Source organism: Elephas maximus, chromosome X (genome assembly GCF_024166365.1).
Source record: "Elephas maximus indicus isolate mEleMax1 chromosome X, mEleMax1 primary haplotype, whole genome shotgun sequence".
Classification (NCBI taxonomy): Eukaryota; Metazoa; Chordata; class Mammalia; order Proboscidea; family Elephantidae; genus Elephas; species Elephas maximus.
Window position 1 is genome coordinate 55,128,663 of NC_064846.1, and position 144,179 is coordinate 55,272,841.

General features: G+C 41.8%; 1 protein-coding gene across 1 annotated transcript; it reads left to right on the forward strand.

Moving 5' to 3' along the window:
• Positions 1–28,674: 28,674 nt before the first annotated feature.
• LOC126068702 (nuclear RNA export factor 1-like) lies at positions 28,675–113,804 on the forward strand. The gene is given in 17 exon segments (XM_049871442.1): positions 28,675–28,713; positions 28,831–28,930; positions 29,039–29,127; positions 29,240–29,347; positions 29,506–29,615; positions 31,380–31,416; positions 31,766–31,834; positions 31,921–31,976; positions 32,115–32,222; positions 32,311–32,369; positions 32,475–32,590; positions 32,687–32,729; positions 33,319–33,391; positions 33,948–34,033; positions 34,036–34,129; positions 47,423–47,437; positions 113,729–113,804. Coding segments are annotated over 16 exon segments (1,167 nt in total). The 5' UTR covers positions 28,675–28,713; positions 28,831–28,902.
• Positions 113,805–144,179: the final 30,375 nt, after the last annotated feature.

A 144,179-nucleotide genomic window follows, 5' to 3' on the forward strand; every position in this document is an offset into this window, starting at 1 on the left:
ATTGGCTAATTTCACTCAGCATAATACCTTCCAGAATCCTCCATGTTATGAAATGTTTCACAGATTCATTGTTGCTCTTAATCGTTGCATAGTATTCCGTCCTGTGAATATATGATTATTTATCCAATCATCCTTTGATGGGCACCTTGGTTGCTTCCATTGTTTTGCTATTGTAAACCATGCTGCAAGGAACACAGGTGTGCATATATCTGTTCACGTGAAGGCTCTTATTTCTTTAGGGTGTATTCCTAAGAGTGGAATTGCTGGGTCATATGATAGTTCTATTTCTAGCTTTTAAAAAAAATTTTTTTTTTAATCAAGTGCCAAATTGATTCCCAACGTGGCTGTACCATTTGACATCCCCACCAGCAGTGTATAAGTGTTCCAGTCCCTCCACAACCTCTCCAACATTTACTATTTTGTGTTTTCTGGATTAAGGCCAGCCTTGTTGGGGTGAGATGAATCTCATTGTAGTTTTGATTTGCATTTCTCTAATGGCTAATGATCGTGAGCATTTGCTCATGTATCTGTTAGCTATCTGAATGTCTTCTTTGGTAAAGTGTCTGTTTATGTCCTTCACCCATTTTTTAATTGGGTTATTTGTCTTTTTGTAGTTGAGTTTTTGCAGTATCATTCAGATTTTAGAGATCACACGCTGATCAGAATTGTCATAGCTAAAAACTTTTTCCCAATCTGTAGGCAATCTTTTTAGTCTTTTGGTGAAGTCTTTGGATGAACATAGGTGTTCGACTTTTAGGAGCTCCCGGTTATCTAATTTCTCTTCTGGTGTTTGTGCATTGTTACTAATGTTTTATATACTGTTTATGCCATGTATTAGGGCTCCTAGCATTGTCTGTATTATTCTTCCATGATCTTTATCATTTTAGATTTTATATTTAGGTCTTTGATCCATTTCGAGTTGGTTTTTGTGCATGGTGTGAGGTACGGGTCTTGTTTCATTTTTTTTGGAGATGGATATCCAGTTATGCCAGCACCATTTGTTAAAAAGACTGTCTTTTCCCCCATTTAACTGTTCTGGGGCCTTTGTCAAATATCAGCTGCTCATATATGGATGGATTTATGTCTGGATTCTCAATTCTGTTCCATAGGTCTATGTATCTGTTGTTGTACCAGTACCAGGCTGTTTTGACTACTGTGCTGGTATAATAGGTTGTAAATCAGGTAGTGTGAGGCCTCCCGCTTTGTTTTTCTTTTTTCAATAAGGCTTTACTTATACAGGGCCTCTTTCCCTTCCATATGAAGTTGGTGATTTGTTTCTCCGTCTCATTAAAGAATGTCATTGGAATTTAGATTGAAATTGCATTGTATCTATAGATCGCTTTGAGTACAATAGACATTTTTATAGTGTTGAGTCTTTCTATCCACAACCAAGGTATGTTTTTCCACTTTTGTAGGTCTGTTTTGATTTCTTGCAGTAGTGTCTTGTAGTTTTCTTTGTATAGGTCTTTTACATCTCTGGTAAGATTTATTCCTAAGTATTTTATCTTCTTGGAGGCTACTGTAAATGGTATCGATTTGGTGATTTCCTCTTTGATGTTCTTTTTGTTGGTGTAGAGGAATCCAACTGATTTTTGTATGTTTATCATGTATCCTGATACTCTGCTGAACTCTTCTATTAGTTTCAGTAGTTTTCTTGAGGATTCCTTAGGGTTTTCTGTGTATAAGATCATGTCATCTGCAAATGGAGATACTTTTACTTCTTCCTTGCCAATCTGGATGCCCTTTATTTCATTATCTAGCCTAATTGCTCTGGCTAGGACCTCCAGCACAATGTTGAATAAGAGTGGTGATAAAGGGCATCCTTGTCTGGTTCCCTTTCTCAGGGGCATGCTTTAAGTCTCTCTCCATTTCAGATGATGTTGGCTATTGGCTTTGTATAAATGCCCGTTATAATGTTTAAGAATTTTCCTTTTATTCCTATTTTGCTGAGAGTTTTTATCATGAATGGGTGTTGGACTTTGTCAAATGCTTTTTCTGAATCAATTGATAAGATCGTGTGGCTTTCGTCTTTTATTTATGTGATGCATTACGTTGGTTGTTTTTCTAATGTTGAACCCTCCTTGCATACCTGGTATGAATCCCAGTTGGTCCCAGTGAATTATTTTTTTGATATGTTGTTGAATTCTTTTGGCTAGAATTTTGTTGAGGATTTTTGCATCTAAGTTCATGAGGGATATTGGTCTGTAATTTTTTTTTTTTTTGTCATGTCTTTACCTGGTTTTGGTATCAGGGTTATGCTGGCTTCACAGAATGAGTTTGGGAGTATTCCTCCTTTTCTATGCTCTGAAATACCTTTTGTAGTAGTGGTGTTAACTCTTCTCTGAAAGTTTGGTAGAATTCTCCAGTGAAGCCGTCAGGGCCAGGGCTCTTCTGTGCTGGGAGTTTTTAAATTACTTTTTCAATGTCTTCTTTTGTTACGGGTTTATTTAGTTGTTCTGTCTCTGTTTGTGTTAGTTAAGTAGGTAATGTGTTTCTAGAGATTTGTCCATTCCCTCAAAAACCCGAAACCCACAGCTGTCGAGTCAATTCCGACTCATAACATAACATTCCCTCAAGGTTTTCAAATTTGTTAGAGTACAATTTTTCATAGAATTCTGTTGATTCTTTTAATTTCGGTTGAGTCTGTTGTGATATCGCCCATCTCATCTCTTATTCAGGTTATTTACTTTGTCTCCTGTTTTTCTTTTGTCAGTCTGGCCAATGGTTTACTGATTTTAGTAATCTTTTCAAAGAACCAGCTTTTGGTCTTACTAACTCTTTCAATTGTTTTTCTGTTCTCTACGTCATTTAGTTCTGCTCTAATTTTTATTATTTGCTTTCTTCTGGTGCCTGAGGGTTTCTTTCATTGCTCTCTTTCTATTTGTTCAAGCTGCAGTGATATTTCTTGGATTTTGGCCTTTTTTCTTTTTGTATGTGTGCACTGATTGATATAAATTGGCCTCTGAGCACTGCTTTCACTGTGTCCCAAAGGTTCTGATAGGAAGTGTTTTCATTCTCATTGGGTTCTATGAATTTCTTTATTCCATCCTTAATTTCCTCTATAATCCAATTGTTTTTGAGCAAAGTGTTGTTTAGTTTCCATGTGTTTGATTTCTTTTCCCCAATTTTTCTGTTATTGACCTGTAGTTTTATGGCTTTATGGTCAGAGAAGAAGCTTTGTATTATTTCAATGTTTTGGATTCTGTTAAGGCTTGCTTTAGGATGTAATACGTGGTCTATTCTAGAGAATGTTCCATGTGCGTTGGAAAAGAAAGTATACTTGGCTGCTGTTAGGTGGAGTGTTCTGTATATGTCTATAAGGTCAAGTTGGTTGTGGCATTTAGCTCTTCTGTGTCTTTACTGAGCTTCTTTTTGGATGTTCTGTCCTTCACTGAAAGTTGTGTGTTGAAGTCTCCTACTATTGTTGTGGAGCTGTCTCTCTCGCTTTTCAATGCTGTTAGAGTTTGTTTTATGTATCTCGAAGCCCTGTTGTTGGGTGCATAAATATTTTACATAGTAATATCCTCCTGGTATATTGTGCCTTTAATCATTATGTAGTGTCCTTCCTTACTTTTTGTGGTAGATTTAAGTTTGAAGTCTGTTTTGTCAGAAATTAGTATAGTCACTCCTACTCTTTTTGATTGTTGTTTGCTTGATATATTTTTTTCCATCCTTTGAGTTTTAGTTTGTTTGAATCTTTAAGTCTAAGATGTGTCTCTTGTAGGCAGCATATAGTTGGATCATGAGTTTTTTTTTTTTAAATCCATTCTGCCACTCTCTGTCTCTTTACTGGTGCATTTAGTCCATTTACACTCAGCATGATTATAGATAGGTATAAGTTTAATGCTGTCATTTTGATGTCCTTTTCTGTGTGTTATTGACAGGTTTCATTTTTCCACTTATTTTTTGTGCTGAGTAGTTTTTCTTTTTAAATTGTGTGTTCCTCCTCCTCGTTGTTGTTGATTTTGTTTTTCCTGAGTCTTTATGCTTCTCTTGTATTTTATTTTGATTTGTAGGATTATTAGCCTCCTTTGTGGTTACCTTAATGTTTCCCACATTTTTCTAAGTTTAAATCTAACTCGTATCTCCCTATATTGCCTTGATTTCCTCTCCTTATGGAAGATTTATGACTACTTTATTTAAAAAATAGTCCCTCTTTATTATTCAATATTGTCATCTTTTATACAATGACATCGCTGATTCCCTGTTTTGAGTGTTTTTTATCTTGATTTATTTTTGTGACTTCCCTATCTGGGTTGATATCTGGTTGCTCCATCCTGTGTTCTAGTATTGGGTTGATATCTGAAATTACTGATTTTCTAACCAGAGAATTCTCTTTGGTATTTTTTGTAGATTTGGTTTGGTTTTGCAAATTCCCTAAGCTTCTGTTTATCCGGAAATGTCCTAATTTTGCCTTCGTATTTGAGAGACAATTTTGCTGGATATGTGATTCTTGGCTGGCAATTTTTCTGCTCCTTGCCTGCATGGTTTCTGCAGAGTAGTCTGAGTTTATTCTTATGGATTCTCCTTTGTAGGTGACTTTTTGCTTATCCCTGGCTGCTCTTAAAATTCTCTTTGTCTTTGGTTTTGGGATGTTTTATTATGTCTTGGTGACTTTCTTTTGGGATCTACCTTGTATGGGGTTCGATGAGTATCTTGGATAGATACCTTTCATCTTTTGTGGTGTCAGGGAAGTTTTCAGCCAACAAATCTTCAACAATTGTCTCTGTATTTTCTGTAGGTTTCTGTATCACTTGTAGGTTATTCTTCTTGAGAGAGTCCCACATGATTCTTACGGTTTCTTCATTTTTTAAAATTCTTTCATCTGAATTTTCTTCAAATATATTGTTGCAGGTGTTTTGTCTTCGAATCGCTAATTCTGACTTCCATCTCCTCAATTCTGTGCTGTTGACTTTCTACTGAGTTGTCTAATTATGAAATTTTATTGTTAATCTTCTGAATTTCCGATTGCTGTCTCTCTATGGATTCTTGAGGCCTATTAAATTTTTCATTATGTTCTTGATTAATCTTAATTTCCTCCACTGCATTATCTGTGTGCTCCTTGGCTTGTTCTGTGTTTTGCCTGATCTCCTTCCTGACGTCTGGAAGAGTTCTGTGTATTAATCTTTTCTATTCTACACCTGGTATTTCCAGGAAGACATCTTCATCCAGAAAATTCCTTGATACTTTGTTTTGGGAGTTTTTTGAAGCAATCGTGGTCTGCTTCTTTGTGTGATTTGATATCGACTGTTGTCTCCGAGCCATCTATAAGTTCTCGTATTAATTTGTGTTTGCTTACTATGTCCTGGCTTCTTACTTTGTTTGGTTTTGATATACCCAAATAGGCTACTAGAGTGAGCTAACTTGATTATTGGAGCCTTTAAAGCACGAATGTCCTGTTAGCAGATGGCTAGAGCTGTTACCAGGTATATGAGCCTAGGAGTCCATTCATTATTCTTGAATAGATTCAGCTCACATGTCCTGGTAGTCATTCACCTAGTGTGTGGTGCAGGCTCTCACCTACGATTTTAGAGGATCAGTGGTTATTGGTGTATGCATAGGTTTCTGGCAGTAGCAGGGGGTCACACTCTGAGGAAGGCAGGGGTCTGACAACCTTCCCCAGATATTTGTGAGGAGGGCACATAGCTGTTCTTTAGAATGGTCTGGTGGGTGGGCTCAGCACCCATACCATAGGCATCCAATGCTTTTAACTGTAAGGACTGGTAGGCACCACTTATCCTCGGACCTCTGTCACTGGTGGCTAGGTGGCATGGGTGGAGCCGGTAGGTGAGAGTCCTGTTTAATAGGCAGAGTGGTATCAAACGTCAAAGATATGCCTCTCCACAGCACAGCTGAAACAGTCACAATCAGACCTCAAACAGATTCGCCCTTGCAATATAACAGCTATATCCTATCTGCTGTAATGGGGCCACCTGGATCTATGCAGGGGTGAAAGACAAAGTCTGTGGACCACTTGTGCCTTGACTGGAGCTGCTTCTTCTCTGAATTTCCAGGTTAGGGGAGTAAGCAGAGTATTTTGTCTCTGTTTAGTTCCCTCTGTTAGTTCCTTCTCCAAGGGTAGGAGAATGGCTCAGGGAGTGTTGCAGGACCTATCTCAGGCCCAGGGAAATCAACTGTTAATGAACCCGGCTGGGGCAGGGGAAAGAGGGATCAGATAGATAGGTGAGAGTTCTTTCAAAAGGAGGAGCTATTAGATCCACACGGTAAATTAGACAGAATCACTTATCTTGTGCTGAGAGTGCTGTTTTATCTCAGGTTCCGGAGGCATGTGTAGATTTTGTGCACTCTTCATCACCTGCTGTGGTTGCACCAGGGTTGTGGGGCTGCCACACCTTGCTTGCCTTCTTTCACTGAAACATCCATGTCCTACATGCGACCTCCAACCCTGCTACAGTCACAATAGGGGGTCAGGGGTGCAACACTTTGCTTGCCTTCTTTCCCTGAAGCAGCCACATCCCTGAACACCACTGCCAGACCTGCTGCAGGGGAAAAGGGGCTGAGACGCCGCTGCTGACTCAGCAACTCCTCTCTGCTTCTGCACAGTCTCTCCCTCCCCGTCACTCAGTCCAGTTTCTTAACGTTGCCTTTGATCCTCAGGGTTCCTAGCTTGTCATATATATAATTGATTCACTTGTTTTTTCAGTCTTTGTTGTAAGAGGGGCCACCAGAAGCGTGTGACTACACCATCATCTTGGCCTTGCCCCAGTCTTCTATGGAATCTTTGATTAAAATATTCAGTAATTGTAGCTGGGCACCATCAGTTCTTCTGGTCTCATGGCAAAGGAGGCAGTAGTTCTTGAAGGTATTAGCCACAACCTCCATATTCTCCTATTCCTGACACTTGATCTTCCTGTGCTGCTCCAGGCAAAATAGACACTAACTGTTGTGCCTTGGATGGCCACTTGCAAGCTTTTAAGACCACAAGCATTACGCAACAAACTAGGAGGAAGAACAGAAGCCCCAAAGATGTTATTAGGCCAATTATTTGGGATGCCCCCTGAAACAATGACCCTAAACCTCCAAAGTAAGAAACCAAATTCCATGATATTTTTGGTTGTACATAAGCAGCCTTGGCAGCTACTTTTTTTTTTGGTTGTCTAACCCACAGATTGATAAAGTTCAACATGCACAGCAGTACTCCATCATTAAATAGAAGTGGTATATACGAGATCAGGCCTGAGCAGGGCCTGAAGGCACAGGTAAGTTGCAGTAGGAAGGGGCTAAAATGCCTGTGATCTCCACTCCTGTCGCATTACCTGACTTCTCCCAGTCTGCATCTATGGCTTCATGGGGAGATCCTTATAATCACTTGCCTGAGGAAGAGAAAACTCGTGCCTTCTTTATAGATGTTTCTGCATGATACGTAGGCACTACTCAAAAGTGGACAGCAGCAGCACTACATTCCCTTTCTGGGACCTCCCTAAAATTACAGTGGTGAAGGGAAATCCTCCCAATGGGTAGAACTTTGAGCAGTGCACCTGGTTGCTCACTTTGCTTGGAAGGAGAAATGGCCAGATGTGTAACCGTATGGTGATTCATGGCCTGTGGGCAATGTTTGGCTGGATGGTCAGGGACTTGGAAGGAACATGGTCGGAAAATTGGAGACAAGGATTTATGGGGAAGAGATATATGGATAGACTTTTCTGAATGGGTCAGAGAAGGGAAGATGTTTGTGTCTCATGTGAATGTTCACTAAAAGGTGACCTCAGCAGAGGAGGATTTTAACAATCAAGTGGGTAAGATGACACATTCTTCGGAAACCAGTTATCACCTTTCCCCAACCACTCCTGTCATTGCCAAGTGGGCTCTTGAACAAAGTGGCTGTGGTGGCAGGGATGGAGGTTATGCACGGGCTCAGCAACATGGCCTTCCACTCACCAACGCCTATTTGGCTGCAGCCACTGCTGTGTGGACAATCTGCCAGTAACAGAGACCAACATTGAGTCCTCGATATGGTACCATTCCTCAAAGTGATCAGCCAGCAACCTGGTGGCAGGTTGATTACATTGGACCACTTCCATCATGGAAAGGCAGTGTTTTGTTTGTACTGGAGTAGACACTTACTCTGGATATGGATTTGCCTTCCCTGCACACAATGCTCCTGCCAAAACTACCATCCATGGACTTATAGAATGTCTTATTTACCATCATGGTATCCCACACAGCATTGCCTCAGATCAAGGGACACACTTCACAGTAAAGGAAGCATGGCAATGGGCCCATGCGCATGTATGTCACTGGTCTTACCGTGTTCCCCATTATCCTGAAGCAGCTGGCTCGATAGAACCATGGAATGGTCTTCTGAAGACACAAGTATGGTGCCAGCTAGGTGGCAATACTTCGCAGGGTTGGGACAATGTTCTCCAGGAGGCTGTATATGCTGTAAACCAGCATCGAATATATGGTGCTTTCTCCCGTAGCCAGGATTCATGGGTCCAGGAATCATGGGGTGGAAATGGGAGTGGCATCACTCCCTATTACCCCTAGTGACCCACTCGCAAAATTTTCCATTCCTGTCTACGTGATATTTCCATCACCATTAATCTCCCCTTTCCTCCTCCCTCGCACCTCTGGTAACCACTAATGAGCTTTTTTCTCTAAATGTTTGCTTTTTCTTGTCTTTTTATATAAGTGAGGTCATACAATATTATCCTTTTGTGATTGACTTATTTCACTTATTTCACATAATGCCTTCCAGCTCCATGAATATCGTAGCAAGTATCAAGACTTCATTTCTCTTACTCCCCATGCCCTTTTGCAGTCAACCTCTCCTCCTCACCCCAGCCTTGACAACCACCTATTGGTTTTCTGGTCCACAAAGTTTTATTGTTTTAGGTTTTTATTTTGTATTTTCATTTTTACTTAATTCTATGTACTCATGTGGAACCTGTTCATAGACCAAGAGATGGTTGTTCGAACAGAACAAGGGGATACTGGGTGGTTTAAAATTAGGAAAGATGTGTATCAGGTTTGTTTCCTTTCACCATGCTTATTCAGTCTGTATGCTGAGCAAATAATCTGAGAAGCTGGACTATATGAAGAAGAATGCAGCATCACGATTGGAGGGAAGACTCATTAAGAACCTGTGATATGCAGCTGACACAACCTTGTTTGCTGAAAGTGAAGAGGACTTGAAACACTTACTCTTGAAGATCAAAGACTACAGCCTTCAGCACGAATTACACCTCAACATGAAGAAAACCAAAATCCTCACTACTGGATCAATAGGCAACATCATGATAAACAGATAAAAAATTGAAGTTGTCAAGGATTTCATTTTACTTGGATCCACAATCAATGCCCATAGAAGCAGAAGTCAAGAAATCAATGATGCCTTGCATTGAACAAATCTGCTGCAAAAGACCTCTTTAAAGTGTTAAACAAAGATGTCGCCTTGAGATCTAAGGTGCTCCTAACCCCAGCATGGTATTCTCAATTGCCTCATATGCATGTGAAAGCTGGGGAATGAATAAGGAAGACCGAAGAAGAATTGATGCCTTTGAATTATGGTGTTCGCGAAGAATAAAATCGGCTGTGCAACCCTACCCTTAATCAATGCGATCTTTCAATTACCGTCAACTAAAACTCAGTTAATTCATTTTTTTAAAATATTTAATTTTATTTCGGTGAAAATATACAGAGCAAAACCTGCTTCCATTCCACAGTTTCTGGGCATAATGAGCAGTGATTTTTGTTGCATTCTTCACATTGTGTCAACATTCTCATTATTTCTGTTCTAGTTGTTTCTCTTCCATTTACTTAAACTCCATACCTTCCCCAGCCTTCTCATCTATGCTTTAAAATAGCTGTTGACCCTTTGGTTGTATAGAGATTATTATTTCTTTTTGAATGTGTATACTCAAGGGTGGCAATCTTCACTATTTGGGCTAAACTGTTATTTATTTTAAAGGTAACTTCAGGGATGAGTTTCAATTTAAGGCTTAAAGAGCAACTCAGGGCCAGCCTCAATAGGTCCAGTGATTCTGGATTCTTTAAGAATTTGAAGTTCTGTTCCACATTTCTTCCCTTTTTATCTGGGTTCATCTATTGTGTCCTGATCGGAATGTTCAGTAGTGATAGCTGGAGAACATCTATTTCTTCTGGTCTCAAGGTGGAGGAGGCAGTAGTTCATGGAAACCGTTGGTTCCGTATTCCGTCCAGTTCCTCTTTGATTCTGAGGTTTCTTTTGTTCCAGATGAATAAAGACCAATAGCTGTATCTTTAAACCATATCACTTGAACATTGTGAGAAGGAAAGTTATGTACCTTTTATCCTTAAAAATGAATCAACTGAAATGAATAGGTGAATATACAGAAACTAATACTCATTAGTGGCTGCTGCTCATAAGCCTTTAAGACACTGCTCACCATACTGGGAGGTAGAACCTAAACTCTAAGAAATATGTTATGCTAATTGACTGAATTGTCCCACGAGACTATGGCCCTAAACACCCAATCCAATAGAAATAATCCCATGAGGTGATTGATTATGTCTAATTAATAGCAGTATCTGTAGTTCCCCCCCTCTTTGGTTCTTGTTACTGTTGCAAAACCATACACACCCTAGAATTTGCCCATTCATCCCTTTTCCCTATGTGTAGCTTATTGACATCAATAACACTAGTCATGTTTGACTATAAACAAAAGTGACTACTACCTAGGGAGTACTTCTCCCTATCCTCCCCCTGCCCCATGCCCCTTGTAACCACTAATGAATATTAGTTTCTGTATATTTACCTATTCATCCCAGTTAATTCATTTTTAATGATAAATGGTACATAACTTTCCTTCTCTGTTAAAGACAATTTTCATGTGACCTGATTTAAAACTGTACAAATGAAGACAGAGTTCTGCAAACTTATCACAGTAAATTGAATCTAGTCTTTCAAAAGCTTTGAAGTGTCAGAAAAGGAACTCAAAAATTCAGCTGTGTTTGTCAGTGGGCTGTGGGATTGCTGGTTATTTGTATTTTCCTCTGAATCCTTGAATGTATTTTCCACATGGTCTAAACTGAGTGCAGATCCCTCTTATGGTTGGAAACAAAGCCACTAAAGTTATACCCAATAATCAAGACAAGGCCTGGTGAAGCAGTGAGAAGAGTAAGGGCTTTGGGGTCAGAAAGAGTGGGTTCCATTCTGGGCCCTGCCAATGATGTGAGGCAGGCTAGGACACTTAAGCTCCCGGAGCTCCTGGCTCCCCATCCAGGGAAGGAGGAGAGGCATCTTTCCCTCATAGGGTCCTTGTGGGTTTTGATGGGATCACAAAGGCAGGTTCTTTGGTCTCAACCATGCCTGGGAACTGAGGCTCCGTTTCTTTATCTGTAAAGAGAGAATCACGAAGTTGCAGCTTAGCCAAAAGCATAAGGTGTCATTATGTAGATTAAGAGATAAGTCAGTGTCTTATTAGATATGTACTCAATGAGACTATAAAGAATGATGATATCTAACCAGAGGTTAATGAGGTTTTCTTGCTTCTTTATTTTTTCCCGTTTCCCAAATTCTTTTAAATATTTAGCAAAGATAATACTTAAGAGCATTGCATAAAGAAAATGGTTTAAACTTTTCAAACCTGCAGTTCTACCTCTAGAAAGTTCATGTAGACTTTGCCATTCAAAATCATGTCTGCTAAAAAGAAGACACTATCCTGTCCACACTCTCATGGGATCCTTTAGAGGAGGAAACATTAATTCACAATCCTCTTCATTTTCAACAGCTTCTCTGAAGTGCACACCCCAGTTATTCCCTGTGGAACAATTCTGGGGTCCCACTGCTGACCTGTGCAGGGGCCTGGACAACCCCCTCAAAAATGCCGTCAAATAAAAAACAAATCCAGACTTTGATAGGGAGATGTTTTATTCAGAAAGAACTATTGCAATAAGGAGAATGCTCAGAATCCTGCAAGTGTCTCAAGGGTTAGATAAAAAGGGTTTTTATTTTATAGAGAGGAGAGTTAGCAAGGCTAAAAAAAACCAAGTGTGGGGAAGTGGGATGAAAGGGTGACATGACTGGATAGTAAATCAGAGAACTTTTTACTCTGAGGCACCTATTGTCAGGACGGGCTGTTAAGGTGGATTTGTACGCTGGTCCGGGCTGAGCGTGGACCATAGTTCAGGGGGCTAGGGGAAGAAGAGAAGGTTATGCAATGTTTGGCTAACAGGCATTTGTTCCAATTGATCAGTGGGGACAAGCCAGTTCAGCTAGTCATTTTTGAGGTAAGGAATGTGAATTTGGAGGGTTTGTATCCACCTTGTCGTAGGTAAATAAGGGGCCATCTATGAGTTTTACCTAAGTCATATAGGGAAGGGTGGTGGCAAAGGTCAGTTGTTTTAGAGTCAGGCATTGTGGTCAGCAGATTCCTAGGAGAAGCTTATACGGGGGTTATATTCCACTTTTTTAGTATCTGCTCAGGCTTGGGGACAAGCAGATTTCAGGGGTCTGTAGGTAAGTGTCTTAGTTATGTAGTGCTGCTGTGACAGAAATACCACAAGTGGATGGCTTTACCAAAGAAAAATTTATTTTTTCACAGTTTAGGAGGCTAGAAGTCTGAATTCAGGATGCTGGCTCTGGGGCGAGGTTTTTTTCTCTGTCAGCTCTGGGCGAAGGTCCTCGTCTCTTCAGCTTCTGTGTCCTGGTTCCTTGGAGAGCTCCGTGTGACTTGGCATCTCTTTTGCTTCATCTTTGCTGCTCTTGCTTGCATTTTCAATCTCTTTTATATATTAAAAGAGATTCACTCAACAAGAGACAGAAAGGGCCACATAAATCAGAGACTACATCAGCCTGAGACTGAAGAACTAGATGGTGCCTGGCTACAACCGATGACCACCCTGACAGGGATCAAAACAGAGAATCCCTGATGGAGGAGGAGAACAGTGGGATGCAGACCTCAAATTTAACTAAAAAACCAGACTTAATGGTCTGAATGAGACTAGAAAGATCTCAGAGGTCATGGTCCCCAGACCTTCTGTTAGCCCAAGACTGGAACCATTCCCAAAGCCAACTCTTCAGACAGGAATTGGACTGGACTATGGGATAGAAAATGACCATGGTGAAGAGTGAGCTTCTTGGATCTAGTAGACACATGAGACCGAGTGGGCAGCTCCTGTCTGGAGGGGAGATGAGAGGGCGGAGGGGGACAGAAGCTGGCTGAATGGACACGGGGAATACACGGTGGAGAGAAGGAGTGTGCTGTCTCATTAAGGGGAGAGTAACTAGGAGTACATATCAAGGCGTATATAAATTTTTGTATGAGAGACTGACTTGGTTTGTAAACTTTCACTTAAAGCACAATAAAAATAAAAAAAATAAGAATTATATTGTGAAGCCACTGCAGTAAAAAAAAAGAAAAAAAAGATTGACTCAACATACAGCCTACACTGATCCTGTCTCATTAACATGAAAAAGACAACCCATTCCCAAATGGGATTATACATATTCACAGGCACAGAGGTTAGGATTTACAACAGATATTTTGAGGGGTCACAATTCAATCCATAACATCCCACCCTTTAGCCCCACCTCAAATTCATGTCCTTGCCTTATGCAAAACACATTAACTCCCATCACTTCATCCTGAAAGTCTTAAATCAGCTCCAAGTACAAATTCCATCCTGGGGCAAAATCCCTCTTCAACTATGAGCCCGTGAAACCTAGACTACACGTTATCTGCTTTCAAAGTACAATAGTGGAACAGGCACAAGGTAGACATTTCCATTACAAATGGGAGAAATTGGAGGGAAAGAAGGGATAGCAGGCACCAAGCAAGTCCGAAGCCCAGTAGAAAAAATTACATTAGCTCTCAAGTCTTGAAAATAATCCTCTGGTCTCTGAGACCATCTGGGCATTGGCCCTGCCCTCCAGACCCTTGCTGTTAGCCACTACCTCTGGATTTTGGATGGAGGCCACTTAGCCTTGGGTTTCATCTCTACCTTCCAGGCTCTCTGGGATGGCAACTCTGCTCCCTCGGCTCTAGGCAGCCCCGCCTACTCAACTTTGGGCAGCAGCTTCATCCCCCTGGTACACCTTAATGGCAGCCCCACACTGTAGAACAAATTTGGCAAAGATCCGACTCTTTGAAATCTAGGAAGCTGTGGCCCCACCCTTTGAGATCCAGGAGACAATGGCCCCACCCTTTAAAACTGATAAGGCCCTGCTTCCCTTGCTCCTTCCAACAGTTCTGCTGATCTCCTAGCTGCTCCAGTTATAGTCTGTTTCTTTTCTTGTAGGACAACAGATGTAGCTCCTTTGGCCTGTTTCCTGCTTGTAGAAGTCCAAAAGGCAAACAGTGTTCTTTTCTTTTGTTCTTTCTCTGTCCCCTTCAGTCTAAGCTGATGGGTTTTCTACTGTGGTCGTTGGTTAGATGCGTCAGTCACAGGCTTAATATCTTTAACAAAAGATGATGTAGCCAAGTCCTTGGCGAAGATTCTAGGGCACATGTCCTTAGTCTGTACAACAGAATTTTCCAAATCTTTAAGCTCTGCTTTCATTTTGCACAGTTCATTTTCAAGTCCATCTCTTTCCTCTCACATTTTTCTATGAGTGGCAAGGAAAAACCATGTGGCCCTTTCAAGATCTTGCTTAGAAATCTCATCAGCCAGATATCCAAGTTCTACCTTCCAGTAAACATTTGAACATAATTCACATGAGGTCTTTACCACTGCATAAAAAGCATTGCCCTTCCTCCTTTGTCCAATCATGTGTTCATCATTTTATTTTAAAGCCTCACCAAAAGCAGATTTAACATCCACATTTCTAGTAACATTCTGTTGCTGGCTTCATATGTATTCTCTAAGATGATAGAGACTTTCTCTATAGCTCTCCTCACTTCTTTCTGAGCCTTCGCCAGAATTGCCTTTGACGTTAATAATTCTACCAACAGTCTCTTGAGGGAAATCTAGGCTTTTACTATTAGGCACCTTTAAAACTCTTCCAGCCTTTAGTAACTACCCAATTTCGAAAAGCACCTCCACATTTTAAGTATCTATTAGGGCAGCACCCCACTCTTCTGGTACCAAATTAGCCTGGATTCTCTAGAGAAGCAAAATTAGTGAAGTGTATATACTTCGTCTCACATACTTTGGTCATGTTATCAGGAGAGACCAGTCCCTGGAGAAGGGCATCATGCTTGGTAGAGTAGATGGTCAGTGAAAAAGAGGAACGCCCTCAACGAGGTGAATTGACCCAGTGGCTCAAGCATAACAATGATTGTGAGGATGGCGCAGGACCAAGCAGTGTTTCATTCTGTTGAATATAGGGTTGCTATGATTTGGAACTGAATGGACATATAAGAATGGGAGTTCCAGAACACTTAATTGTGCTCATGAGGAACCTATCCATAGATCAAGAGGCAGTTGTATGGACAGAACAAGGGGATACTGAGTGGTTTAAAGTCAGGAAAGGGTGCGTCAGGGTTGTATCCTCTCACCATACCTATTCAATCTGTATGCTGAGCAAATAATACGAGAAGCTGGACTATATGAAGAGGAATACAGCTTCGGGATTGGAGGAAGACTCATTAACAACCTGCATTATGCAGATGACACAGCCTTGCTTCCTGACAGTGAAGAGGACTTGAAGCCCTTACTGATGAAGATCAAAGACCACAGCCTTCAGTATGGATTACACCACAACATAAGGAAAATAAAAGTCCTCACAAGTGGATCAACAAGCCACATCATAATAAACAGAAAAGATCTAAGTTGTCAAGGATTTCATTTTACTTGGATCCACAATCAACACCCATGGAAGCAGCAGTCAAGAAATCAAAAGACAAATTGCATTGGGAAAATCAGCTGCAAAGGGCCCATTTAAAGAGTTAAAAAGCAAAGATATCACCTTGGAAAGTAAGGTGTGCCTGACCCAAGCCATGGTATTTTCAATCACATCATATGCATGTGAAAGCTGGACAATGAATCAGGGAGACCGAAGAAGAATTGACACCTTTTAATTGTGGTGTTGGAGAAGAATATTGAATATACCATGGACTGCCAAAAGAACGAACAAATCTGTCTTGGAAGAAGTACAACAAGAATGCTCCATAGAAGCAAGGATGGCGAGACTGTGTCTTACATACTTTGGACAGGTTGTCAGTAGGGATCAGTCCCTGGAGAAGGGCATCACGCTTGGTAAAGTACAGGATCAGTGGAAAAGGGGAAGACCCTCAACGAGATGGATTGACACAGCAGCTGCAGCAATGGGCTCAAGCATAACAACAATTGTAAGGATGGCGCAAGACCAGGCAGCATTTCGTTCTGTTGTATATAAGGTCGCTATGGCTTGGAACCGACTCAACGGCACCTTACAACAACAACACAGATATATACATACACACACATATGTATGTATATATATCCTCTATGTGTCTGTCATTTTGCCATACTGTGAGGGCTTGTGTGTTGCTGTGATACTGGAAGCTATGCCACTGGCATTCAAATACCAGCAGGGTCACTCACAGTAAAGAGGTTTCAGCTGAGCTTCCAGACTAAGACAGACTAGGAAGAAGTACCTGGAGGTCTACCTCTGAAAAAAGTTAACCAGTGAAAACCTTATGAACAGCAGGGGAATATTGTCTGATATAGTGCCAGAAGATGAGCCCCTCAGGTTGGAAGGCACTCAAAATATGACTGGGGAAGAGCTGCCTCCTCAAAATAGGGTTGACCTTAATGATGTGGATAGAGTCAAGCTTTTGAGACTTTCATTTGGTGAGGTAGCACAACTCAAAATGAGAAGAAACAGTTGCAAACATCCATTAATAATCAGAACATGGAATGTAGGAAGTATGAATCTAGGAAAATTGGAAATTGTCAAAAATGAAATGGAATGCATAAACATCCTAGGCACTAGTGAGCTGAAATGGACTGATGTTGACAATTTTGAATCAGACAATCATATGGTCTACTATGCTGGGAATGACAAATTGAAGAGGAATGCCGCTGCATTCATCATGAAAAAGAACATTTCAAGATCTATCCTGAAGTACAACGCTATCAGCTATGGAATAATATCCACACACCTATGAGGAAGACCAGTTAATATGACTATTTTCAAGTTAAGGCACCAACCACTAAGGTCAAAGATGAAGAAACTGAAGATTTTTACCAACTTCTGCAGTATGAAATTGATCAAACATGCAATCAGCATACATTGATAATTACTGCTGATTGGAATGCAAAAGTTGGAAACAAAGAAAAGGCTCAGTAGTTGGAAAATATGGCCTTGGTGATAGAATTGATGCTGGACATCGTATGATAGAATTTTGCAAGACCAAGGACTTCTTCATTGCAAATATCTTATATCAACAACATAAACGGCAACTATACACATGGACCTCACCAGATAGAATACACAGGAATCAAATGGACTGCATCTGTGGAAAGAGATGATGGAAAAGCTCAATATCATTAGTCAAAACATGCCAGGGGCTGACTGCAGAACAGACCATCAATCACTCATACGCAAGTTGAAGTTGAAGTTGAAGCTGAAGCTGAAGAAAATTAAAGCAAGTCCATGAGAGCCAAAGTAAGACCCTGAGTATATCCCACCTGAATTTAGAGGCCATCTCAGGAATAGATTTGATGAGTTGAACACTAATGACTGAAGACCAGAGAGTTGTGGAATGACATCGAGGATATCATCCATGAAGAAAGCAAGAGGTCATTAAAAAGACAGGAAAGAAAGAAAAGACCAAAATGGATGTCAGAAGAGACTCTGAAACTTGCTCTTGAAAGTGGAATATCTAAAGTGAAAGGAAGAAATGATGACGTAAAAGACCTGAATGGAAGATTTCAAAGGGCGGCTCGAGAGGACAAAGTAAAGTATTATAATGGCATGTGCAAAGACCTGGTGTTAGAAAACCAAAAGGAAAGCACAAGCTCGGCATTTTTCAAGCTGAAAGAACTGAAGAAAAAATTCCATCCTCAAGTTGCGCTATTGAAGTATTCTGTGAGGAAAATATTGAATGACACGGGAAACATCAAAAGAAGATGGAAGGGTTACACAGAGTCACTGTACCAAAAAGAATTGGTCAACGTTCAATCATTTCAGGAAGTAGCATATTACCAAGAACCGATGGTACTGAAGGAAGAAGTCCAAGCTGCACTGAAGTTGTTGGCAAAAAGCAAGGCTCCAGGAATTGACAGAATACCAACTGAGATGTTTCAACAAATGGACGCAGCACTGGAAGCGCTCACTCATCTATGTCAAGAAATTTGGAAGACAGCTACCTGGTGAACCGACTGGAAGAGATCCATATTTATGCCTATTCCAAAGAAAGGTGATCCAACTGAATGCAGAAATTATGGAAAAATATCATTAATATCACACACAAGTAAAATTTTGCTGAAGATTATTCAAAAGCTACTGCAGCAGTATATCAACATGAAACTGCCAGAAATTCAGGCCAGATTCAGAAGAGGATGTGGAACCAGGGATATCATTGCTGATGTCAGATGGATCCTGGCTGAAAGCAGAGAATACCAGAAGGATGTTTACCTGTGTTTTATTGACTATGCAAAGGCATTTGAATGTGAGGATCGTAATAAATTATTGATAACATTGTGAAGAATGGGAATTCCAGAACACTTAATTGTGCTCATGAGGAACCTGTACATAGATCAAGAGGAAGTCGTTCAAACAGAACAAGGGGATACTGTGTGGTTTAAAGCCAGGAAAGGTGTGCGTCAGGGTAGTATCCTTTTACCATACCTATTCAATCTGTATGCTGAGCAAATAATCCGAGTAGCTGGACTATATGAAGAAGAATGGGGCATCAGGATTGGAGGAAGACTCATTAACAACCTTCATTATGCAGATGATACAACCTTGCTTTCTGAAAGTGAAGAGGACTTGAAGCACTTACTGATGAACAGGAAAGACTATACACTTCAGTATGGATTATACCTAAGCATAAAGAAAAAAAAAATCCTCACGACTGTACCAATAAGCAACATCATGATAAATGGAGAAAAGATTGAAGTTGTCAAGAATTTCATTTTACTTGGATCCATAATCAACACGCATGGACGCAGCAGTCAAGAAATCAAAAGATGCATTGCATTGAACAAATCTGCTGCAAAAGACCTCTTTAAAGTGTTAAAAAGCAAAAATGTCACTTGAAGGACTTAGGTGTGCCTGACCCAAACTATGTTTTTTTTTAATTGCCTCAATATGCACGGGAAAGCTGGACAATGAATAAGGAAGACCAACGAAGAATTGGTGCCTTCAAATTATGGTGTTGAAAAAGAATATTGAATATACCATCAATTGCCAAAAGAACAAACAAATCTGTCTCGGAAGAAGTACAGTCAGGATGCTCCTTAGAAGTGAGGGTGGTGAGACTTCATCTCACATACTTTGGACATGTTATCAGGCAGGACCAGTCCCTGGAGAAGGGCAACATGCTTGACAAAGTAGAAGGTCAGTGAAAAAGAGGAAGACCCTCAACGAGATGGATTGACACGGTGACTGTAACAATGGGCTGAAGCATAACAATGATCATGAGGATGGCACAGGACTGGGAAGTGTTTTGTTCTGTTGTCCACAGGCTTGCTATGAGTCAGAACAATCTTGACCTCACCTAACAACAAGAACTATACGTACATACATACATAATATATACATAAAGAGAGAGAGAGAGACAGGTTTATCTCATGAAAATGACTCATGTGGTTGTAGAGGCTGAAAAATCCAAAGTCTGTGGGTCAGGCAACATGATGGAGGCTTCTCCGGACTTACGAGTTTGCAGGGGCTGACAAACCAAGATCAGCAGGTCAGTTGGTAGGCTGCTGGCTCGTGGGCTGCAGAGGCTGACAAATCCCAAGTTTTGCAGGCAATATGGCATGCTGCTGGCTCTAGTCCCAAGAACCAGAGGTCAGATGATGACGAGCTGGATGCAGAATCCAGAGTGAGCAAGAGCCAGTGAGCTCTTCTCAAACGTCCATATATATTGGATGGAGGCCACATCCCCAAGGAAGCTCCCCTTACAACTGATTGGATGATTACATCAGATCACAACATCGAGGTGATTACATTATACCACAAAATGGAGGATAACCACATCATTATATAATTGCCAAATTACATCATTATATAACTGTCAAACTACATCATTACATAACTGCCAAATCACTGGGAATCATGACCTAGGCAAGTTGATACATAACCTTCACCATCACAGAAGGAGAGAAGCCAGACTAAAATTCGGCAAGGCAAAACAGAGGGTAGGACAATTGTGAACACTTGGTCAGCAGAAGATGTGAATCCTGGAGCAAATCTCCAGACAATATTACTGTTACTGTGATTTACATCTGTGAAACCATACAGAAGAAGAAAACACAAAGTACAAAGATTTGATCATGATTTTATTTACATGCTCTTTCACCATATGCAACACAAAGTAACTTTTAACAGGCTTTTTTTTTTTCATTTTTCCAAATAATATTTTTAATTTGAGAAAATTCAGAGATTAGAAGTCAGTGTCATCTGGTGACTGGATCCAGAAAGGTTGCTTGGACATCATTTAACAGGAAGCCTGATTACGAGGGAGGGAGGGGCCTCACCAGAGAGAACCTTTTGGAAGTTTATGTGGCACACGAAACATTAATGGGTGACTCAGACTGAGCCCACAGTCATTAAATCACTGACAGGAAGTTGCCTTCAGCCGTCTCCCCCACAATAAAAACAAAGCTCTGTGTGTGTGTGTGTGTGTGTGAGAGAGAGAGAGAGAGAGAGAGATAATGTGGAATACACGTACATATACAGTTAAGACTCACAGATACATATTATTTTTGTGATGAAATTTCTAATGAAATTGTTATAAAATGTTATCAGAATTATTTCTGCTGATTTCAAAATTAATATATGTATTCCAAAAATAAATGCAATGCACAAATGAATATTTATTGCAGAAAATTTTCCTTCTGTATTTCTTTAATCCTGTTACACAGCAAGATGTCTATTTTTGGTAATTTGCTTTATATTCTCCAGATATATTTCTGTGTGTATAGTTCTATATAGATAGCTTCACATGAACATATATATTTCTTCACAACTTGTACACACACACATTCAATTTGTTTTTCCATTTGGATATTTCATTGCTTTTTGTACATTAATCTTTTTGTTTGACTGTAATACATAGTTCTCTGAATTATTTCAGTGTAGACTTTGAACAACACTCTTTTAGGTAATGAGATTTGCTTATATAACAAGAATTTGCCTAAACACTATGTTCCAAATATTTTTTCCAATTCTTCACATTTTGTCATATGTGATTTTTTGTTTGTGATAGACAAGGTCTTTTATGACTTCCCTTTGATTTTTCTAATTAAATTTGTAACATAGTTAAATGCTTTTTCCAGGACCACACATCTAGCTTAAATCCCCCCCCCACCCATGCCTATGCCATGCCCCCAGGACACTCAAACACCCAGCCCTCTTGGTGGTGAAGATGATGGTGGAGATGAAATCTCTCCCCTTAGGCCTAGAGGGCTGGTGCTCTGTCAGAGTCCTCTCAGGGCTCCTGCTCACATCAGCTACTGTGCAAAACCAGTCCAGGGAGGCTGAGATCACCCACCTCTGTTGCCAAGTGTGTGGTGGACAGTAAGTACCACTCTACACACCAACCGTATCCTGTGGAAATATCAGCTTCCCTTCCCTGGTCCTTTCAGACCTCAGACGCTCCACGCAGCCCTTTCTCATCCCCTTTCACTTGGGGCTAGGTCAGTGGGTACCGGCCCCTTCTCTTTCTCATCGCCCTTCACCCAGAACTAGGTCAGCAGGTACCGGCTGCCTCTTTGTTTCTTAGGTCCAATAATCCATTGGAATGACCCACAAACTCCAGGGAAAAGGCTATCTTTAATCTAGCAGGAAGAAAGATACAAACACAGAGGGCAAGGTCTGAGAGGGGTCTCAACTCAGAGCTTCCAGGTCCCCAGGGAATATGCTTACTTTCCTGAGAGCAGATGTTCAGCCACCACCCATGAAGTTCCACTGAGCCTCTGTCTTCCAAGGCCTTCATTGGTCTCACCACGTGGCCATGATAATTACATCATGCCTCCTGAGGTTTAGTCAGCGTTGGGCCTGCAGGTGGTCGGTCCCTCTTGGTGTGTCAGCCCCCATTCATTGGCCTCAGGTGGGGTCTGGTTCTTAGGACTAGGACCAAAGGCCAAATTGTGTACTGCAAGAGTGTTCCATACCTCACACATGGATATGTCTGGGAGGTGGTTTGTGGGGCCCAGACAGAAGCACAGGAAAAGTGGACAACATGGAGGGAAGGTAATTAACATGACAGAATTACTGTAAGTCAGAAGTAATTAGATTAATTTAAATGATAACTCCTTTAAGCCAAACAAGTATCCAGTTATTCTCTCTATTATTCATAAATGTAGAATTTGGTCTAATGCTTTTTCCATTGTGTCCTGAAGCCTTCAAGGCTTTGAATGCTGGAATCCCCAGTGGCATGGTGTTTGATGAAACCCTGCTTATTACTCAGTTTTGTTCTGTGTGAGTTGCATTATTTTAAAATAAAAAAAAAATTAATGAAAATTTAAAGAACTGTAGTGTCAATGGATTTTTTAAAAAAATTTAAAATGGAAAGAGCTGGGAGTAAATATTTGCAAACTATTATTTTTTTTATTATGTAAAGGAATTTTAAAATTTGAGGGACCTGAGAAAAATCTGAAACGGCTGGCTTGAAGTTTTAGTACGGCTCCTCCGTGGCTAGTTCTGTTTCTACCCTAGCAACAGCCATTTTCTGTGCACACATAATCATGAAACTAAGAAATATCAGGCAATGATGGTGGAACTACCCTGTAACTCCACCCACCATTACATACCCCTATGATTACCACACTGTGACAAACCTAAGAAAAACATGTATATTTTGTAAGCCGATCACCTTTGAGCTTCTGCTATAGCATGTCCTGCCTCATGAGTTCCTGCCAAGGGAAGTCCCACCTTAAAATAATCTACTACCAATTGAGTCCAATTGGGTAATATCTTTCAATGATCTAAGCCTGTAATTACTAATCAAGTGATGTCTTTCAATGATCTAAGTTTGTAAATATCAATCAAGTACTGTACTTCATGTCCTTTGTTTCCCCCTTATAAAACATCTCGCCTAGTCACCATATTGGACTGCTGGATTCTACCTCATGGAGTTCAGTCTATCTCCAGCTCCAGCTATCTCTTTACTTTCAATAAATCTATCACTTTTATATTAATCAGAGTAAGGATAATTACCCTATGACACTAGTACAGACTTTGTTGTAATATGCATGATCATTAAGGACTTTTGTTAATCAGCAGAGGAGAGAAGGGAAAGTATCTCAAAAAATAATCCACTTAAAAAGCAAAATGCTTCTCCAATAAACCTCTGAAGAGATGTCAAACCACATTAGCTGAAGAAATGAAAATCAGAGATGTCATAGTAAGTCGAAAAAAGAACAGTTTGCAGGAAAGTATTTATATGATTACAAATTTTAAAAGAATGTGCACACCTATTGAACACAAATATTTTAAGGTAGGTAAACACATTACAAAGGGGCCTTGGTGGTGCAGTGGTTAAAGCACTCAGCTGCCAACCAAAGGTTGGTGGTTCGAATCCACCAGGTGCTCTAATGGAGAAAGATGTGGCAGTCTGCTTCCGTAAAGGTTTACAGCCTTGGAAACCCCAGGAGGCAGTTCTACTCTGTCCTACAGGGTCGCGATGAGTCAGAATTGTCTCTGGCAATGAGTTTGGTTTGTTTTTTAAACACATTACCTAAGAGAAACATATCTGAAAAGTGTACAGTTGATATCTGTGGGTCACGGTGAGAGGATCTTACAGATGGTAGACGCAGAATTTTTCAGCAAGTAGACCTTTTATTGTTTAATATTTTGTAACTAGGCAAATTTGTTGAAACACTTGAAAATATCTAATAAAAATTGATAAAAAGACTCAATTGTGTGTATTGTTTTGGAAAAATGTTCACACTGTATTTTTTTTTTTAAATACAACTTCTGACTTGAGAGTTTTTCTGTGTATGTGCGTATGTTTCTGTCTTGTACTTCCCTCAGCCTAAAGTTTACACACTCTCATATGCAGATTTTCTCCTCACTCAGGGGCTGGACTTCCTTTCTCAGGGACTGGATTTCCTCTCTTGGGGTCTAGAGATTCCTTCCACGGAGTGAAAATTTCCAGAAAGTTTCGGCTGATGCGAGGCTCCCAACCACTGCTTCCCCCTCAAAAAGCCTCATGGTTTGATTTTCAGAGCTACACTTCTGGCTCGGACCACCAGGGGGAATCTACCTGCATTGAGTACTTTTTTTTTTTTTTTTTTTAAAGAAAATGGCATTCTTCCCCCAATCCCCCGCCACCCCGGAAATCTAGTTCCAGGGACCTAACAACGTCTGTTATTTCCTTTATAGATTCCAGTCCTGCTTTTTCGTATGTTCTCTCTGGGATGGCTGCAGTTATTTCCTGCTGTTTTCAGGTCTTTCTGTTACTTTACCCTAACGTCAAAAGAACTATATATAGTGCGGCAGGACTTTTATTAAAGCTGTGCAGGAGGTCGTCACCCCCCTTCCATGGAGCTCAGTTCCACTCTGTTTTCCCATGTAGCATCTGAGCGACTGCAAACAAGCTCCTGCACTTCTCTAACCCTCAGCAACCTCAGAGTGCTGGTGATTCTGCATTCATGCCCCCCTCGTGAGGAATACGTGAACAAAATAGATGTAATGTAGCAAGTACAGAGCTTGGCATGCAGCAGGCCCTCAGAGCTCCTTGGGTTTGCAGAATGAAGGAACACGGTGTAATAACGCCAACAGACACAGATCTTGGTGCACAGTCTACCCTCAGTTCCCTGAATTTGTAGCTACAAGAGCTGGGTCTCAGGCCTCCGGACACTAGTTAACCACCTCATCTGGAAGTAGGAGGGTAGCTCGGTATGGAATGGCTCTCTGGGTGTGAGGCTGGTAGCAAACTCAGGGGGCAGTAAGAACAGGAAGTTAAGTCTCCTCTGGCCCACGGGGCTCTCCTCTCTATGCCCTTGGGGAAGAGATTTCCTGTGAGGACTCCATCTTGGTCGTGTGGCCGGAACTGGGTGGTTTGGGGAGTGCTCTCGCCTTCCTCAACAGCCATCCTGGATCTGCCCCACACCCCAGGCTCCAGACCTGACAGATTCTCCTCAGGAAATTCCTGTGAGGACAGTAGTGACAGGATACTGGTTGTAGACCACACCATGGGTGAGTGGGTCAGCACAGGAGGCTGGAGGGGTTCTGGGCCCCTCCCCCACCACACTCGATAACAGCAGACCCCTTTAGATGGGGGGTGGTGAGGGCCCAGGTAACTTTTCCACTCTTTTGAGGATGAGGGTTGAGTGGGTCCTGAGACCCCTGTCACGGTTCTACATGGAAAACCTCTCTTCTTGTGGTTTGGTCCTGGTCGAGGTGAAAAGTTCTTCCTGGGTGAGGTGAAATGTTCTTCCTGGTTGAGGGGAAAGGTCTGAGTCAAGTGGTTCAGAGTTTGGGGAGTTGGAAGTGTGTGCCTGGGGTGGGGGTGTTGAAAATTAACATTCTTGGGATTCATACTAGAGGTGGTGTAACCAAATGAGGGTTCTTGGCCTGTCCTCTTAGCTGATTGAAATAAGACAGATGCCACACCACCAGTGGCAAGGGAAAAAGAAAATGGAAATTTGTTGTTTGCACAAACAAGGAGTAACGTGGGGCCTAGAAACCCAAAGACCACGAGCTGCCCACCCCAGGGGAGCTTGGAGTTTTTATGCCCTCCAGTCCCCAGGGGACAGGGATTGGCACCCAAAATCCGACACCCCCCGATCCCTCCCATGTCCATATTTGGAGATCCAGGTGCTGTGTCATGTTGTAAAGGAAGGAACCTTTGGCTTTACAGATGGGCTTGGGGGCAGCTGTGTGCCTGAGAACATCTTCCTCTCAGACAATGTTCAAGTCTGGGGTCAAGTAAGGGCCACGGCTCTTCAGGTCCTGCACATACGCCAAGATCCTGGTTTGCAGACATGGGGGATTCCGGTGGCAAATTCAAACCGAGGTTAGGGCTGAGGCAGGGTCAGGCCAAGCTGCAGTTAGAAACTGCTGGTTGCAGGGCTGCGACGGAGGGGGGAAACTGCTGCGGAGCCTGTGAAGCCTAGGCAGTAGGTTCAGTGGGGGGAGGGCTGGGAACTCACCCTTATCCTTGAATCCTTGAATCCTTGAATCCTTACACCAACCATTCAAGATAGATTGCATCACTCCCATAGAAGTTTCTAGAAGCTTGTTTTATGGCCCAGCATATGATCTATTCCGGAAAGTTCACGTGTGGTTGTTAGGTGCAGTGTTCTATGTCGGGAAGTAAATTTTGTTTCTCACGTTTTTTGAAATCTTCTCCTTCTAACTAAAATTGACTTTACCTGTATTATCCGTCACTCAGTTAAAATGTCCCACTGCCACTGTAGACATGCCCATTTTTCCATGTACTTCCATCAGTTTTTGCTGTGTACATTTTGGCTTCTATGTTAAGTGGTGCACACAGACTTAGAGTAGTTTTATTATTATTTCCTTGTGTAACTGAACTTCTTATCACTATGAAATCTCCCTCTTTAGTAATGTTTTTGCCCTAAAATATACTTTTTGTCTTATTAATGTGGTTATACCAACTTAATGTCTTTTATTAGTTTTGAAATTTTTTCAGACATGATCTCTTCAAATACCACTTCCATACTACTCTGGCTCTTTCTTTCCAGACTCCAATTAAGCACGTGTTAGATTTGTTCACTATATCCCCCCACACCCCGCCTCCTTTGATACTCTCCATCATTTTGTCTCTCCAGGCTTCATTTTGGATATTTTCTTTAGACCTAGCTTTCATTTCTCGAAGTCAAAGTGGAGAATTTGCCTCTGACCCTTGAACTATAACAACAAATATTCAGGGTAGATTTTATTATTCCCCTAGAGCAGAAGAGGGAGGTAAGGGTTAGAGATGTTAAGCAACTTGTCTTGGGTCACTCAGACTGAAAGCAGCAGAGCATGGACTAACATCGCAGAACGGACCCCCTGCCCAAGACCTTCCGCTGTGCTAGCTCTCTCCTGGGCTGTGAATGACCCCGACCTCTCATATCCCAGGAAGAGGAGCCACAGTGAAGTCTTTCAAGCTCTGTAGTACTCTACTGTATTTCTTTCTACACTATAAAAGTCAGTGAAATTACTTCACTAGCCATAGTGTTTTCACAGGACTTTTTCTGGCATTTGGACCACTGATATTTTGTTCTCCATTTCAGGGGATAGTCACCAAGTTAATTCTTTTCAAAGAAGAGGAAGACACTGGGGTATTTCACAAAGAAGATATGATAGTTGGTCTGAACAAGTCAGCCCTGGCATTCATCCGTCATCACGCCAGGAGCAAGGTGGAGGTGCAGCAATGAGTGATGCCCACGTGAGCCCTGGAGTAAGATAGTAAGTGACCACTCAGCATGGTGGCATGTACCAGCCAGTGGAATCCGCAACCCTGTATGTAACTCTGTGAGTCCTTCTCCAACCTGGTGGAGTGGGCAATGCTAGGACCAGGTTAATGGTTGAGCAAACATTATTACAGCCTTGACATCAGTAGGGCGAGGTGTTAGAAGCCTTTCCTGGCATTCCTGGACGCCTTCTTTCTCTTCACATCCCCACAGCACCCCCTACACCATTCCAACCTACTGTCAGAGAGGGAGTTGTCACAGAGGAGGCCAAACCCATGGGGACATGGAGAGAGAGAGAAAACCTCCACAGGAAGGAATGCAGGGGAACAGGCAGGATGGAACCTCCAGGAGCTGGTTCAAGGTCACAGTGAGTGTCCTGGCAAAATGCACATAATGTTCAGGAGACACAGGTTGGGTGGAGCTGTGCTGATCTCCTGGAGACACTAGGTACTTTGCTGGGGCACAGAGAGTTGGTAACTTTTCCTTTTTCTTACTAGGTGTTAACATCCTGGATTGGTCTAAAGGTAGGATGGGAGAAGTAATAAAAAGGGAAGAGGCTGAAGACAGGGAGAATGGGAAGTTTGTCTAAAGGCAAAGGTGGAAACTGCTCACAAAGAGAGAGAGAAACTCCCCACAGCATGGCTCAGTTTCAGACCTACTCAAACTTAGGTCTCAAAGGAACATATGGTTGGGACTCTTTAAGCTTTATTTCCATCACATCAGTCTCCTCTTCCAACCTTTCTTTTGACCCCAGTTTCCCTCTGGTGTGAAATATGATGAGAAGTGCCTGCAAAATTTGATCAAGAGCCTATGCAGCATCCCCTTCAATCTGATCCAGGTAAGAGGGCAGGGAGGCAGCCGAGTGGGCACAGGGCAGGTGGAGGGGCCAGGCTGAGCAGGAAGTCTGGCCTCATGTTGTATTTCTCTTGCCCCTCCCTCTCTCTAAAGTCTCAGTGTCAGAAAATGCATACCAAGGTCTTTGTCAAGAGTGCCAGCATTGCCTTCGAGTTGAAGAAAGTCAACAGCATGATTTGCAATGAAGATAACGGAAGGGTGTGTGTCAGGGCATGGCCAGGGCTAGCTAGGGCCAGGAGGGCAGGCTAGGGGATGGGTCTTCTTGATTTTGGGTTTCAGAGTTCCTGGAACTTACCCAAACGCACTTCTCTGCAGATGTCTCTCTTTGTCAGCCCCTCTACCCTACCCTACTCTGAGCAGAAGGGGCTAAAGTCAGGAAAAGTGAAACTCATAAAGGTAATGCAGACTGAAGATATGTGTGCACACACCCAGACCCACCGCTTCTTCCCTCATCATTTTCCCCCTCCACCACCTCGGCATCAAAGTCACTGACCCACGTCTCTGTCTGTGCAGGTGACCAAGATCAAAGGATATGAAGTCCCCCAGCAAGCTCTTGACCACCAGAGACTCCACTCAGATCCACATATGAGTGACAGCAGTAATTCTAGGGCAGGTGCAGGCAGAGGGAGGGTAGAGGGCAACTGAGGGAGGTATTGGTGCTGGGGCTGCTCCAGCCAGGCCCCTCTCATCCTTCTGATTCCCTCCTCCTGGCTTCCTGAAGACGTGATGACCCATGATATTGAAATGGGGCCAAATCTTAGGAACTGCATGGCTGAATCCCTGCAGATCCATGAAGAGAATGCGCCCAAGGTGAGGCCTTAGACCCAGTGCTGAGAGGGAACATGGGACAGATGGGGTGGAGGGCATATGTGTCCCAGATGTCACCTCTTAGACCTTCAGTCCAGCTCTTCTCTCATCACAGCTTTTGTCCTTCAACTCGAGCAACAACACATCCTACAAGCTGGTTGGCCTGCCCAACACCATGCAGAAGGCCCCCAACCTCAAGAGCCTGAACCTCTCCAAAAATGAGGTGAGAAGCGATAGCCAGAGCAGTGTTTAAAGGGAAGGTGGCAGGGCTCATTAGGGTGAGGACAAGAGTTAGGCAAGGCCATGTGTGGGAGAGGGTGGATCTGGGGTGCAGGGCCCTCTGGATCTCTCCCTATTCCTGTTCCCTTGTCATAATTACAGGTTAAGTCTGAAGGGGAGTTGGACAAGGTGGAAGCGCTGGAGCCAGAAGAGATGTGTGCAGACAGAAACCCTCTGTGCACCACCTTCCCAGATAAGTCCACCAACATAAGGTCAGTTGTGCCCTCTGTTGCCCCCTGGCAGCCTGAGCTGCCCCTGACAGTGCCCATCTGCAAGAGGCTGCAGCCCCGGACCTCTGGGAGGACCACGTGCCCTGTCCTGTCCTCTCTCTGTCTCTCACCTGTGCTTAGAGCTGTACCTGCCTTCCTCTGGCCTGCCCACTGCTCCCCTGGGCTGGTGCCTGTTTCCTGCCTCTCTGCACCCAGCCTTCTCTGGCATGGCCTCTCCTGAATGTGCTCTAGGAAGCAGAGCTTCCCCTTACTCCCCAGGACTAGGAGTGTGGAGACTGTGCCTTGCTCGTCCACTGGGGCTGCCTGGAGCCAGATCCTGGTGCCCTGGACGGTGAAGGCTCCTCCTGACCAGGGCCTCCTGCTGAGACAGGCCTTCCTGCCTCTGAGCTGAGATGGGGCTTCTCTTCCCATTCAGTGATAGGCCCTGTCTCCCTTGCTTCAAAAGGGTCCCCCGACCTGCCCCAGGCCAACATTGGTGCTTTCTTGCCCCATGCTGAGGGCTGAGGCCCAGGGGCAGCTTTATCATGACCTTTGTTCCTCTGGCCCAGTGAGGGAACTGGGCCTTCCTGGGGGAGAAGGCTGGGTTCCCTGAGTCAAGGGTCAGAAGCAGGTCACCTCCAGTGAGCAAAGGGCATCCCGAGGCAGGTGCCAAGTGTGGAAGGCAGAGGGCAAAGGCGGGTGAGGAGACCGGGACAGTCCTATCATGGGCACTGCCCCCTCCCTCCACCATGTCACGGCACCTGGCCTGGTCCTTCAGAGGAACACTGGGTAGACCAAGGTGGCCTGATTTCTCAGGCAAGGGACCAACTAAGACAGGCATAGCTGTACAGGGGCTATCAGGGGAGAAGGTGACACTTGAAAGAGGGGCCACAGACCCTGAACCCCATGCTGTGCCTTTACCTGAACCTTTCCTCCTGGGGAAGGTCTCCTGCCCCATTGGCTACTCTGTTTCCCATGCCCAGGTCAGATAGCATCACAGAGGTGACAAAGGCCATTGGGCCCTAGCCCAACGAGTACCTGTTTTCCATTTCTTCCTTGTCCCCAGTGCCAGCCAGGGAGAGATGAAGGACAGGGCGGCAGCAGGGGAGCCATTTCCCCCTTCCTTCCCCATTTCTCCCTAACTCCTCCACCCACAGTAAACTTCTCCCCCTTTTGCCTTTCCTTGGCTTTCTCTTTCTCTTTAATCTCCATTCTCTTATGTCTCCCCTCCCTACCTGCACTCCCTTTCTGTCCTTACCCCCTCCCTGTCTCTTGAGCCTGCCTCACCCATCGCCCTCCCCGGTGTCCGGGGCCATCCCTGGGGATGTCCTGGTGTTGTCCAGGGCCAGGCCTGGCAGAGCACTGGACACCTGGTGAGGGAGCAGAGCCTTGGGCCCCACCCCATTCCCCCCTCCTCCCTCCAGAGCCTTCCCTGGGGACTTGGAGGGAGGTAAGTGAGGCAGGGAGGGGAAGGCATCCCTGGAGCCTGGGCTCCACATGCTGCTTCTGTGTCATTGGAGGAAAGGGTCAGGGCCCTCCTGTGGGCGCTTCCCAGGAGGAAGGTGGGAGGAGAGGAGTATGGAGAGAGTGCCCACTAGCTCTCACTGGTCGAGTCCACAGGGGAGGTCCCCAGGGTCCAGGAGGGGTGGTGGCACGGGAATATAGGTGGGACACATGTGGGTGTATTCCTGAGTAGGCTTGCTTGCCTCCATGAGGTGGGCCGGCTGTGTCGTTACATGCTTTTCTGTGTTGTCTTATATTTGACAGCTCCATCCTGGAATTGTTCCCCAAGTTATTACACCTGGTAAGTGTCTTCCTTTATCCTTGACTCCTCTAGCTGGTACAGACAACACTCACAACCTGCCATGAGTTCCTTAGATCTTGACCTGGTTAGATTTTTGGATCTGACCCCTAATCCTCATGTGGGACTGACCCATGAGGGAACCTGATAAAGTCTATGGATCTTCTCTGTTGTTCTCCACAGGCTTCTGGGAGCCCCTGGTTAAGACATCACAGTAGTCTTGCCCATGGAACATCCAAGGCCCTTTCACCCTGACCTCTGACCCTTACCCTCTGCTGGGCCCATCCTTTTCCTTGACCATTCAGTGCCACCTCCCTTGTCTGCACTGCTGACTTCCTCTTCCCTCCCCCAGGACAACCACGAGGTACCCCTACCCATTGTCTTTGGCATTGAAGCATCCAAGAAGTTACCAGTCTGCAGGGTGAGGAGGTGGGATCAAGCAGGGTGGGGGGTGGGTGGGTGAGGAGAGGATAACATCCATGGTCCTTAGAACCATTTTGATTCCAGGGAAGCATCTTCGGATCTGAGACCCTGAAGAATCTAATCTTACGATTCCTGCAGCAGTAAGTACCTCTGGGACCCCAAGGCAGGGAGGGATGGGATGGGCTGGGTCGCCCAGGCACAGGCCTGCTCATGGGGGGCTTTCAAGTCCATTTAGGGGTGCAGAACACAGACAGCCTGTCCCCTTTGCTTCCCCACAGGTATTACTGGGTCTATGACTATGGGGACAGGCTGGGTCTCCTGGATGCTTACCATGACGAGGCCTGCTTCTCGCTGACCCTTCCCTTCAACCCTGAGGACCTGATTCCGTGAGTATGGCAGTGTCAGCCCTGGGCCCTATGACTCCCCAGTAGACACTGGCCAGTCTTCCACCTCTTCTTCCTCTTTTTCTCCTAGAAGCTGCTTGGACAAATACTCTAAGGGGAGCAGGAATATAAAGAAGCTCAAGGACCCCGGTAAGTGTGTAAGGGGGAAAAAGGGGGGACAGGAGGTATGAAGGGTTCAGTTGTAGGGCCAGGTGAGTGAGGCAACCCCTGACCTTCTCTTTCCTCCCCCGACAGTCCTGCGGGTTCAGTTGCTGAAACACACAAAACATGACATTGTTGACTCCCTCAGTGTATTGCCCAGAACCGAGCATGACATCAGCTCCTTGGTGGTGGACATGTGTGTCCAGACGGTGAGCACCTGCTTCCTCCCTGATGCTGGCCCAGAGGGCAGAGGTGTGTAGGAGGTTAGGGGGACCCTGGGGGCCTGAGCTGTTTTACTCTTTCAGGAAAAGATGCTCTGCTTTTCTGTCAGCGGTGCCTTCAAGGAGGGTGAGTGTCTGTAGAGTCCCTTCCCATGTCCATTAGTGCTCCCTCCCCTGACAGGCTCCCTCTCAGAACTCTCCAGGCTTCCCTGATCTCTTCACTTCCTATTCCCTCTGAGTTCCCCAGCTCCCACCCTGCCTCCTACCCACCTGGTCTGACCTACCCCCATACCTGTCTGCCCCAGCACGGCCCAGGGGTTAGGGACACAGGCTGTAGAGTTTCATGGCTCTCATCCCAGTCCCTCACTCTGACACCTTGGGATACTTGCTTACCTCTCAGTCTCCTCGTTTGTAAAATGGGGGGTAGTAATACCCATCTCTTGGGGTGCTGTGAAAAACAGGTCACATGAACTTGTGAAGAGTGTGTCACAGGGCCTGACACAGAGTAGGGCCCTTTCGCTGGGAGGTGATTGTTGCTGTGGTTGCCCTCCCCATTGCCGACACCCCCTCCTGACTCCCAGTGGGCACTTGTCCCTGTCTGGCCCCCTTCAGGGTGCCACAGGAGTATCAGGTAAGACTATGATTGGGGAAAGCTGCTGGTGAGTGTGTAAAGCACGGGCATCTCTGAGGGGAATTGTTGTTTATTGTCCTTGAAGTGGAAGGAATGTGTCAGGCTCATGTTCGTGCCTTCACCCGGATCTTCATTGCTACTCCTTCCAGCAACTTCAGGTAAGTGCTGTGTTGTAGGTACCATGTGGGAACACCCATCCGAGCCTGGGGCCAGTGGTGTAGGAAGGTGATGGTGCATTCCTCAGGGTTTCCTCAATACTGCAGAATACCAAAAGGTAGATCCCAGGAGCAGTCTAGCCCAGTGGTTAATAGTGTAGGTTTTGATGTTGGAATAGAGGGTTGGTTCTCACCCTGACCCCAGCATTCACCAGCTGTGTGACCTTGGTCAAGTTACATGACCTCTCTGTGACTCAGTGCCCTCCTCTAAATATGGGGATTAGAGTATCCACCTTCTTGGGCAGTTGTCAAGGGTAAAGGTAAAAGCGGGTGTGCAACTCTCCCTGGGTTGGGAGTAAACCTATGAATCTAGTGCAGCTGGGAGTTAGTTCTCCAAAGGCAGGTTCTGTGGGAGGGGAAAGGGTACCAGTCAAGGAATGTAGGAGGCAGGCGGAAGAGGGGATGGAAGGAAAGTAGTTGCTGAGTGGGAGCAGGATCCTTGTTGGGGATATGGGATTGTCTGTCTGTCCAGCTGTCTGAGGGCCCATTCTTCCTCCAGCCTATGCATCGTGAATGACCAACTGTGTGTGAGGGACAGCAGCCCCATAGAGACCCAGGGTGCCTTCTTCACCCCAGTGCCCACACCTCCTCCAGCTCTCTACCCACCCTCTCCCAGCAGCAGCAGGAAATGGTGGCAGCGTTCACTGCCCAGTCTGGGATGAACCTTGAGTGGGCTCAGAAGTGAGTTCTGGGAGCGGGTGGGGATGGGATGAGCTGGGAGGAGCTGGGGAGTGAATCATGGGAACTTGCAGGTGATATGTCTTGTTTATTTCACTCATTGTCACACAGAACATCTTTTCTTCTCAGTACATATTGCACCACCTAGTTGTTTTAAACAGGTGCACAGTACTTTCTGAATTCCATGGATCGCTATTTCCAGAAAATTACATTGCTTGTTTGTGCCCATATTGATATACTGTATACAGGATGTGCATTAAAATTACTGCTTATAAAAGTCCATCACCATGTCAGGTAAAAACGTCTGGAGATGACTCACTTGTGAGAGGCAAGTATTTTCTTCTTTCCGTCAGGGTCCCCCTCCCTCGTGTGTAAGATGCCCTCGGGGTGGGGGAGGTGGACAATCATTTATAAAAGGCAGGCTCTTCAGGGTCAGTTCTGGAAGGGGTCCACTGTGGACCCTCCCCTGAGGCCCAGAAACAATGGGGAAGGAGGGCTCCGGTGGAGGGGCAACCCTGGTGCCCACGGATGGGGAGGGAGCTGGTAAATCGCAGGCCTTCAGGCCTGTACTCCCTGGGCAGCCCCCAGCCTGCTCCTGTCTGCAGCTGAGAGCCAGCAATGCTCTTGGTTAGAACCATCCTGGGGTCCTGAAGGGCCCAGCACAGGGCAGGCACCCAGAGAGGGCCCAGTAGTTCTCTGCCCACTTCACCCCTATTCTCTCTCTTTACCCCCTGCATCCCCCACTCTCACCTGGGGCTCCCTCCTAATTCAGGGCTCTGGTGGGACTGACAGTCAACAGGGGTCATCATCCTGTCTTCCCTGTATAGGTGGCTTGATGGCACCCAACAATAACAACAACTTTGCCCCATACACAAAGTGTATCAGATCTAAATGTAAAATATATAAAACTCTTTGTCTTAGTTATCTAGCGCTGCTGTAACAGAAATACCACAAGTGGATGGCTTTAACAAAGAGGAGTTTATTCTCTCGCAGTCTAGGAGGCTAGAAGTCCAGATTCAGGTTGTCAGCTCCAGGGCAGTCTTTCTTTCTCTATCGGCTCTGGGGGAAGGCCCTTGAGGCCCTTGTCATCAGTCTTCCTCTGGACTAGGAGCTTCTCAGGGCAGGAACCTCAGGTCGAAAGGACGCGCTGTGCCCCCAGCAGTGCTTTCTGGGTGGTATGAGGTCCTCCTGTCTCTCCGTTTTCTTCTCTCTTTTATATCTCAAAAGAGTTTGACATAAGACACAACCTAATCTTATAGATTGAGTTCTGCGTCATTAACCTAACTGCCACTAACCCCCCCCCATAACATCGTAGAGGTGGGATTTACAATGCACAGGAAAATCACATCAGAGAACAAAATGGTGGACAATCTCACAATACTGGGAATCGTGGCCTAGCCAAGTTGACACACATTTTTGGGGGACACAATTCAATCCATGACAATCTTATAAGAAGACATAGGAGTAAATCTTTTGACCTTGGGTTAAGCAATGATTTCTTAGATATGCCACCAAAAGCACAAGCAATAAAAGAAACGAAAAATTGAACTGAACTGCATAACATTACACAAAATACACACATGCACGTCCCTCAAACATCTACCTGCTCCAGCAGTTCATGGCATGTGTTATGAGCCACAGCGATCTGTATCTCATATTAGAACTTTCTGTCTGATTCAGGTAACCTTTTCATTATCTTGTAGTAATTCACAAGCAGCAACCCTTCCAATGACCACTTCTACAGGCAAACATCAGGTCTTTGTCAAGTAAAATACCATATTAATCTATATTTATGTATTTCTTAATCATTTAAGAAGTCTAAAACAGTGCTACCATTTTATTAGATTCCTATCTTATATTTAATGTGTCACGGACAAAGTTTTTGAGTGTTGAGTCCCTAACCTCAGTTTCCTCACAAAGCCTGTGAGTTTTTTTCTAACTTTTTATTTTGAAATAATAAATTTTATTTTGAAATAATAATAATTATTGTTATTTTTGGTGAAAATATACAATGCAGAAAATAGCTACACCATTTCAACCATTTCTACATGTACAGTTCAGTGACACTGATAACATTCTTCAAGCTGTGCAACCATCCTTGCTGTCCTTTTCCAAATTATTCCACACTGTTAACATAAACTCACTGCCCCATAACCTTCTCATCTAACCTTTCGAGTTGCTGTTTCTACATAAAGAACTCTTTAAAAGAGCACAATGCTCAAGGCAGACATACTTTACTAATTAAGCTAGACTACGGTTTGGTTCAAAGAAGACTTCAGGGGATAGTTTTTATTGATCTACAAAAAAAAAAGATGCAAAAAACATACACGGAGGTCCCTTGACCTACCTTTTCCCAGTGATAACATATCTTGTGTTACTATAGCACAATACTGTAACTAGGAAACTGACACTGATTGAATCCATAGAGCTAACTGATATTTCATCAGTTTTACATGCACTTGTGTTAGAGTGTCTGTGTGTACTTATATTAATTCTATGCATTTTTTATCAGATGTTTAGATTCATGTAACCATCACCATAAAGAAGATTCAAAACTGTTCCATCACCACAAAGTTCTCTTCTGCTACTCCTTACACCCACACTCATCTTCTCCCTGCCCTCCATCCCTAATCCCTTAAAGCATTAAACTGTTATCCATGCATATTTTTGTCAATTTGAGAATGTTATATAAATTGAACCATGCAGTATGTAACCTTTTGGAATGGACTTGATTCACCCAGCATAATTTCTCTGTAATCCATCCAAATTGTTGTATGTCCACTCCTTTTTATTGCTGAGTAGTATTCCATGGTATGGATACAGTTTATTTAACCATTCACTCATGGAAAGACATCTGGGCTGTTCTCACTTTTTGACTATCATTAATAAAGCTGTTATGAACATTCATGTACAGGTTTTTGTGTGAACAAAAGTTTCAATTTTTCTGAGTAAATTACCCAAGAATGCAATTGTTGGGTCATATGGTTATTGCATGTTTACTTTTGAAAGAAACTGCCAAATTATTTTACAGAGTGGCTGTGCCATTTTACATTCCCACTAGCAATGTATGAGTGACCCAATTTCTCCATAGCCTGTCTGCACTTGGTGTTATCCTAATGTATTTTAGCCATTCTGATGGGTGTGTATGATATCTGATCATGTTTTTAATTTGCATTTTTATGATGACTGACACATGGGGTTGCCAGGTTTCAGAATTGACTTGATGGAAACTTTTTTTTTTTTAAGGGTCACCATGAATTGGACTTGACTCAAAAGCAATGGGTTTTTTGTTTGTTTTATTTGCCATCTGTCTGTCCTCATTAGTGAAATGTTCATGTCTTTTGCTGATTTTCTAATTGGGTTTAGAGGTCAGAGAGTAGCTCTGGAGAGCTGCCTTTGTTCATCTTACCCAGCATGATGAGAAAATGTGAGGCCCTTTGGGACTTATTTTTCTTGGCAGAGAGGGAAGTACGGCTGAGAATACATAAGGTTCTTTGAATTAGAATTGAGCTTCTCTTTGAAACAGGATTAAGAGGTAGGGGATCCCTGGGTTCATCTTTGGAGCCCTGGCTGCAACAAGGGAAAAAGGGAGATAACGGGGTGAGGGGAGGGATGACTTCTAAGTGATGGTAGATTCAACACCTTCAGTCTTCTCCTAGACCTGTAGTTGTCAACTCTGGCTATCCACCAGAATCCCCTTCAATGCCCAGATTGAACCCCAGACCAACTGAATCAATATGTAGGGACGTAGTCCAGGCATCAGTATTTTTAAGGTTCCTCACTTGATTCTAATTGAGCTGTCAAAACTGAGAACATTTACCTCATGGTCTGAACTATTACACGTGGACAATTTAGCTCCCTTTCAGCTGCCTTCTTAGAACTACCACACAACACTTCTGCATTCATCTCATTGGGCAGAGGTTCATCATGTGGCCACATCTAACTGCAAGGAAGGCTGGAAATGTAATATTTTACCAGACACATTACTGCCCCCAAATAAATTTGGGATTGTTTTACTAAAGGGGGGTGGAGTTGATACATAATATCTGCCACACTTTTACAACCAAGGCAGTTAGACGCACTCCCTCAATTATCTGGTGCTTTCTTCCCAATTATCCAAGCACAGTTTTCATGGACTCAAATAAAACTGCTGCTCTAGAGACACTTTAGCTTGCTCTCCCATTCTCCCAAATCCCATCTCCCAGACTGGATCATTGCAACTTAGCACACACATCTTCAATGCATGCCATTATTTCATCTATTGAACAAATATTTATTTGTTGAATTTATTGAACAAATATTTATTGTTACCAACAATAAGCCAGACACTGTGATAGGCACTGGGGATAAAGCAGAGAACCTGACACAGTCTTGGTTTTCATGGAACTTACATTCTAGAGGGGATGCTACACTCAAGAATTGAATCCTATGAAGACAATAAAATGGGAAAATATGATAGTAAATGACTAGGATGAGGAGGTCAGGGAAAGCTTCTCTAAGGATTTGACTTTGATCTGATACTCAAATAACAAAAAGGACTCAACCTTCTTGGGAAGATGTAAGACCTGTGCACTGTATGCAAAAGGAACAGCGAAGACAATGGTCCTGAGATATGAACAAGTGTGGTATGTTTAAGGAACAGCTTGGATGTCAATGTGCATTAGGAAGTCAGTGGTAGAAAATGAGGTCAGAGTGGTAGGAGGGGCCAGACCACAGAAGGCCTTGTAGGCCATAGTAAGGACTATGAGGTTTATTCTTACTATGATAGGAGTCATTGGGGGAGATTTAAGAAAGAAAGAAAGGGACATTATAATCTACTTTGCTAAAAGCTTACTGTGAATGCTTTTTTGGAGAACAGACTGAAAGACAGCAATAATAGGAGCAGGGAGATGAGTTAAGAGACTACTGCAGTCATGCAGGTGAGAGGTTACAGTGGCATGGACCAGGGTCTTAGCAGTGGAAGTGGTGAGAAGGGGTTACAAAGGGGGTGCAACCTGGACTTGCTGATGGAGTGATGTACATAGTGAGGGATAGAGAGATTAATTGTGTCTCTTAAAACCTCAGTCTGAGCAACTGTGTTGTAAGGCTGTTATCTGAGATAGGAAAATGGGTGGAGGGATAGATTTGGTGTGAGGCCAGGAAATCGGGAGTTCTGTTTTCATTATGTTGATTGTGGAGCCTATAAAAAGAAACTCAAATAGGGCCATGTGTTGGGATATATAAGCTTGAAACTTCTGAGGAAGCTCTTGGCTATAGAAAAATAACAGTACAGCTTAACAGAATAATTCAATCAGCAAATACATGTTGATTCCACATATGAGCAGGCCATACCTCTAGATGACAAAGGATAAGAAGATTGAAAATCAATTTTATTGAAATATAAATTGTGTCCACTACAATACACCTATTTTAGGTATACAATTCGATGAGTTTGGACAAATGCAGTCACCCATATAGCCACCACAATCAAGATATAGAACATTAATATGGAGGCTTTTAAGATCCCTATTACTTTCCTCCAGAAGCTGATCATTTTCAGAGCTAAGGACATGCATACATATTAAACAGAGAAGGATGCAAGGCAATAAAGGATAAGTTTCAATGATTTGCACATTTCATGAGGACGGGATTTTTTTTTATTGTTATGGACTGAATTGTGCCCCCCAAAATAATATGTTGTAAATCCTAACCCCTTGAGTATATCCCACTTGAATTTAGAGACCATCTCAAGGATAGATTTGATGCATTGAACAATAACTAAAGACCAGATGAGTTGTGGGATGACATCAAGGACATGATACATGAAGAAAGAAAAAAGTCTTTCAAAAGACAGAAAAGGAATTAAAAAAAGACTGAAGTGGATGTCAGAAGCAACTCTGAAACTTGTTCTTGAACGTAGAGTAGCTAAAGCAAAAGGAAGAAATGATGAAGTAAAAGAGCTGAACAGAAGGATTGCTCAAGAAGACAAAGTAAAGTATTATAATGACGTGTGCAAGACGTGGAGTTAGAAAACCAAAAGGGAAGAATACGCTTGTATTTCTAAAGGTGAAAGAACTGAAGAGAAAATTCAAGCCTGGAGGTACAATATTGAAGAATTCTATGGGCAAAATACTGAGCAACACAAGAAGCATAAAAAGATGAAGGGAATACACAGAGTCACTGTACCAAAAAGAATTGGTTGATGTTTCAACCATTTCAGGAGGTAGCATATGATCAAGACCCGATGATTTGAAAGAAGTTCAAGCTGCACTGAAGGCATTGGCGAAAAACAAGGCCCCAGGAATTAACGGAATACCAACTGGGATGTTTTAACAAACAAATGCAATGCTGGAAGTGCTCACTTGTGTATGCCAAGAAATTTGGAAGACAGCTGCCTGGCCAACTAACTGGAAGAGATCCATATTTATGCCCATTCCAAAGAAAGGTGTGGAAATTGTCAAACAATATCATTAATATCACATACAAGTAAAATTTTGCTGAAGATCATTCAAACATGGTTGCAGCAGTACATCGACAGGGAACTGCCAGAAATTCAAGCTGGATTCAGAAGAGGACATGGAATGACAGTTATCATTTCTGATGTCAGATGGATCTTGGCTGAAAGCAGAAAATACCAGAAAGATGTTTACCTGTGTTTTATTGACTCTGCAAAGGCATTTGACTGTGAGGATCATAACAAATTATGGATAACATTGTGAAGAATGGGAATTCTAGAACATTTAATTGTGCTCATGCAGAACCTGTACATAGACCAAGAGGCAGTCGTTCAATTAGAGCAAGGAGATTCTGCGTGGTTTAAGGTCAGGAAAGGTGTGCGTGAGGGTTGTATCCTTTCATCATATTTATTCAATCTGTATGCTGAGCAAACAATCTTAGAAGCTAGACTATATGAAGAAGAACGGGGCACCAGGATTGGAGGAAGACTCATTAACAACCTGCATTATGCAGATGACACAACTTTGCTTGCTGAAAGTGAGGAGGGCTTGAAGCCCTTATTGATGAAGATCAAAGACCACAGCCTTCAGTATGGATTACACCTCAACATAAAAAAAAAAAAAACTGGACCAACAAGCAACATCATGAAAGATGGAGAAAATATATTGAAGTTGTCAAGGATTTCATTTTACTTGCATCTACAATCAATGCCCGTGAAAGGAGTCAAGAAATCAAACAACGTATTGCATTGGGCAGATCTGCTGCAAAAGATCTCTTTAAAGTGTTAAAAAGCAAGGATTTCACCTTGAGGATTAAGGCGCGCCTGACCCAAACCATGGTATTTTCAATCACCTCATATGCACGTAAAAGCTGGACCATGAATAAGGAAGACCAAAGAAGAATTGATGTGTTTGAATTATGGTGTTGGTGAAGAATATGGACTGCCAGAAGAATGAACAAATCTGTCTTGGCAGAAGTACAGCCAGAACATTCCTTAGAAGCGAGAATGGAGGGACCAGTCCCTGGAGAAGGACATGTTGCTTGGTAAAGTAGAGGGTCAGCAAAAAAGAGGAAGACCGTCAATGAGATGGACTGACACAGTGGCTACAACAATGGGCTCAAACATAGCAAAGATTTTTAAGATGGCTCATGACTAGACATTGTTTCCGTCTGTTACGGGAACTGACTCAATGGCACCTAACAACAATGCCTGTGGTTATGATCCCACTTGGGAATGGGTTTATTATGTTTATGAGGAAGTGTTAGTGTAGGGTGTATATTGAATCAGTCTCTTTTGAGATATAAAAGAGCAGATTAAGTCAACCAGTGATCAAGCAGAGGTGGGGGAAGATAGATGTCATGCCACATGAAGATCGTCAAGTAGCCAAGGAATAGAAGCTGAAAAGAGACAAGGACCTTTCCCCAGAGTCAACAGTTAGAGAAAGACTTCCCCTATTGCCAGCACCCCGAATTCAGATTTCTAGCCTTCTAAACTGTGAGAAAATTAATTTATGTTTGTTATAGTCATCCACTTGTGGTATTTCTGTTATAGCAGCACTAATTAACCAAGACAATATCTATACGCACATATGCATGCATACATACATATGTAACTACACATATATTTTTTGGTTGTTGCTATTGCTGCAAAATTATATATGTCATAATATTGAACAAATATGTCCTTTTTGGGGGGTACTTCTTAGTGACATCATTTACCTTGGTCAAGCTGTATACACTTCACCCACATTCGGTGCTACCCTTCCCATCGTCAAAAATAAGAACTGTCTACTATCTAGACAGTGATTCCTTCTCCCCCCTTCTTCTCTATCCCTGGAACCACCGATGAACATTGGTTTCTGTGTGTATACCTATTCTTCTCTTTTTATAAAAGTGAGATCATATAATCCTTTTGTGATTGACTTATTTCACTCAGCATAATGTCCTCCAGATTCATCTATGTTATAAGGTGTTTTGAGAACTCATCATTATTCTTTATGGCTGTGTAGTGTTCTATTGTGCGTATGTACTACATTTTGTTCTATCTGTTCATCCCTTGGTGGACACTTAGGTTGTTTCCGTGTTTTGGCAATTGTGAATAGTGCTGCAATGAACATAGATGTGCATATGTCTGTTCGTGTCTCTTCTATTAGCTCTTTAGGGTATATACTTAGGAATGGCATTGCTGGATCATAAGGTAGATCTATTTCTTTTTTTCTGAGGGAACACTGTACTGTTCTTTATAATGGTTGCACCACTTTCCAATCCTAACAACAGTAGATAAGGTTCCAATCTCCCCACATGCCCGCCAGCATTCATTGTTTCCTGTGTTTTTTGTATTGTTTTTATCAGTGTTATTTTAGCAGTTTATCTCGTTATAGTTGTGATTTGCATCTTTTTTTTTTTTTCTGGGAATGGCTAATGATTGTGAACATTTTATCACGTGTTTGTTGGCTGCTTGAATGTCCTCTTTGGTGAAGTATCTGTTCATATCCTTTGCCCATTTTTTAGCTGGGTTGTTTGTCTTTTTGTTGTTGAGTTGTTGACATTTTCTACGTATTTTAGAAATTAGATCCTTATCAGATATGTCCTTCTTGAAGATTTTTTCCCAGTCTGTAGGTTGCCTTTTACTCTTTTGATAAAGTCTTTTGATAAGCCTAAGTGTTTAATTTTTGTGAGGTTCCTGTCATCTAATTTGTCTTCTACTGTTCATGCATTTATAGTTGTGTTTGATAATCTAGTTTTTAAAACAATTAGGTCTCATAGTTTTGTCCTTATGTTTTCTTCTAAGAACTTTATAGTTTTAGGTTTAACATTTAGGTCTTTGATCTATTTTGAGTTAGTTTTTGTTTATGGTGTGAGTTATAGGTCCTGTTTCATTTTCTGCAAGTGGATATGCAATTTTTGGTATACCATTTGTTAAAGAGGCTGTTTATTTTCCATTCAGTGGACTTTGGCCCCTTGTCAAAAACCAGTTGTTCATAGATGGGTGGCTTTATTTCTGGGTTCTCAATTCTATCTCACTGGTCCATGTGTCTATCATTGAACCAGTTTCAAGCCGTTTTAATTATTGTAGCTGTATAATATGTTTGCAAACCCTGGTGGCATGGTGGTTAAGTGCTACAGCTGCTAACCAAAGGGTTGGCAGTTTGAATCCACCAGACGCTCCTTGGAAACTCTATGGGGCATTTCTACTCTCTCTTATACGGTTCCTATGAGTCAGAATCGACTCCATGGCACTGGGTTTGGGTTTTCTTTTGGTTTTTATAGTATGTTTTGAGATCAGGGAGTGTGAGACGTCCTGCTTTCTTCCTCAATATTTCTTTAGCTATTTGGGGCCTCTTTTCTTACCATATAAAGTTGGTTATTAGTTTTTCCATTAGTAAAGAGTGTTGTTGGCATTTGGATCAGGATTGCATTGTATCACGTGTTCATTTTTAAGCAAAACAGATATTCCCAGCGCATAATCGATGAAAACAAATGAACAAACCTGTTTTCATGGTATTAACAAATGTCTGCAGATAAGCAGGAACCATCACGGAATATGAACAAATAAAATGTCTGAACTTTTAGAGAGGACATTTAGCTATTAAGTTAGTGCTTTTCCATGGTTTACAAATAAAAATTACAAATGTAAGAAGTAGCAGAATTTGCTTCTGTTACCTGCAACCCAAATGCATTAAATTCAATTCTCAAAGCTTTTTGTCCACTTAGAGTTATATTGAATATTTGAAATACAATTCTTATAAGGGCACGTGAGTCAGACCACTCTAAGACCAGGCAGACCGTCTTAGAGTTTCCTAATCCAGACTAATATCTACCTCTAAGAATAAACTGACACAATTGAAATGCTGTTCCCACATAACTTTATCCATTGGTTCAGAGGAAAATGTAATCAGAAGTAAGTTGGCACAGAACTGAAGTTATATAATGTGATTATCTTCAAATAGCCTTTAATGACCTACCGGCAGGAGGAGTATAAGCCCTTTTCTGATAAAAAAAAAAAATGATAACACTAACTATGGCAAATGAAAGTTCATTATATCATATAAAACATTTTCTAATGTGTCATTAAATGTTACTTCAAGTTTGCTTTTCATTTGTTTAAATATTCTAGAAGTACATATTTATTATATTCTCAAAAAGGCTGTGTGACATAGTGGTGATGTGGCTTGTAAAACTTTTGACCCCAAGAGGGCCAAACTCAAAGGTCTATGAGGACCAGGTGGGTCATGTAAATAAGGGAAGCATTTGTATATAAAAATCATAGGAAGAGCCTGCACTTCCACAAGTCAATGCACTCCCTCCCAGTTTTCTTGAAATGACCAGCACTCTCAGTCTTTTTCTCCCTCACTTTTGATGGATTAAGTGGATGCCAGAAATATTTCATTTTTCTCTTTACTGTGAGAAAAACAATAGCAGTAATAGTAAACTAGAAACTGACATTCCGTGTCAATGTGGGAAGACCTAAAATGGGGAGTGTTAGGAACTATGGTGAATTGGATGAGGAAACTGCCATTCAGCTCCAGCCAGTTGTTTCCCTGAGGAAATGCAGGAAGGGAGGTCAAGTGTGGCCAAACCTCCTTATTTTTTTCAAGAAAAGCCAGGGAACTGTATTTAGAAATGAAATCTTCCCATTTTTAGATGTTGACAACTATTTGAAATATTTCAAATTCTGTGGATCAAGTTGTGTTCCCCAAGTCATCAATTTTTTACCCTCTGTTGTAAACTAATACTGACTGGAGGAATATAAGACATCTAAAACCAGGTATACTAAAATCAAATGCTTAAAGACAGACATGACTAATATTTCACAATTATCTTTATAAACAAAAGACTAATTAGAGAATCAGAAGTAGAAAAGAAAGAGAATGAAATTAAGAGCAGAAACACAAAGAAGCCGACATTACATACTTTGTCCAGCAGTAGAAGAGTTTTCTTGTTGCTTGGGTTATTATGGACATTAATGAAAATATTTACTAAAAGTTAGAATTATCAAGGAAGAATATAATGGGAAAATGAGAAAAATGGGGACACTATGGTAGATCCCCAAGAGACTTCCTAAAATTGGAATGGCTCTTGTTTTTGGCCTGCCATAAGTAGTGCTAATATCACTTTCTCGTGTTGTACAGGAATATTCAGCTTATAGTCTATTGTTTGATGACCACAGTCCCTTTTGTCAAAGAGTAATCATCTGCATTTCATAGATCAGGGAATCAGGGACACAAAACATTGCAGAGAGAGGGCTACCCGATGCCATCCAGTCAATTCTGACTCATAGTGACCCTCCAGGACAGAGTAGAACTGCCCCATAGGGTTTCCAAAGAGCAGCTGGTGGATTCGAACTGCCAGCCTTTTGGTTAGCAGCCAAGCTCTTAACCACTGTGCTACCAGAGCTCCAGAGAGAGGGGTAGGAATAAGTAATCTTTTATTTATGCAAATCTCAGTTGCAAGTTCACATAGTGAAGGTGGAAATGTCAACTGGGTGTCTAGAATACAGAAAGGCAGCACCAGTGATAGTCTTTGCTGAGCCTTGAATACTATTTTACAAATCCTATTAATGTGAAAGACTCAGGACACCTTTTACCCCCATTTATAAAGTTTTACCTGCTAGTACGTGGACATTGTTTATTTACAGAGAGAGGAAACTGTTTACCATTTGCCTCTGAAAAAAATGCACCAATGCAAAAATCTCATTGTCAAAACTAGTCAGAAAGCCTACAGAGAACCTAATTTCCTACTGAATGTTTTTTTTTTCTGGAAATTAAACATCTTTATTTTAAAATCAACAACACAAGACTGACAGTATATTTGCTTGTGGGCAATGTAAATTCAGACCATATAAATGGAAAACATAATTAGTTTGCCCCTTGACTACTAGCGGAAAGGTTGGCAGTTCAAACCCACCCAAAGGTGCCTAGGAAGACAGGCCTGGCGATCTCCTTCCAAGAGGTCACTGCCCTGAAAACCCTATGGAGCAGTTCTACCCTGCATACTAGGCAAATCGACTCAATGGCAAACAACAATATTACTATTCAAAAGATGGTTGACCAAAAACAAACAAAAACCCGCTGCCAGTAAGAATACTGTCTATTAAACTCTCACAATAAATATGGCTGAATACAATGCAGTCCTGGTTCTCCCATTGAGACAATCCATTTCCAGACACTAGGAAAAAATGATTTGGCAGAAGGCATGAGTATGGGGAGGGCGTTAGTTTAAAGTGCACGGGTGAATGTCTATATGGAAGGGCAGTTGGCTTTCTACTCGAAAAGATGAATTTAAACATGAAGAATTAAACTGAAAATTCAGATTGGATTACCTTCTGGCACAGCAATGCCCAAATTTGCTCACCACATACTCAGATGTGCAGAAATAGGAATGGCCTTTATCTCTGTTTGGCTGGTCTGGTGGTTCTCCTTGGCACCATCTGCACCTGGCTTTGTCTAGTCTAGCACTCCTTGTCTGCCCACTTGATTATGCTCGCAGTCTCTCAGTTTGCCTTGCCCTCCACCCATGAGACTTTGGGTACATGAGTAGTTGTGGGTTGGGGTGGGGGAGGCAAGGGGCATTAATGGTATACTTGACCCCGTGACACTAGTTTGTTCCTTGCACTGGTGACTGCTGAGGTGTGACAGACCTTGGGTGAGACCAATTGGCTCTGTCCCCAGCCCTTTCAGCACAGTGTCTTCATAGGCAGTAAATGGTATCTTTATTATCATACATACATATATATATAACCTTTTCTCATAGGCTCATATAAATGTAAAATAATAATAAAGAAGAAAATAGATTTTTGCTAAAGAGCAAAAATCCCACCTGACAGGATTTTTAAGGAGATTATCTGATCAACTATGGAAGATGCCTGGCACAAGAGTAGGCCTTGAAAAAATATTAGAAATGTTAATCTGGGAGTCTTCTCTTCCATAAATGAGGGGATTTTGATGTGAAATAAAATGCATAACTGTAATAAGGAGCATTTGAAAATACACACCCAAGATATGAAATGTACACACATTCACGTACTTTATGAACTTTAGTACTATTTTTTGTTGTAGCATAGGTTTTCTGATGGAGTTGGGAAGAGGGAAAGATACCTGTAGCATTTCTTTTTATTATTTAATGAGTTATTCTAATTCTTTACTCTTCAGTTTAACATCAGAGGAACACACACACTCAACCCACTCATGTAGAAAGAACTACGGCTGCTAAAGCTCAGCAGTTCAAATCCACCAGGTGCTCCTTGGAAACGCTGTGGGCCAGTTCTGCTCTGTCCTATAGGATCACTATGAGTTGGAATCAACTCAACAGCAATGGGTTTGGTTTGGTTTATTACTTACCTGCAGGAGCCCTGGTGGCACAGTGGTTAAGCACTGGCTGCTAACTGAAAGGTCGGCAGTTTGCACCCATCAACCGCTCTGGGGGAGAAAGACGTGGCGGTCTGCTTCCATAAAGATTTACAGCCTTGGAACCCTGTGGGGTAGCTCTACTCTCTCCTATAGGGTCGCTCTGAGTAGGAATCGACTCAGCGGCAACTGGTCTGTTTTGGTTGTGTGATCTACCTTGAATGTTTATTATCAGGATTAGAGGAGATGCAATATAAGCTTTACAAGCTTTGGTAAACAAGAATTTCCTTTCCCCAAGTCACCTTCCCGGTGTCTGAAACCTGTGCTTTTGCCTGAATTACTCACCACTTCAGGAAATGCCCATACATGTGGCCCCCAACCTTTGCCTCCGTGCTCATGGAATGGAATTTCCTCTCCATCATCATCGTCATCACTAAGAGGAGTTGTCTGGTGTGTACTCATATGGGCACAGCACAGCCCAGGCACAGTTCAGGAACAATAGCAGAAAAGTTTATAATGGTTACTTCTTAATCCCTGGAAGATCTCCTCTACAAAGGAAGCTGCTGGGTATACCATGGGGAGGTCCAGAGACTGAATCTCACTCTTGCCACTTATTTGGAAACATGGCTTATACTTGGTGAGTCTGGGGATGCTCTTTAGTTAGATGGGAATAATGAGGGTTTCTCCACAGAGTTATTTTGAGGAAATGAGAAATCTTGTGCCAATGGTAACTGGCCCATTGGGTTTCAACCTGCCTTCTCTCACATACAGCAAAATGGCGTAACTCTCAGAGAGAGTAGTTGGGAACCCAAGGGTATGGAGGGAAATGTACACACACTTTCTAGATGTATGAGGCATGGTGACTGTCCAGTGTCGTAGGATGAGTTATCTGCAGGGTTTGGAGACAGAACAGAAAATTCTCACACTATTTCTTTTTATCCCACATACTTTCCTATCCTTGGTTATTTTGCCTTTTAGGTTCTAAGAGAACCAAGATTGTAAGATGTAAGAAAGGCAGTTTCCCTTTGAGTCCTGGAATGAAGAGACAGTACAGGAGAATCAATTCTAATAACGGATCTGCTGGACAGAAGGCTGCAGTCAGGGGACCTGAGTCCCAGTAGCAGACCCATTACTTCCCCAGAAATGGAAGTACCCATTTTTGTGGTTGTATATGAAAGTACAGGAAAAAACAATATAAAGAAATATAACCAAAATGTTAACCGTGTTTACCATCGGGGTGGGGAATGGTGGTTAATGATATTTTCTTCTCTGTGTTTGATAGTATATTCCACATAGTCCAAAATCAGTGTGGATTACTTTTATTATAAAAGATAGAGCCCAGACAATGTGTTTTGTTTTTAACTGATAAAGAGCACCAGATTGGGAGATGTAGTACAAATAACAAATGCTTTCAATGCTGACCTGGGGTGGATTAGGCAACAGCTCCCTGAGCCTGAGGCTCCCCATTTTGGGAGCCAAGCACTTGATCCCTTTCCCCCAGGGCTCCCGCGGGTGGGAGGTTTGATGAAATCATCAATATCCACGTGGGTGGGGGGTGGTGTCTGAAGTATTCTATTAACTGGTGCCTTTACACTTTCAGCGGAGCGACACGGTCGTATCTACTGCTTAAGTCCGTGGTTCCACTACACACTGATTCTTTTTGCCTTGACCCCAGGCTACATACCTTCACCAGCCATCTCAGCAGAGTGTGATATGCTAGGTACTCTGTAAATAGTATTTTTTTTTTAATGATCTACAGTTTTTACTGCCTGGTCATGTAGATCAATGTTCTCAAAATGTGGTCCCCAGACCAGCAGCATCCTCTGTGAACTTTTTAGAAATTGAATTCTTGGCCCACACCACAGACCTACAAAACCAGAAATTCTGGTGATGGAGCCCAGCACGATTCTCATGCGAGGTAAAGCTTGAGAACCATACTGTAGAAAACCCAAATATAATATAGTAAGTGAGAAATGTTTATTGATAAGAAATTAATCATTGTTTTACATACCGTTTCACAACCTTTTTACCATATGAATATTTTTTCATTGGAGAATAAAATTCAAATTGGAGGGCACTGCCATCTGGTGGCCACATCAAGAATTGCAGTTTGGCATCACTTGGTAGCAAGAAGCGTAGGAAGGAAAGAGGGAGGGAAAAAGGGAGGACTTCCCTTTTTTTCCCCCCCATAGGGTCGCTATAGAGTCGCTATGAGTCGGAATCAACTCGATGGCACTGGGTTTAGTTTGGTTTTGGGTTTCGCTGTTGAAGGAGCCCAGAGGCACAGTAGTTAAGAGCTACAGCTGCTAAGCAAAAGGTCAGCAGTTTGAATCCACCAGCTGTTCCTTGGAAACCCTATGGGGAAGTTCTCCCTCGCTATGATTTGGACACTTGACGGCAATGGGGTTTTTTTTTGTTGTTGTTGTTCCCCTGTGAAATCTTACCAGAAGGAAATTTCTGAAAGCTTCTATGGCAAAGGAAGCATTAAGCGGTGATGCAGACAGAGTCCATAGACATTTACTGACATGACAGGAAGTTTCCTTTGGCCCCGCTCTCAAATTAAACAAAATTGAGTGTAGGTGTGTATGTGGTTGGGCGAGGCGGTTGGAGGACAAGGGCTTACACTGAATGATACATTATGCTTACACACAAATGAATTTCATAGTCGCTCCAAAAACTCTGTGTAACCTCCTTTTTATTTTACAATATGTTTAACATCTTTTAATGCCCAGAAATATATTTTTAGCATTCATTTTGTAAATCAAAACACAGCTAGCCTTATCCAGTGCTGTCATAATTTTAATCTTCGTCATTTTGCTGATTAAAAATCAGTGTACGTGATCCCCAAGCCCCTGAAAACAGTGGAGAAATATACATTTACAGGAGGAATTATCTTGTATCTCCCCTTTTACCATGTCTGCTGCAAGATAACCACTCAGTAGATTTGGGAATATTCTCCTGATACGTTTGTGTGAGCTTGTTTATATTTAAAAATAGGATATATGTATGTTCTTATGACAATACGCATTCTTCAAAAGTAAGATCACGTTATACATTATGTTCTGTTTCTTGTTTGTATACATATACATCTCAGTACAAAATTGCGTTCCCTTTTATTTCCCTTATGTTATGTGGTTGAGCGATTTCCCATTGGTTTGATTGCCATTCATTTTTCTTTGAAATAACTGTTAGTACACATACACATGGCTTCTATAGCTAGTCAGATGTCCTGTATGTCAAGCATATTGATTATGCCTGTAAATTACGTTGCGAATGTGTTGTGCCCGGTATAGAATCCTCCTTCCGGAGTCCTAATATGAACAACCACTTCATGGATGATCCCCTAGGAGGGTGGGGTCTGGGCTCCGTCCTGCGCTTTTCACCGCTGAGCTGTGAGCGGTCCCCTTTGCCTTCAGGGCAGTGACATATACAGGGCTCACTGCTTACTTTTGAGATTCAGGCCATCGCCCTGGGAGTGTTACATCTGTGCGCATTGTGACCTTTTTGCTCTGACCTTAGGCAATTTTGTCCACCATCTCTTTCAGCACAGGGTTGTAGCCATTTAAATATAGCAGCTTCATAATATGAATTACATATTTTAAAATAAGAAGGAAAAAGGTCATTTCAGGGTAGAAGTAGTCATCTTTTTATTAAGCAGAATGTTCTGTAACCAGTCTTTGAAAATAAGGTTTTGGGGGTTTTATTAATTTTGGCAAATTAGTGTCTGAGGATGTTAGCCTTCCTGCCTAGACTCCACCCCAATCAGGAAATACTCATTATTCATCATCTGATGCATATTCTGTTATTTTTCTCGGTATATAACTTAATGAAATGCACAAATATTTATCCAAATGGAAAAACATGTTCTTGTGCATAATTATCACCCTCTATATACGGGTTTTTTTATATACTTTTTTTTATATATACAGTTTTTTATATACGGTGTTGATATTGACTTGCTTCGCTTAATTATGACACCCGATTTTGCATTGAATCAGTTACATGGTGGAGCGTGCTTTCAAATGTTTCGTCGGGTATTTAAATGGTTTTTAATGTACATTCTCTCTTATAATATTTGGCCTATAGTTCTGTTAAGAGATCTTTTTACGTCAAGGATATAAACTCCATGTTTGCAACACAGGTTGCAAATATTTTCTTCCAACGTTTTATATACTTTGTACCATTAAATTTTGCTATACAGGTGTGGTACTTTTAAAAAATATATATGCACTTTCAGATATAAAAAGTAGGAGAGCTCATTGCCAAGGAGAAACGCTAAATACTACACTTGGGTTCACTAACAGTCTGCCCACATGACGGCAGGAAAATATTGGCACCCCGTGTCATTTCAGGTTTTGGAGTTCCTGATCATTCATTTACAAGGTTCTTTTTCTGGCGAAAGTGATTTAACTTCTCCTAACTCCTGTGCCCTGATCTGAATAATGATAAAAGCAAACATGAACTTGACAAGTGGTAAGGATTAAATTAGGGAAAGTATAAAGTACCTGTTGATGAAAGTAACTCTGTAAACATCAATGCCCTTTTCTCAGGGCACCTTCCAGAGAGAGCAACAACCCTGCTTCCTCATGAGCCTTGGTCACCACCTCAGGGATCCATTCAATTATACGGTTCCTGTACTGTGGCCTCTTGGCACACAATCTCATCATTATGATCAATATCATCTTGAGTGAGTATGCATGTGGACATGATTCTAGGAGAGTTTACAACAATCAGTTAAGCTCTGAAAGCCCACCATCTAAAATGAAGGCTGATGGGTAGATAGTGCAGAGGGGAAGAGAAAGAACCCCATCCCTGCCCCTTACTTGGTGTGTAACCCTGGGAGAGTATCACGCTCTGTGGGCCTATCCTTGGTCATTTGGAAAATGGGAATAATGGTGCCTTTCTCACAGAGCCATGGTGGGAGGAAAACGAGAAAACCTATAGAAACGTCTGCTCCATTGCAGGACTTGAACAAACACTAATCTTGCCTGGTCTGCCTCCTTCCTCCGATAAAAGAGATGAATTTGAAGTAATCCAAAGAGCATGTCTGTCATAGACAGCATCTGGAAATGTAGCGGAGCAAGAAAAATGTACAGACGTTTGCCTAACGTATGAGCTTTGGTGCTATTTCTGTGTTGTGGGATGAATTAAGTGAGGAATGTTGAGACAGGGAAGAAAATAATTTCCTTTTATTCCAGGTGCTTTCCTGTCCCTTTATTTTATCTTCTAGTCTGGTACTGGAGGAGCAGTTTCTAACAGAGCCTCGGAAAAAGAGAGATTAATTACAGGGCAACAAAGCAATATAAAGGGTCTGCTGCAGAGAAGACTGGATTCAGGAGACCTGTGCCCATGCCAAATCACAAGACCTTGGGCGAGTCTCTTCTGCTGTGCTGATCTCAGCCCTAACACAGAAGAACACTCAATATAGAAATAGTGGTTAAGGTCGTGGGCTTTGGGGTCAGAAGGACCAGAATTTGACCTTGGGTACCTTTGGTTGCAGGATCTGTGATCTTTTGCAAGCAATGTACTTTCTCTGAGTCTCGCCTTTCTCCTTGTGTTGAATGGGAATTGAGGTGGTGCCTGCCGTTTAGAGGTTGTAGTGAAGATTAAAGGAAATAATACATTGAAAGCACTCAGTGCTGAGTACATATTTGCACCATTCATTGTATTTATCATTACTTCTCCCAGCCATCCAAAAGGGGAGTCATGCAGGTGGGGTTTGTGTTGCCAGGTAATGTCATTGTTCTGTAGCGTTGCAGCTTCATCCCTGTTGGAGGCAGACTGGTTAACATACAGCTTAAAGGAAGACTGCAGAAAGCTCGTTAGCAGGCCCAGATATATAGCAGCATTTCATACCCAAAGGTCTGATATTTTCAATCAATGGATTCAGATACATTGTTGAAGAAAGGGAACAGATACAGGTGTAAAGGGCTGAATAACAACTGAAGTTAGATACTTTCCCCATACCTCATGCCAACTGATTTAATATTAGGTAAAAATCAGCAAGATGATAAGAACATAAAAACGGCATATGTAACAGTTCTAGGAAATATCCATGTAATACATATACAAAGTATTTGCACATATACAAGAAAAGAAAAAATAAGGGAATACAACACACTAATATGTTAAGTTTTTTTTTTTTCCAGGGATGGTGGGATTTCTGGTTATTCTTATTTTCGTCTCTGTGATTAACTATTTTAATCACTTGGCAAAATGAGTATGTATTCCATTTGTGATTTAAAAAACTCAGCCCCTAAAAGCATTATTTGTTGCTTATCAAACATCAAATATACAGAATGTCGTTGTTGTTCTTTTTTTTTTTTTTTAATTGTGATTTAAGTGAAAGTTTACAATTCAGGTTAGTTTCTCATACAAAAACTTATACACACATTATTATGTGACCCTCGCTGCTCTCCCTATAATGTGACAGCACACCCCTCCTCTCCACCCTGTATTTCCCATGTCCATTCAACCAGCTCCTGTCCCCCTCTGCCTTCTCATCTCGCCTCCAGACAGGAGCTGCCCACATAGTCTCATGTGTCTCCCTGAGCCAAGAATCTCACTCCTCACCAGCACCGTTTTCTGTCTTATGTTGTTGTTGTTTTGTGCCATCGAGTCGGTTCTGACTCATAGCGACCCTGTGCACAACAGAACGAAACACTGCCCGGTCCTGCGCCATCCTAGGATCGTTATCATGCTTGAGCTCATTGTTGCAGCCACTGTGTCAATCCACCTCGTTGAGGGTCTTCCTCTTTTCCGCTGACCCTGTACTCCGCTAAGCATGATGTCCCTCTCCAGGGACTGATCCCTCCTGATAACATGTCCAAAGTATGTAAGACGCGGTCTCGCCATCCTTGCTTCTAAGGAGCATTCTGGTTGTACTTCTTCTAACACAGATTTGTTTGTTCTTTTGGCAGGCCATGGTATACTCAATATACTTCGCCAACACCACAATTCAAAGGCATCAGTTCTTCTTTGGCCTTCTTTATTCATTGTCCAGCTTTCACATGCATATGATGCCATTGAAAATACCATGGCTTGGGTCAGGCGCACCTTAGACTTCAAGGTGACATCTTTGCTCTTCAACACTTTAAAGAGGTCCTTTGCAGCAGATTTGCCCAATGCAATGCGTCTTTTGATTTCTTGACCGCTGCTTCCATGGGTGTTGATTGTGGATCAAAGTAAAATGAAATCCTTCAAAACTTCAATCTTTTCTCCCTTTATCATGATGTTGCTCATTGGTCCAGTTGTGAGGATTTTTTGTTTTCTTTATGTATTTTTTATGATCCACACAGTCAAATGCCTGTCTTATAGTCCAAATTCACTCCCTGTTTGAAGAGTTGGCTTTGGGAATGGTTCCAGTCTTGGGCTAACAGAAGGTCTGGGGACCATGACCACCGGGGTCCTTCTAGTCTTAGTCAGACCATTAAGCCTGGTCTTTTTACAAGAATTTGACGTCTGCATCCCACTGCTCTCCTGCTCCCTTAGGGATTCTGTGTTGTGTTCCCTGTCAGGGTGGTCGTGGGTGGTAGCCAACCTCCATCTAGTTCTTCTGGTCTCAGGTTGATTGAGTCTTTCGTTTATGTGGCCCTTTCTGTCTCCTGGGCTCATATTTTCCTTAAGTCTTTGGTGTTCTTCATTCTCCTTTACTCCAGGTGGGTTGGGACAAATTGATGCGTCTTAGATGGCTGCTTGCTAGCTTTTAAGACCCCAGATGCCGCTCACCAAAGTAGGGTGCAGAACATTTTCTTAATAAACTTTGTCATGCCAATTGACGTAGATGTCTCCTGAAATCATGGTCCCCAGACCCGCCCCCCCCTTCCCGCTACTCCGTCCCTCGAAGGGTTTGGTTGTATTCAGGAAACTTCTTAGCTTTTGGTTTAGTCCAGTTGTGCTGACTTCCCCTGTATTGTGTGTTGTCCTTCCTTTCACCTAAAATAATTCTTGTCTTACTATCTAGTGAATACCCCTCTGCCTCCTTCCTCACCCTCGTAACTATCAAAGAATCTTTTCTTCTGTGTTTAAACCTTTTCTTGAGTTCTTATAATAGTGGTTTCATGCGATATTTCTCCTTTTGCGACTAATTTCACTCAGCATAATGCCTTCCAGATTCATCCATGTTGTGAGATGTTCTGTGGATTCATCGTTGCTCTTTATTATTCCATAGTATTCCATTGTGTGAGTATACCATAATTTGTTTATCCATTCATCCGTTGATGGGCACCTAGGTTGTTTCCATCTTTTTGTTATTGTGAACAGTGCTGCAGTGAACATGGTTGTGGATATATCTATTTGTGTGAGGGCTCTTATTTCTCTAGAATATATTCCAAGGAGTGGGATTGTTGAATCGTATGGTAGTTCTATTTCTAGCTTTTTAAGAAAGTGCCAAATTGATTTCCAAAGTGGCTGTACCATTTTACATTCCCACCAGCAGTGTATAAGTGTTCCAGTCTCTGAACAACCTCTCCAACATTTATTATTTTGTGTTTTTTGGATTAATGCCAGTCTTGTTGGGGTGAGATGGTATCTCATTGTAGTTTTGATTTGTATTTCTCTAATGGCTAAAGACCGTGAGCATTTCCTCATGTATCTGTTAGCTGCCTGAATGTCTTTTTTGGTGAAGTGTCTGTTCATATCCTTTGCCCATTTTTTAATTGGCTTATTTGTCTTCTTGTTGTTGAGTTTTTGCAGTACCACATAGATTTTGGAGATCAGACACTGATCGAATTTGTAAAAGCCAATTTTTTTTTCTCAGTCTGTAGGTTGTCTTTTTAGTCTTTTGGTGAAGTCTTTGGATGAGCCTAAGTGTTTGATTTTTAGGAAGTCCCAGTTATCTAGTTTCTCTTCTGTTGTTTGTGCATTGTTAGTAATGTTTTGTATTTTGTTTATGCCATGTATTAGGGCTCCTAGCATTGTGCCTATTTTTTCTTCCATGATCTTTATCAGTTTAGATTTTATATTTAGGTCTTTGACCCATTTTGAGTTCATTTTTGTGCATGGTGTGAGGTATGGGTCTTGTTTCATTTTTTTGCAGATGGATATCCAGTTATGCCAGCACCATTTGTTAAAGAGACTGTCTTTTCCCCAGTTCATGGACTCTGGGTCTTTATCAAATATCAGCTGCTCACAAGTGGATAATTTTACGTCTGGATTCTCAATTCTGTTCCATTGGTCGATTGTTGTTTTTAGCTGCCATTGAGTTGGCCTCCTGACTCATGGTGACCCCGTGCACAACAGAAAGAAACGCTGCATCTTCCCCATGATAGGTTGTGAATCAAACAATTGTGATCCATAGGGTTTGCACTGACTGATTTTCAGAAGTAGATCTCTAGGCCTTTCCTCCCAGTCTGACTTCATCTGAAAGCTCTGCTGAAACTTATTCAGCATCATAACAGCACACAAACTTCCACTGGCAGATGGGTCTAGCTGTGCATGAGGTGCACTGGCTGTGAACTGAATCTGGATCTCCCACGTGGAAGGACAGAATTCTACTACTGGATCACCATGCCTCTCCATGTGCTTAAAACTTCTGAAATTTCTGCCGGCAATGTTTTGTGGTTTTCAGCATTCAGGTCTTCCACCCCTGGTTAAATTTATTCCTAGATTTTTTTTCCTTTTAGATGCTGCTGTGAATAAAATTGTTTTCTTAATTTCTTTTTCAGATTACTCATTACTGACATATAGAAACATGACTAATTTTTAGGTGTTAGCAACTTTGCTGAATTCAGTTATTAGCTCTAGTATCTTTCTTGTGGATTCTTTGAGGTCTTCTATATCTAGGAGCATGCCATCTACAAAAAGAGGGTTTTACTTCTTCCTTCCTGATTTGGATATCTTTTATTTATTTCTTTTTCTTGCTTAATTGCTCTGGCTAGGACTTCCAGTACAATATTTAATAGCAGTGGTGAGGGTGGGCATCTTTGTCTTGTTCCTGATCTTAAGGGGAAAGCTCTTCATCTTTGATGATGTTAGCTGTGGGTTTTTGATAAGTATCCTTTAACAGATTGAGAAATTGCCCTTCTATTCCTTGCTTGAGTGTTTTTATCATGAAAGGGTGTTGAATTTTGTCAAATGCCTTTTCTGTGTTGCTTGAGATGATCATATGGCTCTTTTTCTTAGTGCTAGTAATCAGTTGATTTTCTAATGTTGAACCATTCCTGCATTCCTTGAATAAATCCTACTTGATTATGGTCTATAATCCTTTTAATACGGAGACGTGGTGGCGCAATGGTTAAGTGATCGGCTGTTAACAAAAAGGTCTGCAGATCGAACCCACCAGTGGCTTCATGGGAGAAAAGACCAGAAAATATGCTCTTGGAAAAATTACAGCCCAGGAAACCCTGTGGAGTAGTTCTACTGTCATATAGGGTTGCTATGAGTTGGAGTCAACTCCAAGGCACACAGCAACAAAATATAAATTCTTTTAATATGCTTTGGATTCATTTTGCTAGTATTTTTGAGGGGTTTTGCATCTATATTCATAAGAGATATTGGCCTGTGGTGCCCTGGTGGCACAGTGGTTAAGAGCTACAGCTGCTGATCAAAAAGTCGGCAGTTTGAATCCACCAGCTGCTCCTTGGAGACCCTGTGGGGCAGTTCTACTCTGTCCTATAGGGCTGCTATAAGTCAGAATCGACTTGATGGCAACTTTTTTTTTGATTATTGGTATGTAGTTTTCCTTTCTTGTGTTGTGTTTGTCTGCCTTTGGTATCAGGGTAATGCTAGTTTCATAGACTGAGTAAAGAAGTTTTCCTTCTCTTTTGTGTGTGTGTGTGTGTGTGTGTGTTTTGCAAAGTTTAAGGAGGATTGAAGTCACTTCTACATATATTTGGTAAAATCTCCCAGTGATTCCATTTGTCCACGGCTTTTCTTTGTTGAGAGGTTTTCGGTTATGGATTCGATCTTTTCTCTTGTTATGGGTCTGTTGAGGTGTCCTATTTCTTCGTGAGCCAATGTAGGAAGTATATGTGTTTTTAGGAATTTGCCCATTTCATTTAGGTTATTTAATTGTTCGTGTACAATTGTTCATAGTATTCTCTTTTTGTTTCTGTGGGGTTGGTTGTAATGTCCCCACTTTCATTTCTGATTTCAGATATTTGCATCTTCTGTCTCTTTTTCTTTGTCAGGTTAGCTAGACGTTTGTCAATTTATTGATCTTTTTTTAAAAAAAACAACTTCTGGTTTCATCGATTTTCTCTATTTCTATTCTCTGTATCATTTATCTCTGCTCTGATCATTGTAATTTCCTTCCTTCTCGTAGCTTTGGGTTTGGTTTGTTCATCTTTTCCTAGTTACTGCTCTTTTTCTACATGTAATGTTAGGTTGTTGATTCGAGATCTTCCTATTAAATGTAGGCATTTATTGCTATAAATTTCCCTCTGATTGCTGCCTTCCCTGCATCCCATAAGTTTATTACATTGTACTTTCATTTTTATTTGACTTTAGAGTATTTTGTGATTTCTTCTTTAACCCGTTGGTTGTTTAATGTATATTCCTTAATTTGCACATATTTTAAAATTTTCCAGTTTTTCTTCTCTTACTAATTTCATTCCATTGTGGTCAGAGAAGATGATTTGTATGATTTCAATCTTTTAAAATTTATTGAGATTTGCTTTGTAATCAACATCCTGGAGAATGATCATGAGCATTGGAGAATATATATTGTGCTGTAGTTGGATGGAGTGTTCCATATATGCGTGCTAGGTATAGTTGGCTTATAGCATTTTTTAAATCCTCTATTTTTTTACTGATCTTCTTTCTAGATGTTTTATCCGTTATTGAAAGTGGTGTATTGAAATATCCAACTACTATTATAAAAAAAAAAAAAAAAAAAAAACTATTATAAAACTATTCAATTCTGCCAGTGTTTGCTTTATATATTTTGATGCATATATATATCTCTGGAAACCCCAGTGGCATAGATGGGGCAGTTCTACTCTGTCCTATAGGGTCACTATGAAACGGAATTGACTCGATGGCACTTGGTTTTTTTTGGGTATATATATCCAATTACATTTTTTGATGAATTAATCTTTGTATCATTATATAATGTTCTCCTTTGTCTCTTATAACAGATTTTGACTAAAAGTCTGTTTTGTCTGATATTAAAATCACCACCACAGCTCAGTTTTGGTTATTATTTGCGTGGAATTTTTTGCATCCTTTTGCTTTCAATTTATTTGTGTCTTTGTGCTAAGATATGTCTCTTTTAGAGAGTATACAGTTGGATTCTTTTTTTAAAATTCTTTCTGCCAATCTCTGTCTTTTGATGGGAGCATTTAATCCATTCACATTCACAGTAATTATTGATAAGAAAGGACTTACTTATCCTATTTTGGTTTTTTTGTGTGTGTGTCTTATACCTTCTTTAAGGAGCCCTGGTGGCACAGTGTTTAAAGTGCTCAGCTGCTAACTGAAAACTTGGCGGTTTGAACCCCCGGCCACTCCACGGGAGAAAGATGTGGCAGTCTGCTTCTGTACAGATTTACAGCCTTGGAGACCCTATGGGGCAGTTCTGCCCTGTCCTGTAGGGTCGCTAGAAGTTGGAATCAGCTCAGGAGCAATGCGTTTACTTTTGGTTTTCTACCTTCTTTGTCCATCATTTCCTCTAACACTTCCAACTTTTATGTTTTAACTTTTTGTAGTGAACCATTCTCATTCCCTTCCTTCCTTTTCCATGTATTTTAAAAATATTTTCTTTTTGGTTACCATGAGGATTATATTTAACATCTTACATTTATAACAATCTTGTTTAAATTGATACCAATTTAACTTCAGTAACATACAAAAATCCTTTTCCTAAGCCGTTCCTCACCTTCCATTTATATTGTTCTTATCACCCTTTGCATCTTTATACATCATGTGTCCTGTAATATACATTTATATTATATTTTATGATTTTGTCATTATGAAGCATGAAGGATGTAACAACGGAAATTACTAACTAAAAATACCTTAAAACTTGCGTTTATACTTATCCTTTAATGGAGTCTTTGTTTTGTTTTGTTTTGTATGCATGGCTTCAAGTTACTCCGAGTGTCTTTTCTTTCCTGTGAAGAACTCCCTTTAGCATTTCTTGTAGGGAAGATCTAGTGGTAACAAAGTCTCTCCGCTTTTATTTATTCTGGCCTCTAAAGTTTAAGAGGACAACACATCAATTAATTTTATTGAGAATATTTTGTATCTGCTTTCAGTATTCTCTCTTTATCTTTAGTTTTTCAGAGGGGAGCATTATATGGCCTTATAGTATAATGTTCTGTGAAGACAGTTTTATAACGATTGGGTGCTGGTTCAAGAACTAACATACAGATTAATGGAACAGAATACAAAGCTTAGAAGCAGAACCAGGAATGTAGAAAAAAGTAAAATCTATTTCACTGTACTTTTCCATATCTTTTTAAATGAGACTAGATTAATTTTTGCATTTAAGTTGAAGTAAATCACCCCCACGTATCTGTCTGTTTGTTGTACTGTGGGGGCTTGCGTGTTGCTGTGATGCTGGAAGCAACGCCACTGGTATTCAGATACCAGCAGTGTCACCAATGGAGGACAGGTTTCAGCTGAGCTTCCAGAATAAGACAGACTAGGAAGAAGGACCCGACAGTCTACTTTTGAAAAGAGTTAGCCAGTGAAAACCTTATGAATAGCAGTGGAACATTGTCTGATATACTGCCGGAAGACGAGCCCCACAGGTTGGAAGGCGCTCAAAAGACGACTGGGGAAGAGCTACCTACTCAGAGTAGAGTCGACCTTAACGACATGGATGGAGTAAAGCTTTCGGGACCTTCATTTGCTGATGTGGCATGACTCAAAATGAGACGAAACAGCTGCAAACATCCATTAATAATTGTAACCTGGAATGTACAACGTAGGAATCTAGGAAAATTGGAAATCGTCAAAAATGAATGGAGCACATAAACATTGATATCCAAGGTGAGCTGAAATGGACTGGTATTGGCCATTTTGAATCGGACAATCATATAGTCTACTCTGCCGGGAATGACGACTTGAAGAGGAATGGTGTTTCATTATTTGTCAAAAAGAACATTTCAAGATCTATCCTGAACTACAATGCTGTCAGTGATAGGGTAATATCCATACGCCTACAAGGAAGACCAGTTAATATGACTATTATTCACATTTACTCACCAACCACTAAGGCCAAAGATGAAGAAATTGAAGATTTTTATTAGCTTCTGCAGTCTGAAATTGAACGAACATGCGATCAGGATGCATTGATAATTACTGGTGATTGGAATGCAAAAGTTGGAAATGAAGAAGGATTGATAGTTGGAAAATATGGCCTTGGTGATAGAAACAATGTCGGAAATCAAATGATAGAATTTTGCAAGACGAACGACTTCTTCATTGCAAATACCTTTTTCACCAACAGAAATGGCAACTATACACATGGACCTTGCCAGATGGAATACACAGGAATCAAATCGACTAAACCTGTGGAAAGAGATGATGGAAAAGCTCAATATCATAGTCAGAACGAGGCCCGGGGCCAACTGTGGAACAGACCATCAATTGCTCATATTCAAGTTCAAGTTGAAACTGAAGAAAATTAGAACAAGTCCACAAGAGCCAAAATATGACCTTGAGTATATCCCACCTGAATTTAGAGGCCATCTGAAGAACAGATTTGATGCATTGAATCCTAGTGACTGAAGACCAGACAAGTTGTGGAATGACATCAAGGACATCATCCATGAAGAAAGCAAGAGGTCATTGAAAAGGCAGGAAAGAAAGAAAAGACCAAGATGGATGTCAGAGGAGACTCTGAAACTTGATCTTGAACTTTGGACGGCTAAAGCAAAAGGAAGAAATGAATAAGTAAAAGAATTAAACAGAAGATTTCAAAGGGCAGCTCTAGAAGACAAAATAAAGTATTATAATGACATGTGCAAAGAGCTGGAGATAGAAAACCAAAAGAGAAGAACGTGCTCGGCATTTCTCAAACTGAAAGAACTGAAGAAAATAGTCAAGCCTCGAGTTGCAATAGTGAAGGATTCTATGGGGAAAATATTAAACAACACAAAAAGCATCAAAAGAAGATGGAAGGAATACACAGAGTCATTATACCAAAAAGAATTAGTCAATGTTCAACCATTTCAAGAGGTAGCATATGATCAGGAACTGATGGTACTGAAGGAAGAAGGCCAAGTTGCACTGGAGGCATTGGTGAAGAACAAGGCTCCAGGAATTGATGGAATATCAATTGAGATGTTTCAACAAATGGATGCAGTGCTGGAAGTGCTCACTCATCTATGCCAAGAAATTTGGAAGACAGCTACTTGGCCAACCGATGGGAAGAGATCCATATTTATGCTTATTCCCAAGAAAGGTGATCCAACCGAATGTGGAAATTATAGAACAATATCATTAATATCACACACAAGCAAAATTTTGCTGAAGACCATTCAAAAGTGGCTGCAGCAGTGTATCAACATGGAACTGCTAGAAATTCAGGCTGGATTCAGAAGAGTACATGGAACCGGGATATTGTTGCTGATGTCAGATGGATCCTGGCTGAAAGCAGAGAATACCAGAAGGATGCTTACTTGTGCTTTATTGACTATGCAAAGACATTCGACTGTGTGGATCATAACAAATTATGGATAACATTTCGAAGAATGGGAATTCCAGAACACTTAATTGTGCTCATGAGGAACCTATACATAGATCAAGAGGCAGTTGTTCGGACAGACCAAGGGGATACTGAATGGTTTAAAGTTAGGAAAGGTGTGCATCAGGATTGTATCTTCTCACCATACTTATTCAGTCTGTATGAGAAGCAAATGATCTGAGAAGCTGGACTATATGAAGAAGAACAGGGAATCGGGATTGGAGGAAGACGCATTAACGACCAGCATTATGCAGATGACACAACCTTGCTTTCTGACAGTGAAGAGGACTTGAAGCATTTACTGCTGAAGATCGAAGACCACAGCCTTCAGTATGGATTACACCTCAACATAAAGAAAACAAAAATCCTCACAACTGGACCAATAAACCACATCATTATAAACAGAGAAAAGATTGAAGTTGTCAAGGATTTCATTTTACTTGGATCCACAATCAACACCCATGGAAGCAGCAGTCAAGAAATCAAAAGACACATTGCATTGGGCAAATCTGCTGCCAAAGACCTCTTTAAAGTGTTGAAGAGCAAAGACGTCACCTTGAAGACTAAGGTACACCTGACCCAAGCCATGGTATTTTCAATCGCATCATATGCATGTGAAAGCTGGACAATGAATAAGGAAAACCAAAGAAGAATTGATGCCTTTGAATTGTGGTGATGGTGAAGAATATTGAATAGAGCATAGACTGCCAGAAGAATGAACAAATCTGTCTCGGAAGAAGTACAACCAGATTGCTCCATATAAGCAAGGATGGTGAGACTGCGTCTTACATACTTTGGACATGTTAGGAGGGACCAGTCCCTGGAGAAGGACATCATGCTTGGTAAAGTACAGGATCAGTGTAAAGAGGAAGACCCTCAAGGAGATGGATTGACACACAGTGGCTGCAACAATGGACTCAAATACAACAACAATCGTAAGGATTGTGCAGGACCAGGCAGTGTTTTGTTCTGTGGTACTATGAGTTTAGCTATGAGTCGAAACTCAGTGGCACCTAACAACAACGATGAATCATCCATGAAGAAAAAAGTAAATTGTACAGGTCAATAATCACAAAGGGAACACATCTGATGAACACTCTCCTGGTCAAGAAAGAGAATACTGTTAGCAGCCCAGAAGCAACCCTCATGTCTCCTGTTTATCTCTACCCATTGGCCAGCTTTCCTGTTCTCTCCTGCCTTCTAGTCCTTTCCCCAAGGCTGGTGTGCCCCTTCAGTCTCAGTCTCATTTTGTTTCATGGGCCTGTCTAATAATTGGCTGAAGGGTGAACCTTAGGAGTGACTTCATTACTGAGCTAAAAGAGCGTCCAGGGGCCATACTCTAGGGGTTTCGCCAGTGTCTGTCAAATCAGCAAGTCTGGTCTTTTTTGTGTGTGTATGAGTTTGAATTTTATTCTACATTTTTCTCCAGCTCTGTCTGGGACCCTCTATTGTGATCCCTGTCAGAGCAGTCAGTGGTGGTAGCCAGACATCATCTAGTTGCTCTGGTATGTAAATGGAATCGTATAGCATATTCACTGATCTGGCCATTCTCTGGAAACCCTGGTGGCGTAGTGGTTAAGCACTACGGCTGCTAACCAAAGGGTCGGCAGTTTGAATCTGCTAGGGGCTCCTTAGAAACTCTATGGGGCAGTTGTACTCTGTCCTATGTGGTCGCTATGAGTCAGAATCGACTCGAAGGCAATGGGTTTTGTTTTTGGTTTTTGTGGCCATTCTCTTGGGTCTGGTTTAATTCACTCAATCTTATATTAGCAAGATCCATTCACATTGCTGTGTGTTGTTTCTGTCGTAGGTGCCAACGATTTGGCTCTGACTCAAAGCAACCGTATAGGACAGAGTAGAACTGCTCCACAGGATTTCCAAGGAGTGGCTGGTGGATTTGTTGTTCACTCAGTTTCATTGTCATAAAGTGATTTCATTGTACAAGTATCAATACTCATTTATCTCTTTCAATGTAGAGGAGCATTTGGGTTGTTTCCAGTCTTGGGCAATTTACATGTCTCTTAGTGCATATGGGCATGCGTTTCTGGTGGAAATTTGTAGGAGCAAAATGACCAGGTCACAGAGTACGTGCATGCTCAGCTTTAGTTGATTGTGCCACAGAGTTTCCGAAAGTTAGACCAGTTGTTGTCATAATATACATCTTCACCAGCAGTGAGGTGAGCTGATTACTGCTATACCAAACAGCAGGTGATAATCTTGCAAAAGATGCCAGACACAAAAGAAAATAAACTGCATGCTTCCATTCATATAAAATTCAAAACCCAGCAAAACTAATATATCTGCTACCGTATATTAGTTTTTTTATAATAAAAAGCATGCAGTTATATTAGTTTTTTTATATTATAAAAAAAACTAATATACGGTAGCAGAAATCAGGATAGCAGTTACTTTGGGAGAACGCAGTGGACGTATTGACTGGATGGGCTACAGGAGAGACTCTTGGAATTGCTGGTAATGTTCTCTCTCTCCGTCTGGATTGTGGCAGCACAGGTGTGCACACTTCGGATTAATTTAAGAAACACTAATGATTTGCACATAATTTCTGCATGTGTTTATGTGCGTGTGATATTGCAACAATGAAGTATACAGTGAAACCCGTGATAGCAGGAACTCAATGGACTGCCTTGTTTTTCCGTGTCTCGAAAGTTTTCCACTTTTGACAAGGTACAGCCTTACCACTTTTTCTGTCACACTCTATTAGTGGAAAATACTCGAGTTTTCCTTCTCTAACAGGTTTCTGCCTTACACGGGTTCTGGCTTTCGCAGGTTTTACAGTATATATTTTCATAAGTCAGAACTACAGGGAGAAATAGAAAAACCTGTCATCCTAGTTGGATATAGAAACAACTCTCACAGTATCAGAACAGTCAGGCAAAAAAATTCAGCAAGGATACAGGTAGTTTAAACAAAATGACTAACAGACTTGACCAGATGGATATATAAAGACGGATGTATAAAGAGCTCTGCACCCAACAAAGACAGAATTCACATTTGTTCAATGGCATGTGGAACCCTGAACGAACCTTACCATGTGCGGGACCATAAAGCAAGTCTCCACACATCTGAGAAGACTGAAATCATACTGAATATAATTCCTGACCACAGTGGAAGAAAACAAACAAACATAATTAGGAAAATCACCATGTGCCTGGAAATTAAGAAGTTAAAAATTGTGAGCCAATTGATAAAGAATTGTTTTTATAATAGGACCCTCCCCACCCCCCACCCCCAAAAAACACCGGTCTTAAAATCTGCCAATTATTCAGTGTGTATCCCAAGGCAAGATACTAAAGCTCTGACTTTCAGTTTCTCCCTTTGGAAAAACAAGGAGGGAAATCCCTCCGTCACAGGGTCGCTGTGGTGATTTGAGGAAATTATCCTTGGTGGCGCAAATGGTTAAGCACTAGAGTCCTAACTGAAAGGTTGGCAGTTCAGACCCACCCAGAGGCACCTTGGAAGTAAGGAGGGACCATCTGCTTCCTAAAGGTCAGAACCTTGAAAACCCTGTGGAGCACTTCTGTTGGAATCAGACTCGACAGCAACTAAAACAACAACCACAACATAAAAGAATTTGTTTTGGTTTGTTCTCAGGCAGACCTCGAATCTAATCCTACTTCTCTCACTTAATAGCTGTGGAATTTACTGAAAACTTCCTTACCCCCCTGAGATTCAGATTCCTGATCTGTACAATGGAGATAATATTGACCTTGTATGTTTGTGTAGTTCTCAAAAAAAAAAAAAAGATAATGCCTATAGTTAAAAATTGTCTCACATGTATTCTAGAAAGGATAACTCTTTTGTGTTTGTTTGACATCTTGCAAGGGGAGTTGACTAAAGGTAATATCTAGTATTCTATTCATATGTTTGTCTATTTTTCTAATTAAAAAAAGACTGTGTTATTTTGAAAACATTTGTAAAATTTTATACCATAAATCAAAATTTTAAAATTTTGAGAACCCTTGTCTCAGTCATTCCTCCCTGAGAATTTATCTTATAACAAGGCAGGTTTTGGAATTTTCTATTAAAAACAATGCTACAGTTAACGGCATTTTACATATACTTTCCAAAGGCTCAATTGCTGTGAGTGGAAATTAATGGCTAAAGGGTATGACCATTGTATATTTTCATAGCGGGAGCCCTCGTGGAGCAGTGGTTAAGTGTTCAGCTTCTAACCAAAAGACTGGAAGGTCTAATCCAACAGCTGCTCCGCGGAAACCGTATGAGGCAGTTCTTCTCTGTCCTATAGGGTCGCTATGAGTCGGAATCAACTCGACGGCACTGGGTCTGAGTCTGGTCACTTTATATTTATCTCCATGAATCCTAACAGCTCTCATGTTACCCATTATTAGAACTTTTATTCGGATGAGGGTACTGACTTTAGGGGAGTGTAAAAACTGGTGGTGTGGGGGCGTAAGGCCTCCTCCTCTAATTTCACAAGCAAAAGGAGGGAGAACCCTTATCAGCATCAACAGCCCAAAGCGGATTCCTGTGAGGTGGAGGTCACACATACCTCCAACATTTTTACCAGTTCTGACACCAGCTGTCCTTCCCACAGCACTCTATTCTCTTCTGGGTTTGATAATTCATTGCAATGGCCACACAGATCTCACAGACCATAGTCACAGTTATAGGGTTTTCTTAGGAAAATAACAGAATCAAGGTCAGGAGCAACTCTGGATACAGTTCTTTGATCAGGACAACATATTCTCAGCAGTGTCAGAAGGCAGGACTCTCTCTGGCCCTCGGCCTCTTGGCCCCTCTGCCCCTTGGACTGGCCTCTGCCCTGCTTGAGCAAGTAGTTCCGTGGGTCAGCCAACCCCACCACGGCTTCTGCTGCCAGTCTCCTGGTTCCTGCCATCTCGAGCAGCTCTCAGTGTTGCTACTACTGCACCACTCTCTCTTGCTGTCTTCCGTGTTACAACTCTCTCTCTCTCTCTCTATCTCCTGGGTCTAGGAGGTTCTCAGCACAGGGATCTCAGATCCAAAGGGTGTGCTTTGGTCCCATCTGTTCTTCTTGGTAGTAGTGAGGCCTTCACCCCGAATCTACTTCTGGTATGGCTCATTTTAAGCCTCGTGGGATGGCAAAACTGACCATTCTCCTCATTAGGGTTCCATACGCCTTATTTGCACCATCCCATCCCCCCATGTGTGCCATGTACCTTATTTGCATTATTGGCGAGCTGTCCAATCCCTTTGGTGGGCCACAAATACCTTATTTGCATAGTCCCACCCAATCATTTTTGGCAGTTACAAGACCATGGGGAGGAAGGCCATATAAAAGCAAACCATCTCACCACAGAGATGGATCCCAGCCACGGCACTGGATAACTAACATACATGGTTTGTGAAGCATACTCATCAACAAAGAGATTGGCAAGTAATTTCAATGGAGAATTCACATACAAATATATGTGAACAACAAATATGTTAAAATATGCCAAAACCACAAGAACTAATAAGAGGCAAATATAAATCCTGAAAAGTAATATTAAGTGGAAAAGACAACTCACAAAAAGAATATGAGTAATATGCTTCCCATTTAGGTGTTGCTGTGTAGGTGTGTATGTTTGTGTCTACCTCAGTGACAGGAACAATCCAGAGAATATGTGCCTTTCTATGGACAAGAGACCTGTTTGGGTCAAGGGGGTGTGGGTTGGGCTAGTGAGAGATGCAGCATAACATCAATTTTTAAATACCCTTTTCTATATTTGAAATCTTATATTCAGAAAAAAATTATTTTAATAAAAATTTGAAAACACTTGTGAACAGAATGACAAACGTAATGTAAATATAGGTTCACTATAGGGTCCCTGGAAACCCTGGCGGCATAGTGGTTAAATGCTATGGCTGCTAGCAAAAAGGTTGGCAGTTTGAAGCCAGCAGGCACTCCTTGGAAAATCTATGGGGCAGTTCTACCCTTTCCTGTAGGGTCGCTATGAGTCGGAATCGACTCGATGGCAATGGGTTTGATTTTTTTTTTTTGGGCAGGGTCCCTATGAGTGGGAATTGACTCGATGGCAACGTGTTTGTTTCTTTTGGTTTTGTACTCTTCAAATGTTGTATAGAAACCACTCAATAATGTGAAAAATAAGAGTCAGCTTTCACTGATGGATTACTAGATTCTGTTGTCAGTTCTTGATGTATATCATATAATGTAATTCTCCTAACTCTGTTTAGAAGGAGTCCTGAAGGCGCAGTGGTTTCAACAGTTAAAGGGTGTGGCTGCGAACCGACAGGTGGGCAAGTGCTCCGAGATAAGGATCTACAGCCTTGGAAACCCTACGGGGCAGTTCTACTCTGTCCTCTAAAGTCTCTACGAGTCCAATCGGCTCAACGGCAGAGGGTTTTTTTTTTTTTTTAATCTTGTTTTACAGAGAAAGCGGAGACCTGAATAAGTAATTGACCCAGTAGATACGAGTCGGAATGGACTTCAGGGCAACGGGTTTTTTTGGTATACTGAGTTTTGGAGCCCTCGTGGCACAGTGATTAAGAGCTAGGGTGAGCTATGGCTGCTAACCAAAAGCTCGGCAGTTCAAATCCACCAGCTTCTGTTTTGAAACGGAATGGAGCAGTTCTACTCTGTCCTATAGAAACGCTATGGGTCGGAATCGACTGGATGGCAATGGGGTTTCAAGTTTCATATTGAGTCTTATGGGAAAATGAAGTAGTTAAAAGTAGTTGCTCTGACCGTGTGTGTGTGTGTGTGTGTGTGTCTGTGTCTGTGTCTGTGTCTGTGTCTGTGTTTCTAAGTCTCTCCTGGCTCTCTCACCCCAAATACACACAGGCGGAGCTTTACATTCTGCTCAGACAGTTCACTTCCAATCTCAGGTTTGAATATCCCAGAAAAGGATGGACACAAAGGGATTGGTACCAGTAGTTGAAAAATTCCAGAAAACTCTGGCTGATACTATTAAGCCAAGATCTTCACCTCCATTTGTCTGTCCCCTTTTCTTGAGCCGCCTGATCTGACTCTCGGGGCTGCAATCCTGGATCTGGCCACCAGGTGGCACTCATTTCCCTTTGTCTTTGTTCAAAGAAAAGAGCATTTTGCGCAGTGAAACATACGTCATGAAACGGCTTGTTGACTGTGATACCAATTCTGTTTGAAAAATTTATATGTATACTAAAGCAGTTCAACTCATTGTTGACCTTAAATCTCCATGTCATTTATTGATTTATCTATTCCCTCATCAATGTCGGCTAACACGTCCACATTGTAGAGAGGACCCCTCCAAGAGAGCAGGGGTTCACCCTCCATTACCCTACCCCTCCGAAGGCTTCCCAGACACTCTCCCACTCCCTCTCACCCCCTTTCCAGGCCACTCTGGATACAGCTGCCCAGACCACGCTGCGGCATCCCCATCCTCTCAGTCACCTCTTGTCGACCCAGCTCTGCGCTGGGCAGCCCTGTGGCGCACGAAGGCGCGCTACAGCTACCTGGTGTTTCAGCCTCTGGGTGGTCAGAGCATGTGTTTGTATAGTCTTATTTTATGCCTGTACCTTTGTCAGATAGAACCAGCATCATTCTGTACATAGGTTCATAATTTATCTTTTAAGAGAGGGCATTGCGGTTTTTGCTCCTTTTATGAACCCCTCTGTAGAGAAGTTTGACAATGGCGGTATTTTGGCGCCACTTCGTGACAGAAGACTGAACTGCAGCGTATACTTGTCAGGAAGTTGGGAGGGAGGGGCTGTGTTCCAAACCCACTAGAGAGAGCTTTCTGGAAGGGTGGATGGCAAAGGAGGTATACCCAGGGTTCAGGAAAACTGATGGCCTTCAGACAGACAGTACTTTCTCTTTTTATGCTGAAGGGAAAGCTCTATGTGAGTGGAAGAAAAAGATCGTTTTTATTTTCCTGCTTTGAAAATAAAAATAGCTAGATACCTACATATGCAAAAATGAATTTATCACCTTTGTAATTTGCTTTTGCGTTTGCTGTCTTTGTATGTAAATACATTTCTATGGTAAAATTTTAATTTACAACAAAATTTCAGGCTTTTTTTTTTTTTAATACCTACCTTGTGTTACACTGTACAGGTGTCCCAAAATTTGTTTCATCAGTACTCTCGTGATGAAAATTCCCTTTCTTTACCATTTTTTCTATTGCAAACAATAGTAAGCTTAACGCTTTTGTTCGTATATTCTCAAATGTGTTTGTAAGCATTTCTTTGTAAGTTCCTGAAAGTGTTCTCTCCAAACCATGGAGTCTATAAAATTTTATCTCAGTACACTACATTCCAAATGCTATAACTAATTCCCATTCCTCACGACGCCATATGAAAGTGCCTTTTCCCCACTCACGGGAAAGAATGTGAAGTGTTGCTAATCTGACAGGGAACAAATCGTCTCTCATCATCGTTTTCATGACAACGTGCCTTTAATGCCTGACCGTAATGCCATCCTATGGATGTGGCCTCATCAATTTTTGAATTCCATGCTGTTTGGGATTTGCAGTGTTTCAGATACTCCCTGTTGTACGCAGTGTGTGGATGGCATCCTTTCCGTCTCTGTAGACTGCTAAGGGGTGCAGTTCTGGGCGTGATTCAAGGTCTGGGACTCTCCTGATTCCCCATCTCAGTGCGTGTGTTGAACAAGGTGAAGACAGTTGGGAGTTAGATGACCCGTCATGACGTTCAGGTCATGCTATCGACCCTCCTAAGGGAGGAAAAACGTCACTGAGGCCCACAGCTCAACTTCCCTTGTCTGGGTCTGAGATGTGCTGAAGTGGCTGCAAATGTCCATATTCCCCCATGTATTTTCTCTGTTATAATCATACCCAGCCACAGTTCCTGATTATTCGGATATTCTTTAAAAGGTATGTATTTATGATTTGTCACTATCCCATTTTGAATAAAAAACTAGAACATTAAAAAGAAGATGATATTCACCAGGGCGTAACATTTTTCCTTCTGAACTATGTATAATAGATCTGAACTATAGATAGATCACGTTTATTCAAATTTATGGCTGTAAGCCACTGAACATGATTGCATTTTTAACTTATGAAATATATGAAGCTGATTATATTCTTACATTGATTTTCCTGGAAAATAGGTTCAGACAAATTTGTTTTATGTGTATACGGAATGTCATTTTTATCCTCCTTAGCACCCTAACTGCTTATCGGGATATCAGTGTATCTTCCATACATGCTGTCTTGTTATGGATTATAAGTACAAATCATTTACCCGTTGAGATCGAGTCAATTCCGACTGATAGCGACCCTATAGGATGAATAGAACTGCCCCACAGGGTTTTCAAGGAGCGGTTGGTGGATTCAAACTGCTGACCTTTTGGTTAGCAGCCAAGATCTTAACTGCTGCACCACCAGGGCTCCAGAGATAATTTACGTGTTTTTTTAAACTGCCCTACAGCCATACAAGGTGAAGTCCCTTTCCTGATCACCATTCCCCCACGCCCCTCCCCAAAGGTCACCACTCTTGGCCTTTGTGGTCAGCATACGTACATCTTTCCATGTATACACAAATAAATATTCGTACTTGCATTGTATATAGGCACATTCATATAGCAGTTTACTCATTTGTTTTTCAGCACCTTATTCAAATCACAGAATAACAGTCCTTATATTTTTCCCTTGACAAGATGTACACTGTTTAAATTATTTTGATTAAGGTACAAAGTACAGGGTTGTTGGAAAAGAGGAAGACCCTCAACGAGATGGGTTGACCCAGTGACTGCAACATTGGACTCAAGCATAACAACGATTTTAAGGATGGCGCAGAACCAGGAATGTTTGTGAGACAGGGACAGAAGGCTGGAGAGCCTCAAGGCTAGAATAACAGGCTCGTTGATCTGAGACTCTAACCCGTGGGGGCTGGTATAAGACAACCCACACATGCAGCCCGTAATGCACAAAGTCTTACATATCTCTCTCCCAAGTTGTTTTTCAGGACCCCACTATGGGGGTGGCGTCCTGCATAACTCTCTCAAGTGGTTTTTCAGGAATCCCACTATGGGGGTGGCATCCTGCATATCTCTCTTGTTAAGTTGTTTTTCAGGACCCCACCATAGGGGGTGGTGTGACAAGATAACCCACATCATGGACTCTGATGCATGATGTTCCACATGTCTTCCCTACAAGCTGTTTTCCAAAGATGAAAAGAATCAGCCCATCCCCGGGGCATGCGCAGTGAGAATGGGTGCAACATTACAGTCTTCTCAAGAGGCCCCTGAGACTGTGCAGTGGTGACGTGACATTGTTCAAAGTGACTCCACCTTGGATTCCAGATGTGCACACATCTAATTTCTTAACCCCTCTATTTCTCAGAAGCCCCACATTTTCCCCTAGAAAGCAATGAATAAAACGTGAGATCCTTCCCGCCTAAAACCTCTTATAAACTCCAAGAAAACCTCCATTCAGGGAAAGACAGGAGGCTAGCTTAGGCAGAAGCCGCTCGCCGTCCCTCTCTCACGAGCTCTTTTTTTCTCTGTCACTGATAAACCTTTGTTTGTGTGGAACTTCTGAGCCTCTCCTGGTCATTCTTCGTCAGTAGAAGACAAGAACCTAACCAGGACTTGGTCCCGAGCTGGGAAGCCTTGTCCGATAACATTTGGTTCTGTGGTACATAGGGTCTCCATGAGTCGGAACGGACTGGACTGGACGGCAAGTAACAACAAGGTATAATTTAGATAACATTAAAATTGCTGCTTTTAGCTATTAAGAAAACATTCTGCATTCCACTTTGAAGAGTGGCGTCTGGGGTCTTAAACCCTAGCAAGCAGCCATCTAAGATGCATCAATTGGTCTCAACCCACCTGGATCAAAGGACAATGAAAAACACCAAGGACACAAGGTGATTATGAGCCCAAGAGACAGAAAGGGCCACATGAACCAGCGACTACATTATCCTGAGACCAGAAGAACTAGACGGTGCCTGGCTACAACCGATGACCTCCCTGACAGGGAACACAACAGAGAACCCCTGAGGGAGCAGGAGAGCAGTGCATTGCAGACCCCAAATTCTCATAAGACCAGACTTAATGGTCTGACTGAGACTAGAGGGACCCCGGTGGTCATGGCCCCCAGACCTTCTGTTGGCCCAGGACAGGAACCATTCCTGAAGCCAACTCTTCAGACAGGGATTGGACTGGACAATGGGTTGGAGAGGGATGCTGGTGAGGAGTGAGCTTCTTGGATCAGGCGGACACTTGAGACTATGTTGACATCTCCTGCCTGGAGGGGAGATGAGAGGGTGGAGGGGGTTAGAAGCTGGAGAAATGGACAGGAAATGAGAGAGTGGAGGGAGAGTGTGGGCAGTCTCATTAGGGGGAGAGTAATTGGGAGTATGTAGCAAGGTATATATAAGTTTTTGTGTCAGAGACTGACGTGATTTGTAAACTTTCACTTAAAGCACAATAAAAATTATTTTAAAAATTGCTGCTTTTAGCTTACAATTCAGGAGTACCGACAAATGCATACAATGGTGCAACTGCTACCACCACCATCAAGATATTCCAAGGTGTTGCATCACACCAGGACATTCCCGTGCCCCCACTTTTTTAATTTTGTTGTTGAGAACATACACAGCAAAAAATGTATAGCAATTCATCAGTTTCTACACATACCATCAGTTTCTACACATACCATTTAGTGACATTTATTACATTCTTTGAGTTGTGCAAACATTCTCTTTCTCTTTTTCTGAGTTGTTCCTCCCCTGCTGACGTATATCCACTACCCCCTCACGTTCCTTTCTAATCTTTCAAGTTGTTGTTGGCACTTTGATCCCACATAGATAGCTCTTAAAAGAGCATAATGCTCGTGGCAGACAATTTTTTTTAAGCTTAACTGTTGTTTGATTTTAAGAAGACTTCAGGGGATATTTTTGGTTTAAGGTTTAAAGATTATATCAGGGTGTCATGGGTTGAATTATATCCCCCAGAAATGTGTGTATCGGTTTGGCTGGGCCATGAGTCCCAGTATCGTGTAATTTTCAAATGTGTTGTAAGTCCTGCCTCTATGGGTTTATGGTGTTAATGAGGGAGGATGGGCAGCAGCTGTGTTAGTGAGGCAAGACTCAGTCTACAAGATTGAATTGTGTCTTGAGGCAATCTCTTGAGATATAAAAGAGAGAAACAAGCAAAGGGGACCTCATACCACCAAGAAAGAAGCACCAGGAGCAGAGCGTGTCCTTTAGACTGGGGTTCCTGCACAGAGAATCTCCTAGTCCAGGAGAAGATGAGAAAGACTTTCCTCCACAGCCAACAGAGAGAGAAAGCCGTTGCCTGGAACTGACACCCTGAATTTGGAATTTAGCCTCCTTTACTGTGAGAAAATAAACTTCTATTTGTTAAAGCTGTCTACTTGTGGTATTTCTGTTACAGCAGTATTAGATAACTGAGACACAGGGCAATATCTTCAGGGGTTCATCTAACCTTCATGTCTCCAGGAAGTCTGGAGTCCATAAGAATTTGAAAGTATGTTCCGCATTTCCCCCCTTTTGATCAGGTTTCTTCTATGGAATTTTTTAAAATTTTTATTTATTGTGCTTTAGGTGAAAGTTTACAAATCAAGTCAATCTCTCATACAAAAAGCCATACGTACCCCACCGTGCACTCGCAGCTGCTGTCCCCTTAATGAGACAGTGCATTCCTCCTCTCCACCCTGTATTCCCTGTGTCCATTCAACCAGCTCCTGCTGCCTCTTCCTTCTCATCTTGCCACCAGACAGAAGTCGCCCACGTAGTCTTATGTGTCTACTTGAGCTACGAATTTCACTCCTCACCTGCATCATTGTCCCTGCCTGTAGAGTTGGTTGTGGGAATGGTTCCAATCTTGGGCTAACAAAGGGTCTGGGGACCATGACTGTCAGGGTCCCTCTGGTTTCAGTCAGACCAGTAAGCCTGGTCTTTTTACAAGAGTTTAAGATCTGCATCCCACTGTTCTCTTGCTCCATCAGGGATTCTCTGTTGTGTTCCCAGTCAGGGCAGTGATCGGTGGTAGCCGGGCACCATCTAGTTCTTCCTGTCTCAGGCTAATGGAGTCTCTTGTTTATGTGGCCCTTTCAGTCTCTTGGGCTCATATTTACCTTGTGTCTTTGGTGTTCTTCATTCTCCCTTGCTCCAGGTGGGTTGAGACCAATTGATGCATCTTAGATGGCCGCTTGCTAGCTTCTCACCAAAGTGGAATGCAGAATGTTTTCTTAATACATTTTTGTTATGCCAATTGACCTAGATGTCCCCTGAAACCATGGAACACAGAGCCCTGTCCCTGCTACTCTGGCCTTCAAAGCTTTTGGTTGTATTCAGGAAACTTTTTTGCTTTTGGTTTAGTCCAGTTGTACTGACTATCCCTGTGTTATATGTTGCCTTTCCCTTCACCTAAAAAAAAATTTTGTTTACTATCTAGCTAGTGAATATCCCTCCCCACCCTCAGAACCATCAAAGAATATTTTCTTCTCTATTTAAACTTCATCGAAAGTCCTTATACTAGTGGTCTCATACAATATTTGTCCTTTTGCAATTGACTAATTTCACTCAGCATAATGCCTTCCAGATTCCTCCATGTTATGAAATGTTTCACAGATTCATTGTTGCTCTTAATCGTTGCATAGTATTCCGTCCTGTGAATATATGATTATTTATCCAATCATCCTTTAATTGGCACTTTGGTTGCTTCCATTGTTTTGCTATTGTAAACCATGCTGCAATGAACACAGGTGTGCATATATCTGTTCACGTGAAGGCTCTTATTTCTTTAGGGTGTATTCCAAGGAGTGGAATTGCTGGGTCATATGATAGTTCTATTTCTAGCTTTTTAAGGAAGTGCCAAATTGATTCCCAAAGTGGCTGTACCATTTTACATTCCCACCAGCAGTGTATAAGTGTCCCAGTCTTTCCACGACCTCTCCAACATTTATTACTTTGTGTTTTTTGGATTAATGCCAGCCTTGTTGGGGTGAGATGAATCTCATTGTAGTTTTGATTTGCATTTCTCTAATGGCTAACGATCGTGAGCATTTGCTCATGTATCTGTTAGCTACCTGAATGTCTTCTTTGGTAAAGTGTCTGTTTATGTCCTTCACCCATTTTTTAATTGGGTTATTTGTCTTTTCGTAATCGAGTTTTTGCAGTATCATTTAGATTTTAGAGATCAGGCGCTGGTCAGAAATGTCATAGCTAAAACCTTTTTCCCAATCTGTAGGCAATCTTTTTAGTCTTTTGGTGAAGTCTTTGAATGAACATAGGTGTTCGACTTTTAGGAGCTCCCAGTTATCTAATTTCTCTTCTGGTGTTTGTGCATTGTTACTAATGTTTTATATACTGTTTATGCCATGTATTAGGGCTCCTAGCATTGTCTGTATTATTCTTCCATGATCTTTATCGTCTTAGATTTTATATTTAGGTCTTTGATCCATTTCGAGTTGGTTTTTGTGCATGGTGTGAGGTATGGGTCTTGTTTCATTTTTTTGGCAAATTTGATATCCAGTTATGCCAGCACCATTTGTTAAACAGACTGCCTTTTCCCCATTTAACAGACTTTGGTCCTTTGTCAAATATCAGCTGCTCACATGTGGATGGATTTATGTCTGGATTCTCAATTCTGTTCCATTGGTCTATGTTTCTGTTGTTATACCAGTACCAGGCTGTTTTGACTACTGTGCTGGTATAATAGGTTGTAAATCAGGTAGTGTGAGGCCTCTCACTTTGTTCTTCTTTTTTAGTAATGCTTTACTTATCCGGAGCCTCTTTCCCTTCCACATCGAGTTGTTGATTTGTTTCTCCATCTCATTTAAAAATGTCATTGGAATTTAGATTGGAATTGCATTGTATCTATAGATCGCTTTGGGTACAATAGACATTTTTACAGCGTTGAGTCTTCCTATCCGTGAGCAAGGTATGTTTTTCCACTTATGTAGGTCTCTTTTGGTTTCTTGCAGTAGTGTCTTATAGTTTTCTTTACATATTTCTTTTATGTCTCTGGTTAGATTTATTCCTACGTATTTTATCTTCTTAGCAGCTATTGTAAATGATATTGATTTGGTGATGTCGTCTTTGATGTTCTCTTTGTTGGGGTAGAGGAATCCATCTGATTCATGTATGTTTGTCTTGTATCCTGATACTCTGCTGAACTATTAATTTCAGTAGTTTTCTTGAGGATACTTTAGGTTTTTCTGTGTAGAAGATCATGTCATCTGCAAAAAGAGATACGTTTCCTTCTTCTTTGCCAATCTGTATGCCCTTTATTTTTTATTTCTTTGTCTACCCTAATTGCTCTGGCTAGGACTTCTAGCACAATGTTGAATAAGAGTGGTAATAAAGGGCATCCTTGTCTGGTTCCCTTTCTCAGGGGAATGCTTTCAGTCTCTCTCCATTTGGGATGATGTTGGCTATTGGCTTTGTGTAAATGTCCTTTATAATGTTTAAGAGTTTTCCTTCTATTCCTATTTTGCTGAGAGTCTTTATCATGAATGGGTGCTGGACTTTGTCAAAAGCCTTTTCTGCATCAATTGATAAGATCGTGTGGCTTTCGTCTTTTATTTATGTGATGCATTACGTTGGTTGTTTTTCTAATGTTGAACCCTCCTTGCATACCTGGTATGAATCCCACTTGGTCCTGGTGAATTATTTTTTTGATATGTTGTTGAATTCTTTTGGCTAGAATTTTGTTGAGGATTTTTGCATCTAAGTTCATGAGGGATATTGGTCTGTAATTTTTTTTTTTTGTCATGTCTTTACCTGGTTTTGGTATCAGGGTTATGCTGGCTTCACAGAATGAGTTTGGGAGTATTCCTCCTTTTCTACCCTCTGAAATACCTTTAGCAGTAGTGGTGTTAACTCTTCTCTGAAAGTTTGGTAGAATTCTCCAGTGAAGCCGTCAGGGCCAGGGCTCTTCTGTGCTGGGAGTTTTTAAATTACTTTTTCAATGTCTTCTTTTGTTATGGGTTTATTTAGTTGTTCTGTCTCTGTTTGTGTTAGTTAAGTAGGTAATGTGTTTCTAGAAATCTGTCCATTCCCGCAAGGTTTTCAAATTTGTTAGAGTACATTTTTTCGTAGTATTTTGTTGATTCTTTTAATTTCGGTTGAGTCTGTTGTGATATCACCCATCTCATTTCTTATTCAGGTTGTTTACTTTGTCTCCTGTTTTTCTTTTGTCAGTCTGGCCAATGATTTACCGATTTTGTTAATCTTTTCAAAGAACCAGCTTTTGGTCTTATTAACTCTTTCAATTGTTTTTCTGTTCTCTATGTCATTTAATTCTGCTCTAATTTTTATTATTTGCTTTCTTCCGGTGCCTGAGGGTTTTTTTTTTTATTAACTTTTATTGAGCTTCAAGTGAATGTTTACAAATCAAGTCAGTCTATCACATATAAGTTTATATACACCTTACTCCGTACTCCCACTTGCTCTCCCCCTAGTGAGTCAGCCCTTCCAGTCTCTCCTTTAGTGACAATTTTGCCAGCTTCCAACTCTCTCTATCCTCCCATCCCCCCTCCAGACAGGAGATGCCAACACAGTCTCAAGTGTCCACCTGATAAAAATAGCTCACTCTTCATCAGCATCTCTCTCCTACCCACTGTCCAGTCCCTTTCATGTCTGATGAGTTGTCTTCGGGAATGGTTCCTGTCCTGTGCCGACAGAAGGTTTGGGGACCATGACCGCCGCAATTCCTCTAGTCTCAGTCAGACCATTAAGTATGGTCTTTTTATGAGAATTTGGGGTCTGCATCCCACTGATCTTCTGCTCCCTCAGGGGTTCTCTGTTGTGCTCCCTGTCAGGGCAGTCATCGGTTGTGGCCGGGCACCAACTAGTTCTTCTGGTCTCAGGATGATGTAGGTCTCTGGTTCATGTGGCCCTTTCTGTCTCTTGGGCTCTTAGTTACTGTGTGACCTTGGTGTTCTTCATTCTCCTTTGCTCCAGGTGTGTTGAGACCAATTGATGCATCTTTGTTGGCTGCTTGTTAGCATTTAAGACCCCAGACGCCACATTTCAAAGTGGGATGCAGAATGTTTTCATAATAGAATTATTTTGCCAATTGACTTAGAAGTCCCCTTAAACCATGGTCCCCAAAACCCCGCCCTTGCTCCACTGACCTTTGAAGCATTCAGTTTATCCCGGAAACTTCTTTGCTCTTGGTCCAGTCCAGTCCAGTCCAGTTGAGCTGACCTTCCATGTATTGAGTATTGTCCTTCCCTTCACCTAAAGCAGTTCCTATCTACTAATTAATCAGTAAAAAACCCTCTCCCACCCTCCCTCCCTCCCCCCTCCCTCCCTCCCCCCCTCGTAACCACAAAAGTATGTGTTCTTCTCAGTTTATACTATTTCTCAAGATCTTATAATAGTGGTCTTATACAATATTTGTCCTTTTGCCTCTGACTAATTTCGCTCAGCATAATGCCTTCCAGGTTCCTCCATGTTATGAAATGTTTCACAGATTTGTCACTGTTCTTTATTGATGCGTAGTATTCCGTTGAGTGAATATATCATAATTTATTTAACCATTCATCCGTTCATGGGCACCGTGGTTGCTTCCAGCTTTTTGCTATTGTAAACAGAGCTGCAATCAACATGGGTGTGCATATATCTGTTTGTTTGAAAGCTCTTATTTCTCTAGGGTATATTCCGAGGAGTGGGATTTCTGGGTTGTAAGGTGGTTCTATTTCAAACTGTTTAAGATAACGCCAGATAGATTTCCAAAGTGGTTGTACCATTTTACATTCCCACCAGCAGTGTGTAAGAGTTCCAATCTCTCCACAGCCTCTCCAACATTTATTATTTTGTGTTTTTTGGATTAATGCCAGCCTTGTTGGAGTGAGATGGAATCTCATCGTAGTTTTAATTTGCATTTCTCTAATGGCTAATGATCGAGAGCATTTTCTCATGTATCTGTTAGCCACCTAAATATCTTCTTTAGTGAAGTGTGTGTTCATATCCTTTGCCCACTTCTTGATCGGGTTGTTTGTCTTTTTGTGGTTGAGCTTTAACAGAATCATATAGATTTTAGAGATCAGGCGCTGGTCAGAGATGTCATAGCTCAAAATTTTTTCCCAATCTGTAGGTGGTCTTTTTACTTTTTTGGTGAAGTCTTTAGATGAGCATAGGTGTTTGATTTTTAGGAGCTCCCAGTTATCTGGTTTCTCTTCGTCATTTTTGGTAATGTTTTGTATTCTGTTTATGCCTTGTATTAGGACTCCTAACGTTGTCCCTATTTTTTCTTCCATGATCTTTATCGTTTTAGTCTTTATGTTTAGGTCTTTGATCCACTTGGAGTTAGTTTTTGTGCATAGTGTGAGGTATGGGTCCTGTTTCATTTTTTTTGCAAATGGAGATCCAGTTATGCCAGCACCATTTGTTAAAAAGACTATCTTTTCCCCAATTAACTGACCCTGGGCCTTTGTCAAATATCAGCTGCTCATATGTGGATGGATTTATATCTGGGTTCTCAATTCTGTTCCATTGGTCTATGTGTCTGTTGTTGTACCACTACCAGGCTGTTTTGACTACTGTGGCTGTATAATATGTTCTAAAATCAGGTAGAGTGAGGCCTCCCACTTTCTTCTTCTTTTTCCGTGATGCTTTACTTATCCGAGGCTTCTTTCCCTTCCATATGAAGTTGGTGATTTGTTTCTCTATTACCTTAAAAAATGTCATTGGAATTTGGATTGGAAGTGCATTGTATGTATAGAGGTCTTTTGTTAGAATAGACATTTTTACTATGTTAAGTCTTCCTATCCATGAGTAAGGTATGTTTTTCCACTTAAGCAGGTCCTTTTTAGTTTCTTGCACTAGTACTTTGTAGTTTTCTTTGTATAGGTCTTTTACATCTTTGGTAAGATTTATTCCTAAGTATTTTATCTTCTTGGGGGCTACTGTGAATGGTATTGATTTGGTGATTTCCTCTTTAATGTTCTTTCTGTTGATGTAGAGGAATCCAAGTGATTTTTGTATGTTTATCTTATAACCTGAGACTCTGCCAAACTCTTCTATTAGTTTCAGTAGTTTTCTGGAGGATTCCTTAGGGTTTTCTGTGTATAAGATCATGTCATCTGCAAATAGAGATAATTTTACTTCCTCCTTGCCAATCCGGATGCCCTTTATTTCTTTGTCTAGCCTAATTGCTCTGTCTAGGACCTCTAGCACAATGAATAAGAGCGGTGATAAAGGGCATCCTTGTCTGGTTCCCGTTCTCAAGGGAAATGCTTTCAGGCTCTCTCCATTTAGGGTGATGTTGGCTGTTGGCTTTGTATAGATGCCCTTTATTATGTTGAGGAATTTTCCTTCAATTCCTATTTTGCTGAGAGTTTTTTTTATCATGAATGAGTGTTACACTTTGTCAAAGGCCTTTTCTGCATCAATTGATAAGATCATGTGGGTTTTGTCTTTTGCTTTATTTATATGGTGGATTACATTAATGGTTTAATTAATATTAAACCAGCCTTGCATACCTGGTATAAATCCCACTTGGTCGTGGTGAATTATTTTTTTGATGTTTTTGAATTCTATTGGCTAGAATTTTGTTGAGGATTTTTACATCTATGTTCATGAGGGATATAGGTCTGTAATTTTCTTTTTTTTTTTGTGGTATTTTTACCTGGTTTTGGTATCAGGGATATGGTGGCTTCATAGAATGAGTTAGGTAGTATTCTGTCATTTTCTATGCTTTGAAATACCTTTAGTAGTAGTGGTGTTAACTCTTCTCTGAAAGTTTGGTAGAACTCTGCAGTGAAGACGTCTGGGCCAGGGCTTTTTTTTTGTTGGGAGTTTTTTGATTACATTTTTGATCTCTTTTTTTGTTATGGGTCTATTTAGTTGTTTTACTTCTGATTGTGTTAGTTTAGGTAGGTAGTGTTTTTCTAGGAATTCGTCCATTTCTTCTAGGTTTGCAAATTTGTTAGAGTACAATTTTTCGTAATAATCTGATATAATTGTTTTAATTTCAGTTGAGTCTGTTGTGATATGGCCCATCTCGTTTCTTATTCGGGTTATTTGTTTCCTTTCCTGTATTTCTTCAGTCAGTCTGGCCAATGGTTTATCAATTTTGTTAATTTTTTCAAAGAACCAGCTTTTGGCTTTGTTAATTCTTTCAATTGTTTTTCTGTTCTCTAAAAAAAATATTTTTTTAATTCATGTAGTTCAGCTCTAATTTTTATTATTTGTTTTCTTCTGGTGCCTGGTGGATTCTTTTGTTGCTCACTTTCTATTTGTTGAAGTTGTAGGAACAATTCTCTGATTTTGGCTCTTTCTTCTTTATGTATGTGTGCATTTATCGATATAAATTGGCCTCTGAGCACTGCTTTTGCTGTGTCCCAGAGGTTTTGATAGGAAGTGTTTTCATTCTCGTTGCATTCTGTGAATTTCTTTATTCCCTCCTTAATGTCTTCTATAACCCAGTCTTTTTTGAGCAGGGTATTGTTCAGTTTCCAAGTGTTTGATTTCTTTTCCCTGATTTTTCTGTTATTGATTTCCACTTTTTTGGCCTTGTGGTCTGAGAAGATGATTTGTAATATTTCGATGTTTTGGATTCTGCAAAGGTTTGTTTTATGACCTAATATGTGGTCTATTCTAGAGAATGTTCCATGTGCACTAGAAAAAAAAAAAGCATAATTTGCAGCTGTCGGGTGGAGCGTTCTGTATAAGTCTATGAGGTCAAGTTGGTTGATTGTAGCAGTTAGGTCTTCCATGTCTCTGTTGAGCTTCTTACTGGAAGTCCTGCCCTTCTCCGAAAGTGGTGTGTTGGAGTATCCTACTATAATTGTGGAGGTGTCTATCTCACTTTTCAGTTCTGTTAAAGTTTGTTTTATGTATCTTGCAGCCCTGTCATTGGGTGCATAAATATTTAATATGGTTATATCTTCCTGGTCTATTATCCCTTTAATCGTTATGTAATGTCTTTCTTTATCCTTTGTGGTGGATTTAACTTTAAAGTCTATTTTATCAGAAATTAATATTGCTACTCTTGCTCTTTTTTGCTTGTTGTTTGCTTGATATATATTTTTTTCCATCCTTTGAGTTTTTGTTTGTGTCTCTAAGGTGTGTCTCTTGTGGGCAGCATATGGACGGATCGTGTTTCTTTATCCAGTCTGAGACTCTCTGTCTCTTTATTGGTGCATTTTTTCCATTTACATTCAGCGTAATTATAGAGAAGTATGTGTTTAGTGCTGTCATTTTGATGCCTTTTTGTGTGTGTTGTTGACAATTTCATTTTTCCACTTACTTTTTTGTGCTAAGATGTTTTTCTTTGTAAATTGTGTGTTCCTCATTTTCATAGTAGTTGAATTTATGTTTGCTGAGTCATTATGTTTTTCTTGGTTTTTATTTTGAGTTATGGAGTTGTTATACCTCTTTGTGGTTACCTTAATATTTACCCCTATTTTTCTAAGTAAAAACCTAACTTGTATCGTCCTATATCACCTTTTTTCCCTCTCCATATGGCAGTTCTATGCCTCCTGTATTTAGTTCCACTTTTTGTTTATTTTGATCTTTTACATATTAACTTCAATGATTCCCTGTTTTGAGCGTTTTTTTTTTTAATTAATCTTAATTTGTTTTTATGATTTCCCTATTTGAGTTGATATCAGGATGTTCTGTTCTGTGACCTTGTGTTGTGCTGGTATCTGATATTATTGGTTTTCTGACCAATTTCCTTTAGTATTTCTTGTAGCTTTGGTTTGGTTTTTGCAAATTCTCTAAGCTTGTGTTTATCTGTAAATGTTTTAATTTTGCCTTCATATTGGAGAGAGAGTTTTGCTGGATATACGATCCTTGGCTGGCAGTTTTTCTCCTTTAGTGCTCTATATATGTCATCCCATTGCCTTCTTGACTGCATGAGTAGTCTGAACTTATTCTTATTGATTCTCCTTTGTAGGAGACCTCTCTTTTATCCCTGGCTGCTTTTAAAATTTTCTCTTTATCTTTCGTTTTGGCAAGTTTGATGATAATATGTCTTGGTGATTTTCTTTTTGGATCAGTCTTAAATGGGGTTCAATGAGCATCTTGGATAGATATTCTTCCTTTTTTCATGATGTCAGGGAAGTTTTCTGCCAACAGATCTTCAACTATTCTCTCTGTATTTTCTGTTATCCCTCCCTGTTCTGGGACTCCAATCACATGCAAGTTATTCTTCTTCATGGAGTCCCACATGATTCTTAGGGTTTCTTCATTTTTTTTTAATTCTTTTATCTGATTTTTCTTCAGCTATATATATTTTTTTATATTGGTGTCAATTCCCTTGTCCTCCAGATTCCCCCTCTGCATTCCAATTGCTCGAGTCTACTCCTCTGACTTCCTATTGAGTTGTCTAATTCTGTAATTTTACTGTTAATCTTTTGGATTTCTGAATGCTGTCTCTCTATGGATTCTTGCAGCTTATTAATTTTTCCACTATGTCCTTGAATAATCTTTTTGATTTCTTCAACTGCTTTTTCAGTGTGTTCCTTGGCTTTTTCTGTAGATTGCCTTATTTCATTTTTGAGGTCATCCCTGATGTCTTGAAGCATTCTGTAAATTAGCTTTTTATATTCTGCATCTGGCAATTCCAGGATTGTATCTTCATTTGGGAAAGATTTTGATTCTGTAGTTTGGTGAGTTGTAGAAGCAATCATGGTCTGCTTCTTTATGTGGTTTGATATCGACTGCTTTCTCCGAGCCATCTATAAGATATTGTAATGATTTATTTTGTATTTGCTCACTCAGACTTATCTTGTTTTGTTTTCTTACAATATACGTAGATGGGCTAGTAGATTGTGCTGTCTTGATTGTTGTAGCCCTTGAATCACTTATGTCCTATTACCAGCTGGTTTGGGCTGTTACCAGATATTTAAGCCTAAGAGTCCATTCACTATTCTTGAGTAGAATCTGATTTTGGGTCATCAAGTGTGTGGTGCAGACTGTCACCTATCCACCTAGAGAAGTAGTGGTAATAGTTGTGTGCACCAGATTCTAGTAGCAGCAGGGGTTCACACTCCAGGGGTGGCAGGATGCTGACAGGCTTCCCCCAAGTGCCAGTGAGGTAGGTGTGTCTCTTTTCCTAAAGCCCTTTGGTGGGTGGGCTCTGCAGCTGCACCTTAGGCACCCAATGCAAGCACCTCTACAGACTGGTAGGTGTCACCATCCTTAGACCCTTAAGGCAGGAGGCTAGGTGGTCTGGGGGGAGCTTCAGCCCTCACTTCCCTGTTGTGGGTCAGTGAGGGCTCTGTTGAATACGCAGAGATATCAGACCTGGGAAACTTGTCTTTCCAGTAATCCCCTAAAACAATTGCAGTCAGATCACTATCAGAATTACCTTTGCATTATAATAGCTACCTTGTTCCCTGTAGGGATGAAAGCCGAAGACTGTGGATCTCATATGCTTGACTGGAGCTGGTTCTGTGTTTTTAGTCCAATTAGGGAAGGATTTTTGGTCCCTGGGTTTTTTGTAGCTGCTTCTCTCAGGCCAGGAGAATGGGTTAGGAAAAGACCAAAAAAAAAAAAAAAAAAGAAAAACTGCAGAGCACTTCACTCTCTGGCTCAGGAAATTCCAATGTTAAAGAAGCCACCTGCGAAGGGGAGGGGAGGGATCAGATAAATAGGAGAGAGTAGCACCCTGGAATATAGACAAAGTTACTTATCTTGTTTGGTGATGACTGTTTTATCTGAGATTCCCGAGGGGTGTGTAGCCTGTGTGCTGTTGCCTGGGTTGAGATTGCCCCCGAGGGTCAGGCCCATGTCCTGTGCTTGTGCTGTCTCAGAAGCCTTGGTCAGTTCCTCCGCTCCCAGTCCAAAGCCCAGCACCAAGATTCCCCAGCTGGGACACTGCACTCCAGGCTCCAAAATCAGTCACTGCCTCGTGGTGACTCCTCCTCCTGTCAGCCGCATCGCTGCGCTGCCTGTGTGCACTGGCTGGGCTTCCCCCGAGGTCACTTCTGGGGGCTAGGGCTGCGACCTGTGTTTGGGCTGTCTCAGGATGCCGTGCTCAGCTTCCCTGCGCCCAGTCCAAAGCCCGGCGCCAAGGTTTTCTGACTGGGACACTGGCTCCAGACTCCGAAAGAAGTCGTTGCTTCCCCGTGGTTGTTCATTCTCAGTCTCTGTCACTCAGGTCAACTCTTTAGATCTGCATTTGATGGTCAGGGTTTGTAGATTGTCATGTATGTGATCGATCCACTTGTTTTTCTGAGTCTTTGTTGCAAGAAGGATCCAAGGTAGCTTCTACCTAGTCAGCCATCTTGGCTCCCTCTAACTTTTTAAGGAAGCGCCAAATTGATTTCCAAAGTGGTTGTACCATTTTACATTCCCACCAGCAGTGTAGAAGTGTTCCAATCTCTCCACAGCCTCTCCAACATTTATTATTTTGTGTTTTTTGGATTAATGCCAGCCTTGTTGGAGTAAGATGAAATGTCGTTGTAGTTTTTTTTTATATAACTTTTATTAAGCTTCAAGTGAATGTTTACAAATCCAATCAGTCTGTCACATATAAGTTTACATACATCTCACTCCCTACTCCCACTTGCTCTCCCCCTCTTGAGTCAGCCCTTTCAGTCTCTCCTTTCTTGACAATTTTGCCGGCTTCCCTCTCTCTCTATCCTCCCATCCCCCCTCCAGAGAAGAGTTGCCAACACAATCTCAAGTGTCCACCTGATATAATTAGCTCACTCTTCATCAGCGTCTCTCTCCCACCCGCTGACCAGTCCCTTTCATGTCTGATGAGTTGTCTTCGGGGATGGTTCCCGTCCTGTGCCAACAGAAGGTCTGGGGAGCATGGCTGCCGGGATTCCTCTAGTCTCAGTCAGACCATTAAGTTTGGTCTTTTTATGAGAATTTGGGGTCTGTATCCCACTGATCTCCTGCTCCCTCAGGGGTCCTCTGCTGTGCTCCCTGTCAGGGCAGTCATCGATTGTGGCCGGGCACCAACTAGTTCTTCTGGTCTCAGGATGATGTAGGTCTCTGGTTCACGTGGCCCTTTCTGTCTCTTGGGCTCTGTAGTTGTCGTGTGGCCTTGGTGTTCTTCATTTTCCTTTGCTCCAGGTGGGTTGAGACCAATTGCTGCATCTTAGATGGCCGCTTGTTAGCATTTAAGACCCCAGACGCCACATTTCAAAGTGGGATGCAGAATGATTTCATAATAGAATTATTTTGCCAATTGACTTAGAAGTCCCCGCAAACCATGTTCCCCAGACCCCCGCGCTTGCTCCGCTGACCTTTGAAGCATTCATTTTATCCCGGAAACTTCTTTGCTTTTGGTCCAGTCCAATTGAGCTGACCTTCCATGTATTGAGTGTTGTCTTTCCCTTCACCTAAAGCAGTTCTTATCTACTGATTAATCAATAAAAAACCCTCTCCCACCCTCCCTCCCTCCCCCCCTCGTAACCACAAAAGTATGTGTTCTTCTCAGGTTTACTGTTTCTCAAGATTTTATAATAGTGGTCTTATACAATATTTGTCCTTTTGCCTCTGACTAATTTCGCTCAGCATAATGCCTTCCAGGTTCCTCCATGTTATGAAATGTTTCAGAGATTCGCCACTGTTCTTTATTGATGCGTAGTATTCCGTTGTGTGAATATACCACAATTTATTTACCCATTCATCCGTTGATGGACACCTTGGTTGCTTCCAACTTTTTGCTCTTGTAAACAGAGCTGCAATAAACATGGGTGTGCATATATCTGTTTGTATGAAGACTCTTGTATCTCTAGGGTATATTCCCAGGAGTGGGATTTCTGGGTTGTATGGTAGTTCTATTTCTAACTGTTTGAGATAACGCCAGATAGATTTCCAAAGTGGTTGTACCATTTTATATTCCCACCAGCAGTGTATAAGAGTTCCAATCTCTCCGCAGCCTCTCCAACATTTATTATTTTGTGTTTTTTGGATTAATGCCAGCCTTGCTGATGTGAGATGAAATCTCATCGTAGTTTTAATTTGCATTTCTCTAATGGCTAATGATCGAGAGCATTTTCTCATGTATCTGTTGGCTGCCTGAATATCTTCTTTAGTGAAGTGTGTGTTCATATCCTTTGCCCACTTCTTGATTGGGTTGTTTGTCTTTTTGTGGTTGAGTTTTGACAGAATCATGTAGATTTTAGAGATCAGGCGCTGGTCAGAGATGTCATAGCTCAAAATTCTTTCCCAGTCTGTAGGTGGTCTTTTTACTCTTTTGGAGAAGTCTTTAGATGAGCATAGGTGTTTGATTTTTAGGAGCTCCCAGTTATCGGGTTTCTCTTCATCATTTTTGGTAATGTTTTGTTTTCTGTTTATGCCTTGTATTAGGGCTCCTAGGGTTGTCCCAACTTTTTCTTCCATGATCTTTATCGTTTTAGTCTTTATGTTTAGGTCTTTGATCCACTTGGAGTTAGTTTTTGTGCATGGTGTGAGGTATGGGTCCTGTTTCATTTGTTTGCAAATGGATATCCAGTTATGCCAGCACCATTTGTTAAAAAGGCTATCTTTTCCCCAATTAATTGACACTGGTCCTTTGTCAAATATCAGCTGCTCATACGTGGATGGATCTATGTCTGGGTTCTCAATTCTGTTCCATTGGTCTATGTGCCTGTTGTTGTACCAGTACCAGGCTGTTTTGACTACTGTGGCTGTATAATAGGTTCTGAAGTCAGGTAAAGTGAGGCCTCCCACTTTCTTCTTCTTTTTCAGTAGTGCTTTGCTTATCCGGGGCTTCTTTCCCTTCCATATGAAATTGGTGATTTGTTTCTCTATCCCCTTAAAATATGACATTGGAATTTGGATCGGAAGTGCGTTAAATGTATAGATGGCTTTTGGTAGAGTAGACATTTTTACTATGTTAAGTCTTCCTATCCATGAGCATGGTATGTTTTTCCACTTAAGTATGTCCTTTTGAATTTCTTGTAGTAGAGCTTTGTAGTTTTCTTTGTATAGGTCTTTTACATCCTTGGTAAGATTTATTCCTAAGTATCTTATCTTCTTGGGGGCTACTGTGAATGGTATTGATTTGGTTATTTCCTCTTCGGTGTTCTTTTTTGTTGATGTAGAGGAATCCAAGTGATTTTTGTATGTTTATTTTATAACCCGAGACTCTGCCAAACTCTTCTATTAGTTTCAGTAGTTTTCTGGAGGATTCCTTAGGGTTTTCTGTGTATATAATCATGTCATCTGCAAATAGTGATAACTTTACTTCTTCCTTGCCAATCCGGATACCTTTTATTTCTTTGTCTAGCCTAATTGCCCTGGCTAGGACTTCCAGCACGATGTTGAATAAGAGCGGTGATAAAGGGCATCCTTGTCTGGTTCCCGTTCTCAAGGGAAATGCTTTCAGGTTCTCTCCATTTAGAGTGATATTGGCTGTTGGCTTTGCATAGATGCCCTTTATTATGTTGAGGAATTTTCCTTCAATTCCTATTTTGGTAAGAGTTTTTATCATAAATGGGTGTTGGACTTTGTCAAATGCCTTTTCTGCAACAATTGATAAGATCATGTGGTTTTTGTCTTTTGTTTTATTTATGTGATGGATTACATTAATGGTTTTTCTGATATTAAACCAGCCTTGCATACCTGGTATAAATCCCACTTGATCAGGGTGAATTATTTTTTTGATGTGTTGTTGGATTCTATTGGCTAGAATTTTGTTGAGGATTTTTGCATCAATGTTCATGAGGGATATAGGTCTATAATTTTCTTTTTTTGTTATGTCTTTACCTGGTTTTGGTATCAGAGAGATGGTGGCTTCATAGAATGAGTTGGGTAGTATTCCGTCATTTTCTATGCTTTGGAATACCTTCAGAAGTAGTGGTGTTAACTCTTCTCTGAAAGTTTGGTAGAACTCTGCTGTGAAGCCGTCCGGGCCAGGGCTTTTTTTTGTTGGGAGTTTTTTGATTACCGTTTCAATCTCTTTTTTTGTTATGGGTCTATTTAGTTGTTCTACTTCTAAATGTGTTAGTTTAGGTAGGTAGTGTTTTTCCAGGAATTCATCCATTTCTCCTAGGTTTTCAAATTTGTTAGAGTACAATTTTTCATAATAATCTGAAATGATTCTTTTAATTTCATTTGGTTCTGTTGTGATGTGATCCTTCTCATTTCTTATTCGGGTTATTTGTTTCCTTTCCTGTATTTCTTTAGTCAGTCTAGCCAATGGTTTATCAATTTTGTTAATTTTTTCAAAGAACCAGCTTTTGGCTTTGTTTATTCTTTCAATTGTTTTTCTGTTCTCTAATTCATTTAGTTCAGCTCTAATTTTTATTATTTGTTTTCTTCTGGTGCCTGATGGATTCTTTTGTTGCTCAATTTCTATTTGTTCAAGTTGTAGGGACAGTTCTCTGATTTTGGCTCTTTCTTCTTTTTGTATGTGTGCATTTATCGATATAAATTGGCCTCTGAGTACTGCTTTTGCTGTGTCCCAGAGGTTTTGATAGGAAGTATTTTCATTCTCGTTGCTTTCTATGAATTTCCTTATTCCCTCCTTGATGTCTTCTATAACCCAGTCTTTTTTCAGGAGGGTATTGTTCAGTTTCCAAGTATTTGATTTCTTTTCCCTAGTTTTTCTGTTATTGATCTCTAGTTTTATTGCCTTGTGGTCTGAGAAGATGCTTTGTAATATTTCGATGTTTTGGACTCTGCAAAGGTTTGTTTTATGACCTAATATGTGGTCTATTCTAGAGAATGTTCCATGTGCGCTAGAAAAAAAAGTATATTTTGCAGCAGTTGGGTGGAGAGTTCTGTATAAGTCAATGAGGTCAAGTTGGTTGATTGTTGTAATTAGATCTTCTGTGTCTCTATTGAGCTTCTTACTGGATGTCCTGTCCTTCTCCGAAAGTGGTGTGTTGAAGTCTCCTACTATAATTGTGGAGGTATCTATCTCACTTTTCAATTCTGTTAAAATTTGATTTATGTATCTTGCAGCCCTGTCATTGGGTGCATATATATTTAATATGGTTATGTCTTCCTGATCAATTGTCCCTTTTATCATTATATAGTGTCCTTCTTTATCCTTTGTGGTGGATTTAAGTCTAAAGTCTATTTTGTCAGAAATTAATATTGCTACTCCTCTTCTTTTTTGCTTATTGTTTGCTTGATATACTTTTTTCCATCCTTTGAGTTTTAGTTTGTTTGTGTCTCTAAGTCTAAGGTGTGTCTCTTGTAGGCAGCATATAGATGGATCGTGTTTCTTTATCCAGTCTGTGACTCTCTGTCTCTTTATTGGTGCATTTAGTCCATTTACATTCAGGGTAATTATAGATAAATAAGTTTTTAGTGCTGTCATTTTGATGCCTTTTTATGTGTGTTGTTGACAATTTCATTTTTCCACATACTTTTTTGTGCTGAGGCGTTTTTCTTAGTAAATTGTGAGATCCTCATTTTCATAGTGTTTGACTTTATGTTAGTTGAGTCGTTACGTTTTTCTTGGCTTTTATCTTGAGTTATAGAGTTGTTATACCTTTTTGTGGTTACCTTATTATTTACCCCTATTTTTCTAAGTAAAAACCTAACTTGTATTGTTCTATATCGCCTTGTATCACTCTCCATCTGGCAGTCAATGCCTCCTGTATTTAGTCCCTCTTTTTGATTATTGTGATCTTTTACCTATTGACTTCCATGATTCCCTGTTATGTGTATTTTTTTTAATTAATCTTAATTTGTTTGTTTTTGTGATTTCCCTATTTGAGTTGATATCAGGACTTTCTGTTTTGTGACCTTGTGTTGTGCTGATATCTGATATTATTGGTTCTCTGACCAAACAATATCCTTTAGTATTTCTTGTAGCTTTGGTTTGGTTTTTGTAAATTCTCTAAACTTGTGTTTGTCTGTAAATATCTTAATTTCGCCTTCATATTTCAGAGAGAGTTTTGCTGGATATATGATCCTTGGCTGGCAGTTTTTCTCCTTCAGTGTTCTGTCTATGTCGTCCCATTCCCTTCTTGCCTGCATGGTTTCTGCTGAGTAGTCTGAACTTATTCTTATTGATTCTCCCTTGAAGGAGACCTTTCTTTTCTCCCTGGCTGCTTTTAAAATTTTCTGTTTATCTTTGGTTTTGGTGAGTTTGATGACAATACGTCTTGGTGTTTTTCTTTTTGGATCCATCTTAAATGGGGTTCAATGAGCATCTTGGATAGATATCCTTTCGTCTTTCATGATGTCAGGGAAGTTTTGTGTCAGGAGTTCTTCAACTATTTTCTCTGTGTTTTCTGTCTCCCCTCCCTGTTCTGGGACTCCAATCACCCGCAGGTTATCCTTCTTGATAGAGTCCCACATAATTCTTAGGGTTTCTTCATTTTTTTTAATTCTTTTATCTGATTTTTTTTCAGCTATGTTGGTGTTGATTCCCTGGTCCTCCAGATGTCCCAGTCTGCATTCTAATTGCTCGAGTCTGCTCCTCTGACTTCCTATTGCGTTGTCTAATTCTGTACTTTTATTGTTAATCTTTTGGATTTCTACATGTTGTCTCTCTATGGATTCTTGCAACTTATTAATTTTTCCACTATGTTCTTAAATAATTTTTTTGAGTTCTTCAACAGTTTTATCGGTGTGTTCCTTGGCTTTTTCTGCATTTATCCTAATTTCATTTGTGATACCTTTAAGCATTCTGTAAATTAGTTTTTTATATTCTGTATCTGATAATTCCAGGATTGTATCTTCATTTGGGAAAGATTTTGATTCTTTTGTTTGGGGCGTTGGAGAAGCTGTCATGGTCTGCTTCTTTAAGTGGTTTGATATGGATTGTTGTCTCCGAGCCATCACTGGGAAACTAGTTTTTCCAGAAAATCCGCTAAAAAAAAAATGCAGTCAGATCCCTATCAGAGTTCTCCCTCTGGCTCAGGCTCTTCGGATGTTAATGAAGCCGCCTGGGGAGGGTGGGGGAGGGAACAGAGAGATAGGAGAGTAGCACCTCAGAATATAGCCAGAGTTGCTTGTCTTGCTTGGAATGACTATTTTATCTGAGATTCCCGCGGGCACGTCACCTATGTGTGCTGGCTGTGTGGAGATTGCCCCCGGAGGGTCTGGCCCGCTGGAGTCACAGTCAGATCCTCCGCTTCCAGCCCTACGCCCAGCGTCAAGGCTCCCCTACTGGGACGGTGCACTCTCGACTCCAAAATCAGTTGCTGCCTCCCGGGGACTTCTCATCCCTCCAGCCGCGTGGCCGTGCCGCCCCCGCGAACCAGTTGGGCCCCCTCCCGGGGTTAGTTCAGATGGGTGGAGCAGCTCCCCGTGCTTGTGCCGTGACCGAGTGTCCCGGCTGGGACGCTGTTCTCCCTGCTCCAATACCAGTTGCTGCCTCCCGGGAACTTCTCCTACAGGCTGCGTCCCACGCTGCCCGCGGGACCCGGCTGGGCTCCTTCCCGGGGTTAGTTCAGGGGGGTGGAGCAGCTCTCCATGTTTATGCTGTACCTGCGTCCAGTCCAAATTCCGGCGGGACGGTTCTCCGGCTGGGACGCTGCTCTTCCTGCTCCAAGACCAGTCACTGCCTCCCGGGGACTTCTCCTACCGGCTGCGTCCCACACCGCCCGCGGAACCAGCTGGTCCCCCTCCCGGGGTTAGTTAAGGGGGGTGGAGCAGCTCTCTGTGCTTGTGCCGTACCTGACTGGTATGCTGGCTCCAGGCTCTGGAAACAATCGCTGCTTCCCCGTATTAGTTCGTTCTCCGTCTCTAAATCTGTGTTTGTTGTTCAGGGTTCGTAGATTGTTATGTATGTGATCGATTTGCTTGTTTTTCCATGTCTTTGTTGTAAGAGGGATCCGAGGTAGTGTCTGCCTAGTCTGCCATCTTGGCTCCGCCCTCCGAAATGTCGTTGTAGTTTTGATCTGCATTTCTCTAATGGCTAATGATCATGAACATTTCCTCATATATCTATTAGCTACCCGAATGTCTTCTTTAGTGAAGTGTTCCCCATGCCCTTTTGCAGTCAGCCTCTTCTCTTCACCCAAGCCTTGACAATCACCTATTTGTTTTCTGGTCCACAAAGTTTTGTTGTTTTAGGTTATTATTTTGTATTTTCATTTTTACTTAATTCTCATGTGGAACCTGTTCATAGACGAAGAGATGGTTGTTTGAACAGAACAAGGGGATACTGAGTGGTTTAAAATTAGGAAAGATGTGTATCAGGTTTGTTTCCTTTCACCATTCTCATTCAGTCTGTATGCTGAGCAAATAATCTGAGAAGCTGGACTATATGCGGAAGAATGCAGCATCACGATTGGAGGAAGACTCATTAAGAATCTGTGATATGCAGATGACACAACCTTGTTTGCTGAAAGTGAAGAGGACTTGAAACGCTTACTCTTGAAGATCAAAGACTACAGCCTTCAGCACGAATTACACCTCAACACGAAGAGAATCAAAATCCTCACAACTGGACCAATAGGCAACATCATGATAAACAGATAAAAAATTGAAGTTGTCAAGGATTTCATTTTACTTGGATCCACAATCAACGCCCATGGAAGCAGAAGTCAAGAAATCAATGATGTATTGCATTGAACAAATCTGCTACAAACGGCCTCTTCAAAGTGTTAAAAAAACAAAGTTGTCACCTTGAGAACTAAGGTGCGCCTGACCCCAGCCATGGTATATTGAATCGCCTCATATGCATGTGAAAGCTGGGGAATGAATAAGGAAGACCAAAGAAGAATTGATGCCTTTGAATTATGGTGTTCGCGAAGAATAAAATCGGCTGTGCAACCCTACCCTTAATCAATGCGATCTTTCAATTACCGTCAACTAAAAACTCAGTTAATTCATTTTTTTTAATATTTAATTTTATTTCGGTGAAAATATACAGAGCAAAACCTGCTTCCATTCCACAGTTTCTGGGCATAATGAGCAGTGATTTTTGTTGCATTCTTCACATTGTGTCAACATTCTCATTATTTCTGTTCTAGTTGTTTCTCTTCCATTTACTTAAACTCCATACCCCCCAACCTTCTCATCATGCTTTAAAATAGCTGTTGACCCTTTGGTTGTATAGAGATTATTATTATTATTTTTTAAATAGTATACTCAAGGGTGACAATCTTCACTATTTGGGCTAAACTGTTATTTATTTTAAAGGTAACTTCAGGGATGAGTTTCAATTTAAGGCTTAAAGAGCAACTCAGGGCCAGCCTCAATAGGTCCAGTGAGTCTGGATTCTTTAAGAATTTGAAGTTCTGTTCCACATTTCTTCCCTTTTTATCTGGGTTCATCTATTGTGTCCTGATCGGAATGTTCAGTAGTGATAGCTGGAGAACATCTATTTCTTCTGGTCTCAAGGTGGAGGAGGCAGTAGTTCATGGAAACCGTTGGTTCCGTATTCCGTCCAGTTCCTCTTTGATTCTGAGGTTTCTTTTGTTCCAGATGAATAAAGACCAATAGCTGTATCTTTAAACCATATCACTTGAACATTGTGAGAAGGAAAGTTATGTACCTTTTATCCTTAAAAATGAATCAACTGAAATGAATAGGTGAATATACAGAAACTAATACTCATTAGTGGCTGCTGCTCATAAGCCTTTAAGACACTGCTCACCATACTGGGAGGTAGAACCTAAACTCTAAGAAATATGTTATGCTAATTGACTGAATTGTCCCACGAGACTATGGCCCTAAACACCCAATCCAATAGAAATAATCCCATGAGGAGATTGATTATGTCTAATTAATAGCAGTATCTGTAGTTCCCCCCCTCTTTGGTTCTTGTTATTGTTGCAAAACCATACACACCCTAGAATTTGCCCATTCATCCCTTGTCCATATGTATAGCTTATTGACATCAATAACACTAGTCATGTTTGACTATAAACAAAAGTGACTACTACCTAGGGAGTACTTCTCCCTATCCTCCCCCTGCCCCATGCCCCTTGTAACCACTAATGAATATTAGTTTCTGTATATTTACCTATTCATCCCAGTTAATTCATTTTTAATGATAAATGGTACATAACTTTCCTTCTCTGTTAAAAACAATTTTCATGTGACCTGATTTAAAACTGTACAAATGAAGACAGAGTTCTGCAAAATTATCACAGTAAATTGAATCTAGTCTTTCAAAAGCTTTGAAGTGTCAGAAAAGGAACTCAAAAATTCAGCTGTGTTTGTCAGTGGGCTGTGGGATTGCTGGTTATTTGTATTTTCCTCTGAATCCTTGAATGTATTTTCCACATGGTCTAAACTGAGTGCAGATCCCTCTTATGGTTGGAAACAAAGCCACTAAAGTTATACCCAATAATCAAGACAAGGCCTGGTGAAGCAGTGAGAAGAGTAAGGGCTTTGGGGGTCAGAAAGAGTGGGTTCCATTCTGGGCCCTGCCAATGATGTGAGGCAGGCTAGGACACTTAAGCTCCCGGAGCTCCTGGCTCCCCATCCAGGGAAGGAGGAGAGGCATCTTTCCCTCATAGGGTCCTTGTGGGTTTTGATGGGATCACAAAGGCAGGTTCTTTGGTCTCAACCATGCCTGGGAGCTGAGGCTCCGTTTCTTTATCTGTAAAGAGAAAATCACGAAGTTGCAGCTTAGCCAAAAGTATAAAGTGTTATTATGTAGCTTAAGGGATAAGTCAGTGTTTTATTAGATATGTACTCAATGAATACATATAAAATGATGATATCTAGCCAGGGGTTAATGAAGTGTTTGCTTGCTTCTTTAATTTTTTTCCTGCTTTTCAAATTCATTTAAATATTTAGCAAAGATTATATTTAAGAGTATTGCATAAAGAAAATCATTTTTAAAATTTCAAACCTGCAGTTCTACCTCTAGAAAATTCAGGGGGACTTTGCCATACAAAATCATGTCTGCTAAAAGAAGATGCTTGGTAAAGTACAGGATCAATGGAAAAGAGGAAGACTCTCAACACTACAGGTTGACACAGTGGCTGCAACAATGGGCTGAAGCATAACAATGATTGTAAGAATGGCACAGGACGGGCAATGTTTTGTTTTGTGGTACGTAGTGCCGCTATGAGTCGGAACTGACTCGACGGCACCTAACAACAACAACAACAACAAAAAGAAGACACTGTCATTTCCACATACGCATGGGATCTTTTAGAGGTGGAGGTATCAATTCCCATTTCTCTTTAGTTTCAACAGCTTCTCTGAAGTACATGCCCAGTTGTTCCCTATGGAACAACTCTGGGGTTCTATTGCCGATCTGAGCAGTGTCCCAGGCAACCCCCTCAAAAATGCTGTCAAATAAGAAACAAATCCAGACTTTGAGAGGCAGATGTTGTATTCACAAAGAATTATTGCAATAAGGAGAATGGTCACAAAGCTGCAAGTGTCTCAAAGGTTAGACAAAAAAATGGTTTTCTTTTGTAGACAGGAGAGTTAATAAGGCTGCAAAAACGAAGTGTGGGTAAGTGGGATCAAAGGGTGACATGACTGGATAGTAAATCAGAGAATTTTTTACTCTGAGGCCACCTATTCTCAGGAAGGGCTGTTAAGGCGGAATTGTATGTTGGCTCGGGTTGAGGGTGAGCTAAAATTCAGGGGCCTGGGGGAAGGAGAGAAGATTAAGCAAAGTTTGGCTAACAGGCATTTTGTTCATATTGATCAGTGGGGATGAGCAGTTCAGCTAATCAGTCTTGAGGTAAGGAATTTCAGTTTGGAGGGTCTGTGTCCACCCTGTCATAAGTAAACAAGAGGCCATCTGTGACTCTTACCTAAGTCATACAGGGAAGGGTGGTGTCAAAGGTCAGTTGTTTTAGAGTCAGACATTGTGGTCAGCAGATTCCCAGGAGAAGCTGATAAAGGGTTACATTCTAGTTTTTTAGTACTTGCTCAGTTTTAGGGATAAGCAGATTTCAGGGGTCTGTAGGAAGGAGCAAAGGCAGACTAAAATTTGGGAAAGACAAAGCATTGGATAAGAAATGGACAATTGTGAATACTTGGTCAGCAGAAGAAGTGAATCCCAGAGCAAATCTTCAGACGAAATATTTGAAAGCTCTGGAGCCCTGGAGGTGCGATCGTTAAGCGCTTGGTTGCTAACTCAAAGGTTGGTGGTTTGAACCTACCCGCCGCCCCATGGGAGAAAGGCATGGCACTCTGCTTGTGTAAAGATTTACAGCCGTGGAAACCCTATTGGGAAGCTCTGCTCTGTCGTATAGGGTCACTGCGAGTCGGAATTGACATGAAGGTGATGGGTTTGCTTTTGGTTGGTTTGGAGTCCTCAGTCCACTGTGTGAAGCCACAGCCCAAGAGAAGTTTTGAGCTCACAGTCATTGGACTTCTTTGGAATGCAAAAGTGTATCTGAAGGTGGTGAAGATGTAGAGTTAGTAGACACTTAAAGGTAATCAAACCATTAGGGTTGTCTGAGGAGACTTCCCACGGAAAGTGATGTTTAAGCCGAGTCTTGAGATTAAGATAGGAGGCATTAGCCAGGTGAAGAGGAGAGGACAGAGCTAATTCTGTACAGAAATCTACTACCAGCAAGTTGAGCACATCCAGAAAACTGTGGGAAATGTAACAAGACAATTGCAATAAGTACAGGAATCCCTTCTGCCCTCCTTTTCTGACCCCAGCCTGTGATATTGGTCCCACCACCCAGCTGAGTGCTTTGTTTTTAGATATCCCATTGCTTTTTGTACATTAATATTTTTATTGACTGCAGCGTATAATTCTTTTCTGAATTATTTCAGTATAGATTTTGAACAACATTCTTTTAGGTAATGAGATTTGCTTATATACCAAGAATTTGCCCAAACACTGTGTTCCAGATATTTTTCCAATTATTCACATTTCTTTATATGTGACATTTTGTTTTGTGATAGACAAGGTCTTTTATGACTTCCCTTTGATTTTTCTAATTAAATTTGTAACATAGTTAAATGTTTTTCCAGGACCACACACCTAGTTTAAATGCCCCTGGTGCCTATTCCATGTTCCCAGGGCACTCAAACACCCAGCCCTCTTGGTGATGAAGATGATGGTGGTGATGGAATCCCTCCCCTTAGGCCTGCTGCTCTGTCAGAGTCCTCTCAGGACTCCTGCTCACGTTAGCAACTGTGCAAAACCAGTCCAGGGAGGCTGAGATCACCCACCTCTGTTGTCAAGTGTGTGGTGGACAATAAGTCCCATTCCATACACCAACTGCATCCTGTAGAAATATCAGCTTCCCTTCCCCGGTCCATTCAGACCCCAGATGCTCCATGGAGTCCTTTCTCATCCCCTTTCACTTGGGGCTAGGTAAGTGGGTACCGATCCCTTCTCTCTCTCCCCCTTCACCTAGAGCTATGGCAGCAGGTTCTGGCTGCTTCTGTTTCTTGGGCCCGATAATCCTTTGGAATGACTCAGAAACTCCAGGAAAGGGTTTTCTTTAATCTGGCAGAAAACAAGGATACAAACAGAGAGGGCAAGATCTGTGAGGGGTCTCGGCTCAGAGCTTCCATGTCCCCAGGGGATATGCTTACTTTCCTGAGAGCAGATGTTCAGTCACCACCCAGGAAGCTCCACTGAGCCTCTGTCTTCCAAGGCCTTCATTGGCCTCACCACGTGGCCATGATAATTACATCATGTCTCCTGAGGCTTAGTCAGCATTGGGCCTCCATCGGTCTTTCTTGGTCTTTCAGCCCCCATTCATTGTCCTCAGGTGTGGTCCAGCTCTCAGGAACCAGGACCAAAGGCCAAATTGTTTAATGCAAGGAGTTCCACACCTCACATCTGGATATGGGGCCACATGGACTGGTTTTTCTGGGAAGTGGTTTGTTGGGCCCAGACAGAAGCACAGGAAAAGTAGCCAACCTAGAGGGAAGGTAATTAACTTGACAGAATTACTATAAGCCAGAGGTAATTAGATTAATTTACATGATAGCTTCTTTAAGCCAAATAAGCATCGAGTTATTGTCTCTAGTATTCATAAATGTAACATTTGGTCTAAACCTTCTTCCATGTGTCCTGAAGCCTTCAAGGTTTTGAATGTTGGAGTCCCCAGTGGCCTGGTGTTTGATGCAACATAGTATATAACTCTGTTTTGTTCTGTGTGAGTTGCATTATTTTAAAATAAAAAAATAATGAAAATCTAAAAGGAATTTCTGTAGCGTCGACAGAAAAATTTTTTAAATTTAAAATGTGAAGAGCTGACAGTAAATGTTTGCAAACTATTACAGACTTTGTTCTAATATGCATGATCATAAAGAAATTTTGTTGATCAGTAGAGGAGAGAGGGAAAAGTATATCAACAGATACTTCAACTAAAAAGCAAAATGCTTCTTCAAGAAACATCTGGAGAGATGCCAAACCACATTAGTTGAAGAAATAAAAATCAGAGATCTTATTATAAGTGGGAAAAAAGTTTGCAGAAAATTATTTATATGGTTACAGATTTTAAAAGAATATACATAGGTATTAAACCTTTACAAGTATTTTAAGGTAGGTAAACACATTATCAAGAAGCCCTGGTGACACAGTGGTTAAAGTGCTCGGCTGCTAACCGAAAGATTAGTGGTTTGAACTCACCAGCCACTCTGCAGGAGAAAGACATGACAGTCTGCTTCAGTAAAGATTTACAGCCTTGGAAACCATATGGGGCGGTTCTACTCTGTCCTATAAGGTCATTATGAGTCAAAATCGACTCCATGGCCATGACTTAGGTTTGGTTTTTATATACATTACTTAAAGAGAAAGCTGGACAATGAATGAGGAAGACAGAGGAAGAACTGGTGAATTTGAATAATGGTGTTGGTGAAGAATATTGAATATACCATGAACTGCCGGAAGAAAAAAGCAATTCTGTCTTGGAAGAAGCACAGTCAGAAAGCTCCTTAGAAGCAGGGTTGGCAAGACTTAGTCTCACATATTTTGGACATGTTATCTATCAGGAGGGATCAGTCTCTGGAGAAGGACATCATGCTTGGTAAAGTTGAGGGTCAACAAAAAAGAAGAAGATCCTCAATGAGATGGATTGACACAGTGGCTGCAACAATGGACTCAAGCATAACAATGATTGTGAGGATGGCACAGGACTGGGCAGCGTTTCTTTCTATTGTATGTAGGGTTGCTATGAGTTGGAACTGACTCGACGGCACCTAACAACAACAAAGAGAAACATATCTGCAAAGTATGCACCAATCTATTTACAGTTGATATCTGTGGGTCACAGTGAAGGAATCTTATAGATGGAAGATGCAGAATTATTGTCCAAGTAGACTTTTTAGTGTTTCAAGAAAAAAAAAGAACCATTGCTGTCGAGTTGATCCTGATTCATAGTGACCCTTTAAGACATAGTAGAACTCCCCCATAGTTTCCAAGGAGTGCCTGGGGGATCTGAACTGCCAACCTTTTGGTTAACAGACATAGCTCTTAACTACTATGCCAATAGGGTTTCTTTTTACTGTTTAGAATTTTGTAATTAAGCAAATCTGTTGAGAGAAATACTTGAAAATAATAAAAAGTTCGCATATATATTGGTTTAGAAAAAAGGTCACAGTATAGGGTTTTATTTTTTTAAAAAATACAACTTTTGACTTGACAGGTTATCTGTGTATGTGTGTGTGTGTTTCTGTCTTATACTTTCCTCAGCCTAAATATTTACACACTCTTATATGCAGATTTGTTTTCTCCTCACTCAGGGGCTGGACTTCTCTCAGGGGATAGAGATTGCTTCCAGGGAGTGGAAAGTTCCAGAAGGTTTTGGCTGATGTGGAGGCGCCCAGGCACTGCTTCCACCTCAAAAAGCCTCAAAGCTTGAGACTTTCAGAGCTACAATTCTGGCTCCGGCCACTAGGGGGCCTCTATCTACATTGAGTACAATTTTTTTTTTTTTTAAATTAAATAAAAGGCATTTCTTCCTCCCATCCCCATCTCATTCCAAGGACAAACCAAAGTCTGTTATTTCCTTTATAGATTCCAAGTCTGTTTTTTCATTTGTTCTCTTTGGGATGGCTGCAGTTATTTCCTGCTATTTTCAGGTCTTTCTGTTACTTTGCCCTAATGTGAAAAAACCCTGCATAGCGCAGCAAGACTTTATTAAAACTGTGCAGGACTGGTCATCCCCATCCCATGGAGCTCAGTTCCACTGTTTTCCCATGTAGCATCTGAACAACTGCAAAGAAGCTCCTGCACTTCACTAAGCCTCAGCAACCTCAGAGTGCTGGTGATTCTGCATTCATGGTGCCCTCGTGAGGAATACATGAACAAAATAGATGTAACAAAGCAAGTACAGAGCTTGGCATGCAGCAGGCCCTCAGGTTCCATGTGTTTGCAGAATGAAGGAACACAACGTAATGTAATAGACACTGATCTTGGTGCACAGCCTACTCTCAGTTCTCTGAGTTTGCAGCTGGCTCTCAGGCCTCCTGACTCTAGTTAACCACCTCAGTGGGGGGTAGGATGGTAGCTCAGTAGGGAATGGCTCCCTCGGTGTCAGGCTGGTAGCAAACTCATGGGGCATTAAGAACAGGAAGTTAAGTCTCCTCTGACCCCGAGGGCTCTCCTCTCTATGCCCTTGGGGAGGAGACTTCCTGTGAGGACTCTATCTTGTTCATGTGGCCCTGACAAGGTGGTTTGGGGAGTGCTCTGGCCTTTCTCAACAGCCCTCCTTGATCTGCCCCACACCCCAGGCTCCAGACCTGACAGATTCTCCTCAGGAAATTCCTGTGAGGACAGTGGTGACAGGACACCGGTTGTAGACCACACCATGGGTGAGTTGGTCAGCACAGGAGGCAGGAGGGGTTCTGGGCCCCTCCCCCACCGCACTAGATAACAGCAGACCCCTTTAGATGGGGGGTGGTGAGTACCCAGGTAACTTTTCCACTCTCCTGAGGATGGGGGTTGAGTGGGCCGTGAGACCCCTGTCATGGTTCCACATGGAAAACCTCTCTTCCTGAGGTTTGGTCCTGGTTGAGGTGAAATCTTCTGCCTGGTTGAAGGGAAAGGACTGGGTCAAGTGGTTCAGAGTTTGGGGAGTGGGAAGGGTTGCCTGGGGTAGGGGTGTTGAAAATTAACATTCTTGGGATTCATACTAGAAGTGGTGTAACGGAACGAGGGTTCTTGTCCTGTCCTATTAACTGATTGAAATAAGACAGACACCACACCACCAGTTTTAAGGGAAACAGAAAATGGAAATTTATTGTTTGTGCAAACAAGGAGCAACGTGGGGCCTAGCAGTCCAAAGACCACGAGCTGCCCACCCCAGGGGAGCTTGGAGCTTTTATGCCCTCCAGTTCCCAGGCGACAGGGATTGGGGTCCAAAATCCGACACCCCAATCCCTCCCATGTCCATATTTGGAGGTCCAGGTGCTGAGTCATGTTATAAAGGAAGGAAACTTTGGCTTTACAGATGGGCTCAGGTGCAGTTGTGTGCCTGAGAACATCTTCCTCTCTGGCAATGTTCAAGTCCGGGATCAAATTAAGGCCACGGCTCTTCAGGTCCTGCGTATGCACCAAGATCCTGGTTTGCACATGAAGGGGGATTCCAGTGCCAAATTCAAACCGAGGTTAGGGCTGAGGCATGGTTAGGCCAAGCTTCAGTTAAAAATTGCAGCTTCCTGGGCTGTGATGGAGGGGGGAAACTTCAGAAGAACGGGGGAAGCCTCGGCAGCAGCTTCAGTGGGGGAAGGGCTGGGAACTCACTCTTATCCTTGAATCCTTACACCAACCATTCAAGATATATTGCATCAGTCCCATAGAAGTTTCTAGAGGCTTGTTTTATGGCCCAGCATATGATCTACTCTGGAACGTTCATGCGTGGTTGTTATGTGCAGTGTTCTATCAATAAGTAAATTTTGTTTCTCATGTTCTTTGAATCTTCTCCTTCTAACAGAAATTGAGTTTACCTGTTTTTATCCGTCACTCAGTTAAAAAGTCCCACTGTCACTGTGGACATGCCCATTTCTCCATTTACTTCTGTCAGTTTTTGCTGTGTACATTTTGGCTTTTATGCTAAGTGGTGGAAGCAGATTTAGAGTACTTTTATTATTATTTTCTTGTGTGATCCTCTTATCATGATGAAATCTCCCTCTTTTCTCTAGTAATGTTTTTGTCTTAAAATATACTTTTTGTCTTATTAATATGGTTATACCAACTTGATGTCTCTTATTAGTTTTGAAAACTTCTCAGACATGATCTCTTTAAATACTACTTCTCTGCTATTCCTGCTCTTTCTTCCTAGGCTCCAATTAAACATGTGTTAGATTTGTTCACTATATCTTCACCTCCTCCTTTGATATTCTTCATCATTTTGTCTCTCCAGGCTACATTTTGAGTATTTTCTTCAGACCTATCTTTCATTTCTCTCAGTCTTTAATCAAACTGGGGAATTTGGCTTTGACCGAGAACTGAAGAGGGAGGTAAGGGTCAGAGATGTTAAGCAACTTGTCCGGGGTCACTCAGACTGAAAACAGCAGAGCAGGGACTAACATCACAGAATGGACCCTCTGTCCAAGTCCCTCCTTTGTGCTCGCTCTCTCCTGGGCTGTGAATCTCCCTACCTCTCATATCCCAGGGAGTGGAGCCACAGTGAAGTCTTTCAACCTCTGTAGCATTGTATTGTATTTCTTTCTACATTATAAAAGTCAGTAAAATTACTTCACTAGCCATAATGTTTTCACAGGACTTTTTCTGGCATTCAGACCACTGATATGTTGTTCTCCATTTCAGAGGATAGTCACCAAGTTAATTCTTTTCAAAGAAGAGCAAGAAGCTGGGGTAATTTACAAAGGAGATATGATAGTTGGTCTGAACAAGTCAGCCCTGGCATTCATCCCTCATCACGCCAGGAGCAAGATGGAGACGTGGCAAAGAGTGATGCCCACGTGGGCCCTGGAGTAAGATAGTAAGTGACCACCCAGCATGGTGGCATGTACCAGCTAGTGGAATACGCAACCGTGTATGTAACTCTGTCATTCCTCTTCTCCAGCCTGGTAGAGTGGGCAATGCTGGGATCAGATTAATGGTTGAGCAAACATTATTACAGCCTTGACATCAGTAGGGCGAGGTGTTAGAAGACTTTCCCGGCATTCATGGACGCCTTCTTTCTCTCCATATCCCCACAGTGCCCACTATACCATTCCAACCTACCGTCAGAGAGGGAGTTGTCGCAGAGGAGACCAAGCCCGTGGGAACATGGAGAGAGAGAGAAAACCTCCACAGGAAGGAATGCAGGGGAACAGGCAGGATGGAACCTCCAGGAGCTGGTTCAAGGTCACAGTGAGTGTCCTGGCAAAATGCACATAATGTGCAGGAGACACAGGTTGGGTGCAGCTGTGCTGAGCTCCTGGAGACACTAGGTACTTTGCTGGGGCACAGAGAGTTGGTAACTTCTCCTTTTTCTTACTAGGTGTTAACATCCTCGATTGGTCCAAAGGTAGGTTGGGAGAAGTAATAAAAAGGGAACAGGCCGAAGGCAGGGAGAATGGGAAGTTTGTCTAAAAGCAAAGGTGGGAACTGCTCACAAGGAGATGGAGAAACTCCCACCACATGGCTCAGTTTGACTCAAACATAGGGGTTGGAGAAAGAGATAGAGATGGGGTCAAGTCTCTGGAGTCCTTATCGGAGGGGCAGGCAGGATCTGCATTAGGTAGAATCTCCTGGAACCTTATAAAGGGCAGAATATATAAAAGATCTTAAGATAATTATTTGGAGGAAAGTGTTTGAATGGAAAGAGAGGGTACTTAGCAAACCAAGTTAGAAATAATGGACACTGACCTATGTTTAGAAATTATTTTAAAGCTTGGGGAAAAGTCTGAAACCAACACATGGTTGGAACTCTCTTTAAGCTTTATTTCCATCATGTCAGTCTCCTCTTCCATCCTTTCTTTTGATCCCAGTTTCCCTCTGGCGTAAAATATGATGAGAAGTGGCTGCAGAATTTGATCCAGAGCCTATGCACTGTTCCCTTCAACCTGATAGAGGTAAGAGAGGACAGGGAGGCAGCCAAGTGGGCACGGGGCAGTTGGAGGGGCCAAGCTGAGCAGGGAGTCTGGCCTCATATTGTATTTCTCTTGCCCCTCCCTCTCCCTGAAGTTTCCCTATCAGAAAATGCAGGCCCAGTTCCTTGTGGAGAATGCCAGCATTGCCTTCGAGTTGAAGAAAGTCAGCAGCAAGATTTGCATTGAAGATAAAGAAAGGGTGTGTGTCACAGCATGGCCAGGACTAGCTAGGGGCAAGACGGCAGGCCAGGGGATGGGTCTTGCTTGAACGTGGGTTTCAGAGTTCCTGGAACTTACCCAAATTCTCTTATCTCCTCTATAGATATCTATCTTTGTCAGGCCCTTTACTGTACCCTACTCTGAGCAGAAGGAGCTGAAGTCAACAAAAGTGAAACTTATAAAGGTAATGCAGACTCAAGACATGTGTGCACACACCCAGACCCACTGCTTCTTCCTTCACCAATTTCCCCCTCCACCACCTGGCGTCAGAGTCACTGATCCCTGTCTCTGTCTCTGCAGGTGACCAGGATCAAAGGATATGAAGTCCCCCAGCAAGCTCTTGACCTCCAGAGAGTCCACTCAGACCCAGGTATAACTGTCAGCAGTAATTCTAGGGCAGTTGTGGGCAGAAGGAGGGTTAGAGGGCAACTTAGGGAGGTGTTGGTGCTGGGGCTGGTCCAGCCGGGCCCCTCTCATCCTTCTGATTCCCTCCTCTTGGCTTCCTGAAGATGCAACGATCCATGATATTGAAATGGGGCCAAATTTTGGAAACTGCGTGGCTGCCTCCCTGCAGATCATTGAAGAGAACACGCCCAAGGTGAGGCCTTAGACCCAGTGCTGAGACGGAACGTGGGTTAGATGGGGTGGAGTGCATATGTGTTCCAGATGTCACCTCTTAGACCTTCAGTCCAGCTCTTCCCTCATCTCAGCTTTTGTCCTTCAACTCGAGCAACAACACACCCCACCAGCTGCTTGGCCTGCCCGACACCATGCAGAAGGCCCCCAACATCAGAAGCCTGAACCTCTCCAAAAATGAGGTGAGAAGCGATAGCCAGAGCACTGTTTAAAGGGAATGTGGCAGGGCTCACTAGGGTGTTGGCAAGAGTTAGGCAAGGCAATTTGTGGGAGAGGGTGGATCTGGGATGCAGAGTCCTCCTGGCTCTCTCCCTGATTCATATTTCCTCGTCATAATTATAGGTAAAGTCTGAAGAGGAGTTGGACAAGGTGAAAGGGCTGGAGCCAGAAGAGATTTGTGCAGGCAGAAACCCTCTGTGCACCACCTTCCCAGATACACCCACCAACATAAGGTCAGTTGTGCCCTCTGTTGGCCCCTGGCACCCTGAGCTGCCCCTGACAATGCCCATCTGCAGGAGGCTACAGCCCCGGACCTCTGGGAGGACCGCGTGCCCTGCCCACTCCTCTCTTTGTCTCTCATCTGTGCTTAGAGGTCTCCCTGCCTTCCTCTGGCCTGCTCTCTGCTCCCCTGAGCTGGGGCCTGCATCAGGCCTCTCTGCACCCAGCCTTCTCTGGCATGGTGCTCCAGGAAGCAGGGCTCCCCCTTCCTCTCCAGGACCAGGGGTGTCCAGACTGTACCCTACTCCCCCACTGGGACTGCCTGGAGCCAGATCCTCACGCCCTGGACTATGAAGGCTCCTCCTGACCAGGGCCTCCTGCTGAAACAGGCCTTCCTGCCTCTGAGCTGAGATGGGGCTTCCCTCCCTGTCCTATGATGGGCTGTCTCTCTCCCTTGCTCCAGAAGAGTCCCCTGACCTGCCTCAGGCCAGGCTTTCTTGTCCTGTGCTGAGGGCAGAGGCCCAGGGGCGGCTGTATCATGACATCTGTTCCTCTGGCCCAGTGAAGGAGATGGGCCCTCCTGGGGGAGAAAGCTGGGTTTCCTGAGCTAAGGGTCAGAAGCGTGTCACCTCCAGTGACCAAAGGGCATCCCGAGGCAGGTGCTGAGTGTGGAAGGCAGGGGGCAGAGGCGGGTCAGGAGACAGGGACAGTCCTCTCAGGGGTACTGCCCCCTCCCTCCACCATGACACAGCATCCTGCCTGGTTCTTCAGAGGGACACTGGGTAGACTAAGATGGTCTGATTCCTCAGACAAGGGACCAACTAAGATAGGCACAGCTGTATAGGGCTATCAGGGGAGAAGGTGGCACTCATAAGAGGGGCCACAGACCCTGAACCCGATGCTGTGCCTTTACCTGAACCTTTCCTCCTGGGGAAGGTCTCCTGCCTCATTGGCTGCTCTGTTTCCCATGCCCAGCTCAGATAGCATCACACAGGTGACAAAGGCCAATGGGCCCCAGCCCAACAAGTACCTGTTTTCCATTTCTTCCTGGCCCCAGGGGCAGATGAAGGCCAACAAGTACCTGTTTTCCATTTCTTCCTGGCCCCAGGGCCAGTCAGGGGCAGATGAAGGACAGGGCAGCTGCAGGGGAGCCATTTCCCCTTTCTTCCCCCCTTTCTCCCTAATCCCCCCCACCCACAGTAAACTTCTTGCCTTTCCTTGGCTTTCTCTTTCTTTTTAGTCTCCATCCCCCTATGTCTTCCCTCCCTACCTGCACTCTGTTTCTGTCCTCACCCCCTCCCTGCCTCCTGAGCCTGCCTTGCCCATCTCCCTCCCCAGGGCCATCCCTGGTGATGTCCTGGTTTTGTCCAGGGCCAGGCCTGGCAGAGCACTGGATACCTGTGAGGGAGCAGAGCCCTGGGCCCCACCCCATTCCCTCCTCCTCCCTTTAGAGCCTTCCCTGGGGACTTGGAGGGAGGTGAGGCAGGGAGGGGAAGGAATCCCTGGGGCCTGGGCTCCACATGCTGCTTCTGTGTCACTGGAGAAGGGGGTCAGGGCCCTCCTGTGGGAGCTCCCCAGGAGGAAGTGGGGGAAGAGGGGTATGGGGAGAGCACCCACTAGCTCTCTCTGAGTGAGTCCATGGGGAGGTGCCCAGGGTCCTGGAGAGGTGGTGGCACTGGACTGACTGTAGGTGGGACACACCTAGATGTGTTCCTGTGTAGCTGTGCTTGCTTCCATGACATGGGCCAGCTCTGTCATTACTTGCTTTTCTCTTTTGATATTTGACAGCTCCATCCTGGAATTGTTCCCCAAGTTATTATGCTTGGTAAGTGTCTTCCTTTACACTTGACTTCTCTAGCTGACACAGACAGCACTCACAACCTGCCCTGAGTCACTTAGATTTTGCCCAGGTTAGATTTTTGGATCTGACCCCTAATCCTCATGGGGGACAGACCGATGAGGGAACCTGATGAAGTCTATGGATCTTCTCTGCAGTTCTTCACTGGCTTCTGGGAGCCCCTGGTTAAGACATCACAGTAGTCTTGCCCATGGAATTTCCAAGGCCCTTTCACCCTGACATTTGACCCTCCTTCTCTCCTGGGCCCATCCTTTTCCTTGACCATTTCAGTGTCACACTCCTGGTCTGCACTGCTAACTTCCTCCTCCCTCCCCAAGGATAACCGCGAGGTACCCCCACCCATTGTCTTCGGCACTGAAGCCTCCAAGAAGTTACCAGTCTGCAAGGTGAGGAGGTGGTATGGAGTAGTGCTGGCGGAGGGTGGGTGAAGAGATCATAACAGCAATGGTCCTGGGAACCATTTTGATTCCAGGGGAGCATCTTCGGATCTGAGACCCTGAAGAATCTAATCTTAGAATTCCTGCAGCAGTAAGTACCCCTGGGACCCGAAGGCAGGGTGGGATGGGATGGGTCGGGTCACCCAGGCATAGGCCTGTTCATGGGGGGCTTTCAAGCCCACTTAGGGTCCCAGACCACAGACAGCCTGTCCCCTTTGCTTCCCTACAGGTATTACCGTATCTACGACCATGAGAACCGGTGGGGTCTCCTGGGTGCTTACCACAACGAGGCCTGCTTCTCGCTGACCCATCCCTTCAACCCTGAGGACCTGGTTCAGTGAGCATCACAGTGTCAGCCCTGGGCCCACTAACTCTCCAGGGGACAGGCCTAAAACTCATTATTGTTGAGATGATTCCAACTCATATCAATCCTATAGGACAGACTAGAATTACCCCTTATTGTTTTCCAAACCTGTAATCTTTATGGAAACAGGCTGCCACATCATTTTCCATCAGAACAGGTGGTCGGTTTGATCCCCGAGCTTTTGGTTAGCAACCGACCGCTTTAACCTGTGTGCCACCCAGGTCAGCTCCTGGTGATGCCCACAATGGCAGCACCCGAGTTCCTTTTCCTCTATTTTTCCTAGAAGCTGGTTGGACAAGAATTCCAAGGGGAACAGGAATATAAAGAAACTCAAGGACACTGGTAAGTGTGTGAGGGAAAATGTCTGGGGCAGGAGGTACGATGGGTTCCGTTGTAGGCAGGTGAGTGAGGCAGCCCCTGACCTTCTCTTCTCCTCCCCCCACAGTCCTGTGGGTTCAGTTGTTGAAACACACAAAACGTGATGTCGTTGACTTCCTCAGTGTGTTGCCCAAAACCCAGCATGTCGTCAGCTCCTTGGTGGTGGACATGTGTGTCCACTCGGTGAGCACCTGCTTCCTCCCTGATGCTGGCCCAGAGGGCTGAGGTGGGTAGGGGGTTTAGGGGGATCCTGGGGGCCTGAGCTGTTTTACTCTTTCAGGAAAAGATGCTCTGTTTTTCTGTCAGCAGGGTGTTCAAGGATGGTGAGTGTCTTGTAAAGCCCTTTCACCATGTCCCCTACTGCTCCCTCCCCCTGACAGACTCCCTCTCAGAACTCTCCAGACTTCCCTGATCCCTTTCTGTCCTATTCCCTCTGTGCTCCCCAGCACCCACCCTGCCCCCAACCCACCCTGGTCTGACCTATGCCCATACCTGTCTGCCTCCGCACAACACATGAGTTAGGGACACGGGCTGTGGAGTTTGATGGCTACCATCCCAGTCCCTCACTCTGACACCTTGGGGCACTTGCTTACCTCTCAGTATCCTCATTTGTAAAATGGGGCAAGTAATACCCAGGTCTTGGGCTGCTGTGAAAAACAAGTCAAATGAACTTGTGAAGAGCGTGTCACAGGGCCTGACACAGAGTAAGGCCCTATCGCTGGGAGGTGATTGTTCCTGTGGTTTCCTTCCCCATTGTTGACACCCCCTCCTGACTCCCAGTGGGCAGTTGCCCCATTCTGGCCCCCTTCAGGGTGCCACAGGAGTATCAGGTAAGACCATGACTGGGGAAAGCTTCTGGTGAGCGTGTAAAGCATGGGCAACTCTGAAGGGAGTTGTTGTTTGTTGTCCTTGAAGTGGAAGGAATGTCTCCGGCTCATGTCCGTGCCTTCACCCGGATTATTATCGCTACTCCTTCCAGCAACTTCAGGTAACTGCTGTGTCATGGGTGCCATGTGGGAACACCCATTCCAGCTTTGGGCCAGTGGTGTGGGAAGGTGACAGTGAATTCCTCAGGGTTTCCCCAATATTGCAGAATTCCAAAAGGTAGATCCCAGGAGCAGCCTAGCCCAGTGGTCAAGAGCGCAGGTTCTGATGTTGGAATAGAGGGTCCTCACCCTGACCCCAGTATTCACCAGCTGTGACTGGTGACATTACAGGACCGCTCTGTGACTCCGTGTCCTCCTCTGAATATGGGGATTAGAGTATCCACATCCTCGGGCTGTTGTAAAGGGTAAAGGCCAGTGTGAAACACTCCCTGGGTTGGGAGTAACCTATGAATCTAGTGCAGCTGGGAGTTACTTCTCCAAAGGCAGGTTCTGTGGGAGGGGAAAGGGTACCAGCCAAGGAATGCAGGAGGCAGGCGGAGCAGGGATGGAAGGAAAGTAGTTGCTGAGTGGGAGCACGATCCTTGTTGGGGATATGGGATTGTCTGTTTGCCAAGCTGTCTGAGGACCCATTCTTCCTCCAGCCTATGCATCATGAACGACCAGCTGTGTGTGGGGGACCTTGGCCTCGCAGAGACTCAGGGTGCCTTCTTCACCCTAGAGCCCACACCCTCCTCCAGCTCTGTGCCCACCCTCTCCCAGGAGCAGCAGGAATTGGTGCCAGTGTTCACTGCCCAGTCTGGGATGAGCCTTGAGTGACCTCAAAAGTGAGTGCTAGAACTGGGAGGGGATGGGGTGAGCTGGGAGGAGCTGGGGAGTGAATGATGGGAAAGAGCAAGTAATGCTTTTTGCTTCTTTACTTCACTCATTGTCACAGGGAACGTCTTTTCTTCTCAGTACATACTACACCACCTAGTTGTCTGAACAGGTGCACAGCAGTTTCTGAATTCCATGGACCCTGTTCCTTTGCTGACAGGCGCTGCGGTTTCCAGGAGTTCTCCCCCTTTCACCCCACATCACAGTGCTCATTCTGCTGCTTATGTTGCAGAAACCATGTTTCTGATGCATAGATTAGGACGTGGGTTTGTGTGGTCAGTGTCTCCACTCTGGCCCTGATGGGTGTCACCCGGCCCTCCTCCACTCCACATACCTTCATAGCAAGAACTGGGACTACACCAGAGCCTCACAAATTTTCACTCTGTCCACTGTGAGGTCTGGGAACTCAGGCCAGTGAACAGAGGTCAGGTGGCCTGGGGATGACACTCAGGGCTCCTGGCTCTGATGATGCCCCACCTCCTCCCTTCCCTCCCTCCAGCCTGTGCTCAAGATCCCAGAAGACACCTTCATGAAGTGTTCCATGGTTCTGACAACCAAAACTCCAAAGGAGCCACGGTTCTGATCATCTTCATCATACATGTTGTTCTCCCTCTTTTCTCTGGCCTGTGACTGAGGTGAGAGGCCCAGCATGGCCGAGGAAGCCAAGGCTCACCTTGTGGGGCTGACACTCATTCACCCAAAGGGCTATTCTTCTGTGTAATTTTCCCACCCAGTTTCTCTGTGTCTTTTAGAAATAAAGAGTCAGGTTGCATGTTATGTCAAATCCCTGTGGTATCCATTCGAGGCACGCATTATCATCACTGTCCTGCAGAGGTTTTTTTTTAAGTCCTGCAGAGGGGAAAGGGAAGGTCCCAGAGGGTAAGGGACTTTCTGGGAAACTGTAGAGAAGAGACTGAAATCCTGGACCCACAGTAAAGCCCACTCTGTGGCTTCAGGGGTGGGGCACTCTCTAACCCTGATAAACCTGAGGGCGGTTTAATCAGTTATGAATCGCTTATTTTTAAACAGAAAACAGTACTGCTTTCCTAGCCATATGAAGTTACTGAAATTTAAAAACAACTGTTTGGGAAATACAGCATTAAAGAGCACAGGAAATGCTGGGAAGAAAAATGTGTTCACACATATGACTGACATAGTATTAATGTCCTTGATACGTAAGGAAATCGGTAGGGAGATAGGAAAAAAGTATTAACCTAGAATTCTTATTAAAAGCAGAGGTTATGCCCACCAAATCTATGAAAAGCTGTCTGAACATAATAACTACAAAAAGACAACTGCAAACTTTCAGATAAGATCATAAACTAGGAAAGATTTCCTGTAAAATACATTGTGCATATGTGCCCATATTGATATAGTGTGTACAGGATGTGTATAAAAGTTATTACTTATAAAAGTCCATCACCATGTCAGGTAAAAACGTCTGGAGATGTCTCACTTGTGAGAGGCAGGCATGGTCTTCTTTCCCTAAGGATCCCACTCCCTGGTGTATAAGATGCTCTCAGGCTGGGGGAGATGGACAATTGTTTATATGAGGCAGGCCCTTCAGGGTCAGTTCTGGAAGGGTCCACTGTGGACCCTCCCCTGAGGCCCAGGAGCAATGGGGAAGGAGGGCTCAGGTGGAGGGGCAGCCCTGCTGCCCTGGATGGGAAGGGAGCTGGTAAAGTACAGCCCTTCAGGCCTGTAGTTCCTGGGCAGCCCCCAGCCTGCTGCTGTCTGCAGCTGAGAGCCAGCAATGCTCTTGTTTAGAGCCATCCTGGGGTCCCGAAGGGCCCAGCACAGGGCAGGCACCCAGAGAGGGCCCAGTACTCCTCTGCCCACTTCACCCCTATTCTCTCTTCACCCCTTGCATCTCCCACCCTTGCCTGGGGCTCCCTCCTAACTCAGGGCTCTGGTGGGATTGGCAGGCCACAAGGGCCATCGTCCTATCTTCCCTGTGCAGGTGGCTGCTACTTGTTGTTGTTGTTAGGTGCCATCGAGTCGGTTCTGACTCATAGCGACCCTATACACAACAGAACGAAACAGTGCCCGGTCCTGAGCCATCCTTACAATCGTTGTTATGCTTGAGCTCATTGTTGCAGCCACTGTGTCAATCCACCTCATTGAAGGTCTTCCTCTTTTCCGCTGACCCTGTACTCTGCCAAGCATGATGTCCTTCTCCAGGGACTGATTCCTCCTGACAACATGTCCGAAGTATATAAGACGCTGTCCCACCATCCTTGCTTCTAAGGAGCATTCTGGTTGTACTTCTTCCAAGACAGATTTGTTCGTTCTTTTGGCAGTCCATGGTATGTTCAATATTCTTCGCCAACACCACAATTCAAAGGTGTCAAGTCTTCTTCGGTCTTCCTTATTCATTGTCCAGCTTTCACATGCATATGGTGCGACTGAAAATACCATGGCTTGGGTCAGGTGTACCTTAGTCTTCAAGGTGACATCTTTGCTCTTCAACACTTTAAAGACGTCTTTTGCAGCAGATGTGCCCAATGCAATGTGTCTTTTGATTTCTTGACTGCTGCTTCTATGGGTGTTGATTGCGGATCCAAGTAAAATGAAATCCTTGACAACTTCAATCTTTTCTCCATTTATCATGATGTTGCTCATTGGTCCAGTTGTGAGGATTTTTGTTTTCTTTATGTTGAGGTGCAATCCATACTGAAGGCTGTGGTCTTTGATCTTCATTAGTAAGAGCTTCAAGTCCTCTTCACTTTCAGCAAGCAAGGTTGTGTCATCTGCATAACACAGGATGTTAATGAGTCTTTCTCCAAACCTGATGCCCCACTTCTTCTTCATATAGTCCAGCTTCTTGGATTATTTGCTCCGCGTACAGATTGACTTTAAACCAATCAATATCCCCTTGTTCTGTCCGAACGACTGCCTCTTGATCTATGTATAGGTTCCTCATGAGCACAATTAAGTGTTCTGGAATTCCCATTCTTCACAGTGTTATCCATAGTTTTTATGATCCACACAGTCAAATGCCTTGGCATAGTCAATAAAACACAGGTAAACATCCTTCTGCTATTCTCTGCTTTCAGCCAGGATCCATCTGACATCAGCCATGATATCCCTGGTTTCACGTTGTCTTCTGAAACAGCCTGAATTTCTGGCAGTTCCCTGTCAATATACTGCTGCAGCCATTTTTGAATGATCTTCAGTAAAATTTTGCTTGTGTGTGATATTAGTGATATTGTTCTATAATTTCCACATTCGGTTGGATCACCTTTCTTGGGAATTGGCATAAATATGGATTTCTTCCAGTCAGTTGGCCAGGAAGCTGTCTTCCATATTTCTTGGCATAGACGAGTGAGGACCTCTAGCGCTGCATCTGTTTGTTGAAACATCTCAATTCCTGGAGCCTTGTTTTTCACCAATACCTTCAGAGCAGCTTGGACTTCTTCCTTGAGTACCATCGGTTCCTGATCATATGCCACCTCTTGGAATGGCTGAATCTCAACTAATTCTTTTTGGTATAATGACTGTGTATTCCTTCCATCTTCTTTTGATGCTTCCTGCGTCGTTTAATATTTTCCCCATAGAATCCTTCACTATTGCAACTCGAGGCTTGAATTTTTTCTTCAGTTCTTTCAGCTTGAGAAACGCCAAGCATGTTCTTCCCTTTGGGTTTTCCATGTCCAGTTCTTTGCAGATGTCATTATAATACTTTACTTAGTCTTCTCGAGATGCCCTTTGAAATCTTCTGTTCAGTTCTTTTACTTCATCAATTCTTCCTTTTGCTTTATCTGCTCGACGTCCGAGAGCAAGTTTCAGAGTCTTCTCTGACATCCATCTTGGTCTTTTCTTTCTTTCTTGACTTTTCAATGACCTCTTGCTTTCTTCATGGATGATGTCCTTGATGTCATTCCACACTTGTCTGGTCTTCGGTCACTAGTGTTCAATGCATCAAATCTATTCTTGACATGGTCTCTAAATTCAGGTGGGATATACGCAAAGTCATATTTTGTCTTTCGTGGACTTACTCTGATTTTCCTCAGTTTCAGCTTGAACTTGCATATGAGCACTTGATGATCTGTTCCACAGTCGGACCCTGGCCTTGTTCTGACTGATGATATTGAGCTTTTCCACCGTCTCTTTCCACAGATGTAGTCAATTTGACTTCTGTGTGTTCCATCTGGCGAGATCCATGTGTATAGTTGCTGTTTTTGTTGGTGAAAGAAGGTGTTTGCAATGAAGAAGTCATTGGTCTTGCAAAATTTTATCATTTGATCTCCGGCATTGTTTCTATCACCAAGGCCATATTTTCCAACTACTGATCCTTCTTCTTTGTTTCCAACTTTCACATTCCAATCGCCAGTAATTATGAATGCATCTCGATTACATGTTCGATCAATTTCAAACTGCAGCAGCTGATAAAAATCTTCTATTCGTCTTTGGCCCTAGTGGTTGGTGCATAAATTTGAATAATAGTCGTATTAACTGGTCTTCCTTGTAGGCGTATGGATATTATCCTATCACTGACAGCGTTGTAGTTCAGAATAGATCTTGAAATGTTCTTTTTGACGAAGAATGCAACACGCCATTCCTCTTGAAGTTGTCATTCCCAGCATAGTAGACTATATGATTGTCCGATTCAAAATGGCCAATACCAGTCCATTTCAGCTCACTAATACCTAGGATATCGATGTTCATGTGTTCCATTTCATTTTTGATGATTTCCAATTTTCCTAGATTCATACTTCATACATTCCGGGTTCCAATTATTAATGGATGTTTGCAGCTGTTTCTTCTGATTTTGAGTTGCACCACATTAGCAAATGAAGGTCTCGAAAGCTTTAATCCATCCACATCATTAAGGTCAACTCTACTTTGAGGAGGCAGCTCTTCCCCAGTCATCTTTTGAGTGCCTTCCAACCTGGGGGGCTCATCTTCCAGCACTATATTAGACAATGTTTTGCTGCTCTTCATAAGGTTTTCACTGGCTAATGTTTTTCAGAAGTAGAGTGCAGGGTCCTTTTTCCTAGTCTGTCTTAGTCTGGAAGCTCAGCTAAAATCTGTCCTCCATGGGTGACCCTGCTGGTATCTGAATATCAGTGGCATAATTTCCAGCAACACAGCAACATGCAAGCCCCCATAGTTCGACAAGCTGACAGACACGTGGGGAACTCTGCTACTTACACCAGTTGAAATGAAAGCACCTGTTGTTTTGAGTGGTACTTGCTGTCTTTCCCCCTGTAGACTTCAGTCCCGCAGACATCCAGAGATAATCCAAGAGACAGACTGACAGGCAGGAGCATGTGGGGACTCAGAGCTTGGTGAAAGGTCCTCAGAGATCAGCCATTAAGGGTCATAGTTGCCACACATTTCTTAGGCCAGGCTTCCCTCGTCTCCAATGCCTCACACCTCCTTTGTAATCCCTGCCTCTCTCTCCACAACAGCACACACATACCCAATCAAAACTGGGCTGATCTGAGACCCCAGGAAAAGACTCAGGGGGTGGGTGTCGTAAAGACGGTCTCTGGAGCCCCGGATGATGTCCACCATCATCATCTCTGATGCCTTTTGGCTTAGGGAATGTCTTAGTTATCTACTGCTGCTATAACAGAAACACCACAAGTGGGTGGCTTTAATGAACAGAAATTTATTTTCTCACACTTCAGGAGGCTGGAAGTCCGAATTTGGGGCAGCATCTCTAGGGGAAGTCTCTGTCTGCTCTAGGCGAAGGTCGTTGTCTCTTCTCAACTTGTATTCATGTGACATGGCATCTGTCTTCCCCCAGTTGTGCTTGCTTCTCTGTGCCTGATCTGCTGTTTGTGTCTCAAAACGGATTGACTTAAGACATACCTTGCACTAATACTGTCTAAGTATAACAAAGAATACCCTTTCTGAAATGGGATTATAGGCCACAGGTATAGGGGTTAGGATTTACAACACATATTTTGGGGGACACAATTCAATCCATAGCAGGGAAGGACACAATCAGGCTTTTGTTTATCTTTTATACGCAAAGAAGCGTGAAGTCAGGACCAAAATCACAGCCCCATTTCTTGTTTTGCGTGCTTTTGTGACCCCGGTTTTTACCTTCTATGTTACCCAATCCCTTAATTCCAGCAAGAGGCTCTTGCTTTAAGAGACACCAGCTGCCATCCTAGGTCACCTTTGGGATGTTCCCTTGGGTAAAGCTGACCTGTACCCTCAAGTGACAGTGAATACATGAGTGGGACGAGAGAAGCTGTATACATCCCTGAGATGGAAAAAAAAATTAAAGCCATGCCTAATCTTACCACTCAGCTTATAACTTTATCATGAATTAAAATTACCAGGATAGAAAAAAAAAATTAAAGCCATGCCTAATCTTACCACTCAGCTAATAACTTTATCATGAATTAAAATTACCAGGATAGAAATCATGTAGTAATTTTATCAACAGGGTGTTTCGCTCAAATTATTTTGAAAATGAGGTTGGTTTGAAAATGAGATTTATTCTTGCATGATTATTTTGTGGCAAGAAACACGAGGAGAAAGAAGAATACTGCACTCAGCTGAATTGAGCCATGTAAGGATATACAAAACTTACACACATGCGCACCTCAAACGTCTACCAGCTCCCTCAGTTCATGGTGTGTGTTATGAACCATGCCTGTCCACATCTGGTGGTAGAACTTTGTCCTGTTCTGATATCTTTCCTATGTGGAGTCTTCTGACCCGTGAACATGGCATGTCTCTCCATTTATTTACAACTTCTTTTCTGTCTTTCGTTACTGTTTTGTAGTTTTCAGCATAAAAGTCATGCAGATGTTTTCTAAAATTTATACCTAACTATCCTATTTTTTGAGTGATTGTAACGGTATCGTGTGTTTGATTTCAGTGTCCATGTGTTCATTGTTAGTATATAGAAAGAAGATTGATTTTTCTGCTTATCTCGTGTCCTGCTATCTTTGAAATCACTTATTAGTTCTAGGAAGGTTTTCTTTTTTTGTAGTTTCCTTGGGATTTTCTACCTAGACGGTCATGTCATCTGCAAATCGAGAGAGTTACATTTCTTCCTTTGTGGTCTTTATGCCTTTTCTCCCCCCCCCCTTTTTTTTCTCATCACTTTGGCTAGAAATTCAAGTATGAAGTTGAATAACAGTAGTTAGTGTGTACATCCTTTCTTTATTATGGCTCTTATACTGGGAAGCATTCAGTCTGACACCATTTAAGTATGAGTTTAGCTGTAAGTTTTTTGTAGATATTCTCTATCAATTTGAAGTTTGTCTCTATAACACACACTATAGAGCTAATCAACAAATTTAGCAAGGTCAAAAGATAAATGATCAGTATAGAAAAATCAGTTGTATTTCTAGACATTATCAATGAAAACTCCAAAAATGACATTGAGGAGACTGTTTCATTTACAATAGCATCAAAAAGAATAGAGTACATAAGAATAAATTTAACTAAGAAAGTGCGATCATTTACACACTGAAAACTAGAAAACATTTTTGAGCAAAATTAAAGAACACTTAAATAAATGGAAAAACATCTGTGTTCCTGGATTGGAAGACCTGATGTTTGTTGACAATACTCAAATTGAAATATAGATTTGATATAATTCCTACCACAATCCCAGATGACTATTTTGTGGAAATGAAGAACCTATCTTAAAATTCATATGGAAATGCAAGGGACCCAGAATAGCCAAAATGGTCTTGGAAATGCAAAAGAAAACTGGAGTACTCATACTTCCCACTTTCAACATTTACTACAAAGCTAAGTAGATTGGCATAAGGGTAGATATGTAGATCAATTGAATAGAATTGAGAATTTAGAAATAAACGCTCACATTTATGGTCAATTGATTATTGACAAGGCTGCCAAGACTATTAAAATGGGGGAAAGGATAGACTTTCCAAGAAATGGTGCTAGAGCAACTGGATGTCCATTTACAAAAGAATGAATTTGGACCCCTACTTTACATCATAGAAAACTCTATGGGGCAGTTCTCTTCTGTTACATGGGGTCACTATGAGTTGAAATCGACTCCAAGGCACCTAGCAACAACAACAACCAGACACAAAGAACTACTCAGAAGGCAGGGCCAAGATGGCAGCTTAGTCGCATGCACCATAGACTCCAAAAACCAAGCGAAACAGAAGTAGATAACAATCCAGGAACCCTGAACATTAAAACAGAAGGTCTAAGGACTGAACCGAATACCAATGGGAAGAAATAAGAAAAGTAGCCAAAAAGGAGTAACAAAGAATGGCAGAGCTCAGCCAGCTATTCCAACCTGCAGCGGCTAATTTAGGACCAAGCCAGCAGAAACCTTTGGTGAATAAAGCAGCAAGGCAACCTCAGGACTTTCCAAAAAGGGATAGAGAACCTCTATAGACACACACAGAAAGAAGCAGAGGCAGGGAAAGTGCCAGATCCAGAACCGGAGATACTCAGGAGCAGTGGCCCTTGACCTCAGGGGTCGAGTGGCTTGCAGGAGGCAGTGGGCTCTCAGAGCGTCGGCAGAAGCTCTCCCACCCAACGGTCCCCGAGAGCCCCCCCCCTTGCACTAGAGAGAGGACAGGTCTTGCTTGCGTGCTGCAGCGGATGTAAGGTGCCCGGGCACCCATGTATCCTAGCCGGAGGAGCACACTCCCTCACACCCTATCCTCCTGATCAGAGTTGGAAGAGGATCTCATACCCCAACCACCTTGCCTGACTGGGGACCATAACACGAGTCTATCCTCTTCCTCCCACCCCACCCACCCCTGTCCACTACCCCCCTTGCCCACCCAACGAGTGATACTAGGCGCACCCCCATGTGTGTGCCCGCCTGCCACCTACTCCCCCCTCCAACGGCCTGGTGGAGGGCAGCAAAAGTGGGACAGGGAGAGAGCTCGCCCACCTCTCCCTCCTACATCCCCCCATTTTCTAAGAGGCGGTTTTCTGGGTGTGTGCCCACCCAGCTCGACTCTCTCCCTTAACTCACCCAGCAAGGGGTAGAGGACCGGTGACTGTGTGCACATCTCACTGCATCTCCTTCCCTTCCCCACCACCCACTGACACAGGGTGTCAGTGCTTGCATTCGCCAGGCGTGACTCTCTCCCTTCATCCACGCAGCAAGGGGCAGAGGTAATGCGACTGCGTGCGCATGCCCCCCTGCAACTCCTTCCTCCCCCCTTGCCTGACTTGAGGAAGCACCTCTGTGCATGTACCCTGTACCCTTAACCCACGCAGCGAGGGACAGAAGAGCCATGACAGTGTGCATATCGCCTGCAGTCCCTTCCTCCCTCCTCCCACCTGATGTGAGACATTCCACTGTGCATGCATTCACCCCTTAACCCACCCAGCAAGAGGCAGAGGAGACCTGACCATGTGCACAACCCTTTACAGCTCCCTCCTTCCTCCCTTCACCTGATGCGAGGTGACACCACTGTGAGTGCATCTTCCAGGATTGAGTCCACTCCCTATCCCACCCAGCAAGGGGCAAAGGAACTATGAGTATATGCGTATCCTCTGTGAGGACCTCTCCTCCCTCCTCTTGCCCTGCACAGGACAGAAGAAGAGTGAGTGCATGTGTACCCACCCACTGCAAGTTTCTCCTTCTTCCCGCCTCTGACAGATTCAGGGAGACTGACTGAACATCCGCCTGTCCAGGAGAAGGTGGAGGTAGAGCCGCTGTGTGAACATCTCCTGCCACCAGCCACACCTCTCCCCCCAACAAGGAGAGGAGCCTACACCCACTCACCTACCACATCAGCCCCTCCACCTGTAAGGAGAGCATCATTCCCACTCCTGAGCCACCAAACTGAAGGCAGATGGAGGCCGAAGCCAAACTAACCCACCCTCGGCTGTCCTGCAAGAACGCTAAACAGAGACCCAGCTCCCACCCTTACCCGCCACTCCACTCTTCCCAAAGAGAGGTAGGGAGGGCTCTGGCACCATCAGTTCAGTGACCAGAGCATCACTCCTGCCATACCATCCAGGAATCAACAAAACAAAACAAAACAGGTTGCAGCAAAAAAATTATAAAATAAAGAACCAGAAATCCTCCCTAAGGAAGAAAAGGTAGTGGAGCTTCCTGATAAGGAATTCAAAAGGCTTATGTATAGGGTCCTCAAAAGAATCAAGGAAAACACAGGCAAAACTATGGAGAATACAGACAAAACCAAGGAATGCACAGGCAAAACACTAGAAGAATTCAGGAAAAAAAATACAAGAACAAAAAGACAAAATACATCGACAATTGGAAATGATACAGAAGCAGCAACTAAAAATCCAGAAACTTAAGCAATAAAATTTCAGAAATTGACAATGAAAACTCACAGGAGTAGAATTGAAACAATGGAAGACAGGATCAGTGCAATAGAAGACGAATTTCTTGACACTAATTTGATCGAGGAACAATAAAAAAAAGAGTGAAGAATCCCTAAGAGTTATGTGGGACACCACTAAGAGGAGTAACTTACATATGATTGGAATCCCAGAAGGGAAGGAGTCAACAAAAAGCACAAGAGGGAATTGTTGAAAATACATTGACAAAAAACTTCCCTAATATCATGAAAGAAGAGAAGATAACTGTACAAGAAGCACAATGAACCCCATACAGGATAGATTCCTATAGAAGAATACGGAGACATATCATAATCAAACTTTCCAAAACCAAAGACAAAGAAAGAATCTTTTTTTTGCAAACATTTTTTAAAATGTATTGTGCTTTAAGTGAAAGTTTACAAATCAAGTCAGTCTCTCATATAAGAAGTTATACACACCTTGCTATGTACTTCTAGCTGCTCTTCCCCTAATGAGACAACACTTTCCTCCTCTCTACCTGTATTTCCCGTGACCTTTCAACTAGCTCCTGTCCCCCTCTTCCTTCTCATCTTGCCTCCAGACAGGAGTTGCCCACATAGTCTCATGTGTCTCCTTGAGCCAAGAAGCTCACTCCTCACCAGTATCATTATCTATCTTGTAGTCCAGTCCAATCCCTGTGTGAAGAGTTGACTTTGTGAATGGTTTCTGTCTTGGGCTAATAGAAGGTCTGGGGACCATGACCTCCGGGGTCCTTCTAGTCTCAGTCAGACCATTAAGTCTGGTCTTTTCAGGAGATTTTGGGGTCTGCATCCCACTGCTTTCCTGCTCCCTCAGCGGTTCTCTGTTGCATTCCCTGTCAGGGCAGTCATCGGTTGTAGCCGGGCACCATCTAGATTTTCTGGTTTCAGGCTGATGTAGTCTCTAGTTTATGTGGCACTTTCTGTCTCTTGGGCTCATAATTACCTTGTGTCTTTGGTGTTCTTCATTCTGCCTTGCTCCAGGTGGCTTGAGACCAATTGATGCCTCTTAGATGGCCACTTGCTAGAGTTTAAGACTCCAGACGCCTCTCACCAAAGTGGGATGCAGAACGTTTTCTTAATATATTTTGTTATGCCAATTGACCTAGATGTCCCCTGAACCATGGTCCCCAAACCCCTGTCTCTGCTACTCTGGGCTTCGAAGTGTTTGGTTGTATTCGGTAAACTGCTTTTAGTTTAGTCCAGTTGTGCTGACCTCACCTGTATTATATGCTGTCTTTCCCTTCACCTAAAATAGTTCTTGTCTACTATCTAATTAGTGAATACTCCTCTCCCGTCCTCCCTCTCCACTATCATAACAATCAAAGACTGTTTTCTTCTCTGTTTAAATAATTTCTTGAGTTCTTACAATAGTGGTCTCATACAATATTTGTCCTTTTGCACCTGACTAATGTCACTCAGCATAATGCCTTCCGGATTCCTCCATGTTATGAGACGTTCCATGATTTCATCATTGTTCTTTATTGTTGCATAGTATTCCATTGTGTGAATATATCATAATTTATTTATTCATTCATCCGTTGATGGGCACACCTTCGTTGCTTCCATTTTTTGCTATTGTAAACAGTGCTGCAATGAACATGGGTGTTCATATACCTGTTCGTGTGAGGGCTGTTATTTCTCTAGGATGTATTCCAAGATTTGGAATTGCTGGATCATATGGTAGTTCTATTCCTAGCTTTTTAAGAAAGTGCCAAATTGATTTCCAAAGTGGTTGTACCATTTTACATTCCCACCAGCAGTGTATAAATGTACCAGTCTCTCCATAACCTCTCCAAAATTTATTATTTTTTGTTTTTTGGATTAATGCCAGCCTTGTTGAGGTGAGATGGTATCTCATTGTAGTTTTGATTTGCGTTTCTCTAATGGCTAATGATTGAGAGCATTTCCTCATATATCTGTTAGCCACCTGAATGTCTTCTTTGGTGAAGTGCATGTTCATATCCTTTGCCCATTTTTTAATTTGGTTATTTGTCTTCTTCTTGTTGAGTTTTTGCAGTATCATGTAGATTTTAGACATCAGATGCTGACTGGAAATGTCATAGCTAAAAACTTTTTCCCAATCCGTAGGTAGTCTTTTTACTCTTTTGGTGAAGTCTTTGGATGAGCATAGGTGTTTGATGTTTCTCCTCTGCATTGTTAGTAGTGTTTTGTATACTGTTTATGCCATGTATTGGGGCTCCTAGTGTTGTCCCTCTTGTGTCTTCTATGATCTTTATCATTTTAGATTTTATATTTAGGTCTTTGATCCATTTTGAGTTAGTTTTTGTGCATGGTGTGAGGTATGGGTCTTCATTAATTTTTTGCAGATGGATATCCAGTTATGCCAGCACCATTTGTTAAAGAGACTGGCTTTTCCCCATTTAACAGACTTTGGGCCTTTGTCAAATATCAGCTGCTCATATGTGGATGGAATTATGTCTGGATTCTCAATTCTGTTCCATTGGTCTATGTATCTGTTGTTGTAGCAGTACCAGGCTGTTTTGCCTACTGTGGCGATATAACAGGTTCTATAATCAGGCACTGGGTTTATAATCAGATGGAGTGAGGCCTCCCACTTTGTTCTTCTTTTTCTGTAATGCTTTACTTATCCAGGGCCTCTTTCCCTTCCATATGAAGTTGGTGATTTGTTTCTCCATCTCACTGAAAACTGTCGGTGGAATTTGGCTCGGAATTGCATTATATGTATAGATCGCTTTTGGTAGAATTGACGTTTTTACAATGTCAAGTCTTCCTTTCCATGAACAAGGTATGTTTTTCCACTTTGTAGGTCTCTTTTGGTTTCTTGCAGTAGTGTCTTGTAGTTTTCTTTGTTTAGGTCTTTTACATCTCTGGTAAGATTTATTCCTAAGTATTTTATCTTTTTGGGGGCTAATTGGTGATTTCCTCTTCAATGTTCTCTTTGTTGGTGTAGAGGAATCCAACTGATTTTTGTATGTTTATCTTGTATCCTGATATTCTGCTGAACTCTTCTATTAGTTTCAGTAGTTTTCTTGAGGATTCATTAGGGTTTTCTGTGTATAAGATCATGTCATGTGCAAATAGAGATACTTTTACTTCTTCCTTACCAATCTGGATGCCCTTTTTTTCTTTATCTAGCCTAATTGCTCTGGCTAGGACTTCCAGCACAATGTTGAATAAGAGTGGTGATAAAGGGCATCCTTGTCTGGTTCCCGTTTTCAAGGGGAATGCTTTCAGACTCTTTCCATTTAGGTTGATGTTGGCTGTTGGCTTTGTATAAATGCCCTTTATTATGTTGAGGAATTTTCCTTCTATTACTATTTTGCTGAGAGTTATTATCATGAATGGGTGTTGAACTTTGTCAAATGCCTTTTCTGCATCAATTGATAAAATCATGTGGTTCTTGTCTTTTGTTTTATTTATATGATGGATTACATTAATTGTTTTTCTAATGTTGAACCATCCCTGCATACCAAAACCCACTGCCGTCGAGTCGATTCTGACCCATAGCGACCCTATAGGACAGAGTGGAACTGCCCCGTAGAGTTTCCAAGGAGCACCTGGTGGATTCGAACTGCTGACCTTTTCATTAGCAGCCATAGCACTTAACCACTACACCACCAGGGTTTCCATACCTGGTGTAAATTCCACTTGGTCATGGTGAACTATTTTTTTGGTATGTTGTTGAATCCTATTGGCTAAAATTTTGTTGAGGATTTTTACATCTAAGTTCATGAGGGATATATGTCTGTAATTTTCTTTTTTGTGGCGTCTTTGCCGGTTTTGGTATCAGGGATATGCTAGCTTCATAGAATGAGTTTGGGAGTATTCCATCCTTTTCTATGCTCTGAAATATCTTTTGTAGTAGTCGTGTTAATTCTTTTCTGAAAGTTTGGTAGAACTCTGGAGTGAAGCCGTCCGGGCCAGGGCTTTTTTATGTTGGGAGTTTTTCGATTACCTTTTCAATCCCTTCTTTCTTTATGGGTCTATTTAGTTGTTCTACCCCTGTTTGTGTTAGTTTAGGTAGGTAGTGTGTTTCTAGGAATTCATCCATTTCTTCTAGGTTTTCAAGTTTGCTATAGATTACAATTTTTTGTGATAATCTGATTTGATTCTTTTAATTTTAGTTGAGTCTGTTGTAATATTGTCCATCTCATTTCTTATTTGGGTTATTTACTTCCTCACCTGTTTTTCTTTTGTCATTTTGGCCAATGGCTTATCAATTTTGTTAATTTTTTTCAAAGAACCAGCTTTTGGTCTTGTTAACTCTTTCAGTTGTTTTTCTGTTTTCTCTTTCATTTAATTGTGCTCTAATTTTTATTATTTGCTTTCTTCTGGTGTCCGAGGATTTCTTTTGTTGCTCTCTTTCTATTTGTTCAAGTTGTAGGGATAATTCTTTGATTTTGGCCCTTATAAATGCTTCTTAAATCTCACTTGCAGTCTCTTTTTAGGCTGTATTGTAAATATATAGCTACATTTTCATATACTTCATTTACATGTGTCTAATTTTTTTAATTTTTTTAAAATAACTAACTAATATTATTTAAGGCCCACAGATTTACACAAATACTGCCATATCTTCTAATTCTTCATTCCAAAACATCATGACATCCTTGAATAGGCTTATAACTATAAACACACACTCATCCTTACTAGTATATTAAAATTTAACCACGATTAAAAATTTGGTCTGTTAAATTTTCTTCAGCTTACTGTTGTAGCCATGTCATATTGCTGGGACCTAGCAAAATATTGTCACCACTTGCATAGCATTAAGCTTGGCTAAGCTAACAAACCAGAGAGACCACATCATATTTATTTTGGACATGCAGACAAAGCTTCTATTTCCCACACAAATCAGCAAAAGAGGTGCTTGTGAAATTACAATTTTCAACACTACAATATATATCCTCCTTTTCTTTCTCTGTTCTTTCTAAGGAGATGCATAAACCAAAAAAGCAAACCCACTGCCGTCGAGTTGATTCTGACTCATAGCAACCCATAGGACAGAGTAGAACTGCCCCATAGAGTTTCCGAGGAGCACCTGGTGGATTTGAACTGCTGACCTCTTGGTTAGCAGCTGTAGCACTTAACCACTACACCACCAGGGTTTCCAAGGAGATGCATACACAATGTAAATAGAGTAAAGCCTAATTAATTCAAATTCCACTCATTTATAAGTTTTTTAATTCAGGAACTGAGGCTGGCTTTCCAGTTTGTCTGCATTAGTAAGGCTGAATTAATATTAATTTTCTTTGGGGAATCTGGTGGGTGATCAGAGCACAGTGTCTGGAGCCAAACTGCCTGAGGACAAATACTGGCTTCACCACCTACAAGCTCTGTGACCTCTTAGGCAAATGATGTAATCCCTCTGTACTTCAAGTTCCTCATGTGCAAAATTTAGGTACTAATAGTACATCTTCCAAAAAGTTACCAGTATGAAATAAGTTAATCTTTTAAAGTACCTGTCACAAAGTAATCAGTATACACATTTTTTCCCAAAATTAACAATAAAAATTTGTGTATTAGGTTTGCTTTAATTTCCTTTAGAGCTGGTGAAATTAAGTCTTCAACACTTCCCTGTATCTTCTGCTTAGCCTCTTGCAATGGCTCCTACAGTATGGCAAACTGTTATGGTTTTAGGGAGAACCTATTTTATTGTTGTGTAGTAATTTTTAAGTATTAAATTTAATGAGTTATTAGATAAAAACTCACAAAATTAACACATTAAGGAGGGGTGGAGTAAAGTTCAAGCTTGTGTGCTATGGAAGGCCCCTGGAGGCATCACTATTACAGGGGCATCCAGTAACGTGGGCAATCTCAGATCTCCAGGTCACAGGAACACTAGGGTTTCCTGAACCACACAGAACAGGAGAACCCTACTATCATTGGAGCCTACTGTCAGGAGGCCAGCCTAGCCCTCCCAGGCACATGAGCATTGCTGGCTCCTAACGCTGTGAGCGACATGATCCTCCATTTTGTGGATCCTGCAGTGGTGTGGAGGCACAATCCTGGTCTTGTCAGCATCGTGGACTTTAAAATGATGAGGACATGTGGTCTCTCTAGTCATGTGGCCACTATGGTCATGTGGTAAAAAAAAATTTAATTCAGTCAGGACTCTTGAACCCTGTGCGTCATTGTGGACTCTTGAACCCTGTGCGTCACGTGGATTCTTCTATTAGGCGGCCCCCTACTGGCTACCAGCATGTGGAAGGCTCAGCCCTCAAACTCACATAGATGACTCTGTGGTCACTGGCATCCTGTGGTCATGCAGCAGGCTCAGTCCTCTCAGTCCGTGAAGACTGAGAGCTCCTGAATCTTGAGGTGAATGTCTCCAACGAGGTGAGGGCCTGGCAATAACGTAGGGCCCTGCAACCACAGGTCACGTGGATCTGGCAGTCCTGTGACCTCTTTTGGTCACATACCAGGTCCTGTCCTGTATATCTACTGAACATCTCCTGAACTGTAGTTATGCGTAGGCTTCTGAGGAGATAATTTTCTGAGGTGAAAAAGATTTTAGAGCTGTGTTCCGTACTTTGCCTCAGGCTGAACTTTGATCAGACTGTGGCTCAGATCCTGACCTTTCCACCAAGTTTTACATCCTGCCTCAGTGAGCGGACTGTACTTGTGTAGGAGGGCTGCTAGCCGGTACTAGAAGTTTACGCAGAGAATCAGGGGCTAAGTAAGGAGTGGCATAGAGGCCAAGTGGTCTGGGCCAAGGCCTGGAAAAAAACAGGGAGAGCCTGAGAAGGGATTGGGTGGAAGTAGGAGGATTTCTGAATGTGATCAAGTTTTGTATGTCTCATAGAGAAAAACTGCGGGTGTGTGCTACCTGACCCTTGCCTCCCAAAAGTTGTTATTTGTAGAGAGGGAAGTGGAAGAAGAAAAATCACCAGGAAGGGAGAGGTGGTGTTCATGGCCTTGTAGATCATCTGTCATCAGCCATCTATGTGTGTGTGTGTTTGGGGGGGAAGGCCTCTCCCTCCCTTGCCACCACAATAAAAATCTACCCTTGTCTATCATTCTGTCACGTTCACTGTCTGTGTAGTGTGATGACCTCCTTTGCTCTTGCTCTGATCACGTTTTTGTTAAGGACACCAGAAACAATTTCATATCTAATCTTAATTTCTGCCTCTTACTTGATTCTACAAAGATCCTCTTTATTCCTTTGGCTTGTTTTCCCTGTAAACATTCTAAACATAAAAAAAAGGCTTAGGGAAACAGCAAAGGAGAGAAAGAGAATGAGAGTGAGAGAGAGAGAAAAATTAAAAAGAAATAATTCAGTATTTCATTAAAAGTGTTAAAGTAGCCATCATGTGAAAATTCAGAATTTATTTCTTATACTTAATTTTGAAGTTTGTAGTTTCACAAAGTACCTTTGGGAGTGTCGCCATAATAGTTTAGTGTTCACAATCTCTAAATGGCTTAAACCAGTCCGGCCAGACATTATTCATTTCTATTTTCCCACCTGATTTTCTAAGCATGGCTTCTTGGACTCTTTGAAAACTCTACTTTCCCTCAAGTGTAAAATAATAATTGATTTAAGAAAAAATTTTAAGTAAAATTATAATGATACTCACATTTGGAACATCATGAAAGTAGCATTTAATGAATAAAGTTGAGCAAATAAAGGGTTGTGCTTACTTTTATGGGGAACTTAAATATTGCTTGATATATGGCTAAAGAATATTGTCACTTGTGATATTTTATACTACACGTAGATTAAATAATCCACTTTGGTTTTCTCTCATTTCACCATTTCCAGGCTTTTTCTGCAAAACACTAGGCCTGAGGTACAGCAACAACAAAAATGTGCTCTACTGTAAAGAAATGTGGGACATACAGAACTGAAGGTAAAAGGACTTCCATACTGTATGTTTTTTTAGATAATATGCTAGTATGCAACACAAATCTCAAAGGAAGGGGGAGTTTCCTCAATTTATGTGGAAATGGAACATTTTTCCACAGAGCATTTGAAGTACTAGTGTTCTTCAGAAAATATTTTGGAAAGATTTCAGAAATTCAATCCCTTCTACTGTCTAACTTTGTTTACTAACAACAATGGAATCTATGTTTACTAATAATTATAATCTGTTCTCGTTAAGAAATTACTTATTACTCTTTAACTCATTTTATCTTATTTCATTAGTCACTCTCTTCTGCTTTAATTTTTTCTCTTTTTAATTCTTCAGAGATACCCTAAATTTATAAGGATCCTTCTGATACCGTGGTAGCAAAATATAAGTGCATAAATGCAAGTCATTAGGAAGAGTTGTCTGTAGCAACAAAGTATCCACTATTGAAAGTCAGATACAATATGCCTTTTAGGATGAGCAGAATTGATGCCTCTCATTCTACACAACTATCCCAGACTTTCCAAAAGTATGAGTTAATACTATTTAATAATTATGGCTACAATTTTAAGTCCCTATTTATGTCAGAGGAGCCCTGGTGGTGCAGTGGTTAAGTGCTTGGCTACTGACAGGTTGGTGGTTTGAGCCCACCAGCCACTCCACAGAAGAAAGATGTGGCAGTCTGCTTCTGTAAAAATTATAGCCTTGGAAACCATACGGGGCAGTTCTACCCTGTCCTACAGGGTCACTATGAGTTGGAATCTACTTGATGGCAACAGGTTTAACAGATTATAGCACTGTGATAACCTCATCATATATTTATCTCATTTAACCCTCAAAACATCCTGAGAGGGTGTTATTTTAATTTACAGGTGAGGCGTATGCGCCAATAAAGCCTGGGCTATGCCGTGGTAATAGACAATCTCAATATCTCAGTGGCTTAAACAAAAAAGGTTTATTTCTCACTCCTACTACATATCTGGAAACCCTGGTGGCATAGTGGTTAAGTGCTACAGCCGCTAACCAAAAGATCAGCAGTTCAAATCCACCAGGTGCTCCTTGGAAACTCTACGGGGTAGTTCTACTCTGCCCTATAGGGCCACTATGAGTTGGAGTCTACTCAACAGCAATGGGTTTGGTTTTTTAGGTTTACTACATATCCATGGCAGGTACATGTCCATCATAGGATGATGGATATTGGGGGCCTGAGCTATTCCCGTTGAAATGACTCAGAGACCCAAACTGATAGAGCAGCCACCATCTTGAAAATTGCCAGTCACTGTGCCAGAGGGGAAGAAGGTCGTGGAGGGTCTCTAATGAACAACCGTGTATTCTGGCCCAGAAATACCCTATGACACTTAGAACTCGTTGGCCAGAACCAGTCACATACATGGCCCTGCCCAAACCAAGGGGGTCAAGAAGCACACCTTTACCAGGTGCCTGGAAGAGGAGAGAAATGGAAATACTTGGCAAACAGCTCCTCTGACTACCGCAAGAAGGAATTGAGGCTCAGAGAGATTAAGTACTTGCCTAAAATTACATAGGCAGTAAGTGACAGAACCAGGATTTGAACGCAGATTTGTATGATTTCAAAGTCCCTGTTCCTTCTACTGCAACTCCTTTCTACACTGCATGCTTGTCTCTTAAACGAAGTTCATGCATATTTACAATAGAAATCCCTTCACTTCAGTGCTGCAATCCCCCCTTCCTTAAACATCTGCTATTTGATCATTTGGATTAAATAGATGTGATCGCATTGGTTAAAATCCCCAGCATTGACAAGGTTCAGGTCTTTCCCAAGCAAATGAGTGTATGGGATATTTTGATATCTGTTGTATTTAAGAATAAAAATTATAAAATAAAACCTGATGGTAGATGAAAAGACTGTTAACTTATTGTTTACATAATAAAAATAATATTTTGTTTTTCCGCTATTATAAAGGAAAAGTAATACAAATAAAAGTATAACTTAATGAAATTGAAAACAAATATGAAAGATTTTAACAAAAATGCTAGCTGTCAGTGCTAACAAAAGATGAGATAATAAAGAAACCTCTGGCAACATGGATCAAGAAAATTAAAGAGCAGGCACAAATAAGCTACATTTGGAAAGAAAAAGGTGATATGATTGCAGTTACGGCAAAGATTTAAAAGATAATTTTAGATCTTACATCTAGGTCTTTTATCAATTTTGTGTTAGTTTTGCATATGGCATGAACAATAGGTCTAGGTTCATTCTTTTGTTAGTGGAAATCCATTTTTCCCAGCACCATTTATTAAAGAGACAATTCTTTTCCCAATTAGATGGATTTAACACCCTTTTCATAGATGTGCAGGTTACTTTTTGGACCCTCAATTCTATTCCATTGGTCTATATGTCTGTCATTATAACAGTAACAGACTGTTTTGATTACTATAGCTTTATAGTATGTTTTGAGATTGGAAAGTGTGATGTGGACTTATTGCCTAGGGAACACCGAGCCTCTGTTAAGGATGACAGAAAAATTGAGAAATGGATAATGGTGATAGTTGCACAACATGATGAATACAATTAATGTCACTGAGCTGTACAGTGAAGAATGTTGAAATGACCACTGTTTTCGTTACATATATATTTACCACAATAAAAATAAAAGTGGGTGGGAACAAGGTAAAAGGGACAAAGAAGGGAATGAGAGTCTATGAATGTATATTTGCATTAGGTATTAATTTTTGAATCATGTAAATGTTTTACATAGTCAACCAATTAAAATTTAATCTAAAAAATGAAAAGCAGCAAACCTTAAAATTTAGAACAGAAAGATGACTCCACTGTATATTAATTGGTTAATTAACCACACGGTAAAAGATAATTAAATTAGCTTTTGGACATACACACACACCCCAAAGAGATTTAAAAGATAAGAGAACATCATGAAAAAGATATGCTGATAATTTGAAAATTTAGATGAAATGCATAAATTTCAGGGGGAAAATATTTTCTAAACTGACTCAAGAAGAAATAGAAAATCTTAATATTATTCAAAGTATTCTGGACAAGGAGTTCATGAGAATGCAAAATTACTGACCAATCTCAATTAGCTGTATAAATGCAACAAATCTAAAGAAAATAACACCACACTAATATAGCATGACAAAGGTGTGTTTATCCCAAGTATGCAATGTTGTGTTAACATTAGGAAATCTATAATGTAATTGAACACATTAATTGCATAATGGATGGAGAAAAGGACAGTTATCACAAAAGATCCAGGAAAAAAGGTACACAGTAAAATTAAACAACAAATCAGGATTAAATTACAGTAGTAACAATAACTCCCAGCAACTTGGAAATAAAGAGATATTTCTTTAAACTGATAAAAAAAAAAAGAGATATTTCTTTAAACTGATAACAGGCATTAAAAGAAAAAAAAACTACAGCAAACACCATACTTAATAGTGAATCGTTAAAAGCATTCATGTTAAAAGTGATCCATTGCACCGCAAAAGCACTGTGAAACATACTATTTGGTTCAGTAGCACCTACTACGGCACTCTTATTTGTTTCCCTATACTATAGAGACTAGAAACCTAAAAACAGGAGAGGAAACCTCTGTGTGTGTGTGTGTGTGTGTGTGTGTGTATAAACCAGGGCTTCAAACTGGTTCACTCTGTTTAAAACTCCTGCTGAGAATTTGCATTTCCAACGGTTCCCCAGAAGTGATATATAAAAATCACCTGGTGGTCTTGTTATAATATAGATTTTGATTCAGAGTATCTGGGATGAAAATGCAAATTCTCCGCAGGGAACTTGTTAGAAATGCAAATTCTCAGCAGGAGTTTGAACCGGAATGAACCGGTTTGAAGCCCTGATATAAACACACACACACATTTACCAGAGCTCTTTGCAGCTAGGGTTTCATATGAGACCTCAGTTGTGTTAAGCATACATATATATCATCACGAGACCTGGAGATGGAACTGAATAACGTGGGAGCAACAAGCAGGGAAGGCTATTTATGATGTACGAGGTCTCTGGTTTTTATGGGGCAAAAGTGGCAGAGGTTCTGGAATTTAGTCTCTGTTATGCATGCCAGGTAGCAGGCAAGCGGCAGTGGTGTTTCACCCATAATAGTTTCATAGAGTGAATGAGCTTCCCCTGGTTCTGCAGGATCCAAGTCCATTTTTCTGGTTTTCACAGAGTTTTTGTAAGCTGTGTAATATATTTCATTAACTATTATTTATAAAATTGCTAGATTGAATTAGGGTGTAGGAAAAAAAAAAGAAAGTTGGGTAAATATTGGATTTGTGCGGCACATGATAGTGAAATAGTTGCACAATTTAATACCTGTTGTCACTTGAAGTACCTTTGAAGCCAATGAATTGGTGGGCCAAGCAGCTGCTGATAGAGACTCGAAAGATGCTTCTTTCCCCACAACCTGTAGAAACATATTGATAAGGAGGGCATCCTTATCTTTGAAGTGTTCTGAAGTGGCTGACTTCTGTAGGCCACAGCTGAGAAGAGGGATCCAGTCATTGACATGGGCTCCTGGAGTCAGAGGCCAAGTATAAACTTAACCACCCTGGCAGAAGGGCTGGAAGATTTGTCATAATGGTTTGATCTGCAGGAATCTTTGAAGGTGACTAACTGATCAAAGGTGTCTCTTTGGATATTAAAATATCTGAACATCCTCTAAAATCCTATTTGCTCTTAATATCTTATCTTAAATATCTTAAATAAATAACTTATTTATTTTAAATAAGTTTATCTTAAATAAATAACTACTAGATCTGGTAATTCTAGTCGTTATGATGGCAGGTTATGGTCCCTTATTTAATCCCCACACCTGAATCAGCTCACAGAGCCAGAATGCCTTGAATAAAGATTACTGAGGAAAGATCCTACAATGAAGTCACAAGTAACTACTGTAAATCTCTCTATCCTTAGCCAAAGGCACCTCCAGCTGTTTTCCAGGGTTACTGTGCGGTAGGAGGAAAAACAAAATTTTATATGTATATATGTTATTATATATAACATATATAACACCCACCCATTGCCGTTGAGTCGATTCCGACTCAGCGACCCTATAGGACAGAGTAGAACTGCCTCATCATATAACACACACACACACACACACACACACGTTATCCAGATGTTTAGTGGTGATTGAACACTTGCTGTAAATTAGAGTTCACCAAAATGGAAGATCCATTTTGAGTTAGATTTTGTGCATGGTGGGAGTTATGGGTCTTGTTTCATTTTTTTGCAAATGGATATCCAGTTACGCCAGCACCATTTGTTAAAAAGACTCTCTTTTCCCCATTTAACAGACTTTGGGCCTTTGTTAAGTATCAATCGCTCATATGTGAATGGATTTATGTCTGGATTCTCAATTCTGTTCCATTGGTCTATGTATCTGTTGTTGTACCAGTACCAGGCTGTTTTGACTACTGTGGCTGTATAATAGGTTCTAAAGTCACGTAGTGTGAGGCCTCCCACTTTGTTCTTCTTTTTCGGTAATGCTTTACTTATCCAGGGCCTCTTTCCCTTCCATATGAAGTTGGTGATTTGTTTCTCCATCTCATTAAAAAATGCCGTTGGAATTTGGATCTGAATTGCATTGTATCTGTAGAGAGCTTTTGGTAGAATAGACATTTTCACAATGTTGAGTCTTCCTATCCATGAGCAAGGTATGTTTTTCCACTTATGTAGATCTCTTTTGGTTTCTTGCAGTAGTGTACTGTAGTTTTCTTTGTATAGGTCTTCTATGTCTCTGGTTAGATTTATTCCAAAGTATTTTATCTTCCTGGGGGCTATTGTAAATTGTATTGATTTGGTGATTTCCTCTTCAATGTTCTCTTTGTTGGTGTAGAGGAATCCAACTGATTTTTGTATGTTTATCTCGTATTCTGATATTCGGCTGAACTCTTCTATTAGTTTCAGTAGTTTTCTTGAGGATTCATTAGGGTTTTCTGTGTATAAGATCATGTCATCTGCAAATAGAGATACTTTTACTTCTTCCTTACCAATCTGGATGCCCTTTTTTTCTTTATCTAGCCTAATTGCTCTGGCTAGGACCTCCAGCACAATGTTGAATAAGAGTGGTGGTAAAGGACATCCTTGTCTAGTTCCCGTTCTCAAGAGGAATGCTTTCAGGCTCTCTCCATTTAGGATGATGTTGGCTGTTGGCTTTGTATAAATGCCCTTTATTATGTTGAGGGTTTTTCCTTCTATTCCTATTTTGCTGAGAATTTTTATCATGAATGGGTGTTGAACTTTGTCGAATGCCTTTTCTGCATCAATTGATGAAACCATGTGGTTCTTGTCTTTTGTTTTATTTATATGATACATTACATTGATCGTTTTTCTAATGTTGAACCATCCCTGCATACCTGGTGTGAATCCCACTTGGTCATGGTGAATTACTTTTTTGATATGTTGTTGAATTCTATTGCCTAAAATTTTGTTGAGGACTTTTCATCTAAGTTCATGAGGGATATAGGTCTGTAATTTTCTTTTTTTGTGGCATATTTACCTTGTTTTGGGATCAGGGATATGCCGGCTTCATAGAATGAGTTTGGGAGTATTCCGTCCTTTTCTATGCTTTGAAATACCTTTAGTAGTGGTGCTGTTAAGTCTTTTCTGAAAGTTTGGTAGTACTCTGCAGCGAAGCTGTCCGGGCCTGGGCTTTTTTGTTGTTGTTGTTGTTGGGAATTTTTAAATTACCTTTTCAATCTCTTACTTTGTTATGGGTTTATTTAGTTGTTCTACCTCTGTTTGTGTTTAGGCAGGTAGTGTGTTTCTAAAAATTCATCCATTTCTTCTAGGTTTTCAAATTTTTAGAGTACAATTTTTCCTACTAGTCTGATATGATTCTTTAATTTCAATTGGGTCTGTTGTGATATCGCCCATCTCATTCCTTACTCGGTTTATCTGCTTCCTCTCCTGTTTTTGTTTTGTCAGTTTGGCCAATGATTTATCAATTTTCTTTTTTTTTTTTGAAGAACCAGCTTTTGGTCTTCTTAACACTTTCAGTTGTTTTTCTGTTCTTTAGTTCATTTAATTCTGCTCTCATTTTTATTATGTGCTTTCTTCTGGTACCTAAGGGTTTCTTTTGTTGCTCTCTTTCTATTTGTTCAAGTTGTAGTGATAATTCTTTTATTTTGGCCCTTTCTTCTTTTTGTATGTGTGCATTTATTGCTGTTAATTGGCCCCTGAGCACTGCTTTAGCTGTTTCCCAAAGGTTCTGATTGGAAGTGTTTTCATTCTTATCAGATTCTATGAATTTCTTTCCATCCTTAACGTCTTCTATAACCTAGTCATTTTTGAACAGGGTATTTTTCAGTTTCCAAATGTTTGATTTCTTTTCCATGCTTTTTCTATTATTGATTTCTACTTCTATGGCCTTATAATCAGAGAAGATGCTTTGTAATATTTTGATGTTTTGGATTCTGCTATGTGGTCTATTTTAGAGACTGTTCCATGTCTGCTGGAAAAGAAAGCAAATGTGACTGCTGTTGGGTGGAGTGTTCTGTATATGTCTATGAGGTCGAGTTGGTTGATTGTGGCATTTAGATCTCCCATGTCTTTATTGAGCTTCTTTCTGGATGTCCTGTCCTCCACTGAAAGTGGTCTCCTACTAGTATTGTGGAGCTGTCTATCTCACTTTTCAATGAAGTTAGAGTTTGTTTTATGTATCTTGCAGTCCTGTCATTGGGTGCATAAATATTTAATATGGTTATATCCTCCTGGTATATTGTCCATTTAATCATTATATAGTGTCCTTCCTTATCCTTTGTGGTGGATTTAACTTTAAAGTCTATTTTGTCAGAAATTAACATTGGCCCACCTGCTCTTTTTTTTGAAAGGTGTAATATTATTGACATGTTAATAATTTTTTTAATTTTTTTATTGTGCTTTAAGTGAAAGTTTACAAATCAAGTCAGTCTCTCATGCAAAAATTTATATACACCTTGTTATATACTCCTAATTACTCTCCCCTGAATGATACAGCCCACTTCTTCCCGCCACTCTCTGCCAGCTTCTGACCCCCTTTGCCCTCTCATCTCCCCTCCAGATAGGAGATGCCAACATAGTCTCAAGTGTCTACTTTATTCAAGAAGCTCATTCTTCACCAGCATCTTTTTCTACCCCATTGTCCAGTCCAATCCCTGTCTGAAGAGTTGGCTTTGGGAATGGTTCCTGTCTTGGGCTAACAGAAGGTCTGGAGTCATGACCACCAGGGTCCTTCCAGTTTCAATCAGGTCATTAAGCCTGGTCTTTTTATGAGAATTTGGGGTTTACATCCCACTGCTCTCCTGCTCCCTCAGGGGTTCTCTGTTGTGTTCCCTGTCAGGGCTGTTATCGGTTGTAGCCGGCACCATCTAGTTCTTCTGGTCTCGGGATGTGGCCCTTTCTGTCTCTTGGGTTCATAGTTATCGTGTGACCTTGGTGTTCATCATTCTCCTTTGATCCAGGTGGGTTGAGACCAATTGATGCATCTTAGATGGCCGCTTGCTAGTATTTAAGACCCCAGGCGCCGCTCTCCAAAGTGGGATTCAGAATGTTTTCTTAATAGATTTTGTTATGCCAATTGACCTAGATGTCCCCTGAAACCATGGTCCCAAAACTCCCTCCCCTGCTGTGCTGGCCTTCGAAGTATTCAGTTTATTCAGGAAACTTTTTTGCTTTTGGTTTACTCCAGTTGTGCTGACCTCTCCTGTATTGTGTGTTGCCTTTCCCTTCACCTAGAGTAGTTCTTATGCAATATCTAATTAGTGAATACCCCTCTTTCTCCCTCCCTCCCTCCCCCGTCATAACCATTAAAGTATATTTTCTTCTCTGTTTAAACTATTTGCCCAGTAATTATAATAGTGGTCTTATACAATATTTGTCCTTTTGCGACTAATTTCATTCAGCATAATGCCTTTCAGATTCCTCCATGTTATGAAATGTTTCACAGATTCATCACTGTTCTTTATCAGTGCATAGTATTCCATTGTGTGAATATACCATAATTTATTTATCCATTCATCTGTTGATGGGCACCTTGGTAGCTCCCATTTTTTACTATTGTAAATAGTGCTGCAATGAACATGGGATTGCATATATCTGTTCGTGTAAAGGCTCTTATTTCTCTAGGATATATTCCAAGGAGTGGAATTGCTGGATCGTATGGTAGTTCTATTTCTAGCTTTTAAAAGAAGCACCAGATCGATTTCCAAAGTGGTTGTACCATTTTACGTTCCCACCAGCAGTGTATAAGTGTTCCAGTCTCTCCACAACCTCTCCAACATTTATTATTTTGTGTTTTCTGGATTAATGCCAGCCTTGTTGGAGTGAGATGGAATCTCCTTGTAGTTTTGATTTGCATTTTTCTAATGGCTAATGATCGTGAGCATTTGCTCATGTATCTGTTAGCTACCTGAATGTCTTCTTTAGTGAAGTGCCTGTTCGTATCTTTTGCCCATTTTTTAATTGGGTTATTTATCTTCTTGTAGTTGAGTTTTTGCAGTATCATGTAGATTTTAGAGATCAGGCACTGATGGGAAATGTCACAGCTAAAAACTTTTTCCCAGTCTGTAGGTAATCTTTTTACTCTTTTGGTGAAGTCTTTGGATGAGCATAGGTGTTTGATTTTTAGGAGCTCCCAGTTATCTAGTTTCTCTTCTGCATTGTTAGTAATGCTTTGTTTACTGTTTATGCCATGTACCAGGGCTCCTAACGTAGCCACTATTTTTTCTTCCATGATCTTTACTGTTTTAGATTTTGTATTTTCGTCTTGGATCGATTTTGAGTTAGTTTTGTGCATGGTGTGAGGTATGGGTTTGATTCATTTTTTTGCAGATGGATATCCAGTTATGCCAGCACCATTTGTTAAAAAGACTGTCTTTTCCCCATTTAACTGAGTTTGGGCCTTTGTCAAATATCAACTGCTCTTATGTGGATGGATTTATGTCTGGATTCTCAATTCTGTTCCATTGGTCTATGTGTCTGTTGCTGTACCAGTACCAGGCTGTTTTGCCTACTGTGGCAGTATAATAGGTTCTAAAATGAGGTAGAGTGAGGCCTCCCACTTTGTTCTTCTATTTCAGCAGTTCTTTATTTATCCAGGGCCTCTTTCCCTCACATATGAAGTTAGTGATTTGTTTGTCCATCTCATTAAAGAATGTCGTTGGAATTTGGATCAGAATTGCGTTAAATCTATAGACCGCTTTTGGTGGAATAGACATTTTTACAACGTTAAGTCTTTCTATCCATGAGCAAGGTATGTTTTTCCACCTATGTAGGTCTCTTTCGGTTTCTTGCAGAAGCGTTTTGTAGTTTTCTTTGTATAAGTCTTTTACAGCTCTGGTAAGATTTATTTCTAACTATTTTTATCTTCTTGAGGGCTACTGTAAATGGTATTGATTTCTTGATTTCCTCTTTGTTGTTCTTTTTGTTAGTGTAGAGGAATCCAACTGATTTTTGTATGTTTATCTTGTATCCTGATACTCTGCTGAACTCTTCTATTAGTTTCAGTAGTGTTCTTCAGAATTCCATAAGGTTTACTGTGTATAAGATCATGTCATCTGCCAATAGAGATGCTTTTACTTCTTCTCTGCCAATCTGGATGCCCTTTATTTCTTTATCTAGCCTAATTGCTCTGGCTAGGACCTCCAGCACAATGTTGAATAAGAATGGTGATAAAGGGCATCCTTGTCTGGTTCCCAATCTCAAGGGGAATGCTTTCAGACTCTCTCCATTTAGGATGATGTTGTGTATTGGCTTTTTATAAATGCCCTTTATTATGTAGAGGAATTTTCCTTCTCTTCCTATTTTGATGAGAGTTTTTTTTCATGAATGGGTGTTGAACTTTGTCAAATGCCTTTTCTGCATCAATTGATAAAATCATGTGATCCTTGTCTTTTGTTTTATTTATACAATGGATTACATTAATTCTTTTTCTAATGTTGAACTATCTCTGCATATGTGGTATAAATCCCACTTGGCCATGGTGAATTAGTTTTTTGATATATTGTTGAATTTTATTGGCCAGAATTTTGTTGAGAATTTTTGCATCTATGTTCATGAGGGATATAGGTCTGTAATTTTCTTTTTTGTGGCATTTTTATCTTGTCTTGGGATCAGGGATATGCCGGCTTCCTAGAATGAGTTTGGGAGTATTCCGTCCTTTTCTATGCTCTGAAATACCTTTAGTAGTGGTGATGTTAAGTCTTCTCTGAAAGTCTGGTAGAACTCGAGTGAAGCTGTCCGTTCCAGGGCTTTTTTTTTTTTTTGTTGGGAGATTTTTTATTACCTTTTCAAGCTCTTCTTTCGTTATGGGTCTATTTAGTTGTTCTACCTTTGTTTGTGTTAGTTCAGGTAGGTAGTGTATTTCTAGGAATTTATCCATTTCTTGTAGGTTTTCAAATTTGTTAGAGCACAATTTTTCATAGTAATCTGATATGATTATTTTAATTCCAGTTGGGTCTGTTGTAATATCACCCATCTCATTTCTTATTTGGGTTCTTTGCTTCCTCTCCTGTTTTTCTTTTGTCTGTTTGGCCAATGGTTTATCAATTTTGTTAATTTTTTTCAAAAATCAGCTTTTGATCTGGTTAACTCTTTCAATTGTTTTTTTCTGTTTTCTTTTTCATTGAGTTCTGCTCTAATTTTTATTATTTGCTTTCTTCTGGTGCCTCAGGGTTTCTTTTGTTGTTCTTTTTCTATTTGTTCAAGTTGTAGGGATAATTTTTTGATTCAAGCCCTTCTTTTTTTATGTGTGCATTTAATGATATAAATTGACCTCTGAGTACTGCTTTAGCTGTGTCCCAAAGATTCTGACTGGAAGTGTTTTCATTTTCATTGGATTCTATGAATTTCTTTATTCCATCCTTAATATCTTCTGTAATCCAGTCTTTTTTGAGCAGTGTATTCAGTTTCCAAGTGTTTGATTTCTTTTCCCTGCTTTCTCTGTTATTGATTTCTATTTTTATGGACTTATGGTCAGAGAAGATTCTTTGTAATATTTCCATGTTTTGGATTCTGCTAAGCCTTGCTTTATGACCTAATATGTGGTCTATTCTAGAGAATGTTCTATGTGCACTAGAAAAGGAAGTATACTTGGGTGCCGTTGGATGGAATGTTCTGTATATGTGTATGAGGTCAAATTGGTTGCTTGTGGCATTTAGATCTTCCGTGTCTTTATTGAGCTCCTTTCTGGATTTCCTGTCCTTCACCGAAAGTGGTGTGTTGAAGTCTCCTACTATTATTTTGGAGCTGCCTATCTCACTTTTCAATGCTGATAGAGTTTGTTTTATGTATCTTGCAGTCCTGTCATTGGGTGCATCAATATTTAATATGGTTATATCCTCCTGGTATCTTGTCCCTTTAATCATTATATAGTATCCTTCCTTGTCCTTTGCGGTGGATTTAACATTAAAGTCTATTTTGTGAGAAATTAAAATTGCCACTCCTGCTCTTTTTTTTATTGTTGTTTGCTTGATAATATTTTTTCCATTCTTTGAGTTTTAGTTTATGTCTCTAAGTCTAAGGTGTGTCTTTTGTAGGCAGTATATAGACAGATCACATTTTTAAATCCGTTCTTCCATTCTCTGTCTCTTTATTGGTGCATTTAGTCCATTGACATTCAGCGTACATATGGATAGGTATGAACTTAGCGCTATCATTTTGATGTCTTTTTTTGTGTGTTG